At 39.6% G+C, this 120,000-nt stretch overlaps 1 protein-coding gene across 9 annotated transcripts; it reads right to left on the bottom strand.

Moving 5' to 3' along the window:
• Positions 1–37,117: 37,117 nt before the first annotated feature.
• Positions 37,118–107,946, bottom strand: rragd (ras-related GTP binding D). 9 transcript variants are annotated; one of them, XM_067479721.1, is made up of 7 exons: positions 107,055–107,647; positions 102,303–102,598; positions 101,348–101,547; positions 99,587–99,701; positions 98,563–98,705; positions 69,379–69,527; positions 37,118–40,093 (listed from the first exon to the last, which is right to left on the bottom strand). In XM_067479721.1, exons 2-7 carry the CDS (start codon positions 102,543–102,545, stop codon positions 39,942–39,944), a joined length of 1,002 nt encoding a protein of 333 aa, XP_067335822.1. In that variant the 5' UTR covers positions 102,546–102,598; positions 107,055–107,647; the 3' UTR covers positions 37,118–39,941. The 9 variants fall into 9 exon arrangements, 7 of the variants coding, with proteins under 7 accessions (XP_067335822.1, XP_067335819.1, XP_067335821.1 ...); XM_067479718.1 differs by lacking the exon at positions 107,055–107,647 and adding an exon at positions 107,688–107,946 and having other exon boundaries at positions 37,122–40,093; XM_067479720.1 differs by lacking the exons at positions 37,118–40,093; positions 107,055–107,647 and adding exons at positions 51,884–52,333; positions 107,688–107,946.
• Positions 107,947–120,000: the final 12,054 nt, after the last annotated feature.

Below are 120,000 nucleotides of genomic sequence, written 5' to 3'. Positions count from 1 at the left end.
ATGCGTTTTTTTTAACAGAAGGACTTTGCTTGGATTCTTGAAAATAGATTAGCTTCACACAGACGTCTTCTAACTATCACAATACTTACAGGTAACTCCAGACTGTCTTTGATCATCCTGGAGCTTATCATTGGCTGAGCCTGCCATTCTGGTTATTCTTTGATCCATTTTGATGGTTGTCTTTTGTTGTCTTCAGCGTCTCTCTGGTTCTGCTCTCCATTTTACGGCATTGGAGATCATATTAGCTGCCTTTACCAGCTTATAATTTATTGCACCTCTTTAAAGATTTTCCCCTATTCAATCAGCTTTTTTATCAAAGTACGCTGTTCTTCTGAACAATGTCTTGAATGACCCATTTTCATCAGGCTTTCAAATGCATGCAACAAGTGCTGGCTTCATCCTTAAATAGGGACCTGATTCACACCTGTTTTTTCACAAAATTGATGACCTCAGTGATTGAATACCACGCTGCTATTTTTTTGAACACACCCCTTTCAACTAATTGCCCAATTGCACAGCCTTAAGAGCTGCATATCATGAATGCTGGGTCTTGTTTTTTTTCTGAGAATCTACTGAACCTACTAGTAACTTGTTTGCCATGTAGCAATAAAAATATACTAAAAACCTGGATTATTCTGGTTAGTCACATTGTACTGCTATTATTTTGAACAATACTGTAACTGTTTTGGCAGTCAATCCTGTACTTTTGCTGTGCATGTATTGACTCCTTGCTGCAAGTAAAAACCTTTTAACAAGACTCCAGTGACAGTCATTTTTTAATAAACAATTTATCTAACACCTACTGAACCCCTCCTTCATCCAACCGTGTACAGTGAGTCTGTCACAGCTGTTCCGTTTTGCCCTCGTGATCAGCAATATCTCTCGTCCCTGTTTTGATTTCCTCCTGTCTCTTTTCTAGTTCCTTTGTCTTAATCAGCTTCACTCATTTATTTATGCGCCATTCAGTTGGTCCTCTCTGCCAGATTGTCTTCCTGATTCTTCCAAGTAACAAGCCACTGATTGTAATTATCTCTCGAGTTATCTGCTCTTGGGGCATTTTCAGATTCAGCTGTCCAAGCCTTTTGTGTTTATCTACAATACATCGTTTTTGTATCCTGCCCAGCTGCTGGTCCCCGGTTTTTTCACCTGGTAGATAGTGACTTTTCTTGTACAATTGTACATGGACTTAGGGATTATGTGTTAGAAGAGGATTTTGCGCAAGATTGAAGATATAAGAGTTTCTGTGTTTCCCCCTCGGCCCATTTTAGTTGATATTTTCTGTTTGTTTGTTACTTTGTCATTTTTAGTTGTTACTTTGTTGGCTGCTGTTGTGTTTTCTCCCTGGTGTTTCCAGCTGTGTTTAGTTGTCCTTCTTCCTAGGTTCCTCCTGGCATTAACCCCCCACACTCTGGTTCTGTTATTGCCCTTCTACTGCTTCATTGTTGGACCTGCATAGACCTGGCAGACGCGAAGGACTGGTAGAGCCATGTAGAAGGCACTCTTTCCCAACATGATACTTGGGATTTGCTCCATTTGTCATTTGCTTAGACGGGCTTTCCTGGCTGCCTCAGGGACCACTCCTTCTCCTCCTGTAGCTTCAGCCCCAGCCCCTTCATTCCATGAATTCAGCCCTATAAATTCAGAGGGGGATGCATTGCACAGACTGTCTAGACTCTGTCTAGACTTTTGCCAAGTACCCCATTGAGTTTCTCACTACAGTGGCAGACTTGAAACGACCCTGCATTAGTAGAAAGGTTTTATCAGGGATATCGTAATCGTTAAAAGCTTTCCTTTCGGAATCTGACACGCTAAACCCATCACTATCCGTGCTCTAGACAGCCACCTGTTGAACCCTAGCTCATTCCAAATCATCTGTTCAATCCAGCAACCACTCATCCTTGTTTTTTCCTGGTTAGCGCAGCACAATCCACATATAGACTGGCTTGAGGGTAAGATCAGGTAAGGGCCGTCCTCCTTCAGCCTCTGCCTCAGACAGGCTGTCCCTGCGGCCAGCCCCCCACAGACTATGTCCCATACTATTGAACTAACTAATATCCCCAAAGTCTATCATGACCTTCAAAAAGTATTCATCAAAAACAGAGCCATATCTCTCCCCACTCATCGTCCCTATGACTGTGCCATGGAGCTTTTCTCCGGTATCATGCCCCCGTGCGGCCGATTGTATTCCCTCTCTGGTCCTGAGCACATGGGCATGGAATATTTTTCCATGCCCATGAGCTCAGGACCAGATATCAATGAGTAGTTAGCCCCGGTCTCATTCGTCCTTCATCTTCTCCCGCCGGTGAAAGTTTCTTCTTTGTGGGTAAGAAGGATGGGGGGCTCTGACACTACATAGATTATCGTGGGCTTAATCAGATAACTGTACATGACTGTTACCCTCTTCCACTCATTTCCTCCGTTTTTGAGCGTCATGGAGTTGTAAGGTCAGTCTTGGACCACCTTTGGGGTCTTTGTACGTATGTGTATTTTGTAGACCAAATTGTCAACAAGGGCTACAATAAAATAAGGCCCCTCATAGGAAGACAGGAATTTCTGCAGTCTATTGTTCCCCTTTTTTGTGCCCTTAATTAGGTGCCACACAACATCGCCCACCCGATACTGGATTCAGCAGCTGTTCCTATCATACTGATGCTTGGCACATTCCACTGATCTTCCCAATACTTCATGAGCCAGCTGGTGTGCGACCTTCAAACGTTCTCTGACCTGCAGGATATAACGTGGACGGGTGCAGGCGTACTTGCTGTCGAGTGGCAGACCGCAAAAAGCTCTACAGGTTCTGTTATTTCTCGCCCAAAAATCATCATGTTTGGTGTCAGGTTGATGGACCTATGTTTGGTGGCTCGGTAGGCCACGACGGCATACAGAATCATCACATCCCAGTGACACCGCTCTGCAGTAGCAGCCAGGATCTTCTAGACCTTCTGACTATGAGTGGAATGGAGTGGTTCTTGTTTTGTCAATCCCCAGCAGTTTACACATCCCTTGGAAAACGGCTGACTCAAAGTTTGTGCCCTGGTCACTGTGCAGGGTGTGATGAACTTTCTTTTGATCTTTTCTGCCACTGTTGATGATTGCTAATTTAGGATAGGGTACACTTCAACACACTTACTGAAATAGTCTTGGACCAATAATATGTAGCGGTTGTGTCTCTCGATTTTATTCAAGGGCCCCATTAGATCGACTGCAATCCGTTCCATGGGGAGCCCAACAAGTACTGTGCCCATGGCATCATGGGGGGGGTTACCTTGGCTGTGCCCTCTCAGCACAGCTGGTGCAGGTTTGGCACCACAGTGTGACATCATCCTTTATGTTTTAATTCAATTTCAATTCAACTTTATTTATATAGCGCCAATTAACAACAAAGTCATCTCAGGGCACTTTACAGAATAAAGTCAAGATTATAGAGATGTATAAAGAGAACACAACAATTCCCCCTGGAGCGAGTCATAGTCAACAGTGGAGAGGAAAAACTCCCTTTAAAGGAAGAAACCTCCAGCAGAACCAGGCTCAAGGTGGATGGCCATCTGCCTTGACCGGTTGGGGTGAGTGGAAAGGGGAGAGAGAAAAGAACAGAGCAACAAAAAGCAACAACAAAACATAGGGCAGATTGGTGGGACCAGTAGCTGCACACTGGAAGACACACTGCTTCAAAGCCAGGGACACCTGCAGAAAGGGACAGAGAGAGGGGGACAGAGGAGGACAAAGACAACTACGGGAGAGAACACACAGAGTTAATGACATACAGTGGTGACAATTGCGGGGTGAGAGAAGAGATGGTCAAGAGGAGGAAAGGAGCTCAGTGCATTGAGAGGTGGGTCCCCCAGCAGTCTAAGCCTATGGCAGCATAACTATAACTAACTATATGCTGAAGAGGAAGATTTTAAGCCTAGACTTAAAAGTAGAGAGGGTGTCTGCTTCCCGAATCTGAACTGGGAGCTGCTTCCACAGGAGAGGAGCTTGATAGCTAAAGGCTCTACCTCCCATTCTACCTTTGGAAATTCTGGGAACCACAAGTAGGCCTGCATTCTGAGAGCGAAGTGGTCTACTAAGATGATATGGTGCTGTGAGATCTTCTTTATATGATGGAGCCTGACCATTCAGAGCTTTATTTGTAAGAAGCAGGGTTTTAAATCATCACTTTGAGACAGGATGCTCCTAATTTTAGCAATGTTCCGTAGGTGGAAAAAGGCTGGTCTAGAGATTAGTTTTATATGTGAGTTAAAGGACAAATCCTGATCAAAAATAACTCCAAGGTTCCTTGCAGTAGTACTGGAGGCCAGACTTATGCCTTCTAGAGTAACAATAAGGTTGGACATCATATCTCTGAGATTTTTGGGCCCAAATACTATGACTTCAGTTTTGTCTGAGTTTAGAAGTAAAAATTGTGGGACATCCAGGCCGTTATGTCTTGTGGGCATGAAGCTTTATTAACTGATTATTTTCATCTGGTTCCATAGATAAATATAGCTGGGTATCATCAGCATAGCAGTAGAAATTTGTTTGTGTTTTTTAATAATGTTGCCTAAACGAGACAGTAAAGTAATATAAAGTAAAAAGTATTGGTCCTAACACAAAACCTTGTGTAACTCCATAGCTAACCTTTGTGTGCATAGAGGATTCATCATTAACATGAACAAATTGAAATCTATCAGATAGATAAGATTTAAACCAACCTAGTGCAGTTACTTTAATCCCAATTTCATGTTCCAGTCTCTGTAATAAAATGTTATGATCAATGTATCAAATGCAGCACTAAAATCTAACAGAACAAGTATAGAGATGAGTCCATTATCTGAGACCATGAGAAGTTCGTTGATGAGTTTTACCAGTGCTGTTTCTGTACTATGATGAACTCTAAATCCTGAATGAAAGTCTTCATACAAATTATTCCTGTGAAGGTGATCACATAATTGTTTTGCAACTACTTTTTCAATTATTTTAGAAATAAAGGGGAGATTAGATATTGGTCTGTAATTGGCTAAAACACCTGGGTCAAGACAGGGCTTTTTAAGTAGTGGTTTAATTACAGCTACCTAATAGGCCTGTGGTACATAGCATGTTTCTAAAGCTAGATTGATGATATCTATTAAGGGTAAAGCTTCCTTAAGCAGTCTAGTTGGAATAGGGTCTACCAGACAGGTTGTTGGTTTAGATGATGTAATAATTGAAGTTAGCTCAGAGAGATCTATAGGTAAATCTATAGGTAGATCTGTAGGTAAAAAGCAGACTAAATCATCGATAAGGCATTGGGGCCTTATGGATGATTTTTGCACTGCTGTACATGAAGATCTATCTGTAATATTTGGGGGAAGGATCTGGTGAATTCTTTCTCTAATAGCTACAATTTTATTCATAAAGAAGGTCATGAAGTCATTGTAGCTCAGAGTTAAGGGAATAGTAGGCTCAACAGAACTATGGCTCTTAGTCAGCCTGGCTACAGTGCTGAACAGAAACCAGGGGTTGTTCTTGTTTTCTTCTATTAATGATGAATAATATGCTGTTCTGGTATCACAGAGAGATTTTTTTGTACATTTTAAAACTATTTTTCCAGGCTAAATGAGATTCTTCTAAATTTCTGGAACGCCGCTTCCTTTCCAACTTTCGTGTTGCCTGTTTTAAGTTGCATGTTTTTGAACTCTACCATGGAGATCGCCTCTGCTGGTTTACTGCCTTCTTTTTCAGAGGGGCAACACTATCGAGTATTGTACGTAGTGAAGCTGCAGAATTGTCAGCAAGATAATTTACTTGTGCAGGAGTAACATTAAGGAGACTACTTCCCATTGTATTAACATATGGTGAAGCAAATGATGAAAGAATATTTTTTTTAAATTTGCTGACAGCTTTTTCACTTAAGCATCTGCTATAGTGGAATTTTTACCTAACTGCTGTATAGTCCGTTATTGTAAATTCAAATATTATTAAAAAATGGTCAGACAGAAGAGAATTGTGAGGAAATATTGTTAAATTATCCGATTCAATTCAAGGACAAGGTCTAACGTGTGACTAAAACAGTGAGTGGGTTTATTTACATGTTGGGAAAAACCAATTGAATCTAATAATGAATTAAACGCAGTGCTCAGGCAGTTACTGTCAGTATCTACATGAATGTTAAAGTCACCCACTATAATGACTTTATCTGTACTAAGCACTAAATGAGATAGAAAATCAGAAAATTCAATCAAAAACTCTGAATAAGGGACTGGAGGATGGTACACGATAACAAATAATAGTGGTTTTTGAGTTTTCCAGTTTGATTGCTACAACTCCTCCACCTCGGCCTGTGGAACATGATAATTAATATGACTTGTGGGGGTTGACTCATTTAAACTGACATATTCTTCCTGCTGCAACCAAGTTTCAGTGAGACAAAATAAAACGAATTGATGATCGCTTATTAAGTCATTTACTAACAGAGATTTAGAAGAGATAGATCTGATATTTAATAATCCACATTTAATAGTTTTGGGGTTTTGTTCTGTAAGAGGAGTAGTCTTAACTTTTATTAGGTTATCATGATTAACTCCTCTTGTTGTCATATTTACTTTATGTAATTTAGGTCGGGGAACAGACACAGTCTCTATAGGGATGTGAGAGTTGTAGGGGGGTGAAGGTTGTAAGGATACTGCAGAGAGGCGTGTAGGACTGGATCTCTGCATCCTAGGCTCAACTCTGGATTGTCATTCTTTTGGTTGTTTAATAAAACCGGCCATATTTCTGGATAAGAAAGCTGCACCATCTAAAGTAGGATGGATGCCATCTCTCCTAATCAGCCTAGGTTTTCCCCAAAAATGTTTCCAATTGTCTATGTAGCCCACATCGTTTGCTGGGCACTACCTAGACAGCCAGCGGTTGAATGACGACATGCGGGTGAACATGTCGTCACTGGTCAGATTTGGCAGGGGTCCAGAGAAAACTACGGAGTCCGACATTGTTTTTGCAAAGTTACACACCGATTCAACATTCATTTTAGTGACCTCCAATGCGTAATTGGGCGTCATTAACTCCCACGTGAATAATAATAATCTTACTGTATTTACGTTTATCTTTAGCCAGGAGTTTCAAATATGATTCAACGTTGCCCGCTCTGGCCCCAGGAAGACATTTGACTACGGCCGCTGGAGTCTCTAACTTCACATTTCTGACTATAGAGCTGCCAATTACCAGAGTTGGTTTCTCAGCGGGTGTGTCGCTGAGTGGGGAAAATCGATTAGAAACGTGAAGCGACTGGTGGTGAACCTCGGGCGTCTGTTTGGCATTAGATCTCTTACGAACCCTCACCCAGCCGGACTGGCTTCCCGCCTGCTCGGGAACTGCCTGGGGACAGCTAGCAGGGGCTATGCTAAGGCGTGCCAATGTTCTCTCTACTCCAAAATAGATTTCCACTGGACCATCATGAAGCTGTTATATATATATATATATATATATATTACAGAGGCAGTACGTGTGAGGCAGCAGAATCAGAAACTTTCTCAACATATTTTTTGTTGTTTTTTGTTTTGGTGAAGTCTTTTACACTGGGTCCAGTATGCTTTGGTAGCAGGATTCTATTTGTGACCAAGCAGGGGGACCTCTGTTCTTTTCAAACCCCTACAAAATGGGCGCAATATCAGGGTCAGCCATTTGCGCTGCTCTGAGCTCCTCCAAGATCCAACCACTGAATAGCTTGTGCTTTGTGGCTCATTTACGCCATTGATTGTTGAGAACCGTTTGGACCTGTCTGGGCTGTTGCCAATTGCACAGTCAACCACCCCCACTGGAGAAGAGGCTTGGGAGCTTGCTGAAGTGTGGTTTTCCATCCCATCCACTGTCACCAAAAGTGCCCCCCTCGTTGTGGAGTCAAAAATGCTTTCCTCCAAGCTATCTTTTAGATCACGCTGCACTACTTTGTCTTAAAGGTGGTTGTTCTCACCACCAGGCCCCAAGATTGTGCAGGGGCATGACTCCCGGAAGGGTCTCTTTGACTGACAAGGGCAACCATTCTACTCTCAGACTTTATTTTGTTTTGCTAAAAGGTCAATACACGGCCTTTGCACTTACAGTTATCCTGGCAATCTAATTACTGGGCATTTCTCATGGCTAAGGGTTTGGATTCCAGACCATAGTTCCGCAGACACCCACATGCGATTCCCCCACACACATACCAAAAAAAAAACAGGCTCACATCAGCCACGTCACACACATGCGTCAATCTTACCCTGGCACATGGCAATAATGTTACATGACTAATCTGGACTCTTCCACCCCCTTTCCCACCCTGACCTACGTCATTCTTTGTCTCTGTCTCTTGCTCTCTCTGTGCCTGTCTTCAGCAGGTGTCCTGACTTACCGGATTGTCATCCACCACGCCTCAGCTCATAAAGTACTCATAAAGTACTCTACATTCATTCCTTGCCTGATTCTTGCTGTAAACTTTCAGAGGTACTAACAGGTTCCAGAGGTTTTTGCCTAGGTCCTGCTTTTGTAGTCTACGCTATAGTCTAAGGTTTGGTATTGTATATCCCACGTTGAGATCACTCTTTGTAGATGCACACCTTCTTGCTTCTTTGTGTTCCTCTGTTTCTGTTCGGTTCATGCTGGTACGGTCCCTGTGGGTCAATTGATAACCTATTTCTCCCTACGGTTATCATTTACCATAGTCTTGGCTCGCTCTTAATATGTGCTTTTGTGTTCAGTAATTGTAATTTCCTCCCTATGATCGTTCTGTTTGTGTGCACTCTTCAGTTAGTTTTAGTTAAGAGTTAAGTTTCTAGTTTTTCTTCTGTATGTATACACTCTTATATGTTGTTGTTATTATTATTATTATTATTATCATCATCCTATATCTGTTCCTAATAGTTTAAGTTGTGTTCATTTTTTGGTTTAGCGATTTACCACTAACCTGTCTTGTATTTGTTTTCCCTATTTGGTTTTAATTGTTATGTTCAGATATGTTTTGGCTTCTGCTACTCCCTATCGAGTTTTCTTCCATAGCCTCCTTAAAGAAGTGTTACTCTGATGTCTGAAGTCCAGCTTATCCTGCTTACATTATAGCTTTGCTTCGCTCTGTACGGTAATAGTAGTTCTCCAAATAAAATTATTAAATGTGAAAAAATGCCCTGTTCTGATTTTTTTATTAGGTGAGCCTTGCTCAAAAACTCATAGAAGGGAATATCTTTGCACAGCTGCTGTTGCGTGACATAACTTTACATAGCTTAAAGATGATCCAGCACAAAAATTCTGCATTATTCAATGGATCCTAAATTTCAGATCTCATCTGTAAATCCCGTGTCAGCTAGATCCTCTCCCCACAGCCTTGGTCAGATCCTGCCTTTCCTCTCTGCTATCATACACCCCTCACTCACCACTGGAATTGTTTGCACATTCTTCAGAAACCTGGTTTGGATCCCAACAACTGCAATAACCTCTGCCAAATCTCTGACTTACCTTTCCTCTCCAAAATACTTGAAAAATACTTGCCACTCTACTTCACTCACATTTAACGTGTAATACCCTCTAAGAAACATTCATTTCTGCCCCCACCCTAGTCCAGAAACTCCGCTCATAAAAATCTCTAATCATCTCCTCATGCAACTCACTTTGGTTCACTCTACATTCTTATGCTCCTTCATCTCAGTGTGGCCTTTGACACAATCTCTTCACAATTCTCCTTAATAAACTATCCGTTGGCACCACTCACATCTCCCTAGACTGGTTACATTTATATCTCTCAGGCAGTACTCAGTTTATCCATATCAAATACATTATTTCCCAGCTTTCCACTGTCACTACTGGTGTGCCCCAGTACTATGTCCTGGGGCCCCACCTCTTCATCATCTACCTCTTTCTCACTGACAATATTTTTCACAAATTCATGTTACATTTCCACTGCTTTGACGATGACACCCAGCTCTTCCTATCTGGCAAACAAAATTCCACACTCCCACCCTCCTCCCTTACCAACTTATCTGAAGTAAAATCCTGATTCACCTCAAACTTCCTAAAATTAAACTAAACAGTGATAAAACAGAGCTCCTCCTCATTGGTACAAAGTCTACATTCAAAGTTGACAATTTTTCTCTCACAACTGACAGTTCATTATAATTCTAATCCCACATCAATAACATCACCGGGTCTGCATATTTCCATTTACAAAACATTTTTCGTCTCAGCCCCTCCCTCACCCCCCATTTTTGTTCACAGCCTCGTCCTCTCAAGTTTTGAATATTGTAACTCTCTTCTCTTTGGCCTCCCCCATAAATCCCTCCATAAGTTTCTAATAGTCCAAAACCCAGCTGCTCACATCATCACCAAAACTTCCTCATTTCATCACATAACACCTATCCCACAGTCAGTAGACTTGCTCAGGGGTAAACACAGAATATAATTCAAATCCTCCTGTACACCTTCATTAAAGGCAGAACTGTAATTGACAAAGAGCATCCATACATAAGACCCCTTGTGTTCTAGGTGCTGTAGTGCCAGGTGGAGAGAAGTGAATATCACCTTATTAGTTGATCTGTTTTCTCTTTATGCAAGCTGATATGGATCAAGGGTGCCCGGGAGAGTAGCCTTTATTTGCCTCACAATAAGTATTATCAAAGCACTTTGTGACGACAGATGTGAGAGCAATGGGCCTATAGCCACTCAGGCCCTCTACAATCAGCTTATTTGGAACTGGGATAATTACGACCAATTTAAGGCACTGTGGAACAATAGTCTATACTAAGGACGAGTTAAAGATGTTTGTGAAAACAGCAGCAAGGTCAAAGGCACAGGCTTTGAGTACTTTACCCAGTATACCATCTGGAACTGCAGCCTTCCTTGGATTTACTGATCTGAATACCTGTCTCATTTGATTTTCCATTATAGTCAGTGCCTGGGTGTCTGTATCAGGAGGACATGTTGGTGGAGAAAGAGTTTTCATTTGAAACCGGGCGAATAAAAAGTTGAGTTCTTCTGCTACCTTTGAAGTTTGTAATTTGCTGTATTCCCTGGAACAACCTTTTTAAGTTGCTTTCTGACAGATTTTCCTCAACCTTGCTCTTATAGGCACGCTTAGCATTTTTAATTGCTCTTTTTAGCTCAGCTCTTGCCATCCTGCCCAAATCCCTATTACCAGACTTAAAAGTAGCATCACGGGCACTAAGAAGTGTGTGGACTTCAACGTCATCCAACGTTTCTGATTTGGTAAGACCCAGATGCATTTTTTACTGTGACATTGTCACCGGAAAGCTTTATATTTTCTAGAGCTTTATATAAACTATCCCGTTAGTTCAGAGTCGCCACAGTGGATCATCGTCCGCATGTTGATTTGGCACCGTTTTTACGCCGGAGGCCCTTCCTAACGCAACCCTACCCAATTTCTACTGGGCTTGGACCGGCACTGCACAGCTGGGTAGGGGAATTAGAGTTAGAGTTAGTGTGGATTTGTATTTGTTGTTTGTTTATCCATGACACTCTATACATGGTTTTTAATCTAATGAGCTTCCTCCACTGACAAAAGTTTAATAAATAAAAGAATAGCATTTTATGGATTTTATGTCCCACTGCAAAATTCGACAATTACTGGTAACAGACACCTCGAGTGTAATCAATAAAGAAACCTCCACATCAGGGTTGTATTTAAGGGTTTTATTTTCTTGCATGAGAGAAGTGCACCTACAGAGTCTCAAGTCTCCGTCCAGTGCAGTTCTAAAGTGTTAACGTGTCTAACATGAATTTATATCTTCCTGTTGCTGCGCAGAATACACTCATCACTCATGTATGATTGTGTGTGAGTGTGAATGGGTATGGGTGAATAAGAAGCAGTGTAAAGTGCTTTGAGTGTCTACCAATAGGTAGAAAAGCACTCAAAGCACTTTGAATTATTTGACCTCAAATAATAGAGTAGAATTATATTATTACATTAGATTGTACATGTTTACCTAACAAACTGGTCAGTGAGTGTTTGTATATATGTACATGTATTGGACATGTTAAACCACTGACTTTGGAACAGAAGGTTGCCGGTTCAATTCAATTCAGATCATGGATAGGATGGAAACCTAGAACCTCTGTGGCTGATTACCAAGAATAAGTGAAGTACCTTCTAAAGTCTACTAGATCCCAACTATGACCATCACTAAAACCACCACGATGATATAAACCACGGCAACCATGATCCTTGAGGTGCTTGGCTATAAGTACAACAAACTGCCTTGGAGACTGTAAAGCAAAGGCTCATAGCCCTGGCTACCCAGCTGAAGAAGTACACCAGAGAGGTTGAAACCAAGAGAATAAACAGCATGTTCTCCACTGAGCCATCCAAGGTGTACTCCTAGTGACAGGGTAATAACATGAGAGCAGACCCACCAAGGCTTGAGACTGAAGAATACTGGAAAAGCATATGGGAGAAGGGGGCATCACCTAACAATGCCCTGTGGCTGGTTGACTTCTTGAACAACTTCCAGAAACCATCTCAAGATCCAAAAGAGGGCATGTCTACCGGTTAAAGAAGCTAACGTCACTTCATTAGCACCTGATGGCACAAATGAACAAGCTACTAGTGGATGAGCCCCGCTCTGAATCATTATCTGAAGGTCGCACAGTCCTGATCCTGAAGAACCCCCAAAAGACGTCCCATCCCACTACCCCCCAATAACCTGCCTAGCCCCCTACCCCCCAATAACCACCACATGTAAGCTCCTGTCAGGCATCATAGTGGCTAAGATGAGCAGGCACATGAAGCAATACATTAGCAGAGCCCAGAAAGGAATTTGTAGTAACAGAGGAGCAAAGCACCAGATGCTGATAGATAAAGCAGTCACTCGAGACTGCAAGACCAGACATACCAACTTGTGCACTGCCTGGATTGACTACAAGAACGCTTATGACTCAATGCCTCACACATGGATCCTGGAATGCTTGGAACTGTACAAGTTCAACAGGACTCTAAGAGCCTTCATTGAGAACTCAATGGGGAAATGGAAAATAACCCTAGAGGCCAACCACAAGACTATGGCATAGGTCAACATCAAGTGCAGCATATACAAAGGAGATGCTCTGTCCTCACTGCTGCATCTTGAGGAGCAAGGGAAAGAAGAGCAGGAATCCTCGTGGAAGGACAAACCCCAGCACACTATGTATCACTGTCAGATAGAAAAAGTGGCTGATATCACAAAATCCAACCACTACTGTAATTGCCTACTTTCAGGATGCCCCAGTAACTCCCTAAAGAGCCTGCAATTAATCCAAAATGCTGCAGCAAGAGTGCTGACTGGAACTAGCAAGAGAGATCATATTTCACCTTCACTATCTTCTCTCGATTGGCTTCCCATTAAATTTAGAATAGAATTTAAAACCCTGCTTCTTACATATAAAGCTCTGAATGGTCAGGCTCCATCATATATAGAAGATCTCATAGCACCATATCATCCCAGTAGACCACTTCAATCCTAGAATGCAGGCCTACTTGTGGTTCCCAGAATTTCCAAAGGTAGAATGGGAGGCAGAGCCTTTAGCTATCAAGCTCCTCTCCTGTGGAACCAGCTCCCAGTTCAGATTTGGGAAGCAGACACCCTCTCTACTTTTAAGTCTAGGCTTAAATCCTTCAATAATCCTTTAATAAATCATATAGTTAGTTATACTTATGCTGCCATAGGTTGAGACTGCTGGGGGACCCACCACCCGATGCACTGAGCTCCTTTTCTTCCTCTTGACCATCTCTCCTCTCCTCTCACCCCGCAATTGTCACCACTGTATGTCATTAACTCTGTGTGTTCTCTCCCGTAGTTGTCTTTGTCCTCCTCTGTCCCCCTCTCTCTGTCCCTTTCTGCAGGTGTCCCTGGCTTTGAAGCTGTGTGTCTTCCAGCATGCAGCTACTGGTCCTACCAATTTGCCCAATGTTTTTTTGTTGCTCTGTTCTTTTCTCTCTCCCCTTCCACTCACCCCAACCGGTCAAGGCAGATGGCCTTCCACCCTGAGCCTGGTTCTGCTGGAGGTTTCTTCCATTAAAGGGAGTTTTTCCTCTCCACTGTTGCCTATGGCTTGCTCCAGAGGAAATTGTTGGGTTCTCTTTATACATCTTTATAATCTTGATTTTATTCTGTAAAGTGCCCTGAGATGACTTTGTTGTGAATTAGCGCTATATAAATAAAGTTGAATTGAATTGAATTGAATTCGTTCTTGTTTTTTTTCTGAGAATGTACTGCACCTACTGGTAACTTGTTTGCCATGTAGCAATAAAAAATATACTAAATGTTCAATGTTTAGTTTTGTATTTTTTGGTGGTGGAATCAGGACAGGTTCTGGTAATAAAAATGGAGACACCACCTCTCACCCAATTACAGCTGTGATAGGCTCAAGCCCCCCTCACCGTGAAGAGGATAAGTAGTTACAGATAATGAATGGATGGATGTTTAAAGCAGAATATAACATTGCATTGTAACAAACTGCTTGTACAAAAATCTGTTGGTGTGTTTTCTTAGGAGTGGAGTAGTGATTCACTATATAAAGAAACATATTGGCTGTCTTGCTTATAATAAACCAAAATTATCTTTTCAAATGTGATTCTTAAATAAATAAGCTAAAATAAACAACACACTTATTGTACTGACACTATTGTTGGAGTGTTATCTGTGGAGCCACAGCCTAAGTCAGACCTCCAGTTTGTACCTTAGAAGTCAATAACACGTAAAAGTTCCATACTGTTGCACTGGGTGACAAATGACTTCATTACAATGAACAAGGCCTGCTGCCGAATGGTGTGTGTATGTGTGTTTGGGTGTTTGTGTATATGTGTGTGTGTGTGTGTGTAAGATGCACAGAAAGAAGATTAAATTATCAGCATACACAGCAATAAACAATCATTGTAGTACAAAGTAATTTAGGAACAAAAGTCAAAGTGCTGTAGAGTCATAATATTTATATAATTATCAGTACTATTTAATAATGCAACTGCAAGTGGGCACAAGCCAGTGTCTTCTTGTGCCTGTTCGAAGTCTGAATAAATGCAGAGGTGTCGGGAAGGGCATCTGGCATAAAACGGATGCCAAATTAAAAATGCGAATCGTGACATGAGATCCATACCAGATCGGTTGGGGCCCGGGTTAACAATGACCTACAGGGTACCGGTGGAAATTGGACTACTGTTGGTCGAAGTTGAAGAAGGAGAGGAGGAAGGTGTGTTCATAGGCAGAGAGAGAAGAGAAAAGCTAAGAATGTAGGACTGACATTAGGGACTTTGAATGTTGGGACTATGACAGGGAAGGCTAGAGAGTTGATTGACATGATGCAGAGAAGGAATAGGGATATACTGTGTGTCCAGGAGACCAGGTGGAAAGGTAGCAAGGCTAGAAGCTTAGGAGCAGGGTACAAGTTGTTTTACCATGGGTCAGATAGGAAGAGAAATGGAGTAGGAATTATCCTGAAGGAGGAGTTGAAAGAGGTGAAAAGAGTATCAGACAGGTTGATGAGTCTGAAGCTGGAAATGGAAAGAATGATGTACAATGTTTGTTAGTGGTTATGCCACACAGGTAGAATGTCAGTTAGAGTGACCTAGAGTGAGTTAGATGAAGTGATGCAGAGCATCCCCAGAGGATAGAGAGTAATGATTGGTGCAGATTTCAATGGAAGGGAACAGAGGTGATGAGAATGTAATGGGCAGATTTGGTCTTCAGGACAGGAACGTAGAAGGACAGATGGTGGTAGACTTTGCAAAGAGGATGGAAATGGCTGTAGCAAACACTTTCTTCCAGTAAAGGCAGGACCATAGGGTGAAATATAAGAGCAGAGGTAGAAGCATTCAGGTGGACTACATCTAGTGTAGACGTTGTAATCCAAAAGAGATCAGTGACTGTAAAGTATTGGTAGGGCAGAGTGTAGCCAGACAACAAAGGATGGTGGTGTGTAAAATGATTTTGGTGGTGAGGAAAATGAAGAGGACAAAGGCAGAGCAGAGGATGAAGTGGTGGAAGTTGAAAAAGGAAGAATGTTGTGTAGTTTTCAGGGAGGAGCTGAGGCAGACTCTTTGTGGTCAGGAAGTGCTTCCAGATGACTGGACCACTACAGCTAATGTGATCAGGGAGACAGGTAGGAGGGTGTGTCATCTGGAAAGAGGCAAGTGGAAAGGAACGAAGAGAAGAGGTGACTGGTGTGGAGCAGGAAGTAGCAAAGATTAGTAAGAGTGAAGTGAGGAGGACATTGAAGAGGATGAAGAGTGGAAAGGCAGTTGGTCCTGATGACATACCTGCGGAGGTATGGAAGTGTCAAGGAGAGGTGGCAGTAGAGTTTCTGACTAGTTTGTTTAACAAGATCTTGGAGAGTGAGAGGATGCCCGAGGAATGAAGGAAAAGTGTACTGGTGGCCATTTTTAAGAACAACGGAGATGTGCAGAGCTGTGGCAACTACAGAGGAATAAAGCTAATGAGCGTTACAATGAAGTTGTGGGAAAGAGGAGTGGAAGCTAGGCTAAGGGTGGAGGTGAGCATTTGTGAGCAGCAGTATGGTTTCATGCCTAGAAAGAGTACAACAGATGCAGTATTTGCTTTGAGGATGCTGACGGAGAAGTACAGAGAGGGTCATAGGGAGTTGCATTGTGTCTTTGTAGATCTAGAGAAAGCGTATGACAGGGTGCCGAGAAAAGAGCTTTGCTATTGTGTGAGGAAGTCTGTTGTGGCAGGGAAATATGTTTATGCAGGTGGTGCAGGACATGTATGAGAGCTGTAAGACCGTGGTGAGGTGAACTGTAGGTGTGACAGAGGAGTTCTGAGGAGCAAGAATGAAAGGAAAGGTGTTCAAGACGGTGGTGAGACCAGCGATGTTGTTCGGCTTAGAGACAGTGGCACTGAAGGAAAGACAGGAGGCAGAGCTGGAGGTATTGTTGAGGTGAAGATGTTGAGTTTCTCTTTGGGAGTGACGAGGATGGATAGGATCAGGAATGAGTACATCAGAGGGACAGCTCATGTTAGTTGTTTTGGAGATAAAGTCAGAGGCCAGATTGAGGTGGTTTGGACATGTTCAGAGGAGAGACTGTGATTATATCGTTAGAAGGATGCTGAGGTTGGAGCTGCCAGGCTGGAGGTCTAGAGGAAAACCAAAGATGAGATTTATGGATGTAGTGAGAGAGGACATGAAGTTAGTTGGTGTGAGAGAAGAGGATGCAGAGGACAGGGTTAGATGGACGCACATGAAAGGAAAAGAAGAAGATCAGTACTATTAAATGAGTAAATGCAATTTATAACAATGTCATCATAAACGAATCCCATCCTTTAGTCCAAAGAACAGCAGGTGTGTGGGAACACAAGGTAGACAAGCTTCAATTATAAGGAGAAACTTAAAGGTCTATAAGGTATATCTTATTAGTTTCACAATAAGTAGAATGGCTGATGGAAACTTGGCCCATGTCTTTGGTCAAAACAGAAAAATCTAAAACTCTATTACAACCCCAATTCCAAAAAACTTGGGCAAATGTGAAAATGTAAATAATAACTGAATGCAATGATTTGCAAATCTCATCAACCCATATTTTGTTCACAAAAGAACATAAACAACACATCAGGTGTTGTAACAGAGAAATTTTACTATCTCATGGAGAATATTAGCTCATTTTGAATTTGATGGCAGGAACACATTGATCAGGGCAACAAAAGGCTTGAAAAGTAATAAAAAAAGAAATGGAGGAGCATTTGAGAACTAATAGGTTAATTGGCAACAGGTCAGTAACATGATCGGGTATAAAAAGAGCATTTCAGAGATTGGAGTGGCCCCATCCAGCCACCAAGGGGTAAATTGGTGGAATTCTTATAAATTGCAAAAAATGGGAGAGTTGCAGCAGGAAGGGTATCCAGTGTAAAATCACATGCCAAACCCAAAGGGACAGCTGTTGACTACATTCTCTACTTGATTTCACTGCATGGGCTCAGGAACACCTCCAGAAACCATGGTTAGCCATGCAATCCACAAATGTAAGTTAATGCTGTATCATGCAAAGGTAAAGCCATATATGAACACAATCCAGAAATGCTGCTGTGTTCTCTGGGCAAAACTAATTTTAAATGGCCTGAGGCAAAATGTCGATGTCATTTAATAAATTATGTTTATTATATTTAATTGTTATTATCTCCACTGCTGCAGTTACCTATTATGTTATGTTTCCTACTGTTCCTTTTCTTTCACTCCCAGAAGAATAACTCCTCTTGCTTTTCATCAGCTGATTTTCGTTGTTTCATTAGACCTGTTTGTTTAGACTGAATCATGCAGCTTGCACCAGATTGAGAGTTGGGGCCTAGGGAGGTCCCCGAGTGGTAATGTCATTGCAAACTTTGCACGCCTTCAGTACTGTATAGTTTAACTTTTGTCAGCCAACTGTCAGCCAACTGTGAAAATTATGCATCATTTCTGTTTTATATTTTAATGTAACTTCATGCATATATAGACCGGTTTTATTTTCCATATGTATTTTGGATGATTTATAATTCCCAAACTACTTATTTTTTAAATATTTTTCTTAGGCAATTCAAATATTCGCCGCATGCTTATTGTATGAGCCAACCAAGGGTCCACAGTTTACTTATTTGTTTTATGTAATGTGAGTGTGTGTAATGTAATTGTTTTATGTAATGTGTGTGATGTGTCTGTGTATTGATGATGTCATTAGTGACACCATATAGCTTTGATAGTTTGCCTTTGATGGTTGCCTTTGTAGTTAACCCTTAAGTTTGTTGACCAGTGGTCAAGGAAACAATGCAATTCTAAGGCTGTGTTAAAGAGAGATGCAGTTCAGCTCAGCTACTGAAGGGTGCAGACGTGACACGGTAACTAGAGCAGAACTCCGACTACAAGAAAGGTGTGGACCGCAACAAGGTAGAAGAAAAGGGTTATGTGTGTAGCTGTAGAGGCTCACGGTTTCTTATCGAGTTCTGCGAGTCCTGTGAGTTCAGACATACTTTGGGAAACTTGTTTAATGAAACAACTAGTAAACGTGCTTGTGAGATTACTGTGCTTAAAGTTGTATGTACAATTGATCTGTCATCGGCTAAGTTGAGAAGCAAGTACAATAACTGTTCAATTTTTGTCTAACAATGATCTCCGGAGTGAAGTATGTGCTGAAGCTTCAGGAGCGTCAGATTCGAGTAAGATCACCTAGTAAGAAACCCTCTCTACACGGGTTAAGCACTACACAGGAGAAGTGGGTCCAAGCCAGGCCATGGAGAATGATTTGCAAAATCTGATGGAAAGAAGAAAGACCACGTTGGAGCAGCTGTTGAGACAAAAGACCAGGCTCCACTGTCTCATGGAAGAGGGCTGCTACAAGGTGGTGGAATCCAAGCTGTTCCCAGAGTTCAGCCAACTGTTTGGTGAGTTTTGTAGCATAAATACCTCACTCAAAGAAACTTTCCATGAGCTTGGGCTCGAACAAGTAATGAAAACAGATCAGAAAAACTGGTATGAGCAGAAGTCCGAACTACATTCGGACAACTAAAGGAAGAGATTGCAGGTGGCACGTCAACGTCGTGAGGAAGCACGTAAGGCAGATGAGAGTGTTGCTTCTTAGGACATTGTGTCTGTAGTGTCTTCAAGGAGATCTAGGAAATCCAGAACGAGTTCCGTTACATCTGCAGCTTCAAAGGTGTGCCTTGAGGTTGAACTAGTAAGAACTAATCTACTGGCGAGGGCAGAAGCAATAAGGCAAAGACATTCCATAGAGCAGCGAGAAGCTAAGCTTAGAGCGAAGAAGGAAGAATTGGAAATGGACGCCGCACTTGCAGCTGCTAATGCACGAAGCCAGGTCTTGAAGAAACATGCAGGCTTTGCTGCATCATGTGGTCCGAAAGACAGCAATGAGTTCAATCGTAGTCAGGCACAACGTATGCTGGTGTGAGGAAGTACCCGTTGTCGTTGATGCGGCTGTACAATGTGAACATGCAAGAGACGAAGTTGATAGGGGTGTAAGGTGTTTGGGAGCTGACTACAGTAGGAGTGTAAAGGCTGAGGCTCGCCGCTGTGATCTTCAAGCTTAGCCAGCTTTCAGAATCAAAGGGTCGACATGTATTGTTTAAGGATGCTCAGTGTCAAAACAACCTAACCGAAGTTCTGGATAAACACCATAGGGTTTATGCTCAATCTCCTCAAATGATCCCTACGTTTAGTGGAGATCCTCTACCTATTGGAGCAGCACACGAGCGGACAACCTAAAGAGATTGTGCAAAGTCGCTTTAATATGGAACCAAGCCAAGGATATCACAGGACCAGGGAGCTTTTAAAGACGCATTTTGGCAACGAATATAAGATATCAGTAGCCTGTATGAATAATGCCTTAAATTGGCAGACAATTAAGGCTGGAGAGGGTGCAGCGCTCTATTTGTTCGCCCTTTTCCTAACCAATTGTGTAAGTGCCATGGTAGATGTGGATCGTATGGCAGAGCTTAATACTACAAGCAACACATGGACGATTGTTTCCAAGCTTCCATATACGTTGAGAGAGAAGTGGAGGCAGGTGGCTTATAATCTGGATGAGAAACACAAATGTAGATGTAGACGTTTGTAGATGTAGTTGAGTTTCTCAATTATGAATCCCAGGTTTCACTATATCCTTACTATGGGGACATAGGAGACAGACCTAAAGAACACTTAAAGAGTACTTCAGGTACCAAGTTGGGGCCAGTAGTTGGTATTAAAAAGAGTTTTACCACTACTGTAAAGCAGGTGGCTACTTAAAAGGATGTGCGTGTAGTGCCAGGCTTTGGTAAGAGAGGCCCTTCCGATACCATTAAAGCCTAACCTGAATCCTGTCCTTTTTGCCACGAGGGGCATACATTTGAGCACTGTAAAAGACTATGGAGTTCTTCTTACAAGGAGAAGTTTCTCAGAAGCCAAGGTTTATGCTTTAGATGCTTGAAACCAGGACACATGAGCAGGCGCTGTTAGGAGGGAGTAAACTGTCAGTTCTGCTCAGGGACGCACCATACGTTGCTGCATGTGAAGCCAAAGGAAAGACAATCCGTGGATGGTCATGAACCGGCTGTGTTCAACGGATTTGTGAACAGTAGTTGTAATCAAAACTTCGGGGACAAGCCCGAGAAAACTGAGGGCATCCTTGCCATAATTCCTGTCCGTGTAAAGGCAAGGCAAAAAAAACAAAAAAAAAACCAAAACGTTATATGCAGTGTTATTTCATTTTATATGTCAAAAGGGTTTAGTGGCTCCCAGTGTTTCCTTTACTGTGGGAAACAGGTCCAAATGGCTCTTTGAGTTTGGTAAAGGTTGCCAACCCCTGGTATATCCTGTAAACTGCAGTGAAAAAGTATTTTCAGAAATGTGATAATTTACTTTTCCAAAGGGGGCCACTGTGGTGCAGGAGGTAGAGCAGCCATCCACCAATCCCACCTTTGTTAGTTTGATCCCCACGTTCAGATTGAGTGTAGACCGTCCAGTCATTCCCGACTTGTTGTTAGTTGTTGTACCCAGTTTACTCAGTCGTTAAGTGTGTGCTACTTCCAGACTGTCAGAGACTCCCCAGGGGTGACTGTGGTGCAGGAAGGTATAGCGGTTCCATCCCCGGCTCCTCAGGCCACAAGACGAAGTGTCCTTGAGCAAGACACTAGACCTCAACTTAGTTGCTCCAGGTGAGTGTTGCTATGCTGCTTTGCATAGTAGCTATGTACAGTATGCATATGTGTGTGTGTATGTATGTGTGTGTGTGTGTGTGTGTTTGTGTTTTTGAATGTGAATGGGTGAATAAGAAGCAGTGTAAAGCGCTTTGAGAACCAATAGGTAGAAAAGCGCTATATAAGTGCAGAACATTTACCATTTATAATTCTACTATGTGTTTATTACTGAGGTCATAGTGGTTGATTCAAATTTTTGGCCAAAAATATTAAAACCACCTAACCACCTAAGATAACGCACACCCACTTTTCTAACGGTTTCCCATAGTAGTTTAGAATATTGTACTTTGCACCTTTGGAAATATAACTTTTTGCACACTCTGTCCTATAGTTTGTCATAATTAATTTCAGATTGTTAAAATTGAAATTTTCCTATCAGTGGGCAAGTGTAATATGTAATATTTTTTATTTTCTTAATAAATTAAATAGCAGTCTAGAATTAAAATCTCTCATTAAATGCAATAAGTCAAACCCAAAACTGTGTGTGATGTCAAGTGTATTAAAAACACAGTACTGAGTATCTGACTTGTCCCTTACTGATAGGACAAGCTCAGGATGTGAACAGCCTGCAGCACGCAACATGACCATGAGGTTATTACAGATGCAGACTTTTATCCAGATGTGCCCCAATCCCGTGTTTAAATAAAGTACATTAGAGGGTTGTTCCCATCCTAATCCAGATGGGTTGCCCTTGTGTGGCTTCTACAAAATACAAGCACGACTGACTGTGACAGAATTTTCTCAACTCGACAACTGTTGAGTGAAGCCATGGAGACTTATGGATGCCCTTCCTGGGGCAACCCTCCCCAATTTCTGCCGGGCTTGGACCGGCATTGCACAGCTGGGGATGGAAAAATGTATCACTAGATTAGCCCTTTTAAAAAGGTCTGTTTTTAAACTTGATGCCTATATCATTAAGGAGAAATAGGTAGATGCTACACATCTAGCCTGTGAAATAAAAAGTTGATTTCGGAATTTTAGATAAGCCATTTTAAGGCAAACACAGATCCAGTATATGTAGTGGGGAAGTGATGCAGCCTGTGGCCTGAACAAAGGTCAGCCAGCATGCAGATTTACACACAGGTATTTGTGTGTCTGTTTGACAGAGAGAGAAAGAGAGATGCTTCAAAACAACCTCATCCTTTCTGTCAGAAAGCGAAACACCCTGGTGAGTTCACACAGCTGCAGCTGACACACACACACACACACACACACACACACACACACACACACCACCTCCCACAATGTGCAGCAATAGGCGGGGTGGTTGTCAGAGGTGATCTTCAGATGATGTTGGTGGATATTAATTTCGACATTTTCTTTATCTCTGAGATCAGAAACATCCTCCCAGGAGACACCTGCAGTATATTTAGGATTTATTTTTAATGGTCTCATTTTAAATGGGACTGTTGAGTTTCTCACTTGACTCACATGGATGGATCTGCACAAAGGTGCCAGGGCTGGATCCAGTTGTCCATTGAAACATCAGGCTGCCTTCACTAAAAAGAAAAGATGTAGCTAAGTCACAATGAGGCAAAAGCTAAGAAGCCAGCAAGGCTGGGTAGATGCATGTATGCAGTTTACTGTACATGCAAATGAAGATACTTTTTTCAGAATTATTAAACTATGTGGAAATAATATTACATAATTCATACATAATACATACATAATATTTCCTAGTGGTGCTACGGCACAGAATGGGTTAGTTGAAAGAGTCAACATGATTATTTCTGCATGATTAGTATGTTTTGGACCATTCTAATGAACTGTAATATTAAAATGCGGACTGAAGGCAGTGTATAGCACATGGTATAAAAGCATAGTAGAGGGAGGGCTGAGTAACATTGTAGTGCTTAATTTATATATTGTGTCTTTAAATTGAGTAAAAATGTTTTCACATTGTTAGTGATAAAGCAGTTAACTGGTATCATGGGTGGGCATTGCACATGTGTTTCCCACCCAGTGTTACCTATTTCCTTCACCTTCCTTTTTTCCCCTCCATGCCCATATAACTGATGAACAGCTCAAAATAATTTCTCCATGGACCCACCTCTGACATGAGCATCTGTACAAAACTTAACAGCAATCAGCATTTTTTACATTAGTACATAAGTTGTGTACTATAAGCCCATAATTGATTTATGTTGGTAGCTGAATAATTTCAATATTCACTGATATGAACTAATGCTATAATACTGCGATTACTATGCGTAGCTTGGTTAGGCTTTTCCTAAGGATAACATGTGGAAAGCCACACATCCACACACTGCGTGTATGCAAAAACTAATTAACCACAAAATGTCTCACTTTAAGAGTTAAATACCGATATACTCCAAAGGCACAAGTGGGTGCAGTGCATTTCTCACTTGGAGGTGCTTACAGTGTGTAGGTATTTGCAGATGTGCTACTTTAACACATTATGAACAACATGCTTCATGTTTAAATGATTAAATGTTGTGCTGGTCATTAAAATGAAAATGGGGTTAAGTTATTGGTCAAAGGGGATATTCTGACCCATCTTTAAATGTGGAGTAGAGTCTGCTATAAGGGGGAGACAAGTGCTGAGCTCAGGACGAGGGCAAGCTGGAAATCCCAAATGGGGAGTGCTCAGCCAGCACAGGATTATAACTCTTAACATCAAATTGTCTTATGTAACACATTGTAGCGCAGATGACAGCCACCAGCACTGTTATGCAATCCACTGTTGACCTGGCAAAGAGAAGGCATGGCTGCACATGTGCATACACACTCTCACACTAAGTGTCTCACACTTACTCAAGCACAAGCAAATACACTATGTACACATTTTTAAACAGACACAGTTAATCATGTGCCAAGGAGTAATATACACATTTTATAATTATGATGACACCTTGTAACCCCCTTTAGGTTGTTAAATCTTGGTTTGGAATAGGCTAATAATCTTTGTCGACATTTAAAATTTTTTTTAAGAAAGCATCGGGTTACATTGTTACATTGACACTGTAATGTCATGTAATCGAGGAAGTACATGGTTACTGACTAAACACCAAAAAGCCAGCATAACTAAAAAAAATCTAAATTTTCTAAGAAATGTTAGTATGCTCTCACTGCTCATGCCACCACCACCAATCAGTGTTGTAAATAAGTTGTTGAGAACAGAAGAATCAACATAGTGAAAAAATATGGATGAAAGAGGTCCTGATACAGGTCAAAGCAGATTTTCTGTCGCTCTAAATGGAAGTGAAATTTAAATGCATCCAATTCAAAAAACCATTCAACATAGGAAAATGATAACCCTCAACAAGTCCTAAGTTTCCTTTCTGTTTCGATTTCACCTCCAGACTTCATGACATTAACCAAACAGCGTGTTGATATGCATCTCTCTGAAATCCATTGTTGAGATTTCGGAGGTGTGCATGTACCCATGTCCCCCACATTAATCCCACAGCATCAGATAATGACACTTCCTTAGGCATCAAACTGTGCCACTTTTTACATCTGTTGGCATATATTGACACCACAGGGTACCCTTTGGCTTTACTATTGGACACTCACTATTTCACGCTCTGGGCACAATGGCATCCAGTATTTATGCTTACTGGTGCACTTTGGAATCAGTAGTATACAGTCACAAAGCTGCTAATAGTGACATCACACACGCACTTCCTCACTATAGTAACCACATGAACCATGTTGTGTTGCAAGCATCAGTAAATTGCAGTGTTGCAATGTTTTTGCAGTCGAACACTGGACTATTAAAAAGCCCTGTGTCTTGTACAATCACTCTTTATTCTACATAGTTGCTTTAAGCATCATATTTTGAGAAGCATCTGGTTTTCCATTGTACTATGCCGTGAGCCTCTGCAACCTACTTACCCATAAGCCCCTTCTGTGCGTTGGTCCACATAGACATTTATGTTTATCAGCAGAGAAGCATAATGACCTTGACTTTAATGTCACCAGGACTAAACTTCCGATTTTATCTAGCACAGTTCTTATAGTGACCTGATATAAAGAATGATCACAAGTTATAAACTATCAACAATCAGCAAGTAGACGGGTATCCATGTCCAACATGATGAACTTTAACATTTTCCCCAACCTCTAGCAATCTTATTTAGCCCCTTGTTAGCAACTGCATTTATTTAAAAAATGTTAAGGCTCTAAAATATTGCAAGTTGGATATTTAGTAATTTAATGATGGATTTTATGTCATAGAATAAAATGAGAAAATGTGTTGACCTTAACAAAAAAAAAACAAATAAAAAAAAAGAGTTGTTTTTTTTTCCAAGGGAAATCTTATCATGGTTTGGGGTACTTCATTTAGGAAATATTTTTTTAATTATGGTTACAAAGCTTTAATTGAATGACAATTGAAAACAAGAAACAAAAGTTTTAAAGTCTGACATTTTGTCAAAGAGACTGAATTCTAGGAAATTCAAAATAAAAGTAAGCACTATGTTGAACTCTGCATGTACCTGCACACATTACTTTGTGTCAATCCCTTGTGTGTGTGGCAGCAGATTCAATCCCCCACGTGACAGTAGGATTAACAACAAAAGCTACTATGCACAGGAAATTATAAAAGAATAAACTGAATGGCTATTATGGCTGTAAATAGGATTTATAAAATGTGGGTTTTTATTAAAATATTAAGGATTAGACCAAAAAGCTTAGGGCGCTAGAATAGTTGGTATGTATATATATAGGTGATATATTCATCTGGAACTTTGTCTGCTAAATATTCAGCTTCTTATAACTGAAACCTTGTCATCAAATGTCTTATTTGATTTATTTTCCTTGCTGCTCAAAAATCCAGTATTAAAAACTAATTCCAGTTTTTTGGAATACACTCAGATTAAACCTTTAAATGCTCATTTTTACAGCACTTATCACCATTAGAATTATGACACATGTACATATGTTATGTGTAACAGACAGGCGCATTTCTGTGTCAGAGAAATTTTCCCTCAAATGCAAAATGCCTGTTTATGGTGACCAAATGCTACATTCACACCTCAGCAGACCTTCTGTCTGCACTGTCTTTAGACAAGAGCTTCATCAGGAAGCTGTCCCAGCAGGGAACACATAGGAGACGAGTAGGCTCAGATACTTGCTAATTAGATTCCTGACCACTGTGTATATATGTTCTGAAAGGTTGATTTGCATTGAGTCATTCCTTTGTGCTTTTATGTATATTCAGCTGCTGAGCTGAGTGGTTAAAAGGGACCAATAACCTGTAAAATGTGGTCAATCTGATTGACACACTCATGAGTGTAGTTCTGTTCTGCTTTGCATGTTTCTCTGTTTTGCTGATTAAACTCACCATAACCAAGACTGTGAGCTGCCTTTTGCCTCTGTAACTTGCCTTACAGTTTTTACCATGACATCCTGCAATTCATAACCAGCGCACTGCCTGCTACCAGTCCTTTTCATGTCATGGGGTGGAAATTTACCATGGCTACATCCCACGCATTCACTACCAGGCCTGCCTCTGTGTTCTGCATCCAGACCACTACATCTTCCCCAGTGGACCCCATTCCACTGTTTCCTACCTTCTCATCAAGTCACTCATACCTGCTGCACCTAACAATCTACCTCTACTGCCAGAACCATACTCCACTCTTCACCATAACTCCAGACTCTGCTCTTCTCCCCACTCACTATAGTAAGTCTTGTTCGTTCTATACTCATATCCCACAAGTCATTGCTCCGGGTACTCATTTACGTATTATTTGTCATAGAAACGAGTACAGCAAAACCTAGCAAGTCGGAGGGCCTACTACATCTCCATCCTGTTTTTACCAACTTTCTTAAGCTGAGTAGTTGTGTCTGGTACCTTATTAGGTCCAACCTCAATACCTGCCACTTACAGCAACCCCACTAGATGTAATAGTTTCATCACCCTCCGTTTTTTAAATATTAAAATGTAAGAAGTTAAGAGCCATGAATGCCTTATGTTCTTTAAACTCCAGTAATAAACTGACAGAAAAGCCATCCTTCCTATTGGGTAGAACAAGACAGAGCAAAGGAGGACTGAAAATCTCCACTTGAACACACAGAGTTCTATCCTTTGAATAGGACCTAAATCAATTCAAAGCTAGGCCCTTTATACTAAGGCAGTGTACTAGGCTAGGAAAATGTCATTAAAAACTCACAAAAGAGCAGACTCAGTACTATGTTTCGTTCTAAAACCAGATTGGAAAGTCAAACTGCGCTCATAAACAATTTTCTCTAAAATCATATATGATTAAAAAGGCAATCACTGGAGATTCGCCTAGACCTGGGCAAGAACATATCCGTCTTGCCCAGGTCTCTCGATATGAGTTTGAACCACAGCATGTTTAAAATTTTCAGGGACCACCCCGGAGTTTAGACTACCATTAATAATGGAGTGAACCGATGCCCCTAATGTAAGAAAGAAAGACTTGTCAAGTGTAAATTGATGGGCAAAAATAACCATTTTTTAGAATTAACGCTGCAACAGAAAGTGTTCAAAATGTGAAAATGCTACTGTTACAATGTGTAAATCTTTGTGTAAAGATTATACAGATGATGTACAATCACGATATTATCTGTGCATCTCAGTACAAGATCAACAATATGTGTAATGAAGTAGTAACACTGAAAGTAATGAAAACAAGGTCAAACTGAGAGAGATTTTGAGGATTTGGTCTGTACCTCTAACACGATTACATGGTACTCTGGCTGGGTATCTAGCTGGGTAACTTTTTAGACAGAAATAAGTACTTGTTTGAAATGTATTGAATTTTAATAATAAATACGTTTAGACTACAGTAGAATACATGCAGTACTCCATCTATGTTTTAAATTATAAAACACATTACTTGATGTAATGCTGAGAGTTTGGGACATAAAAATAGGGCACATTGTTACTATTACTATAACTACTCATTTACCCAAATTAAGTACATCAAGAATAAACACAAGAGAAGTTAATGATAAAAACAATAAAATGTAAGACTACTCCTCTTACAGAACAAAAACCCAAAACAATTAAATATGGATTTTTAAATATCAGATCTCTCTCATCTAAATCTTTATTAGTAAATGACTTGATCATCAAATTAAATTGAAATTATTTTATCTTACTGAAACTTATGTTCCTAGGAGCAAAGACCAAGGTGGAGGAGTAGCAGCACTCTTAGGCTAACCCTACTCCTAAACATAATTCTAACTCATTTTACAACCTCACTTTGAGACTCTCACACCTGGACTGGAAAACTCAGTCTTATTTTCTATTTCAGTTCCAGTTCCTTACTCTGAGTCTTTAAATATTTAGTGCTTAGTACAGATTATTATAGTATTCATTATAGTATAGGATGTGAGTATAGTGGCATATAATTTATTACTAGATAAAAATACATTTTTCCCTGAAAATGTACACAGATTAACAAATGTAAACCCACTCCCCGTTCCAGTTACACCATAAATTTTGTCCTGACATATGGCATAGAAACTGAAAATGTAATAATACAGCATTCAAAATAAAATCAACAGGTGTTTATTTGATAATGCTGTAAACAGATTTTGTGATTTACCCCCATTACAGAACCTCCAGCCCCTCTGCTCCAACCCATTTGTCTCTCCAGCTCCTCGTCTCCAGCTCCCTGGCCTCAACCCGCCATTCCCCAGCTGAACTCCATCGCTCCCTCTTGCACCGGGAGTCCAAGCTCCTCCAGCCACTCACCACTCTCAGCCTCCATGGATGGTGCCCCTTTCCTATGGCCCCCTTGCTCCTATTTGTACCAGTGTTGTAATTTTCAATAAACCACCCTTACCACATCTATTGGCCTGTTCCGTCTCTCTCTCTGGTTCCACTTAAAAACTATACACTCAGGTAGTGTGACAGAACAAGACATGACCTGCAAGGTTCGCCTGGATCCAGCTCTCCGGTGCCTCCTGAACCACCAGCAATGCCAATTGTTGGCCCGTGCACGCCTGTCCTCCACCAAATGACAACGCAGGCTGAGTGCCTTTATTGCAGCTCGGCTGGACACTTTCCCCTTGCATCCAAAAGGGGGAGCTAATCAGTAAGCTTGGGGGTACTGATGAGCGTAGCAACACCCCCCACCAATCCCCAGACCCAAATGCTATTTGCCACCCCTGTTTCACATCAGTTTCACTCCCCCTGCAGGCCCTGATTGATTCTGGTGCAGTACATAATTTACTTGACACCTCTCTAGCCAAACAATTATCATACCCTCTTATTCCTCTAGACTGGACCTTGAGAGTCAGAACCTTAGACAGACAAGTAGTCACTGAGATCAAACACAAGACAGCCCCTCTTTGCCTGTTAGTGTCCGGTATCTGGCTGTGAAACTGGCCCTAGAAGAGTGATTAGAGAGGGCGCCACAACCATTCATCATCTGGACAGAAAGATGTCTAGAGAGAACCCAACAATTCCCCCTGGAGGAAGCCATAGGCAACAGTGGAGAGGAAAAACTCCCTTTAACGGAAGAAACCTCCAGCCTTGACCGGTTGGGGTGAGTGGAAAGTGAAGAGAAAAAAGAACAGAGCAACAAAAAGCAACAACAAAACATCAGGCAGGTTGGTAGGACCAGTAACCACGCTGGAAGACACCACAGCTTCAAAGCCGGGGACACCTGCAAAAAGGGACAGAGAGAGGGGGGCATAGAAGGACAAAGACAACTACGGTAGAAAACACAGAGTTAATGACATACAGTTGTGACAATTGCGGGGTGAGAGGAGAGGAGAGAGGGTCAAGAGGAGGAAAGGAGCTCAGTGCATCAGGGGGTGGGTCCCCCAGCAGTCTATAGCTGCATAACTAAAATAAACTATATGCTTTATTAAAGAGGAAGGTTTTAAGCCTAGACTTAAAAATAGAGAGGGTGTCTGCTTTCCGAATCTGAACTGGGAGCTGCTTCCACAGGAGAGGAGCTTGATAGCTAAAGGCTCTACTTCCCATTCTACCTTTGGAAATTCTAGGAACTATAAGGAGGCCTGCATTCTGAGATCGTAGTGGTCTACTGGGATGATATGGTGCTATAAGGTCTTCTATATATAATGGAGCCTGACCAATCAGAGCTTTATATGTGAGAAGCAGGGTTTTAAATTCTATTCTAGATCTAATGGAAAGCCAATGGAGAGAAGCTAGTGAAGGTGAAATATGATCTCTCTTGCTAGTTCCAGTCAGCACTCTTGCTGGAGCATTTTGGATTAATTACAGGCTCTTTAGGGAGTTACTGTGGCATCTTGAAAGTAGGGAATTACAGTAGTCCAACCTAGAGGTAACAAATGCATGGACCAGTTTTTCGGCATCACTTTGAGACAGGATGCTCCTAATTTTGGCAATGTTCCGTAGGTGGAAGAAGGCTGTTTTAGAGATTTGTTTTATATGTGAGTTAAAGGACAAATCCTGGTCAAAAATAACTCCAAGGTTCCTTGCAGTAGTACTGGAGGCCAGACTTATGCCATCTAGAGTAACAATATGGTTGTCTCTGGATTTCCATCATCACAAGGGAACACTACCATCACCATCATACACCATTTCACCAAAGCTGTCCACTTTGTCCCCCTACCAAAACTGCCCACAACCACAGAACTACTTGTCCAGCATGTATTTCAACTTCATGGCATCCCCTGTGACATCGTGTTCGACAGGGGTCCAGATTTTAATTCTCAAATCTGGAAATAATTTTGCGCTCTGGGGGCGTCACTTAGTCTAACCTCGGTGTTCCACCACCAGTCCAATGGCCAAACAGAAGGAGCCAACCAAAGTCTGGAAACCGGCCTCAGATGTGTCACCTCCTCCAACCCCTCCATCTGGAGCTTTTTTCTACCGTGGGTGGAATACACTGTCTCACCTCTTCTGCCACAGGTCTCTCACCCTTTCATATGTTCCCTAGGAAACCAGCCTCCAATGTTTCCCAGCCAAGAAACAGAAATTGCTGTCCCATCCATCCAAGTATACATCCATCGTGGCTGTAGGCTATAACGAGAGATGCAGGCACTCCTTTGGGCTTCGGGCACCACTTGTACAGAGAATGCTCAGGAATTGCAGCAGGCAGGTGTGAGTGAATCTGCATGTGCGGTGTGGAGAAGACTTTTCGAGGATGGGCCTCTTATCATCAGGAAAAACACAAGGTACAGGGATTGGAATTTTCTTTGATAAATCCCCTTTCCGATTGTTTGGGGCATCAGGAAGCTGTTCAGAAAAGAAAGGCAAGTGCTACAGTCAGTCCTGTGTCATGTCAGCAGTAAAGGATGTGTTTTGTTACTTCTAGGTTGGACTACTGAAATTCCCTACTATTGGGATGCATCAGTACCTCCCTAAAAAAGCTTCAGTTAATCCAAAATGAATAAACAATAGAGATAATATTTTGCCTTCATTACCTTCCTTCTATTGGGTTGGCATAAAATCTACAATAGAATTTAATTTGCACTGAGCTCCTCCCCCCTTATGTGTCCCCTAATTGTCCTTCTCCCTCGTTTCATTACAAATAGTTGTGATAGCTATGTCAGATATTTATGTAGTGTCACTGATTGTGCTTTTGTTTTTTTCTCAGAGGTTAAATGGCTTGCTTTCTAAACCCTGGGACTATCTCTAAAACCAAGAGTGGTCACTGAAAGAAAATTATTGTTTAAAAATAAAGAGACCATAGCTACAACTGACACCTGTTGGTCACATGTTTGCAGACTTAACTCTTTCTTACTTACCTCTAGCTTACTTACTCTAGCTTTAGCCCCGAATTCTCCTGACTTTATTCTTTGAGTCTCCTAGTACAATATCCATTTAACGCACATGAGTTTGTGCGTGCAGCATATTGCTCTATCCTGTTGCCACAGCCGGACATATTCCACACGTTGATTTAGCATGTGTTTTTAACGTCAGATGCCCTTCTTTCCACAACCATCCCATTTATCCAGGCTTTGGACTGGCACTTTGGTGGATGGGCAGGGCCACAACCCGATGCTATACCCATTGAGTCACCAGACCCCTTCAATTCGTTACTGTAATGGACAATGTTTATGAACTTAGTTAAACATGATTTGTTATGTTGAACTTTCTGTGTAATCTCTATCTCTCTCTGTAGTCTCTATGTGATTCTTTGTAGCTTATGACAGCTAGTTCCTCTGCCTTGTATTCAAGGTTATATGTCTCTTTTGAAAGCTTTTGATGTGATTTGTACTGAGGAGGAAACCACCAATGTGATGGAAACCAGTTTTGTACTTCTCTAGAGGGAAGAAAGTACAAGAAAGAAAGTAAACACAGAAGATCCATCAGAAGTCCTGACGGCAACTATGGTTAAAGTGGCTGGCCCAGAGGGTTCGCAATTGTTTTTCAGTACATACACTGATGAAGATGTCTTAATATGACAGAAGTCATAGAGGAAGAGGACATTGTGGATGATGGGGAGGCAGAGGACAAGGAAGTGGAGGTGGCTGATATCCAATATCTTCAGATGAATTCCACACGTGGGCAAAAGAGGATACTGAGCAAAAGACTGTCCCTATGGGAAAAAGCGGTGTCCTTATTGCCATTGAGGAGGACATAGACCCAGAGTTTGTCCTGAGAAGACATCGCCTGGGAGCGATGGGGGGAGAAAAAGCTGGTGCCCCAGGGACAGTTGCTGGTGACTGATCAAAAAAAGGGAGGTAATACACACTGAAACACATTGCAATGAAAACATGCTTACATATACATACACTGATTTGCTGACTGCAATGAAAAAATCCTTGCCAGACATGCACTTGTTATTTATAGAGTGTAAACTTTCTGAATACACACTGCTCAGTTGGTAAGGCAGCCCCTACCACAGGTTCAGTGGTTTGCTCCCCGGCCCTGGCTAAATGTTGAAGTGTCTCTGAGCAAGACACTGAACCCCCAACAGCCCATTGCCATCCCCAGCTTTGCAGTGCCAGTCCAAACCTGGTAGAAACTCGGGAGAATGGGTCAGGAAGTGCATCCTGTAAAAACTGTGAAAAATCAACATGCGGACAATGATCAGCTGTGGCAACCCTGAACTCATGGGATAAGCCGAAAGGACAAAAAAAATACATGAAAGTGGATGCTCAAGAGGTGGCATTTGTGAACTTTTTGTTGTTGCTTTTTGTTGCTCTGTTCTTTTCTCTCTCCCCTTTCCACTCACCCCAACCGATCAAGGCAGATGGCCTCCCACCCTTAGCCTGGTTCTGCTGGAGGTTTCTTCCGTTAAAGGGAGTTTTTCCTCTCCACTGTTGCCTATGGCTTGCTCCAGGGGGAATTGTTGGGTTCTCTCTATACATCTTTATAATCTTGACTTTATTCTGTAAAGTGCCCTGAGATGACTTTGTTGTGAATTGGCGCTATATAAATAAAGTTGAATTGAATTGAATTATTTAATTGAATTCTTCAGGTAATCAACTTTTGTAACTGTGAAAATATGAGGTACATGTCATCTAAAAGTCAACATCTAGTTTACATATACCACACATCATTTAAGAGTTAAATGTATGAATGCACTTCCCTGTAGTATAGAAACCAGTGCGTAGTGAAAGGTCGAAAACACTACAGCATACTTTGAAACTTAGTTACAGTAATGTCGTAGTTGCAGTTAATGGACTTACCTATGAATACTGCTATGATAATTTCACTGTTTTTCTTAACATGCCTTCATAAATAACTTTATCTTCTATATATACTAAATACTGTAGTATTTAGAGACAAAAACAGCATATTTCGAAATCTGTACATTTTCATTCTACATGCACAGTAAGACAAACAATTTCCCTTCATTCAGATCAATTCAGATCATAAATCTACAACAATATATATGTAATTGTAAAAGAAAAAAGCATAATCTAGATGTTAAATGTGTAGATTGGTCAGCACCTTTGCTGAGTCTTGTCCACTACAACATTAACATCATCAGGTGATTTTATGACTGATTGATGCAAAGTGGCTGTGGACAAGATTCAGCATAGCTGCTGACCAATCTATAAGTAACAAACCCATACAACTTATAAGTAGGTACAATGTTGCCATTCGCAACGCAGCAGTCGAATGGAATAGGATTCTGTTCCTGGAGGTTTTAGACAACAGTATGAAAATAATCCCACACTAGTGCACACTGCTTTGGGAAATTAATGTCCAAAACATAAAACATTCTTAAGCATGTGTCAACAGCACCAAGGAGCATGTTTTGCTGCAGTGCCCTTGCAATGAGGACAAAGGCTTGATTGCACATGCTGTTGTCTCCTTATTTTTTTTCAGTAAAGTACACAATAATACCAAACTGTGAAAGATTATGCATTGTAGGAACCACAGGACATGAATCATACAGTTTAGCTGACTTAAATATTTTCTGCCAGGCAGAAAATAAACCCATCTCTCTCAACTGCTTTAACTAGCACCATGTAATTAGTAATATATTAGAAAGTGTTCTTATATGTCTTCTTGTTTTGTATCCTGTTCCTGTTTGTTATTCATTGTTTTATAGGATACTCCATAATGTCAGCTTGAACACAGCTATCACAACAATTAGGATATTATCATATGCGCTGTATATCGCATACCTCTTAATGCAAAAAAACTTTTGCCTTTACAGACAGGAACCCCTGCTGTAATCGTTCATCTCTATCATCCCGAAACGCATTATGCTGAAAATGACTGCAACAAGCAATTTTACAAAACTGAAAAGCACCTAGTGTCTCCCCTAACCGGGATTTTTTTCCGACAACAGCCAACATCGACAATTTAACTTTAATGTTATTGTTTTCGTTCAGTAAAACTCCAAAGACCCGTGATAAAAGGCGGACAGATTTAACTCAAGCAAAACACACCGCGTTTTGTTGATGTCGCCATCCAAAAGATAAAAATAAAGATGACGGTGACAAAACGTTATATACTATTAAATCACATAGAGTTTATGCAAAAGCATTGACGTTAACTTTTGAACTAGCATAATAGTTTTAAAGACCAAAGTTGAGCTAATTAATGAAGGCAAAACATTAACTTTAACCCATTGACACTGCAGTAACAAGTTAAATATGCTCAAACTATAGAATCATACTTTGCATTACCTATAACGTTAGTTAGTGTTCAATGTAACGATAATGTCCATTACCATCATGACAGGCAGAGGTTTCTACTACGGTCAAGAAAGCTGTCATTTCCGTACTTGCTGGAAAGTTATGTTCCTGAGCCTCTGATGTTCATATAGCCAGCTATACAAGTAAGTCCAGCTTGAAAATCAGCATTGAATAAAATTAAAATTAACATTATTGGCTTAATATTATATTATTTCACTGCTTTCACTGCTCAGGAAGCTAACGATAAAATTACTTTAACGTAACGTTAATGTTAAAGGATACTGACTCACGATCTTTTTCTAGCATTCACAGATAGTTTTTTTATCTGTAAAGCTAAAAGTAGTACAGTTTTTTAACTGAACTAGCTGATGTCAACCTCGTAAAAAACTGGTTTTGTAAAACTAATCTGACAAATCAAAAATGATATAATATACGATATAATAGTAATGTCCCTAGAATATCTTCATGGTGTTTCCCTAATAATTGCCTGTCGTAAACACAGCTTTTAAGAAGAGAAAATACTTACAAATTTCTAAGGTGAAAATCCTTAATCCTCTAATGCTATCTTTAGAAGGAAGGAACTGTAGGCGGAAAGCGCGTGAAGAACAGGGAGCATGCACAACTTCCTTATGACAACCCAACAATAGGGGTTATAGTAAATTACCCAACCCTGCATAAAACAACCCAATAGTTTTCCCCAACCCAAACAACCTCATGGTTGGGTTACCTATCCAACCCAACCTTTTTAGAGTGCATATTCACATTTGGTTCCTGTTTGTTTTCATATAGTGTATGATAAATAGTTAACTAGTTTAATCTCAACTAACTTAATGTTCATCTTTTAATGTTAGATCTTTTAATATGTTGATGCAAAAGGAGTTCAGATGCTGTAAAATAATCTGACATAATTGTTGGTAAATCCTAATTATAACATCCTGATTCAACAGCTGACTTCTTAGGTCAAAGTGACTCACAACAGCCTTGCATGAATCTGCACAGATGTTAATTTTAAACACTCGTATTTATGTGGTAAGTCTTAGTTTAAATGTCAACCATGTCTAAAATGTATTTTAATTAAGATTTACTCTTTAAAACAAACAAACAAACAAAAAAAAAACACTGATAGAATTACACCTGTTTTTGAATTGTTAAAGAAAAGCAGTTGTAATTGTGTCTTGTGAAAAGTTACTCATAATAATAATGACAAATATCTGGACGAGATTTGGCTTTTTAGCAAACATTTTGGAAAGTCCAGGTATTTTCCAACAGCAGAAATCTCAGACATTGCATTTACCAGCAGCTCTGATGCAGTATATTGATGATTTTATGATCTAACATTACAATTTGCCATACCTATAATAACTTATTTAGGTCATGTGATCACAGCTGAGGGCATAACCAAACAATCACTTCTCTTTAACCAGGTAACAAATGATGAGTTTTTTGGGTATGACGTCATACTGAAACAAAGGATGACGAATGACAAAATGGCGAAGACAAAAGTGATATGTGTTTTATTATTCAATGGAAAATAACTCTCAGCTTATGATAAAATAATTTGAGCACCATAAGCAGACTTCACATTCATGTTAATTCATATGATAAGGTTAACAGGAGAAATAGCTGTATGACATCTGTTTTGTTACAGAACCATGATGGCAGATAACAACCTATTGCTTACTCTTAAGCTAAGCTGGACCCTTTAGATGATGAATTATGATGGCAGTGACAGTTGCAGAGAAAGCTATCATGGCATCCAGAGAAACTATTGGTCAGACTGATCTAACTCTTCTAGTTTGCTGAATTTAAACATTTGCCTAACACTGCGTAAGTTTCAGCAGGGAACCCAAAAGTGGATGCTGTAGCTATTAGGAAGTCACACACACACAGACACGCACACACACACACACACACACGTTGAACAGATACAGAAGTTTGATCATTACTCACAGTTACATAGATACAGTTACAGTTTTGTACTGCTGAAGAAAGGGAACTTTAGAAAATTCCAAAATGAGGGCTCAATTACAAATCCTGTCTTCCTAAACACTTTTTTCCACACTTTGTAAAGTTGACACACGGGTTACACAATGTGTTAAAAAAGGGAATGTTTGATTTAAAACAATATTGGTTTGCCAAAGAGTGTATATAATATGCACAGAAATACTGTCAATCTTGCCTTATCTGTGTGACAATACAAATGCTGCACATCCATTTGACTATGTGGTGATTGATTTCATTGAGTTGGTATCCAGTTTAGAGGAGAAATGCTGTGTTGTCATCAATAAGGTCCTCCTAGTGTAGAATAGGAATCAATAAATAAAAAAATAACAAATAAAGAATTAAAAAAATAGTTTGAGAAGCATCCAAATTTAAGAATAGGACATCCAGCAAATTCCTGACCAAATAACATTTTGCAGTATTGCCAAAAAGTGTCTTCTGTTTTATCTCAAATACATCAGCAGGTGAAGGACGCACTCCCAACTGGGGAAATTTCTACACAACTTTAAGCTCTGAGATTATGTTGTAATGATCTGAGGAAACACCAGAGAGCTAGGAAGTGGAACGGCCCCTGCCAAGTGACACAAATCACACAGTGGTAGAAGTGGCAGAGAGGACAATGTGGATACAGATCAACCCCTGCAATTTGTGATAGCTAACTAGACAAATACCCTTGAATACAGTCTCCTTAAACTGTAGGGATGCTTCTCTGCTATTACAAAAGAAAGCTACTTTCACAGAAACTTTGTCACACTCAGACACACACTGACCTTCTATGCATAGAATAAAGTTAAGAAAGACAATTCTCTTGTCTTAGTCATTATATCAGTTGTCACCATCATCAAGGTATTTCAACATTGCAATGTCCAAGGCTTATTTATCCAGACATTGTCCAGAATCCATATGTGAAACAGGCTTTAGAATCAATTAGCTGTCCTATTTTTTGGAGTGGACTATAAATCCAGTGGGCAGCACAATGGTGGAGTGGTCAGTGATGCCAGAAGGCCCCAAATTCAAATCTGCTAGCTGACTAAATCTGTGCTTGGGTTTCTGCTGGGTACTCTTGTTTTCTTCCCACAGTCTAAAGATATGCATGTTAGATTAATTGGTGACCCTAAATAGCTTGTAGGTGTGAACGTGAGTGTGGATGGTTGTCTGTCTGTGTATGTCTCTGTTGGCCCTGAGATAGACTGGAGACCTTGCCCAATGACAGCTGCAACCCTAAACAGGATAAGCTGTTCAAGACATTCTTAAGGATGAATGGATGGATGTAAACGCAGTCTGAACCTAAACACAAAGAGTGATGTGTTGTTCAAGGCACAACCGGTAAAGCCTAAGGCAGGAAACCATTTAATGTATAGATAAAGTATTAGCAGAATAAACCCAAACATATAAATCTTTGGGTTTAATTCTGTCTGTTCACAGCAAAACTAAGCTCTGGATACCTGCTCCAGTATTAGCCTTTAGTCATTCGTGGATTGTGAATATTTCTTTTAAATCTGTATATGTTCATTAAATGTTATAAATTCTAGTCTCTGCCAGAGGGGTTGTTCACTCATATTTGTTCCAGAGCATCACATGAGTAGACCCATGCTGCCAAATTCAAATATATGTAGTTTTCAGACCTTGACATGATTGTTTTTGACGTCCATCACTCGTCCGTCTCACAGAATATCACATAAAACAACCACACTCAACCCACACTTTCTGATGTGCGCACACACACACACACACACACCCTTCTACAAGTAGTAGTATTCACATTTTTTAATACCCAGACTGTGTTTTTTTTCCTTTGGTGCACTAAGCCAAGGGTAATCTCTCCAAGCAGCTGTTCAAGTCACACAAATCCCCTGCTGTTTGTATGTTGCAAAGTTATTAATTGTATACATAATCATTAACAAGGCTCCCAGTTTTGCTACAGTATTGACCTCTGTAGTCAATATATGATCAATATTAACCTCAACTGCTATAGAGGGCAGTTCAATTAAAATTTATTAATTGTCATGCATACTTCTCTAGGAGTAAAAAACAATTTTGGGTAGTTTAGTCAGAGAAGTAAAAAACAGTTTGCACTCTGCTGTTGACAGACACTCTGGGTGCAAAACCAGAGATAGCAGAAGGCAGCCGATTAAGGGACTCAACAAAAGAAATTCCCAGAAAGATGAATACCTTCATATGTCCCTTTGAATGAGGAGGGACTCTTGGATTCTTAACAGCAAAGCTCAAGTGTATTTGGCTGACTTATGTCACCAGTTCTCAGTGGGGGCTGTTGATGACTCCATTTATCATAGTCAGTTTGCTCAATCTCTTTTGACTGAGGAGTTTACGATTCTGTTGAACCTTTACTCGAACATCAAAAACCTCTTGAATGGCTTTCTTCAAGCAGTGGAAGTTGTAGTCAATCAGTCCTGTGAGGGAGAGAAAGAGGCAGAGTCAAGCCTTTTTTGGCAGAATTAAATAAAAATAAATAAATAAATAAAATAAACACTTCGCTGATTAGGACTCTGTCTTGCTTGGATTAAAATTATTTTAGTGAAACCTTCCCAACAGGATGAGTGTAAAAGCTGACAAGGATTAAAGCTAATTAAACCCCAATAAAAATATACTGTATATGATTACATCCCTTTTAATAGCCAAGTTTGCTGTTTTTAGTTTGCTTTGTCAGTGCTGCAAAATGTAGGTGGAATGACCCATGAGAGCACTTTGATGGTAAAGCTCAGAGAAAGCTAAGATAATGAAGATTTAAAAAGCTTCACTGTACAATATACACAGAAATACAGTGGAATGCAATTCCTCTGGGTCCACAGTGTAACATAAAAATATTCATCCATCTAATATCGTAAAGATAGTAGAAATAAACAGAAGAATTAAAGCAGAATAATGTTACAAAAATAGTCTAAAATAGAAATAAAAAAAACTAAAACTAGGTGTGTGAGAAGTAAAAATGATGCAAAATAAACATTATTATATCTTTAAACTTTGAAGTGGAAAAAAATTTAAGCTAATGACATGTCTGTGCACACCAACAATAATATAAACATAATAACAACAAGACATGGTGGATATGAAATTCAATACAGGTATAGATGCCAATGTAAGAATATAATTACCACTGTCAAAACACAATGTGCAATAGTACAAATAAATAAACAGTGAATACATCTATGTTTGCCACAAAAGATTGTAAACAGCATCTAGCTACAGTTCTCATATACTGTAAAATAGAGCAGTTGATTAAGATACTTTAGATAATTTAGTTTTGAACTGACTGCGTGTTAGGCTGAGGAAACAATTCACAGAACTCTAAAATCACAATGAAGTCATGCTTGTATATACAATATTCTCAATATATACAGGAAGTCACATTAACATTTATCAGATTGTGCCTGAAAATTCCATAGAAGCCCGGCTTATCACAGACAAACTTTCCATATTAACATCCTATCAGATGGGGTTGAGCAAGTGTTCGCTTGATTGACAGGTGCTTCAGCCAAAAAAGACTCAGGTCACACCACTTTTCAGATCTCTACACTGGCTTCCTGTAGCTGCTCACATCAGTTCAAAGCTCTGTCTCTTGCCTACAGAGTGATCACCTCAACAGCTTCTGCTTACCTCAACTCCCTCATTCATGTCTACAAACCCTCCAGTCTACTGCGGTCTGCAAATGTACATTTACATTTAGTAATTTAGCAGACACTTTTATCTAAAGCATCTTATATGTATAAGGCAAGCAAAAATCTAAGTCAAGGAGAAAACATCAAAGCGAAGTCCTATGAGAAAAGTGTTTTCAGTCTTCGGTGCAGTTCTGGGACCACCAGACGTTGTTCGTTGGCAGACCACAGTGGACGGTAAGGATTGTAGACCTAAACTAGAAAAGACAATTTCCGAGGAAATTACACGGGGGAGCTGTCAAGCGGCCCGAGGCCGATTGCTCGGAAGCTGCTTGACACCCCCACAAACTCATTTTAGTATTGAAATGCTAAAAATGTTAAAAAAGAACGATAAAAGCCTTTTATTTTGAAAGTGTGTTTGTGTGTCTCCACTGTAGGGAGACTTCAACAGACATTAATTTTAGTACATAAATGCTAAAATTTGAAAAAAACTAAAGAAGATAAAAAGGCTTTTATTTTGAAAGTGTGTTTCCTCTGTACGTGTGTGCGTGCGTGTGTGTGTAAAAAGTGGGTAAAGTGTTTGGACACAGCTTTGAGGCTGATCACACGATGTGATTCAGCTGTGTCTGTTACCATGACAATGACTGCTGCCTGCCTGCTGACTCGTTCCCAAATGCAGATGACAGGCTGCATTTGCCTCAGACTTTGCCTCACAAAATGTTCAAAATATGAAAAAGTATTGGTCCTATGGGAAAAAATTTGAAAACTGTGAGCGACAGAAGGCTTTACCAAACACAGTGATATACTTTATATGAAGATACTCCAAAAAAATGAGGGCATGGTGGGGATTTTAAAACAGCCCTGATTTGTGATTTAAGGATAATTTCTGGACCTCTGTTATAATGGGCTCTAATGGGAGTTTCAGACGGCACTCTCTCCACTTATAGAAAGAACGGTAGTTTGTTTGTGAAAGAATAAACTTGACTGAAGAAAGAAGAAGCAATATATGCCAGTACATAAACACAGGCAATACACACTAATGGAGTAGTTGAAAAAGCACTAAAACATGCCTAAAACTAAAACTGTGATTATTTAAGTATACAATATACAAAGAAGCTGACCAACACACAAAAAGTTGACAGTTTAAATGAAGTTTCTAATCCAAAGCATGACGATACACGAGGCTGATCAATAGAGGCAAGTTGAAGGGAAGTTTCTCTCATTGACTTAAGTGGTGAAAAAAGTTATTAATGAGAAAAGTAATAGAAAAGAGAATAGAGAATAGAGAAAAGGGAATAGTAAAAGAGACCTACATCCAGGAAGTAGAAAAGAGTTTCTATGACAGACCGTCTAGGAGAAGACAAAAACCAATTACTATTATTATTATTCTTATTATAAGAATAATAATAAGAAGAAGAATAACTAGAAAAGGCAATTTCTGTTGAAATTACGTGGGAGAGCTGTTAAGTTGCCCGGTAGATGCCGACCGCTCAGAAGCTGCATAGAGCGAAGGCGTTCGCACGTTAAAAGCCGCAAAAACTGAAGAAAGATAAAAAAGTAGAAAGTAACAATGGAGGAAGTAAATGTGGAAGATGGAAGTAAAATGTTTATTTAAACTAAAAAGAAGCAAAGGAAGAAACAAAGTAAAAAGTTGCTATTAAAAGTGTAAAGAAAAAAAGAAGAAAAAAAGTAACAAGTTGAAAGACCAAAAGTTAAAAGAAGTCAAAAGAAACAAAGGAAAAGGTAAATATTCAAAGTTAAAAGAAACAAAGAAAGAAGCAAAGTAAAAAGTTGCTATTAAAAGTGTAAAGAAAAAAGGAAGAAGTAACTATTTAAATGGTAAATGGTCTGCACTTATATAGCGCTTTTTCTACCTATTGGCAATCAAAGCGCTTTACAGTGCTTCTTATTCACCCATTCAATGGGGCGGCTGTAGCTCAGTTGGTAAGGCAGTTGACCATGGACCACAGGGTCGGTAGTTCAATCCCCGCTCCTGGCTACAAGTCGAAGTGTCCTTGGGCAAGACACTGAACCCCAAGTTGCTCCCGGTGGGTCAGGTGAGCACCTTGCATGGCAGCCACTGCCATTGGTGTGTGAGTGTGTGTGTGAATGGGTGAATGGGAAGCTACATTGTAAAGTGCTTTGGATAAAAGCGCTATATAAGCGACTATTTACCATTTACCATTCACACTCACAATCACACACACAGCAACTTAGTTGCTGTGTGTGTGATTGTGCAACTAAGTTGGGGTTCAGTGTCTTGCTCAAGGACACTTCGACATGTGACCAGAGCAGCCGGGGATTGAACCAACAACTGTGAAATCGGTGGACAACCGCTCTATTTAGAAATGAAGGGACCATTTTAATACTGAAAAAAAGTTGAAAAGGCTTTTAATTTGAAAGTGTATCCTGTCATTGTGTGTCCATTGTTGGGAAACTTTTCCACAAACTCATTTTAGAACTTAAATGTAAAAATTAGTAAAAAGTATGATGACCGGCTTTTATTTTGAAAGTATTTTTCCTGTGTGTGTGTGTGTGTGTGTGTGTGTGTGTGGTTGTTTGTGTGTGTGTAGGGAGACTTCACCACAAAGTTATTTTAGCATTTCAATGCTAATAAGTGTATAAAGTATGATAAAGACTTTTATTTTGAAAGGGTGTTTCCTGTCTATGAAGGAAAGCGTGTGTGTGCCTCGATTGTGTATGTTGAAGGAGGAAAAACTCAGGTAAAGTGTGTTGACAGTGACATGAAAATGACAATGACTGCTGCCTGCCTGCTGAGTCATGAGCCAAATGCAAAGAGAGGCTGTAAATGTACTGAGACTTCTTCTGGCAAATTGTTCAAAATGTATTAGTCCTATGGAAAAAAATTCAAAAACTGTGAGTGGCAAAAGGCTTCAATGAACACAATGATGTACTTTATTTGAAGATATTCCATAAAATAAAGATGTGGTGGCTATAATAAAACCGCTACTTAAAACACCCTGTCTTGAGACCCAGGTGTTTTAGCCAATTACAGACCAATATCTAATCTCCCCTTTATTTCTAAAATAATTGAAAAAGTAGTTGGAAAAAAATTATGTGACCACCTTCTTAGGATTAATTTGTATGAGGATTTTCAGTCAGGATTCAGAGTTCATCATAGTACAGAAACAGCACTGGTAAAAGTCACCAACGATCTTGTCAGGGCCTCAGATAATGGACTCGTCTCTATACTTGTTCTGTTAGATCTTAGTGCTGCATTTGATATCATTGATCACAATATGTTATTACAGAGACTAGAACATGAAATTGGGATTAAAGGAACTGCACTAAGTTGGTTTAAATCTTATCTATCTGATAGATTTCAATTTGTTCATGTTAATGATGAATCCTCCATGCACACAAAGGTTAGCTATGGAGTTCCACAAGGCTCTGTGTTAGGACCAATACTTTTTACTTTATATATGTCTCCTTTAGGCAACATTATTAGAAAACACTCCATAAATTCCCACTGCTATGCTGATGATACCCAGCTATATTTATCTATGGAACCAGATGAAAATAATCAGTTAACAAAGCTTCAAGCATGCCTACAACACATAAAGGCCTGGATGTCCCACAAGTTTTTACTTCTAAACTCAGACAAAACTGAAGTCATAGTATTTGGGCCCAAAAAACTTTGAGATATGATGTCCAACCATATTGTTACTCTAGATGGCCTCTAGTACTACTGCAAGGAACCTTGGAGTTATTTTTGACCAGGATTTGTCCTCTAACTCATATATAAAACAAATCTCTAGAACAGCCTTTTTCCACCTACGGAACATTGCCAAAATTAGGAGCATCCTGTCTCAAAGCAATGCCAAAAAACTGGTCCTCTCCTGTGGAACCAGCTCCCAGTTTCGGGAAGCAGACACCCTCTCTACTTTTAAGTCTAGGCTTAAAACCTTCCTCTTTAATAAAGCATATAGATAGTTATAGTTATGATGCTATAGGCTTAGACTGCTAGGGGACCTACCCCCTGATGCACTGAGCTCCTTTCCTCCTCTTGACCCTCTCTCCTCTCCTCTCACCCCGCAATTGTCACCATTGTATGTCATTAACTCTGTGTGTTTTCTCGAGTAGTTGTCTTTGTCATTCTCTGGCCCCCTCTCTCTGTCCCTTTCTTCAGGTGTCCCTGGCTTTGAAGCTGTGTGTCTTCCTGGTCTACTGGTCCTACCAATCTGCCAGATGTTTTGTTGTTGCTTTTTGTTGCTCTGTTCCTTTCTCTATTCACTTTCCACTCACCCCAACCGGTCAAGGCAGATGGCCGTCCACCCTGAGCCTAGTTCTGCTGGAGGTTTCTTCCGTTAAAGGGAGTTTTTCCTCTCCACTGTTGCCTATGGCTTGCTCCAGGGGGAACTGTTGGGTTCTCTCTACATTTTTATAATCTTGACCTTATTCTGTAAAGTGCCCTGAGATGACTTTGTTGTGAATTGGCGCTATATAAGTAAAGTTGAATTGAATTGAATTGAATTGGTGGTGATTTTAAAAAAGCCCCCCATTTTTGAGTTGAAGAGAATTCCAGGACTTCTGTTATAATGGGCTCCAATGGGAGATTGAACTTGAACCTAAACCTTAACCTGTAGGGATCTGAAGAGTGGTTTGACATGAGTCCTTTTAGGTCTGCCAATGAACGACGTCTGGTGGTCCCCGCACCACACAGAAGACACCAAGCAAAAGTCTTCAGCGCAATATTCCCACGATGTTGGGAACAGCAAACTCACTCCCAATATTAAAAAAAACTGCTAAAAACAGAGCTCTTCAGCACCTTCCTATGCAGTAAATCTATATAAAATTTTTTTTTTGTAAAATAACTTCTTTAATTTATGGAAAGTTTAAGCAGACAATGTCAAAACAGTGTTTTGTTTAATGAAATAAACACAGTTTCCAGTTGAATGTAAAATTATCAAAGATTATTTGCATGCGCAAAAAAATCCTCCTGTGGGGAAAGCGGTTTGTTTAAACATTATTCATTATAACTCTCAGCATCCCCAGCTCTGATAGTCCTGACTGAAAGTGCTGCCATATACTTAGAAATGGGGGAGGGCTGCTAGTGGTACCAATGACCCTGTTCTTCTTATCTGTGATGATTAGTTACTGGAGAAGCACAACCTGACTGGAAATTTCAGCCATTGTTTCCAAACTCTTTTGGATATTTTAAATTAAAATACAACAAAATGATTTTAATGCATAAAATATATATAAAAATGAAGAGTTTCAGCTTGTGAAACCCCATTAAGGCAAGAATAATGTCAGAGACATCTGACTGCCCTGTCAAAATATGTGACACTAAAGTTTCAGCAACTATGAGCAGAAAACATAGCTATAACATTTTGCTGCTATTTAAACTCAGAATGTCTTCCTGCTGTAAAACCTGACTAAAGTTGTACAGTAAGAGCTTTAGTCCTGAATGCTCCGTTATCTGCTGAGCTACTTCTGTTAGATACACAAATGAAGAAATTACATTTTTTAAAGTTTGTTAAGTCACAGCCTGCACTGCTGCTTTAAAGTTCTGGCAACTTTTATGTGTGACTAAGAAATACATTTCTTAATGTGAAAACCCAAGATAAAATGTATTTCAAGGTTTTCAGCTGTTAAATTATGTGAATGATAACTGTATGTGGTACTGACATCTTTAAAATTCCAAGAACTTCAGCTTAGTGATCCTACGATAGTGGAACATGCTACAAACTCTGCACGCTAGCAACCTCACTCCCATTCAAAAACCTGCTGAAAACACAACTCTTCAACATCTTCCTATGCCCTTGAATCTTAGAAAAAAAAAAAAAAACTAAGTTCCTTTATGCTCTTTCTTGCACTTGCAGCTCATGAAACCAAAATACATTTTCTGATAGCACGTTGCTATGATGTTTTCTCTGCAACTTAAAGATTTTTCAATTCAATTTCAATTCAACTTTATTTATATAGCGCCAATTCCCAACAAAGTCATCTCAGGGCACTTTACAGAATAAAGTCAAGACTATAAAGATATATAAGAGAACCCAACAATTCCCCCTGGAGCAAGCCATAGGCAACAGTGGAGAGGAAAAACTCCCTTTAACGGAAGAAACCTCCAGCAGAACCAGGCTCAGGGTGGACGGCCATCTGCCTCGACCGGTTGGGGTGAGTGGAAAGGGGAGAGAGAAAAGAACAGAGCAACAAAAAGCAACAACAAAACATCGGGCAGATTGGTAGGACCAGTAGCTGCACGCTGGAAGACACACAGCTTCAAAGCCGGGGGACACCTGCAGAAAGGGACAGAGAGAGGGGGACAGAGGAGGACAAAGACAACTACGGGAGAGAACACACAGAGTTAATGACATACAGTGGTGACAATTGCGGGGTGAGAGGAGAGGAGAGATGGTCAAGAGGACGAAAGGAGCTCAGTGCATTGGGGGGTGGGTCCCCCAGCAGTCTAAGCCTATGGCAGCATAACTATAACTAACTATATGCTTTATTAAAAAGGAAGGTTTTAAGTCTAGACTTAAAAGTAGAGAGGGTGTTTGCTTCCCGAATCTGAACTGGGAGCTGGTTCCACAAGAGAGGAGCTTGATAGCTAAAGGCTCTACCTCCCATTCTACTTTTGGAAATTCTGGGAACCAAAAGTAGGCCTGCATTCTGAGAGCGAAGTGGTCTACTCGGATGATATGGTGCTATGAGGTCTTCTATATAGGATGGAGCCTGACCATTCAGAGCTTATGTAAGAAGCAGGATTTTAAATTCTATGCTACATTTAATGGGAAGCCAATGGAGAGAAGCTAGTGAAGGTGAAATATGATCTCTCTTGCTAGTTCCAGTCAGCACTCTTGCTGCAGCATTTTGGATTAATTGCAGGCTCTTTAGGGAGTTACTGGGGCATCCTGAAAGTAGGGAATTACAGTAGTCCAACCTAGAGGTAACAAATGCATGGACCAGTTTTTCGGCATCACTTTGAGACAGGATGCTCCTAATTTTGGCAATGTTCCGTAGGTGGAAGAAGGCTGTTCTAGAGATTTGTTTTATATGTGAGTTAAAGGACAGATCCTGATCAAACATAACTCCAAGGTTCCTTGCAGTAGTACTGGAGGCCAGACTTATGCCATCTAGTGTAACAATATGGTTGGACATCATATCTCTGAGATTTTTGGGCCCAAATACTATGACTTCAGTTTTGTCTGAGTTTAAAAGTAAAAAATTGTGGGACATCCAGGCCTTTATGTCTTGTAGGCATGCTTGAAGCTTTATTAACTGATTATTTTCATTTGGTTCCATAGATAAATATAGCTGGGTATCATCAGTATAACAGTGGAAATTTATGGAGTGTTTTCTAATAATGTTGCCTAAAGGAGACACATATAAAGTAAAAAGTATTGGTCCTAACACAGAGCCTTGTGGAACTCCATAGCTAACCTTTATGTGCATGGAGGATTCATCATTAACATGAACAAATTGAAATCTATCAGATAGATAAGATTTAAACCAACCTAGTGCAGTTACTGTAATTCCAATTTCATGTTCCAGTCTCTGTAATAAAATGTTATGATCAATGGTATCAAATGCAGCACTAAGATCTAACAGAACAAGCATAGAGATGAGTCCAGTATCTGAGGCCATGAGAAGATCGTTGGTGACTTTTACCAGTGCTGTTTCTGTACTATGATGAACTCTAAATCCTGACTGAAAGTCTTCATACAAATTATTCCTATGAAGGTGATCACATAATTGTTTTGCGACTACTTTTTCAATTATTTTAGAAATAGAGGGGAGATTAGATATTGGTCTGTAATTGGCTAAAACACCTGGGTCAAGACAGGTTTTTTAAGTAATGGTTTAATTACAGCTACCTTATAGGCCTGTGGTACATAGCCTGTTTCTAAAGATAGATTTATGATATTTAATATGAATGTATCTATTAAGGGTAAAGCTTCCTTGAGCAGCTTAGTTGGAATAGGGTCTAGCAGACAGGTTGTTGGTTTAGATGAGGTAATAATTGAAGTTAGCTCAGAGAGATCTATGGATAAAAAGCAGTCTAACAGGGAGTGGGGCCTTATCGATGACTCTAGCACTGCTGTACATGAAGATCTATCTGCAATTTTTGGGGGGAGGATCTGGTGAATTCGTTCTCTAATAGCTACAATTTTATTCATAAAGAAGGTCATGAAGTCATTGCTGCTCAAAGTTAAGGGAATAGTAGGCTCAACAGAACTATGGCTCTTAGTCAGCCTGGCTACTTGTTTTCTTCTATTAATGATGAATAATATGCTGTTCTGGCATCACTGAGAGCTTTTTTGTACATTTTTAAACTGTTTTTCCAGGCTAAATGAGATTCTTCTAACTTTCTGGAACGCCACTTTCTTTCTAACTTTCGTGTTTCCTGTTTTAAGTTGCGTGTTTGTAAACTATACCATGGAGATCGCCTCTGCTGGTTTACTGCCTTCTTTTTCAGAGGGGCAACACTATCGAGTATTGTACGCAGTGAGGCTGCCTATGCCTTTGGATAAAAGAATTTGCCAAATGACTAAATATTAATGTAAAACGTGCTGTATCTACAGTAGTGACACCTACAGGTCAAGCATTGAAAAGGGGCTTAAATGGGGGCAGTTACTTTAAAGTACATACACCCCCTATTAGGCAACAGGAGAAGAAGGGATGCTGGTAAAAAGCAGTTATCATTTGGACGACAGGAAACTGAGGGCAGTAGCTCTGAGCCTCTCCATCTATATGTTGTTTATGTTCTATTGTGAATAAAATATGGATTGATGAGATTTTCTTTATTTATGTTTAACACATTGTCCCAACTTTCTTAGAATTGAGGTTGAAGATGGCTGCACGCAGCTTCTGAGAAGAGGAGATGGTCTCGAATGTACAGCATCCAGATAAAGATTTGCAGAATCTGGTATTTTTATAGTATACCTGTAGCAGCTGCTGCTTTCTTGTCTTGTCTTGACCTTTTGATAGAACCACGTTTTTACATTCCTTAGGGGATTTAGGGATAATTGCCTTTTGGTAATTATGTGTGTGTGTAATTAGATACACACACACACACACACGGGAGAGCTGACATGCAGCTGGCCTGCCTCACCAAGAGCAAACTGGGGTTAACTGGGGTTAACTGGGGTTCAGTGTCTTGCTCAGGGACACTTTGACATGACAGGGTGAACCAGGAACAGAACCACCAGCCCTGTGATTGATGGACAACTTTTGAAAGATTTATCCGAGTTTTAAAAGCCCAGCAACTGGCTTTCAGCTGATAACACGTGTTCTGTTAGCTTTGCACACCACAGAACCAATATAAAGAAATGTGATGAACTGCATGGATGTACTGCTGTCAGATATTTCAATCATGCAGATAGTATGAAAGGTGATTTAAGGATGGAGATGGTCTGATTGTTATAGTGTTTTTTTTTGTTACCCTGTTTAGTCCAATATCAGTATGAACTAATGTCAGAAGTTTTCTCAAAATGTAATAATACATTTCCATAAATGATTTCATGTTTGTAAAATTTAATGAAAAATCGTACGGATGATAATTTCTTGAAAAAAATTAGTAAATGTTTGATTACACATTAGATCTGTGTATGACATGCTGAATAATATTACTTTTATACTAGTTTATACTTTTGGCAGCTGTAGCTCAGTTGGTAAAGGCAGTTGTCCACGGACCACAGGGTCATTGGTTTGATCCCCAGCCCTGGCTATAATGTCAAAGTGTCTCTTGGCAAGACTCTGAATCCCTAACAGCCCATTCCCCTCCCCAGCTGTGCAGTGCCGGTCCAAACCCTGTAGAAATTGGGGAGCGTTGCGTCAGGAAAGGCATCCGGCGTAAAAACTGTGCCAAATCAACATGCGGACAATGATCTACTGTGGCGACCCTGAACTCATGGGATAAGCCGAAAGGACAAAAAAAGAAAATACTAGTTAACACTTTATGATATTTGACTAGTAATCTATTACACATAATTTTTACTAAGAGTTTAGGGCCCCACCACAACATAAGCATTGACTATTGCATTTTGATTTTCTTTTCGAACTACTGTAAAGCTGCACACAGGATCCACAGTCTCTCATTTCAGATTAACTGAGACTGGGTAATTTAATTTTCTATTTCATGCTGTCCTACCCCTTTTTACTAATTTCACCACAACTTTAATAAACAAAAATATATGGATGCCCGCTAAAAATAAAGCATCCACACAGTTTTTTCATATTGAGGCAACTTCCATCAGCTTTCTCAGTGGAGCTGTTAGTCAAATTTATACTGTGTGAATGTGGCAAACTATCTGTGTTGTCAAAGTGTAGAAAATGTTCATAGCGTAGTTTCACATTTTGCTGATCATTTAGGATGGTAAATGTTATTTCTGGTTGAAACAGAACTGAAATGTGCGAGTAAAAATTCAGTAATTCATAGAAAAATGAAATCCCTTAGTCACAGGAATCTTCTGTTGGTGGGACCACCAGACGTTGGCATATCGCAGCGGACAGGAAGGATTATAGACCTGAATGAGGGAGTTGAGGTGAGCAGGAGTTGTTGAGGTGATCACCCTATAGGCAAGAGACAGAGCTTTGAACCTGATGCGAGTGGGTACAGCCAGTGTAGACATCTGAAGAGTGGTGTGACCTGAGTCCTTTTTGGCTGATTAAAAATGAGGCATGCTGCCGCATTATGGATCATCTGCACAGGTTTGATTGTGGATACCGGTAACTCAATTAACTGAGCGTTGCACTAATCAAGACGAGATATGACCAGCGCCTGTACAATGAGTTGGGTTGTATATTCCATGAGGTAGGGTTTAATCTTCCTGATGTTGTAGAGGGCAAATCTACATGCCCTAGAGACTGAGGTGATGTGGTCCTTAAAACTCAGTTGGTCGTCGATGATGACCCCCATATTTCTGGCCGACTTAGTGGGGACAATCTCTGTGGATCCAATGTTGATGCTGATGTTGTGTTGCCTCGAAGGTCTGGATGGGAAGAGAAGGACTTCGGTCTTGGAGAGGTTGAGCTAAAGATGTCTCTCTCTCATCCAGGCAGAGATGTCTGAGAGATGGGCAGAAATATGTGCTGAGACAGTGTTATCCGGTGGAAAGGACAGGAAGAGCTGTGTGTCATCACAGCTTAAAACATACATTTGAATCTTCCATGTCGCAAGGTGCCAAGCTGATAAATCAAAAACTGCCCTAGGGAAGTTCAGTGTGAAGCAGCTAACATTACATTAATTAACATTACATTATTTTCTTTCCAGGACAAATGCTCAAGCCTGGAATATCTGTAGAGAAAATAGTTTATTCATACAAATTAACTGAATGAATCAACTGAAGTTCCCAGGCTGAAATCGGCTAACACAAAGCAGAAATACTATACATGGGTGCCAAGCCAGGAAAGACAAGGATGCAATCTAATGATATCAATATGTTGGCCCCAGTTGAGTTGATACAGAAATGCCATCCTGGGCATGAAAACATAAAAAAAGAGAACTACAAGAGACCTTCAATGGCTGGCAAAAGGCTCCTTTGAAATTGCGTGTTGTGGAAGTAGAAGCAAATATAAAATTAAAAGTGAGGTTCTGGGATAATTCAGGCAGGAAGGCGAACAGCATTGACAGACGGTTAAAGCAATGAAGGAAACAATAAGATGGCAAAAATATGGGAAATGGACAAGAAGAAAGTGAAGATTAAGTAAAATTTGTGGTCATATAGATCCCCTGCGATGGCCTGCTGCTCCATTGCCATATTAAAATAATCTAGTCAGGATGAACAAGATATTCTGAATTATTTTAAAAGGCAGCTGGAAAGGAAGGCAGAGAAGCAGGACCTCAAGTGCTATACAAAGGTGCACCAAGAAAAGAAAGGAAAAACAGCAAATGTCCAGGCGAGCAAACTTCACTGATTTTAAAGCTAAACTCCACCATCCACTAGGTTGCGAAGGATGCAGTTGGATAAAATAGAAAGCCATACCATTTACCTAGAGGGAATTCCTCAGGAGAGACTAAAGAGGAAAAAAGACACAGAGTAACAGAATAGACAGGAGTGGTACCTCTCAGTTGGAGTAGAAGCAGAAAAATGGTACAAATGAAGGAAAAACTGAAGAGAGGAAGAGAGCGTGAAATAAAAAGAGTTACTGCCTCATCTCCCTGTGCTCTGGAAAAAGATGATTGCTTTGGCATCAAAAGAAGGTCCAGAAAAGAACTATTGAAAGAGGAGGCCTTGAAGAAAGAAAGAGAGCATGCAATGAGATTGCTGAACTGCAAGGAAATCTAACTCAAATCTGTCTAGGACCAACTGAGGAAAAAGAAGGCTTGCTGCTGGAAAAAGCAAACGAAGTAAAAAGAAACAAGAAGAAAAAGGTTATATGATGCTAAGAAACAGGCCACTGATATGGCAAGACCCACCACATGTACAGATGTATGCATTTAAATTTATACTTTTTTAGCTACAGTATGCATGCAGTACCATACCGTTGGCGTTGCGACAGGAACACAGTTTTTTAGCCTTGACTGTGTCTCATAAAGCACAACCTGTAGTTCTCCTTTCAGCCACCAGGCATTACAAGGTTGTTTCCTCATCCCAATCCACAGTACTGAATCCTACTGTCTGTGGATCTTGGAGAACGCTAGTTTTAAATCTGATATATCAAATAGCCGCTGTGTTTATGTTGACCTGAAGATGATGTGGGGGACATAAGATTTCCTATAGACTGTGTCTCCGTCTCTCTAGCATTATGGGTTGTGAACAAAACTTTCATACTTCGGTCACCATGTCTACTAAAAGGTTCCTAAGCAACTAAATTGCAAAGTTAAAATCATAGATCTAAAATCCCATCTTTAGGGAACTTATTAAAAGCTTAGACTATAGCATTGTTTTTGGAATTACTTAAGCAATATTTTCACTACAGACCTGTAAATAGGAACATACAACATAAAGCTGGCAAAATGCAGTGCTTTTCCTCTGCCTCCTGTAGTGATAATGGTAGTTGTAATAAGTGTAAGGTTTTTGCAGCTTTGGAAGGGAGGCTCACAGAATTGGAAGCACGGGTCTGCACCATGGAAAATCATTCAGCTAGTCAAAAATCTACAAAAAGGCTCTCCGTGATGCCAGAACAGCATATTATTCCTCATTAATAGAGTAAAATAAGAACAACCCCGTTTCTTTTCAGCACTGTAGCCAGGCTGACTAAGAGCCATATTTCTGTTGAGCCTAGTACTCTGAGCAGGAATAACATCATGACTTTCTTTATGAATAAAATTGTAGCTATTAGAAAAATCATTACTCTAGATGGCATAAGTCTGGCCTCCAGTACTACTGTAAGGAGTTATTTTTGACCAGGATTTGTCCTTTACTTCACATATAAAACAAATTTCTAGAAGAGCCTTCTTCCCCCTACGGAACATTGCCAAAATTAGGAAAATCTTGTCTCGAAATGATGCCGAAAAACTAATCTATGTATTTGTTACTTCTAGGTTGGACTACTGTAATTCCCTACTTTCAGGGTGCCCCAGTAATTCCTTTAAGAGTCTGCAATTAATCCAAAATGCTGCAGCAAGAGTGCTAAATGGAACTAGCAAGAAAGATCATATTTCACCTTCACTAGCTTCTCTCCATTGGCTTCCCATTAAATTTAGAATAGAATTTAAAACCCTGCTTCTTACATATAAAGCTCTGAATGGTCAGGCTCCATCATATATAGAAGACCTCATAATACCATATCATCCCAGTAGACCACTTCAATCTCAAAATGCAGGCCTACTTGTGGTTCCGAAAACTTTCAAAGGTAGAATGGGAGGCAGAGCCTTTAGCTATCAAGCTCCTCTCCTGTGGAAGCAGCTCCCAGTTCAGATTCGGGAAGCAGACACCCTCTCCACTTTTCTACGCCTAGACCAGGCTTAGACTGCTGGGGGACCTCACCCAAATGCACTGAGCTCCTTTCCTTCTCTTGGCCCTCTCTCCTCTCCTCTCACCCCACAACTGTCACCACTGTAAGACATTAACTCTCTCTGTTTTCTCCTGTAGTTGCCATTCTCCTTCTCTGTCTCCCTCTCTCTGTCTCTTTCTGCAGGTTTCTCCAGCTTTGCAACTGGGTGTTTTCCAGTGTGCAGCTACTGGTCCTACCAACCTGCCCGATGTTCAGTTGTTGCTTTCCCTGCTCTTTTTTCTTTTCTCTCTTCACTTTCCACTCACCCCAACACAAACGGTCCACAACCTGTCAAGGGAGATGGCCGCCCACCCTGAGCCTAGTTCTGCAGAAGGTTTCTTTTTTAGTCTTTTTATAGTCTTGACTTTATTCTGTAAAGTGCCTTGAGATGACATTGTTGTAAATTTGGCGCTATGTAAATAATGTTGAATTAAATTGAAAAGTTGATCCAAGAGGTATAGTGAGTTTTTCGCTACTAAACCATAACCAGTAATCAAGTAATTTTCATAATTTATTTGATTATGTTTTTTTCTCTTTGTAATTTATCATGAGCTGCTTTCATTTTTTGTGCACCTAATTGTTGTGTGTAGTTTCAGTGCCAGATAAGGTGAAGCAACTCCACTTCAGCCTCTCTAATCTCAACAGTGATTAGAGATGCAGTGAGAAAATATTTTTAAAAAACAGTTAGGGTAAATGTAAATGTTCTGCACTTATATAGCGCTTTTCTACCTATTGGCACTCAAACCGCTTTACACTGCTTCTCATTCACCCATTCACACTCACAATCACACGCACATACACCTTTGGGGGAGCTGCTATGCAGCTGGCTGACTCTCACCGGGAGCAACTAAGTTGGGATTCAGTGTCTTGCTCAAGGACACTTCGACATGTGACAGGAGGAGCTGGGGATTTTACCAACAACTGTGAGTTTGGTGGACAACCTCTTGTCTACCTTTCTGCGCCACAGTCGCAGTTAGTTATGAAACTATTTATCCTATAGCCTAATATTAGAGGCTACTTAAAAAGGTGTCTCTCTTTTCTCCTACAGTGGTCATAGTTCTCGTCAGTCAAACAACCCACAATAGATGGCTTCTATTTTTAGCTACTGTATCTTCCTCTTGAGGGTGCCATTCTGTAGTGCCCACCACGTTGTTGCATTATATGGTCACTGAGCTTCATGGTCATGACAACTGAAGGTCCCAAGAAGGGACCCAGTAGACAGTCACCAAGCTCAGAAAACTCACCAAACCCAGATGACGGATCAGAGATGTACCAAAGTGTGCTGGATATGGACCATCTGAGACACATAAAAGTCTGGTGACTAATTACTAATTACCAACCTAGTGCAGTTCCTTTAATCCCAATTTCATGTTCAATTCTCTGAATACAGCACTGAAATCTAACAGAACAAGTACAGAAACTAGTCCATTACCTGATGCCATGAGAAGATTGTTGGTGACTTTTAAAAGTGCTGTTTCTGTACTATGATGAACTCTAAATCCTGACTGAAAGTCTACATACAAAAAATTCCCGTAAAGGTGATCACATAATTGTTTTGCAATGACTTTTTCAAGAATTTTAGAAATAAAAGGGAGATAAGATATTGGTCTGTAATTGGCTAAAACACCTGGGTCAAGACAGGGTTTTTTAAGTAGTGGTTTAAATAGGGTAGCTGTAATTAATGGTGGAGCTGTAATTCATGGTGGAGGGGGTGAGCCATGTTCTGCAGAATACCATACATCCACTGAATATTTATTGGGTTTCAGAACTGATATTTCAGCTATTAAGATATTAAGATTTGCTTTTTACTTTGGATATCATTTGGCAAAAAAAGATAAAAATCTTTATATGAATTGAGTTTGAAAAGACTTGGTGATTTATTATTTGGATTTGTATAGTTTGTGTAGCTAGTTATAATTTATCTTTGTTTTCAGGTCACCTTCTTTCCTTTCAGCTGTTCCCTTTCAGGGATCACCACAGCAAATAATCTGCCTCCATCTAACCTTATCCTCTGCATCCTCTTCTCTCACACCAACTAACTTCATGTCCTCTCTCTACATCAATAAATCTCCTCTTTGGTCTTCCTGTAGACCTCCTGCTTGGTAGCTCCAACATCAGCATCCTTCCACCAATATATTTACACTCTGAATAGGTCCATACCCCCTCAATCTGGCCTTTTTGACTTTATCTCCAAAACATCTAACATAAGCTATTGCTCTGATGTACACATTCCTAAACCCATCCATCCTCTTCACTTCCAAAGAGAACCTTAACATCTTAAGTTCTGCTACGTCCAGCTCTGCCTCCTGTCATTTCTTCAGAGCCACTGTCTCTAAGGTATACAACATCGCTGGTCTCACCTCTGTCCGGAACACCTTTCCTTTCATTCTTCCAGATACTCTTTTGTCACACAACAAACGTGACAATTTTCTCCACCCATTCCAAACTGGTTTCACACGCCTCTTCACCTATTTTCCACACGCTCTCTGGTGCTCTGAATCATTGACCCTAAGTATTTAAAGTCCTTAAAATGTCCTGCAACACTCTACTTCTCTGCCACTCCAGATACACTTCCTCATACAATACCACAGCTCATCTCTCTGCACCCTGTCATACGCATTCTTCAAATCTACGAAGATATAATGGAACTCCCGATAACCTTCTCTGTACTTCTCCATCAGCATCCTCAAAGCAAATACTGCATCTCTTTCTAGGCATGAAACCATATTGCTGGACACACATGCTCACCTCTGCCCTTGGCCTAGCATTAATTACTCTTTCCTGCAACTTCATTGTGTGGCTAATCAGCTTTATTCATCTGTAGTTGCCACAGCTCTGCACATCCCCTTTGTTTTTAAAAATTGGCACCAGAACACTTCTCCTCTATTCCCCGCGCATCATCTCACTCTCCAAGATCTTGTTAAACAAACTAGTCAGAAAGTCTACTGCCACCTCCCCTTCACACTTTCATAGCTTCACAGGTATGTCATCAGGGCCAACTGCCTTTCCACTCTTCACCCTTTTCAAAGCCCTCCTCACTTCACTCTTATTAATTTTTGCTACTTTCTGCTCGACACCATCATCTTCTCTTCTACTCTTTCATTTTCCTCACTCATCAACTCAAAATACTCCTTCCATCTACCCATCACACCCCTGGCACCTGTTGATGCACACACTCATACACCGATGGGGGAGCTGCTATGCAGCTGGCCAACACTCACCGGGAGCAACTACGCTGGGGTTCAGTGTCTTGCTCAAGGACTGAAGAAGTTGGGCATTGAACCAACAACTGTGAGATTGGTGGACAACTGCTCTATCTTCCTGTGCCACAGTTGCCCCATATAAGACCAGCAGCCAGAGGATAGGGGGGTGTGTGGATAGGGCTAAAGATTTTTACACCTTTTTCAATAGATTTGATGTGCGTCATGTCTTGCCCCAAAGTCTCGCCCCTGCATAACTCGAACATCACTCCTATCTCTGAAGCAATGATCATTTTAAAAGAACAGGTGAAGAGAGAGCTATGCAGCCCTAAACCCTCACAAAGGCTGCAGGTCCTGATGGAGTGAACCCCAGGGTACTGAAAGCCTGTACCCTTATGTGGCTTTCTTAAACCTGATCCGGCAGCTGTAGAGGGTCACTATGGGATGGAAAACATCATGTCTGGTGCCAGTACCAAAAGTGATCCTTACAGGGGTCTGTAAGTATCATGTTCTTTGACTTTTCCAGTGCTTTAAACACTTCGGAGTCCTGCCACCTTCAGGTGGCTTCTGATGGGTCTGCGGTTGTTGGATGTGTCCAGGGTGGACATATCTAGTATCATTTAGTGGTGGACAGGTTTTTTAACTAGTGTGAACACAATCATGTCAAGCTTAACACCAGTAAAACAAAGGAACCACCGCTGGACTTCAGGATGTCCTGGACTCTTCTCAATCCTCTCTCCATACAGGGAGAGGGGTTGGAAGTAGTTTTCGGAGTACAAATACCTGGGTTTCCACCTGGACAATAAACTGGACTAGCCAGTTAGTGCAGTATCAATATAAAGGAAAACACAGAGCAGGCTGTATTTTCTAAGGAATGTCCTTCAACATCTGCAGCACCCGATAGGATAGAAGGCAGGTACATCTTCTATACTGTGGTTTGCTGGGGCAGCAATATGAAGGTGACAAACAGTAACAGACTGGACGAACTAATAAAGAGGGCTGCTTCGGTTCTGGGGAAGAAGCTAGACCCTCTGCATGTTGTGGCTGAGAGGAGAATGTTGTCCAAACTCCTATCAATCCCAGACAAGCCCTTCCACCCACTCCACTGCCTGTTGGCTGCACAGAGGAGCACTTTAAGCCAGAGACTGATCACAGTCAAGTGCTCCACAGGAGATCCTTTCTCCCAGTGGCCATTAAACTGTTCAACCCTTCTGTAAAAAGGAGGGGGATAAGTGGTCAAAATGGTCATAATGGATGTATACTATTGTTTTTAATTTTCATTTATTATTTTAATTTCATTTATGTTTACTCCTCTAGCCGTTTTTTCTTACTTACTGATCAGTAGTTTGCACTTGTACTTGTTTATTGTGACAACACTTTAGCCCATAGTCACAATGTAAAAAGTAAGTGGGAAGAAAATATGTGAAAAAAATAAATAAGTAAAAGACAAAGAAGAAATCAAGAACTATAAATAAGAAATGAAATTACAGAAATTACGGCAAATACAAGTAGGAAAACATGTTTGAGAGGCAAGTGTTTAAAAAGAAAAAAGAAAGACAGGCTTAGTCAGCAATAATGTGTTTGTAGGACAGACAGAGGGGACGAGGATAACCAGGAGGTTCACACTGAAATTAACATTAGCTTTCCCCCCAACATTTTGTTTTGAAAGAGCCAAGGTGTTATCTTTGTGCTGCACAACAACTGTCCCTCAATATGTTTAGTTTTTCAGCTACTAGGTTGCAGTGCTTGTTGTTTCTTCCACTCATTTACACGATGGAGCAAAACATTTTGTCTTTCATTTATTTTCCATGAGTATTTGTTGTTTAGTATAAATTGGGTTCTTTTAATTCTCTTCCTTTACTTTTAATTAGGTCTTTTTGTTGAAAATGACAAGATGACAGCACAGTTATAGAAGATAACAGCATATTTTGGATTAGCTAAGATTACATTCAAGAAGTACACATGTGCCAAGGTGTATGGAGCCTATTTCAGTTTCTCTTGCCAGTATTTTTCTACTTTTTTTCTTACTGCATTTTTTTAAATTAAGCTTTCTATATTTTTGTTCTTCCTTAATTACCGGCCTTGCAACATGCTTGCTTGGACAATTTTAATCAGTTTTTTTTATTGCAGAATTGCATTTTTTATTCTGCCACCCGGTTGTTGCTCAATAACACGACATTGTTTACTTTAGGGATCAGCTGTTAGCGCTGAAGCTGGTCGGCTTGGCTATGGAGATAGGGAATCTTCTGGAGGAAAACACATTGGCGAGAAAGGATCGCTATGGCGGAGGAAAAGAGCCCAGTCCGAGAAAATACAGACTTTACTGTACTGGGGAACAAGATGGATGAGCTAACTGCATTAGCCTGGAATCAGAGGGAATACCGGGAGTGTAGTTTGATAATTTTTTAGGCTCATGGCTACACATGGTTAATCCTGACCACAACATCTACATTAAAGGATTTCAGACTCTTAGGGTTGATATAGACGCCACAATGACTGGTAAGCATAAATGAGGGGGCTTGATTGTTTGATTGTTGATTGATTGTTTACTTTTTTTCAGAAGGGCAACCTATCGAGTATTGTACGTAGTGAGGCTGCAGAATAGTCAACAAGATAATCTACTTGTGCAGGAGTAACATTAAGGTGGCTACTTTCCATTGTATTAACATATGGTGAAGCAAATGATGAAAGAATAATTTCTTTAAATTTGTTGACAGCTTTTTCACTTAAGCATCTGCTATAGTGGAATTTTTACCTAACTGCTGTATAGTCCGTTACTGTAAATTCAAATGTTATTAAAAAATGCTCAGACAGAAGAGAGTTGTGAGGAAATATTGTTAAATTATCCGCTTCAATTCCATACGTAAGGACAATGTCTAACGTGTGACTAAAACAGTGAGTGGGTTTATTTACATTTTGGGAAAAAACAATTGAATCTAATAATTAATTAAACGCAGTGCTCAGACAGTTACTGTCAGCATCTACATGAATGTTAAAGTCACCCACTATAATGACTTTATCTGTACTAAGCACTAAATCAGAGAAAATCAGAAAATTCAATCAAAAACTCTGAATAAAGGACTGGAGGGCGGTACACGATAACAAATAATAGTGGTTTTTGAGTTTTCCAGTGTGTGTGTGAAAGGCTAAGAGTAAGGCTCTCAAATGAGTTATAGCTATGTTTAGGTCTAGGGTTTATTGATAAGCTAGAATGGAAGATTGCTGCAACTCCTCCACATCGGCCTGTGCTTCTAGGAACATGATAATTAATATGACTTGGGGGGGTTGACTCATTTAAACTGACATATTCTTCCTGCTGCAACCAAGTCTCAGTGAGACAAAATAAATCGAATTGATGATCACTTATTAAGTAATTTACTAACAGATTTAGAAGAGAGAGATCTGATATTTAATAATCCACATTTAATAGTTTTGGAGTTTTGTTCTGTAAGAGGAGTAGTTTTAACTTTTTTTAGGTTATCATGATTAACTCCCCTTGTCGTTTTTAGTTTATGTAATTTACTTGGTCGGGGAACAGACACAGTCTCTATAGGTATGTGGGAGTGTGGGGGGGTGACGGTTGTAAGTATACTGCAGAGAGGCGTGTAGGACTGGATTTCAGCATCCTAGGCTCAACTCTGGATTGTCATTCTTTTGGTTGTCTAATAAAACCAGCCATATTTCTGGATAAGAAAGCTGCACCATCTAAAGTAGGATGGATGCCATCTCTCCTAATCAGCCTAGGTTTTCCCCAAAAACGTTTCCAATTGTCTATGTAGCCCACATCGTTTGCTGGGCACCACCTAGACAGCCAGCGGTTGAATGACGACATGCGGGTGTACATGTCGTCACTGGTCAGATTTGGCAGGGGTCCAGAGAAAACTACGGAGTCCGACATTGTTTTGCCAAAGTTACACACCGATTCAACATTCATTTTAGTGACCTCCGATTTGCACAATCGGGTGTCATTAACTCCCACGTGAATAATAACAATCTTACTGTATTTACGTTTATCTTTAGCCAGGAGTTTCAAATATGATTCAACGTCGCCCGCTCTGGCCCCAGGGAGGCATTTGACTACGGCCGCTGGAGTCTCTAACTTCACATTTTGACTATAGAGCTGCCAATTACCAGAGTTGGTTTCTCAGCGGCTGAGTGGGGAAAATCGATTAGAAACGTGAACCGACTGCTGGTGAACCTCGGGCGTCTGTTTAGCATTAGATCTTTTATGAACCCAGCCGGACTGGTTTCCCGGCTGCTCGGGAACTGCCGGGGGACAGCTAGCAGGGGCTACGCTAGGTCGGCCCGCACCAGCTACCGGGGCCTGACTAGCTGAGTTGTTTTCCATGGTGCGGAGCCACGCTTCCAATTCCGTGAGCCTCGCCTCCAAAGCTGCAAAAACCTTATACTTATTACATAAACCGAGGAGGCAGACGAAAAACTGAACATGAGACACACCGAGCAAGTGAGAGAAGGAGAGACAGAGAAGCCATTGCTAATGGATAACTCCTAAGCTAACGAAGCTAATATAGGTGAAATCTGGAATTTGTAAATTTTAGCTGGTTATGTTTTTCAAGAGCAAGTGCTTGTGTAATACAACTGTATGTTACGACTCAAGTATTAATTCTTGTGTGAAGAAATCACTTATTTAAGTAATAATTAAGAGCTACAATTAATCAGTAAACAGTCCTTTAGAAACCCAAGAGTGTGCAGAAACAGGAAGTGACGCAATATGCTTACCGCACGAGTCCCAGCAGCCCCAGCTGGTCCACCTCTGCCACTCCCAACCAACCTAGTATTCTGTACATGACTCTCAACTGGACTCACAGGGAGCTCCGCAAACTTTTTTAGTGGATTTGGATATTTCTGTAAAGAATTGTAAATATAACTCACTGTACAATATTGAGCACCAGGTAGATCAAAAAATTGATCTTGATGTAGCTGATCCTGAAGTGAAAAGAAATGTTATGTTGAATGTTCTTGCATTTGAAGAAAGCACTGACAATAGTGCAAAGATGGATAGAGTATTACTCATCATGGACACGCCTAAAGCGGGCCGTGGCGTGGCTTCTGAGGTTGAAAGATATGTTTCTAACATTGTCCAGACAAAGAAAGGAGATATCCAAGATATTCAGCTTCGAAGGAAAAAGCTGAACTACAAGACAAGAAAGAAAACTTAACTGTGGATGAGCTCAAGTAAGCAGAGGGAGACATAATTCGTCACTGCCAGCGGAAGAGCTTTCCGGATGAAATCTCATCTCTGCTAAAAGAGGAAGCAGTGAAACGGAGCAGCCACATACATAGACTTAATCCAGTGTTTCAGGATGGAATTCTTCGCGTAGGTGGACGGCTCAGCAGAGCTGCCATGCCTGAGGAATCCAAGCATCCTGCTATTCTGGCTAAAGATCATCGAGTATCTCAGCTTATACTGCAAGACATATATAAGCGGATAGGCCATGGTGGTCGCAACCATGTCTTGTCTACATTGCGTCAAAGATACTGGATACCAAATGCAATCTCTGCAATCAGAAAGATTCTATCCAGTTGTCGCACCTGTCGAGGATTACATGGAGCAATTGGGCGGCAACCTCCTCAGGTTGTATGGGCAGACCTCCCATACAGTAGAGTCTTACCTAATGAACCCCCATTTACCAGAACAGGTGTCAATTCCTTTGGTCCACTTTACTATTAAACGAGGAAGAACAACTGCAAAAAGGTACAGTGTCATATTCACATGTATGACTACTCGGCGCTACATTGAAATATCAACAATTGGATGAAGAGGGTCTGCAGACATTGCTCTGTGAAGTGGAAGCCATTGTAAACAGTCGGCCAATAAACACACCTTCCAACGATCCAAATGACTTGGAGGCTTTGACACCAAATCACCTTCTCATCCTAAAAACCCACCCTTCGATACCTCAGGCAGTTTTCCAGGACACCTACACCCGCCGTAGGTGGAAACAAGTCCAGTAAATGGCAGATCTCTTTTGGAAATGTTGGACTAAAGACCCGAGCTCCAAAGGTGGCAAAAATGGACAAATGCAAACGTCAATTTTGTTCCTGGGGAGATTGTGTTAATTGTTGACGAGTCAGCGGCTCGCAATTCTTGGGTGATTGGCAGGATCATCCACACCATACAGGATGAGCGAGGTCTGGTCCGTCAGGTTCGAATCAAGACAAGGACTAATGAGTTTGATAGACCAAGGTCTGTCTTCTCCAGGAGTCAGAGTGAGACAGTGGTAAAGACTGATGTCCTACGGTGTGTTAAGTGCTGGTAACCTCTGTCCTGTGAGTTCAGACCTACTTTGAGAAACTTGTTTGATGAAACTTCTAGTGAATGTGCTTGTGAGATTACTGAGCTTAAAGTTGTATGTACAAATGGTCTGTCATCGGCTAAGTTGAGAAGCAAGTACAATAAATGTTCAATGTTTGTCTAACAACGAACTCCGGTGTGAAGTATGTGCTGAAGCGTCAGGATCGTCAGATTCGAGTAAGATCACCTCTACAAGCGATATGACATGTAAATGGACATAACAACTGTTATTCACCTATATTTTATTTAAGAATAATCCTTATAAATTGATATTGTACAGTTTTAAATAAGTTTTTTAAGGTATTTGTGTTGTATTTTATTTTCTGTTTATGTCAAAGAAAGATATTGTGTTTCATATTTGTGTTTTGTTTATATTTGAACTTTATTTAGTTCTCACGGCATAATGAACATCTTTGTAAATAAATGCCTGTGACAAGAGATCACCTTGGGCAAGTACGTGACCTGATACTGGATGCATGTAATGTTTAATATGCAGAGCAGTGATATTAGGTCTGACAATATAATTTTGTGCTGTTAAACCAAGTCTTCACATATAAAATAAGTTACATTCATGGGATGTTTAAGTTTGAATCTCATATATCAGACTAACCATGGTAAGTTCCAGTTTGTATGTTCAGACTACCCATAGTAAGTTCAAGTTTTGGCCTCACAAATTTAAAACAAAGTTTTAAATAGAAAAGTTAAACTTATTTTTTGCTTTTTGCTTTTTACTTATTTTGAGAAAATTAGCTTTTCGTGGCTCCCAAACGATGGAATTCTCTCCTGTTGGACTTAAGATCTGTGGACTGTAGAAGCAGCTCAAGACCTGAGATGTCTTAAGATTTGCCTCAAGAGTTAAAATGAGACATCACTGCTACCAAAGTGCACAACAGTGTATTTACATCCACATGTTTACATAGAGAAACTATTTACATATAATACTGAACGTTTTCAGTCATCCTGGTTTGGTAATCCAAAGGCTGACTCATGTCAACTAGACTTCTTTCTCTTTGATGGAAACATTTCTTCTTCAGCTTTTGAAGAAGTTAATTGGATGAGTTGCCTCAGTTGCAAGACTATTCCAAGACAGCAGCAAGACCTGCCCTGCCAGATGCTAAGGCCATCACTAACTCGATGGAAGTCTACTAGTTCAGCTTCTCCTACACCATGCACAGCATGCATGTCGTTAAAACTACTATTTGCAGATTCTTCTGACCTCACCAGTAGGGGTGGGCACAGGAGCTGCAATGATAACCCTGGGGCATAGTTGAAACCAGCCAGGGGGTAACCTTAAAGTCTTAAATGGTGGGGGTCTCCTAAGTAGTGGCAAAGCGATCCTCGGTTCTCTGAACTGTGTGTTGAGTGGAGGTTTGTGAGACCCTTGGCACTTTCCAGTGATTTGACTCAGTTGCTAGAGCTGTTAAGATGTGCCATCCATTACCTCGCTGAAGCACCAGTAACATCTCCAAAGCATATCAATGAGCCTCCTGGGGAAATTGCTGAATTTTATTTGCAGCTGGCCCAAACAGAGATGGTCCCACAGGCATCATAAACATGTTGTGACTAAGACATCTTAGACATGGCTATAGCCTTGCCAGGTGCCACTGTTGGCCCCCTTATCAGCTTTGCTAGGTTTTTGGATAACTGCAGCATCTCAGCAGTGAAGTCAGTATGCCCCTCTCCCAACTTTGTCGCTGATATAAGGCTAAAGTGGCCCCTGTCATAAGATGGTAATTTTTCTCACATTAGACACATAATGTGTGGCGTGCAAGATCCAGCCACCCCTGCTCTACAGGGGGGAAACTGGCATATAGATGAGGCCACATCCACAGGACAGGGCCTTATGAAACTAGTCACAACTAGTGAGAGTGGCTGGGCCCACTCTCACTAAAGTAAATGACTCCCCAAATATTCACAACTGAATTGTAGTGTGAATGCTTTTAAATAAATGGAGGAAATATGAACACAGTTACATCATTGACCAACAATGACTGATACTGGTATATGCACGTTAGTAATAAAGTTACTCTGAGTAGCTTGTTCTGTTAATCAGGGAATAGAGTTTATATGCACCTTACATGTGTCCCCGCAAATTTGGTCAGGTCTTGCTGCCAATCGACTGTGGCGCAGGTAGAGCTGTTGTCCACTAATCTCGCAGTTGTTGGTTCAATCCCTGGCTCCTCCGGTCACATGTCGAAGTGTCCTTGAGCAAGACACTGAACCACAAACTTAGTTGCTCCCGGTGAGTGTTGGCCAGCTGCATAGCAGCTCCCCCATCAGTGTATGAGTGTGTGTGTGATTGTTAGTGTGAATGGGTGAATAACAAGCAGTGTAAAGTGCTTTAAGTGGCAATAGGTAGAAAGGCACTATATAAGTGCAGACCATTTACCAATTACCAATCTTCACATCCTCCATGTAAGTTGGGCTTCTATGTCAATCAGCTAAGTGTACTGAGTGGATCTGCAATCAAAACACGGGCCACTTTGATCATCCACCAATCCCACAGGGATTGTTGAAGTGTCTTTGAGCAAGACACTGAACCCCCAACTTACTTTCTCCCGGTGAGTGTTGGCCAGCTGCATAGCAGCTCCCCCATCTCTCTGTGTGTGTGAGTGCAAGTGGGTGAATAAGTGCCAATCGGTAGAAAAGTGCTATATAAGTGCAGACCATTTACCATAGCATCTGGCAGGGCTAGTTATGCCTCTTAGAATGGTCTTGCAACTGAAGCTACTCATCCAATCAACTTCTTCTTCCCATCAAGACGAAAGAAGTCTAGATGACATGACTCAGCAATCAAATAAGCAAACCTGGATGATTAAAAACATTCAGTGATTTATATATGTAAATAAACTCAATCTTCAAATGCTTGAAAAGAATCACAGGGGAAACACGGGCTTCCGATTAAATCTAGAATAGAACTTAAAACCCTGTTTTTACATATAAAGCTCTAAACGGTCAAGTTCCATCGTATCTAAAAGACCCAATAGCATATCATCTCAATCTCGATCTCAGAATGCAGGCTTACTTGTGGAGATTTTTCAAAGGTCTAAAGATATACAAATCAGTTAATCAAGCTTCAAGCATGCCTACAAGACATAAAGGCCTGTATGTCCCACAGTTTTGTACTTCTAAACTAGACAAAACTGAATATCGTTAATATGGTTACTCTAGATGGCATAAGAATGGCTTCCAGTACTACTGCAAGGAACCGTGGCCTTATGTTATTTTTGACCAGGATTTGTCCTTTACCTCACATAATAAACAAACCTCTAGAACAGCCTTCTTCCACCTATGGAACATTGCCAAAATTAGGAGCATCCTGTCTCAAAGTGATGCCAAAAAACTAGTCCATGCATTTGTTACTTCTAGTTTGGACTACTGTAATTCCCTACTTTAGGTATGCTCCAGTAACTCCCTAAAAAGCTTGTGTGTGCTGACTGGAAATAGCAAGAGAGATCATATTTAACCTTCACTAGCTTCTCTCTATTGGCTTCCCATACAATCTGAAATAGAATTTAAAACCCTCCTTCTTACATAAAAAGCTCTAAACTGTCAAGTTCCATCATAAATAAAAGACCTCATAGTTCCATATCATCCCAGTAGACCACTTAGGTTTCAGAATGCAGGCCTACTTATAGTTCCCAGAATTTTCAAAGGTAGAATGGGAGGCAGAGCCTTTAGCTAACAAGCTCCTCTCCTGAGGAACCAGCTCCCAGTTCAGATTCGGGAAGCAGACACTCTCTCTACTTTTAAGTCTAGGCTTAAAACCTTCCTCTTTGATAAGCTTATAGTTAGTTCTAATCATGCTGCTATAGGAGACTGCTGGGTAACCCACCCTGATGCACTGAGCTCCTTTCCTCTTGACTCTCTCTCCTCTTCTCTCACCCTACAATTGTCACCACTGTATGACATTAACTTTGCGTTTCTCCCATAGTTGTCTTTCTCCTGCTCTGTACTTTTCTGCAAGTGTCCCTGGCTTTGGAGCTTTGTGTTTTCCAGTTTCCAGCTACTGGTCCTATCAACATGCCCGATGTTTTGTTGTTGCTTTTAGTTGCTCTTTTCTTTTCTCTCTGCACTTTCCACTCACCTTAACTGGTCAAGGCAGATGGCCGCCCACCCTCAGCCTGGTTCTGCTGTAGATTTCTTCTGTTAAAGGGTTTTTTTCTTCTCCACTGTTGCCTAGGGCTTGCTCAAGGGGGGATTGTTGGGTTTTCTCTTTACATCTTTATAGTCTTGATATTATTTTGTAAAATGCCTTGAGATTACGTTGTTGTGAATCGGCGCTATATAAATAAAGTTGAATTTAATTGAATACTTGTTAGGTTAATTTGTGACTCTAAATTGCCCATAGGTGTAAAGGTAAGTATGAATGGTTGTCTGTCTGTGTATGTCTCTGTGTTGGCCCAGAGACCAGGTGATCTGTCCAGGGTGTACCCCACCTCCCCCCCTAGGACAACTGGGATAGGCTCCAATAGGATAAGCCGTGGTTGGAGATAATAGGTGGATGGATGGATGGTTTTCTAATGCATCTGATGATTAATAAAGGAGAATTTAAAGTTGAGCAAGGCTGTAGAAGTAGTCCAGCTTTGAATGACATTAACATTGTCACTGAGGAAAAATAAATAGTACTATTACTGTACTGATATTTGTGGACTTACCTTTCCTTTCAAAGCTTTCCCTGCGGAGGAAGCAGACCATGGCCAGAAACTTGGTGACTTCCTTCAGGTACATGACTGTAGTGTTATTCAGATGGATGATGGCCATAGACTCTTTGTCATAAGGTAAAGCAGCTTCACTGCCTGCCAGGCTAACAGAGAAGAGACAGAGAAACACAAAATTTTGTACAGAAAACAGTTCATGATCTGACACACAGTTCTGGCATGGTCCCAAAGAAACTGAGAACTTTCATTGAGGCAGCATTTTCAGTTGCTTAAGGAAACTCAGCGTGATATTGGAGCTTCCTGATTTGGGCATTTTTAAAAGAAGCACACAATTGCTGGTATTCAGAAAAACAACAGTCGTCTCAAATTAAATTTCCAACAACAGGAATTCCAAGATGTAGGGAGCAAGGTTAGAAGAGGAATAGGAGAGAGGTGAAAGCAGTGAATTTAGTTGAAGTTTAAAGGAAAATAGAAGTCAAGCAGAGCAGGAGGAAGCAAAGAAAAAACGCTCACTAGACGAAAAGGACATGCTGTTCTTTCTTGATTTTAAATTATCATTTATTCTGTTTCACAAATAAGCCAACATACAAAGGTAAACATGGTTTTCTTCAATACATCTGATGAATATCAATTTGGTCTTAAATATTTAGGGTTCCTTTACTTTTTTAAACACTTTGGACTTGTTTATATGTATACTCATTTCCAGTATATATAAACAGACCCAGTGTAGCATCAACTTTTTTCCAAATAAAGTGTTTTTTTTGTCCAAATTATAGAAACAGCATGTGACCTTCTAACTTCAAACAGAATTCTAAAACTGGGTCAGTTCCTTGATAAGACAACCTCAAGGACAAACTAGCAGCTCTGTCTTCTAATGTAAAGAAAGTAAAGCAAAAAGGACATAATAACATGTTAACTTTAGCAATGATAGTTCAATTAGAATTTTAAAACATTACCTGAAAAACAGAAATCTCATGTGGGCTGCATGGGATTTGTTTTTCTCTTTAGTAGAGGTGAGTTCTGGCATTTCATCTAAATACATATACTGTAGCACAATAAGAGCACTAACAAAATTCTTTCTCTTTGAATGTGACAAAAGTAGCTTATACAATTACATTAGGCACTTCTAAAAGGCAACTTACTAGGTGACTTGCACTGTTAACCTGGTTACTTTTCTTCTGTCTATGCAGATTTACATTAAACTAATTTCTACTCCACAGATGTAACCATTGTAAGTGTCTGTCTCTACTACCTGAGTTTATCACTCTTATAGCGATTACTCGTCTCTTGTACCGCAAGATGGCATGTGATTACAGTATGCATAATTTTTCATTCCCAAGTAAAAACTGATTTTACCTGGGAATTACTATAACCTGCCGGTGTTTTTAATCTTCATCCAGCTAAAGTTATTTTGATAAAGCAAAAAAATACTCAGCCAGAAAACAACAGACAAAGGCGAAATTCATTTGATAATGAGAATTGTCTTAGCGCAATTTTACTCTGATTATATTCCTCCTAATCCTCAACAGGAAAAATTTGATTACATACAGGAGAACAGACTTAATCATCTCCTCAGCTGCAAACAAGAGCTGCTGTTACAAACACATGTGGGGGAGATTTCTACTCCCAGCTGATTCCAGTCAACACCATGCTTAATGTCTCTTACAAGCAGAAACTCTGTAAATCTGCTTCTTGTCAAAATTTTAAAAGGATTTTCAGTTTTAGTGACTCTCTTTTAAAGTCGGGGAGGATTTGATCACACTGAAAAAGTCCAGCCCAACTAATTTTCATGATTAGATTGGTTTAAAAATAAAGTGTTCTAAACAAGACTGATAAATGTTGGACACAGTAGCCTAATAATAATAACAAATAAATCCCAGCTGAAATCTGATGGAGAAAATGGCGAGGTGACAGAAGGAGGAAGATTCATAAACTGTGCCAATTGTGAATTTTTAGAATATAGACTCATACAGGCCACTTTGTGTTCATTTCAGTTTTCCTCAACTGTGGTTGTGCATTACTCCATGTTGATTATGTCTCTTTTCTGCATCTCTGTGCTCTCTCAATCATTCAGCATATTCACCGTTCAATAGACGTAAAACCTAAATAGTCTGATAATGATGAGCTCATTAACAGCAATGGGAGGTGGTTGTCGTAGTATAGCCAAACAGCTGACACCAACATTTATCTTTTAAAATTAATTACAACATTTTAAAATGCTACGAACATGAGCCAGCACCGGAAACCGGTCCCTCATTCTCTGGCAGAGAGATCTGCATGAAAAATTAACACTGCCTCAGTCCTAGGATGAAAATGAAACACTGTTGAGCCTCAAAGACCCTGGGACCTGCACTCTAGTGGGGCAGCAGACTAAGGCCACGACTTGCAGCTTGGATTTCACAGGGCTGAAAACGTCAGGTCAAATTTATAGACTGAGATTGCATAAACTTAGTGGATGTTTAGGTCAGACCTGCAGTTTTAGAGGCCGACATATAAACTGTGAAAAATCATGTCAGAAGAAAAGAGACGTTTTTAAGTGAATTATAATTTTAAATATTAAGGAAAATACCTTCAGAACTATTTTCAAATATAATTTGTCATTGTGTGAAAAATTCACTGAAGTACATGTTGAGAAGAGAAAGGAGGAGCTGCTTCAACTGATGTGATGCCAAAACCATGCACAGAAAAACATGACTGCAGCCAAGATGAATAAAAACTAATTCAATTAATTCACCTACCATTTAACAATATTTACAATCTCTTACAGTGTCCAACATTGGTGATCTTTAGACCTGTGCTTACAACTAGAGGAAAACTGCATTTTGTAGAATGCACTCAAAGTGCTTTACACTGGTTCTCATTCACCCATTCTCACTCACACACACACACACACACACACACACACACCAACAGGGAGATGGCCAACACTCACTGGGAGACACCAAGTTGGGGTTCAGTGTCTTGCTCAAGGACACTTTCACATGTGACCGGAGAAGCCAAAAAAACCCCAAAAAGTTGTTAATGCATCCACAGACAGTAGGATTGAGTAATGTGGACTGGGGACGAGGACAACACTTTGCAATGCTTAAAAGAAACTGTAGGTTTAATGAGCCTTTTTCTGAATTAAACACACTGCATTCCTGAAGAAATGCCACCAGTAGGGTACCGTGGACACACCACATACAAAAACCATGACAATTTCAGTGACTACAATTTTAATTGTGTAGTGACAGAACATGCTACTTCCTGATGTTTTCATTTTAATTCCATGGCAGAGCAGACTGACAGTGTACAGAAAGAAAGAGAGGTAGACACGATAGAGCTACTTTTCACAGCCTAAACTAAGATGAAAAAAAAAAATTAAATGGAAAGTGACTTGACTTTAATTTAAAACCAAAACAGCATCACTCTGTGTAATTATCTTTTCTCACATTCAATCTTTCACTGCACCCCAATGCCTTCCCTGTTTGCAGCCTTTTGTCCTGCAAATGGGGGTGCATGCGGTGTGTCACACAGATGTGTTGTGACTAATGTGTGAAGATGTCAACCCTTTCTTGTTTCCACAAATGTAAACACTGGACACTAACAAAAGGAAGCGGATAAGTGTCAAATTTGAGTTTACTACTTAAACTAACTGAGGCTGGAGAGTGTACCACCATCTAGTTAATGAACAGTGCCTGAGCAGTGACCTGACTGAAGCAGCTCTGCCTGTTGCTGCCCTGATACCTCTAAGGAGGAGACTAAGTGCAGAAAACTCTCTTCATCTCAGCGCCTGAGATTTATGTTGGGTAGAAATCCTAATTTATTTGGATAAGTTGTTTCAGTCCTCCACTAAAGGATGTCCCAAAGCCCCTTATTTCATTCTGAGATTCAAGGATCGTAGAGGTATGTTGGAGGAGAGATCTGCAGGAAAATATAAGAGCATTTTAAATGAACATGCACACCTCTTAATTAAGAGCACTGTTGGGGATAGGACGCTGCAGCTGATTAGATTCGCATGAAAACCACAGCACGGCAACAGAACTGGTTTACCAAAATAGAAAAACAGGTTATAAAGCAGAAGAAAAAAAAGAAATCCGTCATTTGGTCAAAGTCATGGAAGTCATGTGCATCATGTTCATCATCATTCAAATGAGGCAAAACATTCCCATGAGTTATGTTTAGGGATGCAATATATTCAAGTCCCTTTAAGGTTTTGGATTGTTTTAAGACAGCCTAAAATTCCTAATTTTGCGACACATTTTCTAAAAGAAATTTAGATTACATTAGATTAGATTACAATGTAGAACAGTGTCTACAGTATATACAAGATAGGCACTATCATGGACATAATCTACAGGTGAAAGTACTATGGATATAATATACAGGTGGAAATACTATGAACAAAATAATATACAGATGGAGATACAATGGACATAATTCACTGATGCAGTACTATGAGCATAATATACATGTGGAAGTGATATTGACAAATAATATACAGATAGAAGTACTGTGGACATGATGTACAGATGAATGTGTGTTATTGGATGTTGTCTCAGCAGAAACTATAAACACTTATTTACACCAGTGTGCAAATTGTACCATTACTGCAATGGTGATTAAGAATAATGCATAACACAATAAACAACAGTTGACAGTGCAATGTATAAAGCTAAGGCATAATATTCAATACACGATGAGTGAAATGAATAAGGACTTAGACCATCGTGTGAAATAGATACAGTTCAATGTTTTTATGTGCGGGAGAGACGAGGAGGGGAAATGAGTGTGTAGGGGAGTGATGGGTCAGCATGTTGCAGAGTTCAGTAATATAAGAGCATGGGAAAGAAGATGTTCCTGAGTCTGGTGGTTTTAGTACAGAGGCTCCTGAAGTGCCTCCCAGAGGGCAGGAGGTTAAACAGTCTATGGGAAGGGTGAGAGGAGTACTTGAGAATGCTAGCCGCAGGCAACTTTTCTTCTGGATGTCCTCAGTTGCTGAAAGTGGAGTCTCTGTGATGCCTTGGGAAGTTATCACCACCCGCTGCAGTGCCTTGCGCTCGGCAACAGTGCAATTACCGAACCACCACAGTTATACTGCTGGTGAGGAAGCTCTCTATCGCACTGTAGAAGCCTAAATGCAGTTTATGTTTGGTTGATTACAGCAATTTAAGTTAATAGATAAACTCTTAAAATAAGTGGAAGAAATATTTGGCATATTCAGCAAGTTTGTTTAATTTTTTGGATGGGAATTGTGTTTGGTTGATTTCAAAATGCTTTATATCTGAAAGAAACTATGATTGTTATTTTTGAATAAATAAGTACTTTTATTCTGATAGAATAGAGGGAGGGGAAGTCAGGTGACAGGTTACGAAAACAGGGTTTTTTGGGGAAATTAGAGGACAGTGGAGCCATACAGTTTTTTGACCTCTCTCTCTCTCTCTCTTTACGTCTCTCTTTTTATTTGTTTTTGAGTGTTTCGTGCCAATGATGTTCTGTTGAAATTTCTGCATGTTGAAGACTGTTATGTACACATTATACGTGTGTCTAAGTAAACATGTCAATTTCATCGAGTGGTCCTGTGGATTTGTGGATGTGGACTGAGTGACACGAGAGCGTCAAGCTAAGGCTTTAATTTGGAAATCTATATTAGTCACAAAACTTGCTTTTCATAGATAAATGGAGTTTGGAAACAAATTGCTGTTACGTAAATCACGTAACCTAACTTACATAAGGTGTTAATGTGCGCACTGGCTACTCCTGCAAGCAAAATGGGGGAACAGGAGAGACAAAGTTGAAAATACTCATGTAAAGCTTCATTAATCAGCCTTCATATTTTTACTAATTAAGTGTGGAAACCTTTGGTGGTCATGGATGAACAGGATTGTGGAAAACAGAAAGTAAGAATGACTGAGAAGGCTGTAGAAGAATGCAAAAGTAGACGAGTCAATGCACGCAGACAGAAGCTATCTCAACTAACAAGAATGGTAGAGCAAATTGAGGAATTAATGGAGGATGAAGCAAATGTTGACATTGTTAAAGATAAATTACGAGTTGACTTTACTTCTTTGCAGCAAGAATTTACAGACCTGAACTCTCAGTTGCACCAAATTATGGTTGAGGATGAATATTTGGAGGATCAGAATTATTGGTTTGGTCCAAAAAATAAATTCATGAATGATTTTTTTTGGAAATGTGAAGGATGGATGAAAGATGTGATGAAATGCTCTGAGTTGGACAAAGGAGCTGGAGGACAACGAAGACATGCAGATAATAGATCTACATCATCAAAATCAACAAGTAAATGCTCAAATAGGACTAGATCACAACATGGAAGCATCTCTTCTACATCTTCTTCAGTCACAATGAAGATTGTAAGGGAGTGTGGTGCCTTAAAGGCAAAGGCTGCAGCTTTGGAGGAGAAGTTGGCAATAGAAAAAGAAGAAGCAGAGTTTGTGGCTGAGCAAAAAAGACTACAAGCTGTAATAAAAGCTAAGAAAGAAATGCATGCCATGCAGACAGTTCTTGCTGAGTCAGATGCAAAAATGGGCATTTTGAAAAAATACGAAGACGCACAAACAGACGTTAGCAGTTTTCCAGTTGGTGATCATGTTAGCCAAACTCAGAAGGAAACTACGTTTCACCCATCATCACAGTACGCCTCACCTACACCTAACAGATGTTATGTGCATCCACCACTGCCTCAGCGGACTTCGCCTGCACTAAATACAGTAAACAATGGTGGTCAAGTGCTTGAAAGTCTGTGCCAAGCTATTTCTCAGCAAGTCAATGTCTCAGAGTACCTTGTAAAGAATCACAAGGCGTCTTTACTCCCAGATATCAACATTCCAACGTTCAAGGGAGATCCACTTGAATATAATTCCTTTATCAGATCGATTGAGCATGGAATTGAAAATCGTACTGATGACAATCGTGATCGTCTACAATTTTTGTTGCAGTACACAAGTGGACAACCACATGAGTTGGTTAGGAGCTGCATTCACATGGAACCTTCAGTAGGTTATGCTAAAGCAAAACAAATGCTGAAATAGTATTTCGGAGATGACTACAAGATAGCAGAAGCCTACATAAAGGAGGCCTTGGAGTGGCAGACAATTAAGCCAGAAGATGGCGCTGCGCTACAGTCTTTTGCATTATTTCTCACAGGCTGTTCCAATGCAATGTCAGATATTAATTACTTGGAAGACTTGGATAATACAACTAACATAAAGGCACTAGCTAATAAGCTTCCATACAAACTTAAAGAAACTTTCAGAAAGTATGCTTGTGACCTACAAGAAAAAACAAGGCAAAGAGTGAAGTTCAAGAATTTTGTAGACTTTGTCAATCAGCAAGTGAGGTATATATTACATCCACTTTATGGAAATATTAAGGACACCACTACAAGCATGAGAGACCCAGTCAGACAAAGGGCAAAACCACAATATACAGAAACATTCAAACCTAAAAGGGTGTTCACAACAGCCGTTGTTGATCATAAAGTGGAAAACAAGGTTAAGACTGAAATTGATAAACAAGCAACATCGAAAATGCAGACCAATCCAGTGTATGCAAGCAGAAAGACCTGTATTTACTGCAAGGGAGAACAACATAATCTTACAGTCTGCAAGAAACTAAAGAGCAAGCCACATAAGGACAAAATTGAATTCTTGAAAGGTAAAGGCCTGTGTTTTGCATGTCTAAAACATGGTCACATGAGTAGCAGCTGCAAAGACAAGGTTCAATGTCAAGAATGCTCCCGGATACATCCTACTCTATTGCACATCAACACAAAAGAGTCTCAAGAAGAAACATCAATGGAAACATGTGCTCAACAGTCTGTATCAAGTGCCTTAGTACAAATGAAAGCAACTTTTGGTGTCATTGGGGCCGGTAAGGAAGGTTGTATTCTGTCAATCATTCCAGTGTGTGTAAAGGCTGAAAAGGGAACCAAGACAGTGAGGACCTACGCGTTCTTGGATCCAGCTCCGGTAGCTCAGCTACTTTTGCTACAGAAGCACTGTTAAACCAACTTAACATGAATGGACGCAGCACAAAAATTTCTTTGCGAACAATGGGAAGTGAATCAGTTGTGAGCACATGCATTGTGACTGGACTAGAAGTAAGTAACGTGGATGGCGACTACTTTGTTGGACTTCCAGAGGTGTATTCACAAGAATCCATTCCTGTAACTAAAGACAATATCCCCTGCCAAGAGGATGTTGACAGGTGGCCTCACCTGAAGGAAGTAAAACTTTCCTCTATTCAAGCAGAGGTCGGATTACTTATAGGAGCAAATGTTCCCAAGGCGATGGAGCCACTACAAGTGGTGAGCAGTGTGGAAAATGGACCTTACGCTGTGAAAACAATATTGGGTTGGACAGTAAATGGACCGCTCAGAAGTGGAGGTGGCATAATGGATGGAAACAGATTGACACAAGTGACTGCAAATCGAATATCAGTAGCTAGACTAGAAGAGCTCTGGCAGCTGCAGTTTAAGCAGGATTTTCCTGATGCTGGACAAAACGAAGATCTTGAAATGTCCAAGGAAGATCACCAGTTTCTTAATATGATGTCTCAATCTGTAAAGCTAGTGGACGGCCATTACCGTGTTTGCCTTCCTGTGAGAGGCCAGACACTATGCATGCCGAACAACAGAGTAGTTGCAGAGCAACGTGCGCTAAACTTAAGGAAAAGATTCACCAGAGATGTCAAGTTTTATGAGGAATATGTTGCATATATGGATGATGTCCTTAAAAAGGGATATGCAATTAAACTCAACAGTGCTGAAAGTAAACCAGTTGAAGAAAGAACTTGGTATCTGCCTCATCATGGAGTCAGACATGCAGTCAAGCAAAAACTGCGTATTGTCTTTGACTGTGGGGCAAGCTTTCAAGGGACGTCATTGAACCAGCACCTCCTGCAGGGACCAGATTTAACAAGTTCATTGGTAGGAGTCCTCCTAAGGTTTTGACAGGAGATTGTGGCGGTCATGGCTGATGTGGAGGCCATGTTCCACCAAGTCAGAGTCAGCAATGAAGACACAGATCTCTTCAGGTTTCTCTGGTGGCCTGATGGGAATTACAAGCAGGAACTTGTTGAACACAAAATGTTGGTCCACATCTTTGGCGCTACATCATCACCAAGTGTCGCATCATTTGCACTTCAGAAATGTTCAACAGATTTTGAGGATGAATTTGGACAAGAAGCTGCCACGACAATCAAGAAAAACTTTTATGTGGACGACTGTCTTAAGTCAGTCACTAATGAAGATACTGCAATCGCCCTGTGTTCCAACTTGAGGAGTATATTGGCAAAGGGTGGATTTCGACTAACAAAATGGTCAAGTAACAGCAGGAAGTTGCTCAACTCAATTCCTGAGGAGGAAAGAGCACAAGGGTTTAAAAATTTGGATCTGGATGAAGGCAACTTACCAACGGAAAGGGCACTGGGAATCCAGTGGTGTGCGGAATCAGATAAGTTCAAGTTTAAGATCAACCTCAATGATCGACTACATACTAGGAGAGGTTTGCTTTCCCTAGTCAGTTCTATTTTTGATCCGCTGGGATTTCTAGCACCAATAGTTCTGCCTGCCAAAAAAATCTTGCAAGATTTGTGCCGGCGGAAACTCAGCTGGGATGAACAACTACCTAATGATGTCATTAAGAGCTGGACAAGGTGGGTTTCAGATTTGCAACAACTTGAGAAGTTTGAAGTCAACAGAAGTGTGAAGACAAGGCAGTTTGGTTCACCAGTCTCTGCACAGCTGCATCATTTTGCTGATGCGAGTGAGGATGCCTATGGAACAACAAGCTACCTAAATGGTCTGCACTTATATAGCGCTTTTCTACCTATTGGCACTCAAAGCGCTTTACACTGCTTCTTATTCACCCATTCACACTCACAATCACACACACATTCATACACCGATGGGGGAGCTGCTATGCAGCTTGCCCACACTCACCGGGAGCAATTAAGTTGGGGTTCAGTGTCTTGCTCAAGGACACTTCGACATGTGACCGGAGGAGCCGGGGATTGAACCAACAACTGTGAGATTGGTGGACAACCGCTCTACCTTCCTGTGCCACAGTCTCCCACCTACTGCTACATAATGCAAGTGGTAAAGTTGAATGCAACCTAATGATAGCAAAGGCAAGGGTTGCACCATTAAAATCACCAACCATCCCATGGATGGAATTGGTTGCGGCCACAGTTGCAGTCAAGATGGATAGGCTTCTGAAGAAAGAGCCTGAGCTAAAACTTGACGAATCGATCTTTTGGACTGATAGCACGGTTGTGTTAAAGTATTTGAACAGTGAAGGCACAAGGTTCAAGACATTTGTTGCTAATAGGATCTCAGTAATCTTGAGCTACTCTCAGGTTTCTCAGTGGAGATATGTCAATACAACTCTGAATCCAGCAGATCATGCCTCTAGAGGACAAACCGTTGAAGCATTCCTAAAATGTGACAGTTGGCTTTTAGGACCAGATTTCTTGCTTAGCTCACAAGATCAGTGGCCCAAGAATCCAGATCCTAAAATGTTGGATTTTGATGACTTAGAAGTCAAAGGGGTAAATCAGGTGCATGCCATTCAGGTGCAGGAGTCTAAAGATACAGTAGACCAGTTGATGAACCACTACTCATCCTGGACAAAACTAAAGCGTGCCGTTCCCTGGTTTTTGAAACTGAAGGGTTTACTTAAGAAACTGAGGGCAAAGGGAACATACCCAGTGAAAATAATGGAATGAAATAGTTCAAGAAAACTTTCAAAGGAACACCTCTAACTTGTGAAGATCTGAATGATGCAGAAAAAGAGATCTTGAAATACTGTCAATGGCAAAGTTTCAAAGAAGACTTGATAATGCTTGAGAAACATCAAAGGGTGAAGAAGAGCAGCTCTCTCTATAAATTGGCCCCAGTACTTCAAGATGGAGTCATAAGAGTTGGAAGGAGGCTAAGTCGAGCAGCAATGCCAGATGACTCCAAACAGCAAGCTATCTTGCCAAAGCATTCAAACATCACAAAGATTGTGCTGAGACACATTCATGATGTTACAGCTCACTCTGGAAGGAATCACATGTTGGCTCAACTGCGTCAAAGATTCTGGATCCTCGGAGCAAATGGAGCCATAAGAAGATTCTTGAGTAAGTGTGTCACATGTAAAAGGCTGCACGGAACTACTGGCATGCAACTTATGGCAGATTTACCAAAATGCAGAGTCTTGCCTGATGACCCTCCATTCACCAGAGTAGGCGTTGACTACTTTGGTCCGTTTCTGGTAAAAAGGGGAAGAGGGAAAGTAAAAAGATATGGGGTTATTTTCACATGTCTTGCTATACGAGCTTTGCATCTTGAGGTAGCATCATCACTTGACACTGATGCGTGTCTTAATGCCATTAGAAGATTCCTTGCCAGAAGAGGACAAGTAAGAGAGATGTATTCTGATAATGGAACCAATTTACGATCAGCTGACAGTGATTCAAAAAAAAATTCACTCAAGGAATGGAACACCAGTAACATCGCAAAAATGTTACAGCAAAGGGGCATTCAGTGGTATTTCAATCCACCAGCTGGATCTCACCATGGAGGTAGCTGGGAGAGGTTAATCCGCTCAGTTAGAAAAATTTTGAATGTCACAGTAAAGGAACAACCTTTGGATGAAGAAGGTCTTCATACCTTGCTGTGTGAAGCTGAGGCTATTATAAACAGCAGGCCTATTACAAAAGCATCTCCAGACCTCAATGACCTAGAGGCCCTAACACCCAACCATCTCCTGTTACTTAAGGTGAAGCCTGAGTTACCACCTGGAGTCTTCGACAAGGATGATCAGTATGCAATACGCAGGTGGAGACAAATTCAGTATCTCGCAGACATTTTCTGGAAACGTTGGTGCAAAGAATACCTCATGCAGCTACAAGAACGTCAGCGATGGAGCTCACCTGGCAGAAACTTTCGTGTTGGTGATGTGGTGCTGATTGGTGATGACACAGCACCTAGAAATTCATGGCCACTGGGAAGAATTGTAGAGATTTTCCCAGAAAACAAAGGACTGGTGCGTCAAGTGAAGGTCAAGACCAAGACCAATGAGCTTTGTCGTCCAGTGAAAAAGCTTTGTCTTCTACAAGAATGTAAAACTAATTGATGTACAGTTCTAAAACTATGGACAATGAAAGTACTCTTGACACTGGGCAAGAAAGTGAAGACTTGATTGGATAAGTGACATTTAACTTTTTAGCATAGTATGTAGGCTCCTTTAATTTAAAGTTAAACATCTGAATAATTGTTTCAAGGACATTGATAACAATTAGGGGCCGATAATGTAGGAGCCTAAATGCAGTTTATGTTTGGTTGATTAAAGCAATTTAAGTTAATAAATAAACTCTTAAAATAAGTGGAAGAAATATTTGCCATATTCAGCAAGTTTGTTTAATTTTTTGGATGGGAATTCTGTTTGGTTGATTTCAAAATGCTTTATATCAGAAAGAAAATATGATTGTTATTTTTGAATAAATAAGTACTTTTATTCTGATAGAATAGAGGGAGGGGAAGTCAGGTGACAGGTTACGAAAACAGGGTTTTTTAGGGAAATTAGAGGACAGTGGAGCCATACAGTTTTTTGACCTCTCTCTCTCTCTCTTTACTTCTCTTTTTTTTGATTTTGAGTGTTTCGTGCCAATGATGTTCTGTTGAAACTTCTGCATGTTGAAGACTGTTATGTACACATTATACGTGTGTCTAAGTAAACATGTCAATTTCATCGAGTGGTCCTGTGGATTTGTGGATGTGGACTGAGTGAAACGAGAGCGTCAAGCTAAGGCTTCAATTTGGAAATCTATACGCACAGCGGTAGAAGCCAGGATGGCTGAAGACAAGTGGTTCTTATTTTGTGTTCTCAAGAAGAAGTGTCACTGGTGAACCTTCTTGACCAGGCTGGAGGTGTTGGTTGTCCGGGAGAGTTCCTCTGAGATGTGGTTCCCCAGGAACTTGAAGCTGGGGACACATTCAACAGCCATCCTGTTGATATGGATGAGGTCATTCATGCCTGTTCTCCCATCGATGCATGTTGCAATATTTTTAGAATAGTTTAAGACGCAATGTCACACAGAATTACATGTAGGACTGGTTGAATTTTTTGTTTTAATGGTAAAATCCTCATTACATTTGAGCTAGCAATGTTTTTCTCTAAATCATCATTCTTATTAACTGTCTGTCCTAAATATATTTTGGCCATTGTGGTTTTGTACAAATATAAACTCCAGTGGAAATAAAATTCAACATAGCAACTCACTTCAGCTAAGCTGGAACAGAACCAGACATCACTGCAGATGACAGTTTGGAAGAAAGGATGTTTAATAACCCAGTTCCTTGTTTCCTCTTACCTCTTTTACCTCCATGCATTTTAGCAGGAAGGACTAAGACACAAGTAAAAGAAACAATTGAATTAATGTTTCCCTCACTTAAGGGAAATGGGATGTACCCCAGGCAAGAAAGTATAAGCAATTATTAAGGAAGTCAAGAAACCCCAAATTAAAATCTTAGTTGGTGAAGTGCAAACAAAGAAAAAACATCAGTGGTTCTAAAGCAGAGGCATTGCTGCAGCAAGTAAATGGCTAAAAACAATTTAGTGATATTTAGTAGCCTTAATAGTCTAATAAAATAAGAAAAATAAGAAAAGACTCAAAAGAATTAGTATTCATTCAGCAAATGCGTTTCTGGAGAATGGCAAACACCTGATGAAATTTTGAAAAAACAAAAGAAAAAAAGGGTACAACAACCTTTATTATCATTGTGCACATATACATGTGGCACATTCATGCTACAATGGAATTCCTTCTCTGCATTTGAACCATCCCCCTGGGGGGAGCAGTAGGCTACCACAGTGGGGGAGTGCCTGGGGAGCTAGCACTGAGTCTCTCGCTCAGGGACACACCTGGTAGGTAGGCTGGGATTTGATCCTGCTTGGATTTTATCCTACTCTGCATTCCATCCCATTTGTGCCAGTCCTAAGTCTGGATAAATGCAGAAGGTTGTGTCAGAAAGGAAATCTGACATAAAACACATGCCAAATTAAACTTGCAAATCATGACTTCCACAACAAATCTGAATTCCATATTGGACAGATCTAGGCCCAGGTTAACAACGACTGCCACCGGGTGCAGGTCAAAATTGGACTACTGTGAGTCGAAGAAGGGGAGAAGGAAATAGTCAGGAAATAAATGATTATATTCAGAACATTTATCTCATATTTATTTTCTGATCTTATGGTGCAGTGGCAGGTGGGAACATAGTCTGACCAAAAAAAAAAATTAAAAATCTATTGATTTAAGTTATTCAGCACCCAAAAGAGACTTGCCAAAACACAAAGTTTAGTTAATCGTAGTTTTCATTAAATACCGTTAACGAAGATTCATAAATATTGTTAACAAATGATACTTTACAAAATTTTTCAACACTAGCAAAATAATCACTTTAGATAAGCACATTTTGTGGTGTATAAAACCGCAGGTTTACAAAAAAAAAAAAAACAGTTAAACTGTGGTTAGTGTAAGCATTGTTAATTTGTGGTTTATATCACGCATTGTTACGTTTTGTTACAACAACTATAGTGATGACACTTCATGTTGAAGATCCAATATGACTAAAACATATTTTTACCAGTGTTAGCTACCTGGATAATATTTTTGAAGCTGAAAGGACTCTGCCATTGACTTCTGTCTCGCTGCCGGCGGGGCTCTGTCTGAAAGATTTGCGTCCTCTCTTTCTTTTTGTAGTTCCGAGCTCTCTTTGTCATGTCGTTTTATGTGTTTGTTGGTGGTGTTACCACAGTAGCGAATGTCGCAATTCGCTGTGTTTTCATTCACAGCAGTAAAATACTTCCACACAGCGCTCCGTTTTTATCTGCCAGCTCCATGATACCAAGGCAGGTACGCACCAGCTCGCTCTCGCTCTCTCCACAGCTGCTGAGTCACGTGATGGTAGGGCAACAAAACGCAGCAAAGCAGGGAGGGGTGACCAATGTGCATGACGTGCGAAAGGAGCTGCATCAGAGAAAGCGTATTTTAAATATTATATTTCATGCAAAATAAATAAAACCACAGGTTTAAAAAAGCCCTTAATATCGATATTTTGACTTTTGCATCGATCATTTTCCATACAACCCCTATATCGAAAGTATCGATAATAAAGATTGATTTGCCCACCACTGTTTTAAAGCTGAAACCAATAATTGACTAACAATCTCACAGACTGCCCATTTCAGTGGTGAACCTCATATGAAATTGTTGCATACATATGGCGCAGGGTACAGGGCACCGCATGCCACAAAACTCAAATTTTGTGTACACAAACATAAATTAATAGGCATTTCCATTCCAATACTTTTGGAATGAACCGTGCTAAAAACAAGAAAAAAAATTAAAGATTAAAATTAAGAAAAAACCCATAAATTGCATTTTGTTGCCAAAGTAACTATTCTACAAACATTAATTTTTTATTCTTTATTCAGTGTATATTTACAGTGGGCCCTCATGTCTTTGGCAGGATTATTCTGCCCATTGAAGTTGGTACTATGCTTCTCTAGCAATACATGTAAAACATTAGCCTACACTTGGATATGTTCGCATGTGTCTAATTATTGCCCGGTAGACGTACATGTCCACAAGAGGGCAGTATCATGTCTAACAAACCACAATTTGCTGAAAAGAAAGAAACAATATGAAAACAGTTTCAACGATAAAACGGACCTGATGAAGTTTTTCAGACCCCTGCAGGAATAGGTACTTGGCAGGATGCTCTGCTGAGGTGTGGTCTACTGATCGAATTTCATAGAAGTAGAGAGCACAAAATTACAATGACCAGAGAAAGCCTCTGGAGTTTCCTTGTTTGCTGCAGTCATTGTTCAGGTTAGGATGCGAACTATATAATTTCCTAATAACAAATAAATATTTTAAAATATTCCAGAAGTGGTGATTTCAAAAGCCAAATGGTAAATTGTAAAACAATTTTAGTTTTTTTTATCCAAATCCCATGTGAAGTATATCAAGCCACCAAACCCAGTCTTTCTTTATTTTCATTTTTTTTCTTTTTGGAAACAGTCAAACAATACAAATATCAAAATACTCAAGTGGGATCCTGTTGCATTCTTATAAACATACAGCCTTAAGTGGTGACATTGTATGAAAACACAGTAAAAACAAAATGAATACACTAAAGACTGAATAATAATACAACAATAGAATATATTGTTAACACTGGAAGAATGATGGAAGCATGATAAAGCTAAGGAGAAAAACAGTTGCATCTAATAGACACAAGGAGTAAGTAAGAAAACAGACTATGAGCACACTTGTGTTTGCACCTACAAGTAAAACCTGAGCTGATACACAGACAGCGTGCACACATATTTAAACATAGCCAACTCAAATGTGCATGTTAAAACTTACATTTAGCAACAAGTGCCTGACAAATCTGTGGCATTCTATGGATCATATTTTCCATACATTTAAGGGGGATGCTCTTGAATGTATCACAAATGTGCCTCACAAGTGTTAAAACATCTTAAAATAAGTTAATGTACAGTAAATCAATATTAGTTTTTCCTCCGTAGTTAGAGTGACCTGTTATTGTCTTGAAAATGTAAAAGGTATTCTCTAAGAGATAAAGTGTATAGTATAGTCTCCACAAACAATGAACTTTAAATGAGTGGAACAAAGTCTTGTGAACTGGTGAGTCAAATTTTGAGATGTCTTGATCCAAACAAAGAAGGTGTTAGATGAGTGTTTAAAAAAAAAAATCAGTGAAGCATGAAGTTGGAAATTTTATTATCTGGTGATCTTGCCATTCCCTCTGGACAACAACTGATTTGCGATATCTTCATTTTGCACCGAAACAATTGCCCAATGCATTTTTTCCTGGTTGTACAAATAATATCTGGAAAAGCAAATAGCTGCTGGAATACGCTTGATGATTGATTGAGGTTGGCCAGCTCAATCATCATATTTTGCTGCAATCTTTTCCTAAACAATACATGTTGCTGCTAAAAATAAACACAATCTACATTGCTGGAATACCAACAAAAGCAGCAATGTTCAGAAAGTAATGTCCTTAAAGTTCTCTAAACATTGCTGAGATGGTGTTGCAAACTGTTTGCTGTTTTTATATTTACATAAATACTGCCTGATCTTTCATTTTTAGATGCACATGGTTCCCTGTATTCTTATATCGCTGAGTAGTTATAGTGTCTATAGTGACAAACCTACTCACACTTGTCTACAGAGTGTGAACCAAGGTTGATGAAAGAATGACAGTTTGACTGTTAAGATTAATGAACAGTAACGTAAGGGGCTGGTTTTAAGGCTAGACCCAATAAGGCGGTTGACACAACAGCTCAGTTAAATTAAGTTTATTATAAAATAATATAGTTGACAAAGCAGGATGAGATGCAAGTCCTCCGACTCACTAAGTGGTGCTGAACTCTATGAGAGAGGACATGCAGATGAGTAGCTTAGCAATGACTTCTAGGATATGGAGTCTCGTAAGTCTTGTTTCATGTTTAGAGTGAGTGGGGAGATAAGTGGAGTCTGGAGGAGAGGCAGGGGTCTTATGGGGAAGACTGGAGTATGGTCCAGGTGGTGTAGATGGATCCTTAGATGTAGCGAGGATAACTAACTTTAAGAAAGGGTAGGAAGACCGTGCGAGTAGTGTCCACTGGGGAAGGTGTAGTGGTCTGGATCTGTAACACAGAGGCAGGCCTGGTAGTGAGTGCGTGGAACGTAGCCGTGGAGAATCTCCAATCCCTGACGTGAAAAGAACTCCAAATTCCTCTTAGTGACACAATTTCCAAAACACACAGTGTACTAGGTCAAGTGACTTTAACTTGGTGCATAACATTGACGTACATGAGAATCCTTTAGTATTACTAGAGAAGTCCTCGATACAGGTAATCATAGAATACGTGATGGACACTCGTCTGAGCTCCATATAAAGTAGTCAGCAACAAAGAGTCAATAGGAAGCGGTTACTCACAAAACCAGACTGGCGGGCAGAGTCAGGTAAACGTAGCGTGGTCCGAACGGTAGTTACCAATGATGAACTTGATGAAGGCTGGAAAATCGCGGTGAGAATGCAGACAATCTGGCAGCTTGATAAGGAAACTGAGGAGGTATACTGATTACCGGTGATTAGTGGAGTGGAGTGAATGTGAAGGGACCAAGAACAGGAAGTAATTGCAAAATAAAAGCCTGAAGGAGTAAGTGAAGTTGGTGATCCTGACAAGTAATGTTGCTGAATGTAACATACTCTATAGCAATAAGATCTGTGTCTAATTAACTGCATACAAGACCGGAATGTCAATCTAACAACAGACCTGCCATAAATAGGAACAGACCAAATCTAGAAACTAAAAAACTAAATGTATAGATATTTGTTTTCACCAATTTATGCCTCGCACCTAAACTTTCAATTAATTTGCTTGAGAGCAATAAGGTGCAACATTAACACTGTTAGTGGTTATAATGTCATAAAAGACAAGGCTCAGCATGGCCAATATGAGTAGTTTGTTGCTACAAAGTCCCATACACAGAAAATTTACCACTGTGTGCAGAGGAGGTAGAAGTACATAAACTCACACTAACACTCACATACAATTAACATGAGTGCCACTTCAAATCTTTTAATCAAAAGAACTCAGCAGATTTTCAACAGTTTACTTAAAGCTCAAAAGTAAAAGAACTTCCTCAAAAGCAGCCGTCATTTCTGCTAGCCCATAGTTTGCCCAGAGGTGGGCTTGAACCGACTTTCTCACCTCATCAAATCTTATTTCACATTCAAAGTTGACCATCCCAAAGTCAAACTCGAATTTTTCATCTAGCTGCACCTCAGTACTGCTATCTGATTTAGACTCCATGTCTACCAGCAAGCCAGATCTCTACTCACCATTGGCTTCAATGACCCTCCTTTGTCACATCAGTAAGCTTTGTGAACTCCTCTTTAAGCTCTGACTTGGTCATATCTCTTGCCCTCTGGATGAGATAGTTGGCTTGTCTTAAAAAGCAGCTCTTTGCTGCAGTGCGTTCTCTTTTAAGTCTAATGTTCTCCCAGCTGTTTCTTCTACCATGTTGCAAAGTTTGATTATTTGATGTTCTTAAGTGTCTCTTTATTCTCTCTGCATCGACAGTATTTCTCTTCTTGGACCTCCTGAAACCTTTAATCTACATGTCCCGCTGCCAAGCACATGGTTTTCAACTGTCAAGTTTTCTGGGGTCTCTGCTTCAACGACTGCAGCAGACGCAGGAATAACTCTGTTCCTTCTGCTTTTGCCTTGTTTATCGAAGCTTTCTTCAGTAACAAAAAACTGAAAACAACAGGTTGATAACCTTACAAAGCAAAACAGTGAAATCCCTATGGTTAACGACATAGATGACGCATCCCCTTCTCATTCCAGTTGAAACAGAGACTTTTCAACACTTTAGACCAAGTTTAACCTACAACTTCTTTCTACATTTACACATCTGCCACAGAGTGAAAGTCTAAAACTTTGAATGTCTACATCTGTTGCCTGCACTGGGCAAGTCAAGCTGTTAATATTCAATTTGTCTCAACATTATCACTTCACTGAGAGATATGGTGCCTTAACACACAGGACCATTAATTTATCAACCCATTCATAACCTTTAACCTCTTATTCTCTTTAGGGTCACGTAGGGCTGAAAAATGAGGCAGTATCACCAACCGCTCCACCACAGTGCTACACACACAAAGCATCTGTAACAAACCATTTCCTTATTACTAAATTTATTAACCTAAACACATGTTTGCACAGCTAACAGGTTTGCTTTTGCTTACAAAATCAGTTTCTGCAGGGAAATAAAGTGATTGTGCTCAGGATTAGATCAAGGCGCTTGCTTTACTTATATTTACAGCAATAGTCAAAATATTGTTTACTGTGTCTGATTATACTTTATTTTATTAATGTTAATAGGGTAATTTCCAGTAATAGTACCTGGTGCTTGCACATAAAGGTTTCAAATAGTTTTTGCACGTCCAGACATATTTTACTTTCAAAAATCACTCTTCAGGCAGTGAAGGATGCAGACCCCATGCTAGGATATCGTAGTTATAAGCTATATCATTAGCATCTGTGTACTGAAACTGAATGGTGTCACAGAGGTATCCCCATTTTTTATTATTGGAGGGACAGTTTGACAAATGCCACACCTTAATCAATTCCGGTGATACATGAAAAGTCTAAAGGGCTGTCCTATTTCATAAGGGGGTATTTCTAACACTACCCCTTGTTACTCTTTGTCAGTTATTCATTTTGAGGGAAAACCTGAAAAAAAAGATGAACTGTAAATTGAAGGGTAGGGCAAAAAAATATATATTTTGGAATTAGACCTTATATGTCCTCACAGCTGATTTATCCATAATACAGTCTCTCCATTATTTTATTGACCTTTTTCTGATTTTACAGTTTAAGGTTTTAGAAACTTTAGAAACTGGTGTCTTGGCCAATTACAGACCAATATCTAATCTCCCCATTATTTCTAAAATAATTGAAAAAGTAGTTGCGAAACAATTATATGATCAACTTCATAGGAATAATTTGTATGAAGACTTTTAGTCAGGATTTAGAGTTCATCATAGTACAAAAACAGCACTGGTAAAAGTCACCAACGATCTTCTCATGGCCTCAGATAATGGACTCATCTCTATACTTGTTCTGTTGGATCTTAGTGCTACATTCAATACCATTGATCATAACATTTTATTACAGAGACTAGAACATGAAATTGGGATTAAAGGAACTGCACTAGGTTGGTTTAAATCTTATCTATCTGATAGATTTAAATTTGTTCATGTTAATGATGAATCCTCCACACAAAGGTTAGCTATGGAGTTCCACCAGGCTATGTGTTAGGACCAGTACTTGTGCTAATGATACCCAGCTATATTTATCTATGGAACCAGATGAAATAATAATCAGTTAATAAAGCTTCAAGCATGCCTACCAGACATAAAGGCCTGGATGTCCCACAATTTTTTAATTATAAACTCAAACAAAACTGAACTCATAGTATTTGGGCCCAAAAATCCCAGAGACATGATGTCCAACCATATTGTTACTTTAGATGGCATAAGTCTGGCCTCCAGTACTACTGCAAGGAACCTTGGAGTTATTTTTGACCAGGATTTGTCCTTTACCTCACATATAAAACAAATCTCTAGAACAGCCTTCTTCCACCTACAAAACATTGCCAAAATTAGGAGCATCCTGTCTCAAAGTGATGCCAAAAAACTGGTCCATGCATTGGTTACCTCTAAGTTGGACTACTGTAATTCCCTACTTTCAGGATGCCCCAGTAACTCCCTAAAGAGCCTGCAATTAATCCAAAATGATGCAGCAAGAGTGCTGACTGGAACTAGCAAGAGAGATCATATTTCACCTTCACTAGCTTCTCTCCATTGGCTTCCCATTAAATCTAGAATAGAATTTAAAACCCTGCTTCTAACATATAAAGCTCTGAATGGTCAGGCTCCATCATATATAGAAGACCTCATAGCACCATATCATCCCAGTAGACCACTTCGTTCTCAGAATTCAGGCCTACTTGTGGTTCCCAGAATTTCCAAAGGTAGAATGGGAGGTAGAGCCTTTAGCTATCAAGCTCCTCTCCTGTGGAACCAGCTCCCAGTTCAGATTTGGGAGGCAGACACCCTCTCTACTTTTAAGTCTAGGCTTAAAACCTTCCTCTTTAATAAAGCATATAGTTAGTTATAGTTATGCTGCTATAGGCTGAGACTGCTGGGGGATCCACCCCGATGCACTGAGCTCCTTTCCTCCTCTTGACCCTCTCTCCTCTCCTCTCACCCCACAATTGTCATCACTGTATGTCATTAACTCTGTGTGTTTTCTCCCGTAGTTGTCTTTGTCCTTCTCTGTCCCTCTCTCTGTCCCCTTCTGCAGGTGTCCCTGGCTTTGAAGCTGTGGGTCTTCCAGCGTGCAGCTACTGGTCCTACCAATCTGCCAGATGTTTTGTTGTTGCTTTTTGTTGCTCTGTTGTTTTCTCTCTCCCCTTTCCACTCACCCCAACCGGTCAAGGCAGATGGCCGTCCACCCTGAGCCTGGTTCTGCTGGAACCGTTAAAGGGAGTTTTTCCTCTCCACTGCTGCCTATGGCTTGCTACAGAGGGAATTGTTGGCTTCTCCCTATACATCTTTATAATCTTGACTTTATTCAGTGCCCTGAGATGACTTTGTTGTGAATTGACGCTATATAAATAAAGTTGAATTGAAGTTGAATTGAATAATAACAGTTTGGTAAAAGAGAATAAAATTTATGATACATATGTAAGAAGCTGTGAAGAACTTATTTTTACACATCAGGCATACATCAGCACTTCATTAAAGCAATCAGACAGCACCAAGCTGAGTTTCTTTCAATTATGAATCGCTCCCAACTCTACCTGAGGCATTGCTTGCAACAAACACATACAGCAGAAATATGATAAAGGCATCTCTATGGAACACACACTGGATAAATGCAATTATTAAAATAAATGAAATGCTGCCTCTCACTTAATCTTTTTATGGCCTAGATGTGTTAACATATGTGAGCTAAGAATAGCGCAGTACTCTACAGATTGGAGACAGCATAAGACGAGAAACCCGCATAACCAATGTGAGTCAAAAAGAAATAAACACTGACATTCATGGGCTCAATTTCTGGCCGTTATTTATAATTGAGGTCTTCACAAGCTAAGCAAGTCAGCTTTGTCACACCAGAGAAGCTCATTAATTAAATGAGGTGAAAAAACTACTCCATTTACTAAAGCCTCTAATTAAGGATGATATCACAGCTGTTTTGTCATGATAATGACTAAACTCTTCTGTACAGCAATCTGTGAGATGGTCCAATTGGTACCCACACGGTTTCCACATTTAATAAAGCTCAACGAGTCCTGGACACAGGTGAGTTTACACATTTTTGTAGTTCCTTAACTAGACAATTGTGCGTAACGGAGGGGTGTGTCCACCAACAGAACATAATCCACAAACATCTGGCTTCCACCTCTATCCAGGGCCAAAATGTGAAATTACAAGGAGTCCTGTTTGTGCCCACAGCCACACATTCCCCTACACAGCTGTGATGGGTTATATATTCACTCACTTTGGGCCAAGTGTGGCCTAGTTCAGTTAAACCTCCAGCTGTGATGCCTAGGGGAAATCACACATGCACAAACACACACACACACACACGCACAAACTCTCCTCTATCCTCTCCACAACAAACAGGTCAAAAAAGGATAACCTGGCCCGAGAGAAGCACTGTGATCATGGGTCATTTCAGAACTCAGTTTCAGAGGTTCTATACCCTAGCCTGTGTGTTTCCAATTTTCACCAAAATGTTGCTTTTGCTTTTGAACCCTTTCCAGCCTGTGTCTATGCATTTACAGTGCAGACATTGTTCTGTGCAGCAGCTGAAAAGCTTAAAGCACTGAAATGAAACTAAACAGAATTCATGAAAATATTTAAACATCAAATTGTTTCCCAATTTTTTTTCTTTGCATATTAAATTGATAGATGACATAATAACACCCATTTAAAATGGAGAAAGTGCAGTTGTAAATGGTCTGCACTTATATAGCGCTTTTCTACCTATTGGAACTCAAAGCACTTTACACTTTACCCATTCCCACTCACAATCACACACACATTCATACACCTATGGGGGAGCTGCTATGCAGCTGGCCAACACTCACCGGGAGCAACTAAGTTGGGGTTCAGTGTCTTGCTCAAGGACACTTCAACATGTGACCGGAGGAGCCGGGGATTGAACCAACAACTGTGAGATTGGTGGACAACCGCTCTACCTTCCTGCGCAACAGTCGCCCCAAATTGTAAGTTGTACCTTTTCCAAACACTCACAAGACATTAATATGGGGATTTTCTCTACTATCTATCCAACAATGCTTAAATAAAATGGTGATAAAAAAATGGAGAAAAACTGAATTAAACCAATGCCATGTTTGTATATGCCACTGAGATGTTGTCTAACATTTACTGTAATTTCTCTTTTCTAAATACAAAGATTAAGCTGTCAAAATGTCCAAATGTTTTTGTAACGTTCTACATTTGCTTGTCTTATCAGTTGTAGAAGCGGAACTATCTCACCTATGTAGTTTTCATGAACCCCCTTATCAATTATTTTCTTAAGTTGGAAACTTGAGAAAATAATAAGTATAATAATAATAAGCGAAACTTTTTTCCATTTGATCAACCCAACCCTGATACTGCTCTAATATGATCAGATTACCATTATCAGTCAATATGATGTTTGTGCTCTCTAAAATCCCCCATTGCTGCCTTCAGCAAAACTCTGTATACAGCGATCATTGATAAGCCAGTGAGTAACAATGGAAGGTCGCCAGGTTGAAGCTAGGAGTCACAAGAGTTAGTGACAGAACTAAAAGAGAGAGGTAGAAAGTAGACAGTGCATAATAAAAATTAGTAGTTCAAACTTAACTTTCCTTTCTCCTTTAAATAACATCAAACTGATAGCACCAATTGACATATTAGGGCACCAATGCTATTAAAGAAGACAAGAATTTCATGAATGTTTTGCATAGGCATTATGAGTCAGCCAAGCAAAAAAGGCAGCATAAGGCTAAGAGCCACAGGACAACTTAAATTTATTTAATAGTGACTTTATTTAAACCATTCCAGTTATGCGAGCAAACGTGGTGCAGCTTTATAATAAACATATGTTTTTTAATTTATGATGTACACATTTTCCTAGCCCTGTCACTCTTCACACTCTTCACAAATAGTATTTTTAAATTGTATATATTTTAAAATAATGTGATATAAAAGACCATGGTGGGCTGTTAACAGTTGGCCTAATAAAACAGTTGGACTAAACTGTTCGATTATTCAGACAGTCCACAAACTTGTAGGGCAACATACATTATTTGTCTTTCTTGAATTTCTCTAATCACAAGATGACTCTGTGCTCACAATGGAGAATGAAAAACAAAACATGCCTGTGACTGTTTTAAACAAAATAACCAGTTACATATACATCCTCTTCAAGTCACCAACTCACACATAGACAAGACAACCATACACATTCTAATCGATATTAAAGGCAATTTAGAATTACCAGTTAACGAGCATATCTTTGGAATGAACAGAGCTAGCAAGCTATACACTATATAACCACCTTTCCCAAAGTAAAACAAGCAATCATTGAGGCTGGTTAGACATATACCTTTCAGGTTTAGAAGTTTTATGAATAAAATCCAAAATGTGTTTCCACTTTTGGCTATTCAGCTAACATTACCAACCAAAGTCAAAGCACAATTTTTTAATTTCAGAGATTTAGGCTACAGTTTAATTCAAGCCAGTTAACAACAAAGTCATCTTAAAAGTACTTTATGTAATAAAGACAAATATGTAGAGAAAACCAAACGAATCCCCCTTGAGCAGCCCTAGGCAACAGTGGAGAGGAAAAACCTTTAACAAAAGAAGCCTCTAGAAGAACCAGGCTCAGGGTGAGTAGCCATCTGCCTTCCTTCCTCTCCCTACTCTGAAATAGCTTGGGCACACTGTGCACAGCCCTTAAAGTACTGGTATTTTAAAATAACAATAAATAAGAAGTTTCAAAACGTGGTAATCAAGCAGAAGTTCTCTGGTTAGATAGCAATAGATATTGCATTGCACTACTGCCAGTGCTGTTATGTCTGGGTCATAGGAGACTTCACAATAAGATCATTTAGGTATCATACCATTTCATCTAAAAAATATTTTAAAATGTTATTTTAAAACACACACAGTATCTTATAAATATATTTATAGCCTTATGGCAATTAAGAATAATGGGGGAGATAAACTGGAGTGCCAGCAGGAGATGCTTAGCACCCCTAATACCACAGTTGTTGGAGATAGATTATTTTTCTTGGATTGACTGACTCTGCACGTACATTTCGATCCCCATTCTTTTTACAGGACTCAAGTTAAACAGTTTATGTGTACAACTGGTGAAAATGTTGACAGGTATGATTCCAGCTACTACCCAAATGTGATTTTTTTCATGCCTTCCTCTGTTTCATATGATTGTATAAATCTTTGGATTGACTGATCAAGATTGTGATTGATGTAATGTTAGTATGTAATCTTATGTAATTCAATAACAAATGAAAAAGAAGAGACCTCACTCTGCATGTCTTTTTGCATCCATCCATCCATTATTAGGTACCTGTTAGCTAAGCAAACAAAGAGATTTCTTGACTTTATTTGTCAAATAGGACTTAAAAACAGCTAGTCATTATTTCAAGAGTGGGAAACTATAAAAGATATTTTTAAAACAAGACACAGAAGGCAAATAGAATGGTGTATTGTTCATTATTGACATGTATTTCTCTTTACATATTTAAAATTACATTAAAAAAGTCAGCAAACAATGAAATAATGAGTCTTTTGAAAGTACACAGTGTATTTCCTAGTAAAAACCCATCATTCCCTTTTTCTTTATTTTTTTATTTTTTTGTCCTTTTCGGCTTATCCCGAGGTCACCCCAGCGGATCATTGTCCATATGTTGATTTGGCACCGTTTTTACGGCGGATGCCCTTCCTGACACAACCCTCCTCCATTCCTCTCGAGCTTGGACCGGCACTACACAGCTAGGGAGGGGAATGGGCTTTGGGGGGGTTCTGTGTCTTACCCAGAGACACTTCAAAGACCATTCATTCACTAAATGAACTAATTGAATTAGTTGCTATAAAGAGATGAAGCTCTAAGTAAATTACTGAAAAAATGTTTCATCTCTTTGTTTCAAAAATGTTGTTCTTTAAATTGCTGTTAACAGGTCTGTATTATTAACGGTAAAAATGTCTATGTCTATGTCTGATTGACAGAAGCTGGAGGGACATGTTGGTGTCTGTTTGATTGAAAGCAGATGGCTGGCTGCCAGAAAGCTGGTGACACATTATAGGGAATGAGAGGCAAACAAACTTGTGCTGTATTATACATGTAATGGGCAGACAGTATTGCTAATTGTATTAGAGAGCAAGAAACATAGCATAGGATCAAGTGGCATGCTTACATATTTTCAGTGATGCAGCTGCAGCTAATTAGTTACTTAGCTTGCAAACTAAATAGCACATACTATATATAGACAGGAGAATTAAGTGCTATAGTGCAATAATTCCTTTTAGAGGCCCTAATTGAACTCTGATCTAGATTAGGACCTAATTATAGTCCCAGCTGGAGTGATAATTAAGGTGAGAATGTAGAGATCTGCCAGGGGATCAGAGTATGAAGTGTGTGCTTTGGGATTTATTTCACATTCAGCCTTGTACTACTTTTATATCCATTATGCCAATTCACCCTGTTCTGAGACAAAGCAAACGAGAAAAGCGAGACAGGGACAGTAATGTTCCAAACGTTACTTCTCCAAAAGTTACTGCCTTATATCAAGGCATTTTTGCTTTGTCAAACACGTGGCTTGGTGGTTAAAGTGGAACATTACAGACATCAATGAACATACAACTGTTATACCAGTCAACATTCAGTAGACATTACTTTTTAAAACAGGTTATTATAATGTACTATAATGCACCTTTTAAAAATATAGATATGCTGTGCACCCTGTGTACATTAGGCAACTAAATGAATGATTCTGTGTATATTTGTTAAGGTCTAAGTTGCTTTCAAACAGTAAACAGCCTCTGTTGCTCTGGTCTCTACCACTGCAGAAGTTTACTGTGCTTTATAAAATTTTAGGAATGTAGAACTGTTGCTATGAGAAAACATCAGATTGTACATGGTAAATGGTCTGCACTTATATAGCGCTTTTCCACACATTGGCACTCAAAGCGACTATCCAACTGCCCGTTGAACCAAGAATCATGTTAAATAATAATAACATAATCTTTGGATGAGAGACACACAACTATATGCTGTACATTGCACATTCGCCCGATTTAACATAAATAAAGGTGGCCAAAACATTATAGCCACCTCTTCTTATATTGCACTCCAGTAGGACCTCCACCTCTTCGACCTCAATAACAATCAGAGAGTAGAATTATAACCTGACAGTTTCAATTTCAAAACTGAGAAATTCTAATATTGTAAAAGTAGAATTCATGGCAGAACTGCTGTATAGGATTGCATTAGATTGTACAGGTGAATTTAATAAAGTGGTCAGTGAAAGTATAATAATAATAATAATACATTTATTTATTTATTTATTTATTTTTAGTAGGAACCATATGCAGCATGCTGAGGCAGCAGCAGGTAGTCTGCAGGAAGAAATACTACATCCACAGAAGCAGAAACAATTAAGAAAATACTTAATCCAAATTTTACTCATACTGCTCCAACAGAAAAGGCATGAATGATACAGTGATGCAAAGAAATGCCAAAGAGTGACTACAACAGTGATTAAATGCAACACAAGTGAGCATGGCACCATGGAGGGAACCAGAACAAAGAAAGGGGTGGTAGCTGAAAACAAACAAAACCCAGAACTCACCAACCCTACACAGAGACCATGACAATGGTTGGAAGCAGGCGATTAGATAAATAAACCAAGAGACAAAATGTTTTTACCATATTCTTAGTTTTATAACTAATTGGATTTGAGAGAGAGAGAGAGAGAGAGAGAGAGAGAGAGAGAGAGAGACCCACTGCACATGTCCAAAACTATAAATCTGATTCAGAATCTTTGGCAAGACTTGAAAACTGCTCTCCATCCAATCTGACTGAGCTTGCACTATTTTGCAAAAAAATAAATGGGCAAAAATTTCACTCTCTAGATGTGCAAAGCTGGAGAAGACATACGCCAAAAGACTTGCAATAAAAATACATTTATGTTTGTGGTTGTAACATGACAAAAGTGTAGAAAAGTTCAAGGGACACAAATATTTTTGCAAGGCACTGTATAGTTTGAGGATGAAATGGATTTTCAGCTTTTCTGTCTGTCTGTTTAGGTTGGTTTAAAGGTTGCATATAGAATAGACAACAATATAGACAACAGTCCCTAAATAAAGGTACATTTTAATTTTTCAGTATTATTATTTTAATTTTTCAAGCCTTGCTTAAGACGGGAACCTTGTCCAGATATCAGTTAGGATTAGCTCAAACACTAATTAACATAGTCATTGAATTAAAGCTTTGTCAAGTATTTCGACTGACTTACCCATAGATGCAGGAGATGTCAATGACCACATCAATCATGTCACAACACAGTTCATATGTCTGCATGTCCACCGGACTGCTGTCCGTAGCAATGTAAATCTTACTGACCACATCAAACAAGAAGGCCTTCTCAATACTGGAGTTCTGAAAACGAGACAGAAAAACTAAGTGCAGGACATAAACTTTTACCATGCTAAGGTATAGTGGTCCATTAAGAGTTCACATTGACCAAAATTACAAGTAGCGAGGGCGTATTCTCCACACAAATGACAATTATCACTAATTTGTTTCTAGTCCGTTATTGGCTGTGTTATGAAACAAATACAATAAATGTTCAATGTTCGTCATACAACGAACTCCAGATTGAAGTACTTCAATGATCAGATAAATAACGAGTAAGATCGCCCCTACAGATGCATTTTCCAACTCACCCATTAATGGCTACACAGACCCATACACTAGACCACGTGGCACTTTTTGCACTTTTTGCAGAAGTACACAACACAAAGTACACAACACAACAACACAAAAGGGCAAGTAGTAAAATTCTCCACTGCAGGTATAACTTTAAATCTTTTACTCAGGTAAAAAACAATTTATCTACCTTTTTAAAAGTACAAACATACTCCACTGTGTTTTAAAAAGTACTGATTATGTTGATTACAGCAAACAATGTTCAGTAATTAAAACAAATAAATAAAAATATGGTCATATAACTGTTGGTAAAGGTGGAAAGACTTTTAATGTGCCTACAAGCTGGTCAACCCATAAGAAAACATCAACATTTATTAGTTCACCATATTTTTAAAAAACCCTATATCCTTTTTTAAATATTAAAACCACCATGTGGTACAATATTAAAATTGACGCTGATTGGTGTACAGCAATATGTTTAGGCCAACCAAAAATAAGCATGGATATTTAACTAGATTTAGACTTGTTTCATTCAGCAGCACTGCTTGCTTTACAATAATACTTTGGTGTAGTTTCTTGTTGTGGGTCACTGGAGCATTAGGTTTACTCACAGATATAAAGATGTTCAGCAGGTTTTCCAGAGTTGGCAGCTGTGGGATCAGCTTTTGGACAACTTTACTGAAAGCCTCAAATATGGAGTGGTCGTATATACTGGTTAAATAGAAGCTGCAGAGTTCAAAGAGAAGAATCTGAATCAGAACAAGTGGAGCACTTCACTGACAAACTATTTTGCACTTAATCATAGCTTTAAAGAAATGTGGATGAAAAAAAAACAAAACATTTTTTTACAGTTTAATGTGCCAAAAAAGCCTTCAGACACATTTCTAGATTGTATTAGAGTTCCAAAATTACAGCCACTGTTGAACATTTAAAGGAAACCTTAACCAGAATGTAAATGTTGGTTACATTCCAATAAAAAACATCTACAGGTGCTGAATCAAATCCAAAACTAAAGTTAAAAGTAAGACACAAGATCCACATTTTACACTGATAACACCTATGTCAATTCAAAGAGGTTAAACACTTGTGATTACTAACAACTGACTTGAAATATCTTCAATTATGCACTACATATTATTTTTATGTATTATTACAGAAAAGTAATGAGTGAAGGACACACAAGCATGCATGACAGAAGGGAGGGATAGAGCTCCATTCAGGACAACTACACTTTATATTTTTATTATCTACATTGACTGATTAATTGAACTGCAGAACAGCCGTGCTAGTAGATTGCCTATACACAGATTTAAAATGTGTGATGTCTCTCATCACACATTTTAAGTACATTTCAACATCAGCCTTTAACACACAAAGAAGAACATTTGTTTGAATGTCTTAGAATTAAGGGGAGACAAGTTGTTTAAGTTTCAAGAGACAAAAAGACTAGTAAAGTTGTGTAAAAGCTAAAAACAAAAAGAAGACACCAGATCATCAGGTTAATTGGCAATAGGTCAGAATAATGATTGGGTTTTAAAAGAGCATAATTTTTCAGTTCAATCAAAAGACACGAAACACAAAAGGTTTACCACACTGTGCAATGAATTTGGGGATCTACAATACAGAGAAACAACAATATATAAACAAAATCTGGAAATGTTGTCACCTTCTCTGAGCCTGAGCTCAATTAGAATGGACTGGGGCCAACTGGAAAACTTTTGTGTAGTCTGCAAGTCAAAATCTGATATTGCTTTTCGAAATCATGGACACTGTGTTTTTCAGGCTAAAGGGGGGTGGGGGGACTACCTGACTTGTTATCAGTGCCCAGTTTAAAAGCTAGCAATTGTGATGGGGTGAGAGTTCATTAATGCGCACAGGCTTCAAACCTTGCACATCATTAATACTAATCTATAAACACATTTTCTGGAACAAGATTTGCTGCCATCCAGAAAGCTTTTTAAGGGACATTCTTGTTTATTTCAGCAATATAATGTCAAACCACATTCTGAACTCAAGACAAGAGGATGACACAGTAGCAAGAGTCTGGATGTTAAACTGGCCTACCTCCAGTCTAGACCTATCAGCCATGAAAATAGTGATAATAAAAAGAATATTAAAAAGAAATAATTAGAAAAAATAAATTGCTGAAGAAACATGAGAGACAACTCTGAGAACAATGGGAGAACCATTTAAAAATGCCTACTAAAGTGTTGTTGGATCACAGTATGCAGTATATGGATCTTTTGGCTAACTTTTGCCTACATGAAAACTGACAAAAGTATGATACACGTCATTCTAAAAGTGCTTGTATTACCACAACCATACAGTAATGACAAAGTGTAATTCCTCCAAAAGCTCCAGGAAAAGCTGACCTCAAATGAATTTGTTCCAGGCCTGCATCTGTGAGATCATCATTGGCTCGTTTGTGAATGTCTCTCTGCTTATCAATCTTATGGTCATCTGACAGGCCATCCACTTTGTGAATGAACACCTCAAAGTTGATGTCTGGATTTACTTTGTAGGCTCTGGTCACTGTGAGATGCAGTCTACTCAGAGCCTCCACATAGTCATCCTGTCAAGATGAAGAGTCGTACTAATTAGAAAGCAAAACCATCAACCATTCAGTTTTTACATAGTGGAATAAAAATTATGGCACACATTTCAGCACTGCTTTAAAAGTAATACCAAGGTCAACTCCATATTTCTGTCTAAGCCATGGGACATTTATTGCTAAATAGCATTGTTGTTTCACTCAATGGCAAACATTATGTGTACTGTTAATATTTCACTGATACCAGAACTGATGCTGGATATCCACCCCCATCCCCCAAAAACAGTGCAACCATGTGCAACAATTTCAAATATTCCTATTAGTCTTTGATCACGTCATGATATTACATTCAGGGAAAAAGCGTTTTGGTTTCTTCCTGAAAGATGTTGAAAAGAGTGATGTATGTAAACAGCGAATGCTGAAGGCCGCTGAACAAATTAATGACTGCGGTCAAAATTGAAGGAGCAGCATTTACTGACTGACAGCTTATCCATACCTCAACCTATTCCTACTGTACTTATTATTAGTCAGATGCTGCTGCAAAGTTTAAATCTCACCAATAAATTAAAATCCCACTCCTGCTTCTTCACCTGCTATGAATGCCAATGCAAGCAGTAATATGTAATAGTCACTCAGGTCACCTCACTAGACAGAGCGGTGGCATCAGGGCTGATGTATTAGTTGTGTAAAAATAGTATCACTCTATCAGGGTCACAAAAAATCCTTAAAGAAATCATACAGGACTCAACATATACACAGCAGCTTTGCAGTCTAACCTGTGAGTCGATGACAAAGATAAGTGCTCCAGTGCCTCTGAATATCATTTCATAGTCAAAGGTGGGATCGAAAAAGTCAATCTGGCCAGGGAAGTCCCAGATCTGGAAGCTGACAAAAGAGCTGCTGGAGACTTCCTCCCTGCAGATCTTATTGGTGCTCTCCAGGAACAGGGTCTCATTTGGTGACATTTTATGAAAAACCACCTTCTGGATGGAGGACTTCCCACTCCTGCGCAGGCCCATCAATAGGATACGAGGTTTGACCTCTCCATTCAGAGAATCACTGAAGCCCAACACTGTACATCAACAAAAAACACACACAGAGACCTGTTATCTAGCTTTATCAGTTTTAAAATGTCAAACTCAATTTACAAACCATACTCAGCAGACTTACTGTTTTAAAATAGTAACATAATTATGATTATGATATATAACTGCTTTTGTGATAATCAAGGTATAGTGCCTGAGACTGAAGACTGAAGACTTGAGACTGAAAAAGAAAACCAATCTAATTTAATATTAGTTAGTCAGAAGTCATGTAAGAGACACTGAAGTCAATTGTAAAAAGGTTCTATTATCGCCACATACTACATACATATTACTACATAACAAAATGGCACCAGTGTCGACGAGAAGTTAACATGACATGATGTAACTTCACATTCTCTATACACTAATCAGTTGTTGGTGGACAACTGCCAGCATGGGACAGTTATTGCTGGCAATGTTCGACAGGTGCCAGAACTCAATGCACCTGTGTAAAAACAGAGCTTTGAAACACATGGGTTGTGTTCTCAGATCTAATATCTGAATGTCCTCGGATCTAAGTAAAAAAGGGAAATTTGGGGTAAGAATGGTGCATATAAGATATGGATATGAGTTTCCTATGTCCTCCTGGGAAATGTGAAGTTCAGTGTGTGAGTTTCTGTCTGCATCACATTCCTGTTTTAACAATGTAATTTTGATCACACCATGTTGAGTAATGTCCTGAATTCAAACAAAAAGTGTTTCTGCTGTAAGCCTAAATACAACATATGAAATGATAAACCTCCAGTGTGTGGACAGTGCAAGTCAAGGTAAAAACAAGAGCTCCCATTGTTTTCCCTCACATAACTGGCTGTCTGCTCTGCATCGGGTTGGGATAAAGAATGCCGTGGGATCAAATACCACCCCACTGGGTGTGGACCTGCCCAGCCAACAAGGGCTACCCTGGGAGGGTTAAAACACATGCTAAATAAATGTGTGGAACAAGTTCTGCTGTGGCGACCGCTGAAGGGACAAGCTGAAAGCCACTGATCTTTTGACACAAATTTCCGTAGCTATCTCTCTATATTGATCAGGAACATAATCAGAAACATTAACAGTGCATATGTTCAATGAGTCCATCATATACAAACTAATAATTTGTTTGCCGTATCACTTTTTTTTTTTAAAGCTAAAGAAATTGTTTGGAAACTTATGTGACTGACATTTTCACTATTTTTGAATAACAAACTACTAAAGATAATTAATAGCATTTTAAGGGACTACAGCAATGCTAGGTGTACCTTTGAAGCAGTACTTTTAAAACAAAAAAAGTAACTATTCCACAGTTTGGAACATTTATTACACAATCCTCTGGTAGCCCCAGTTCTGGCTCTTTTAGCTTTCTGAGAGAAGTGGGAGAAGAAATCTCTGTTTGTTATGGGTAAAAAAATGGCAAGTGCAAAAAGTACAATACATTCTGAAGCCAATGTTCCTGTATGTTAACATGTTGACTCAAATCTTATCGTCAAGTCAATTATCATGATTATTATGTTGTTTTAAAAGCTAATTATTTACCATTATTATTATTATTAACATTATGAAATATTGGTTATGAGGTTGATAAAATCAGGACATAAACTTTAGTATCATGCTGCATGACATAACTGATTTCTTCTCTCAACACTCTCAACAACGTGTTTTGTGTGAACTCATCTATAAATAATCCTGCTCCGTTTCTTTCCATTTGCAGTAGGCTTTGTGTCAGTCTGTCTGGCACCCTAAAACATGAATAAATTGGGCTCTGAAGTCAGAGACCTGCAGCCACTGTGATTGGCTGCTTGAGTAGTCACTAGGGTTACACCATTGCGGATGTCCAGATGTCAACTTGCAAAACTTTTGAACAAGCAAAACTATTAAACTTGCAAAACTTTTGAACTCAGAAGCAAAAGATTTTAATCTGCAAAAGTTTTTGACTTGCCAAAAAAAAATCTCAAAAGTTTTTTCGTTGAATTTTTTAATTGAAAGTAGCAGAGTTTTGCTCTCAAATATGTTTTTTTTTGTCCATATTATTGGATCAGAATTACCTTCATACAAGGGCAGTATTGAAAGCATCCTCATCTAAGGCTGGTTTGAAAACGGCAGGGCATCTGAACGTCACCAGCTATTAGCTAGTAGAATCATTCAGAAAATTCAAGAGAAAATTTTTCCAACACCAGGAGTTACAGAAGCATATAGCATATATGCCACATACAGGGGCATGCCAGTTCGATCCCTGGTCCCTGCTATATGTCAAGGTGTCTCTGGGTAAGACACTGAACCCCTAACAGCCCATTCCCCTCCCCAGCTTTGCAGTGAATTGGGGAGGGTTGCGTTACGATACCCTCTGCTCTTCTTCCTCTACATAAACAACTGCACCGGAAGCAACTTGACGGTCATCCTAAACACAACCTCTTCCCTTCTATGAGGCACTAAAGAGCTCATCTGTCAAAACCACCAAACACCACAACAGTTTCTTTTCCCAGGACATCACACTTATTAAACAGCTTACCTCATTCTTACGGTTACATTGCTGCTATCCATGTTATTACACTGCACAACCACTCAACTACTACATCCCCATACAGTGAAAAGGTATTGTGTATTGTGAACTGTACTATATTGTGTGTTGTGTTATGGTTCTGCGTTACCGATTATGTATTAGTGACATCATATAGCTTTGATAGTTTGCCTTTGATGGTTGCCTCTTTGTAGTTTGTTGTCAGTTGTCAAGGAAACAAGGGATAGCGATTTGGTCACAAGAGTAGGCAGTTCAACTCAGCTCAGGGTGCAGACGTGACACGGTAGCCAGAGCAGAGGAACTGACTACAAAGTGGTGTGGACCGCAACAAGGTAGAAGAAAAAGGTTCAGTGTGTAGCGGTGGAGGCACACGGTTTCTTACAGAGTTCTGTGAGTTCAGCCATACTTTGAGAAACTGGTTTGATGACGCTGTTTGCGAACGTACTAGTGAGATTACTGTACTTAAATTTGTATGTACAATTGACCTGTCATCGGCTAAGTTGAGAAGCAAATACAATAAATGTTCAATGTTCTCATACAACGATATCCGGAGTGAAGTATTTGCTGGAGTGTCAGATTCATGAGATTCGACTAAGATCGCCTTTACAGTGAATCCACAATTTTACAAGGAAATGTAATGGAACTCTCACTTATCAAAAATATTAAGATACTTTCCTAAGTTATTACAAGTATCTCATTATGTTGAGAAGGTATTTAATTATTTTAGGTTACTATTTTTATTTTTATACTGGATGTCTCTCTCTCACAGTGGCTTGCATAGAAATTTTCACTGAATGCAACAGTTGTTAAGTTAGCTAACTTGCCCACTAGTTTTTTACCTGTCACATTAGGAAAGGCGTAGAACGCGGGAATATCTCCCAGAAAGAAAATAAATATCCCATGGTAAGTAACGTTATGGTCAGAATATAACGTTGACATTACAATGTTTCGTCTCCCCCGTTCTGTAAGAACCATGGTTTAGACAGTTTAACGTTGGATATTCAGACATTTGACGAAGTTCATCTTCTATTAATTTGAAGGGAGAAAACTAATCTCCACCAGATTTGTTGTGTATTACGGACAAAAATGTTTCTGATCATGCACAATTTTTTTCTTTATCCCACTATCCATGTTTGAAGCAAAGTTATTTAAAAAGCTTTGCGCCGGCCGATGGCTCACAGGGAAATGACAGACTGACGTTAGGGACCATCTCCAAAGTGCATGCGGCATGGCCAACAGGGTGGAACTTAAGTTTTCTTTGTTAAAATTTATTTTAGATGAACTTCGCCAATTGTGTGAATTTCCAGTTATAAAGAAGTTCTGAGCGGGCGCAGGGCGAAAGAAGCTAGTCTACAGAGGAACTAAAGGGTGTTCACTTTGCTTAACAACAGCACGGACTAGCCATGTAAACACTTCCACCTTTCTAATAGAGGTAGGCGACAATGCAAAATTTGTATCAATCCGATACCAAGTAAATACAGGGCAAATATCGCTGATACCGATATTTTTTTATTTTTAGCACACAATATAAATTACATTTACTTTTTTGCACAAGTGATATCACTATCACAATTTATTAAGTGATTGCATAATTTTGCTAAATCTGAATACATCTGTGATTTTTGATGTGATTTGCTCTTAGTTAATCTTAGTTTTCATTAAATAACGTTAACGAAGATTCATAAATATTGTTAACAAATTACACTTTATTTGTAAAGTGTTACCATTTTTCAACACCAGCAAAATAATCACTTTAGATAAGCACATTTTGTGGTGTATAAAACCGCAGTTTTACAAAAAATACCACAGTTAAACTATGGTTAGTGTAAGCATTGTTAATTTGTGGTTTATATCACCCATGGTTACGTTTTGTTACAAAAACTATGGTGATGACACTTTGTGCTGTAGATCTAATATGACTAAAACATATTTATACCAGTGTTAGCTACCTGGATAATATTTGCGAAGCTGAAAGGACTCTGCCAGTGACTTCTGTCTCGCTGCCCACGGGGCTCTGTCCTTTTTCTTTTTCTAGTTCCGAGCTCTTTGTCATGTCGTTTTATGTGTTTGTGTAAGTTGGTGGTGTTACCACAGTTGCGAATGACCTTTTTACAGACGTCGCAATTCGCTGTTTTTTCATTCACAGCAGTAAAATACTTCCACACAGCGCTCCGTTTTTATCTGCCAGGTCCATAATACCAAGGCAGGCACGCACCACCTCGCTCTCACTCTCTCTGCAGCAGCTTGCTGTTGGCGCTGCTGAGTCACGTGATGGTAGGGCAACAAAACATAGCAGAGTAGGGAGGGGTGACCAATGTGCGTGACGTGCGAAAGGAGCTGCATAAGAGAAAGCGTTATATACATCATTCAAAATAAATACTGGTTTACTGGTTTTTCACTGGTTTAAAAAATGCCCTTAATATCGATATTTTGACTTATGGGACGATCATTTTCCATACAACCCCTATATCGAAAGTATCGATATTAAGGATCGATCTGCCCACCAGTGCTTTCTAATGCAGATGTGAAGTGGACCGTCTCCAATCGATCTCAGTTGACGTGTGACCGAAATACCAGCTTACCCCCGTCCTCAGAGCGCAGGTCAGCGTCTGAAAACGCCTCCAGGTCCTCTTCGTCGTCGTAATATCCCAGAGTTGGGTCCTCTTCATTCTCCCTGCTCAGCGCTGGAGCTCTCTCAGCCGTCGTGCTCATTTCCTCGGTTTGGGTTTTGATTTGGCTTTAAGCCGCTTGGGGTGCCCAAATTTCCCACATTGTCACCTGATACATCAGAGCCATGCTACTGAACTCTCACCCCACCACTCCGCCCCCGTCTCATCATCAGCGGGTAATGAGGTCGCATTTCTGCTGTTTTCAGATTTGTATTAAAATTACTCAAGAAAGCTAAGTTTTAATTAGTTTGCTCCAATATTAATAAATAATAATAATAATGAACATGCTTCTCCTGTACTGAAATATAAGCTACTGCAATATTAAAACATTAATTGAATCTCCAAATTGTAGGTAATAATATTCTGCAAGTGTAAGAGGGCTGTTTTATATTTGTTTTTGAGTTGTTTTTTTAGATAGATTTGTTTTTGAGTTATCCTGTGTGAGGATATATCCTGATCAAAAATAAAAGTTCTTGTTATTCCTCTGCAACAACCAACATAACATAATAGTGAAGTCGATTTTTATGCTAGTTACATTTTAATGTTAGATAAGTATATTTATATTTTAATAATGCGACATATACATTTTCACTTACTGAAAGTTTGTTATTTTATCTTAGGTTTTTTAAAGGTAGGGGAAAAGAGGTCACCTGCAGTGGCAGTGGCTACTAAAAGTTCACCAACAGCTACTCTGAGAATAACTTTCTTTGGGAAGACAGCAGTGAACACAGTTGCTCTCCAATAAGAATTTTTGACAAGTAAAACAACAGTGCTTATAACACATTTGCAATTCCTTGTATATATTCTTGTTGTTCTTGTTGAAAATGCATGTAATTTAAAATCTATGCATTAGTTATATAAGTTATATATAGCAGGCCTAGTAGCTCAGTGGTTGAGCATTGGGTTGGGATGCAGAAAGCGTGCTCGATCCCACCTCACCAGGCGTGGCCCCACCCAGCCACCAAGGGTGACACCAGTGCCGGTCCCAAGCGCGGATGAAATGGGAGGGCTGCGGCAGAAAAATACACAACAAATTAATGTGTGGAACATTTTCTGCTGTGGCGACCCCTTAAGGGACAAGGCGCAAGCCGTTGATCTTTTCAGTTATATCAGTTCTATCTTTTTTTATTGCCACCCAGAATGTTTTGCAAGGGCTTAACAACAACAACAAAAAAATACTACTGGACACACAGTGCCCAGGGCTCTTCGTGCTTCTGTGGACAGAAATGGTTGTGAAAATGTATCCTCATTTCTTTGAAGGTTCACAACATCAGAGTAGCCCCTGATATTTTCTGACTAACCTTGACAGTGCCCTCTATAGATTTCTTGATTTTTACACTTACACCAATTATTTCTTATTTATTCATGCTCACTTTGTTTAAAACTGGGAGAAATTCTAGCTGTTAGTTCGACACCAGGTGGCCAAGGCCCTGCATTATTTATCCAGTCGACCTATGCAATTATTTTAGTACTGGTAAGATAGATTTGGGGGCTCTGATCAAAGATGCCATGGCAGATGTCTAGTTTTTAATGTTGATTCAGATATGAGCTCTATTTTTGTATGATACTGGGGCATTTTAAAAGCATTCCTGATAGTGGCACCTAACGTTTTCTGTAAACCTTAACTATTTTGGATTCTGAATTCTGCTTCTGACCTTCTTTGGAATTTCTTTCAAATGACAGATGTGGCTTTTCTGCATGCGAGGGAGGGCAAATATGCATTTGAAGCCTGAATGAATGTTTCCCATATTAATTGTTGTGTTGAAAAATATAATACAAATTTAATCACAGCTTTTTTCAATTCAAAATTTGTGTTGTTAAATTACAGTATTAATAAGAATCAATTATAAGAATCAAATCAAAACAATCATTCAAGCCTAACAGAATAAAACAGCAAAAAAAAAAAAAATATAATAACATTTAAGCAGCAAACAGACAAATATATATTTAAACATAAACATCATGTATATACCTATTTTCAGGTTAAGTAATAATAGGAATAATACCATTGATAACTCCTAAACTCTTAGTAGTCACAATTATGCACAAGAGATTGGTCTAAGTACAGTACTAAGTATTCAAAAGGTAATGTGATATATTTCAACGTATTACGAATTGTAAACTAGTCCAAAAGGTCCATATTAGTCAAACAGCTAATTTGACTAATAAAGAGATTAACATTAGCTAGTTTCACCACACATTTACCACATTTTACAACTTTTGTTGAATTGAAGAAACCTGACTCTGTAAATCCAAGGTTATTAACATCAGGCAAATCAGGTTAACTAAACTCAACCTTCAATAGATGGTTCATCTTATGTGTTGTTACATACTTTTTCTTTTCATTAAAAAGTGAATGATCTATGATATATTTAATGGCAGCAATGGCATCACATCACCAAGTACCTGTGTGCCTCCAAGTTTCAGATCTCTAGGTCATATACCTACCTAAACAACAAATAGCTTCTGGTGGTCCTTACACCACACACAAGATCCCAAACAAAGCTCTTCAGTGGTCCCATGATGCTGGAAAAAGTTACCAAACTCTGCACACAAAATTCCAAATAAATGTGAAGATAAAACAGTTTCATAAAATCCTATGCACTTATATAAAATTTTTATTTTAAATTAAGAATTGATTTACACTACAGTGTGGTCTATCAAGGCAACATTGTGATATGGGGGTTAGTGCTGCCCCCCTCACGGCTAGAAGGTCCCCGGTTGGAGCCTCACCCTGCTTTCAGGAGTCTTTCCATATGAAGTTTCCCTGTATTTGTGTGGGTTTTTATGAAAGCTTAATAGTAGCAAAATGATTTGTATGCGTACAGGGATTTGTGCGTGCATACTCAGACTTGTGTGTCTGCTAGGATTTGTGTGTGCATTCTTAGACGTGTGTGTCTGTGCTTGGAATTGTATTTCAGTCTGTGTGTTCTGTACTCAGATTATTGTGTCTACACAAATCTGTAACTGTAAATAGTATTTGTGTGTGGAATGTGTGGAAATGTATTCACTCAAAAAAGTGCTGTTCAGTGACTACTGCACTTGTGCTTGAACAAGCCTTTCAATGATCCGCTGTGGCAACCCTGAACTAACGGGATAAGCCGAAAGGACAAAAAAATAAAATAAAATTGTATATGTACATGGATTTGTGCGTGCATTTTTATTTCAGTCTGTTTGTGTGTCTGTACTCAGATTTGTGTGTCTTTACACAAATCCGCAATTGTAAATTATATTTGTGTCAATTGAAAATAATGTGCAAGTGTTTTCACTCAAAACACTAAATGTAAATGTCTAATTATCTGAGAAAACATTTAGGTTTCGACTAAAAGTGCTGTAAAGCTTAAAAATGTGCTGGATTTTAACACATGGATTTTTGCTGCTGTCTTGTCTGGGAGATTTGTCTGTGTGTACAGCGGGTTCTCTCTAGTGTTTTCTTTCTTTTCCGAGGTGTTGCTGAGCTTCTCCTGGCAGTAATTGATCTTTGCCTTGGTGACACTGTGAGAAAAAGGTCCAAGCAGATCCTGATACTCAGCAAGGGCAGATGGAGTCTTGGATTTGCGCCACTTCCTCTCAGCACTCCTGTGTTGTTCACGGATCCCGTTAGTGAGCCACGGATGAGAAGGTGAGAGACGAGCGGATCTCGAAGACATGGGACAGAAAGAATCCAGACATGATGAAAGTGTATTGCAAAGGCTGTCTGTGGCTGCATATGCATCGCGGATAGAGAGCTGACTGCATAGCAAAAGCTGGAATGAAGTCGGCCTTGTTCACTGCAGACTGGCTGTTCCAAAGGGCAAGAGAAAAAGTGGCTGGTGACAAAGTGGTCTGGGTCAGAGTGCGCAGGTGAGAAACATGTCGTCCACTAGTAGAACGCCATGTCCTGCATCTGCGGAGGAGAACAGCGATCTGCTGAAAACACACAGTATAACAAAGAAAAGGCTTTCCGTAGTAGAAAGGGTTAATTTGAAGCAAAGTAGAGAAACAGAAGTAGAAGAAGTTTGAAATAAACTACCTAGTGTCCTGGACTCACACAGGCAGAGTTGCTTGTCTTTACACCATCAGTCTTCACACAAAGAGGGCTGAACACAAGAGCTGACACTCCAGTCCAACAGGTGCCTTATATATGGTCTTAATTGGCTACAGCCGAAACCGACCCCTCGTTGAAACCAACCTAACTTGTGTGCCTTTGTTAGGTCAAAGGTGTGAACGCTCGGTGATTACTAAGCTGAAACTACCACCAACAACAGTCTAAATATCCACCAGAAGATATGCTTGTTTCTGACGATAGAAGCAAAATACTGAAGGGAAAGTGGGTTTGCCTTCATATTTGACCCAGAACAACTCAGTTCAGCATGGAAATATCATTGCAACAGCTTTTATTTAGCCAGAAATCAAGAGTGTAAGTTTTTATGCGCTTAAAAGCATTTTCAGGCCGAATGAGCAAATATGCCTGTTTCTGCCAAATGCAGCAAAATACTGAAAGGAAAGTGGGTTTGCCTTCATATTTGAGCCAGAACAACTCAGTTCAGCATGGAAATATCATTGCAACAGCTTTTAATTAGCCAGAAATCAAGAGTGTAATTGTTTATGCGCTTAAAAGCATTTTCAGGCCGAATGAGCTGATTTCTGCCAAATGCAGCAAAATACTGAAAGGAAAGTGGGTTTGCCTTCATATTTGAGCCAGAACCACTCAGTTCAATATGGAAATATCATTGCAACAGCTTTTATTTAGCTAGAAATCAAGAGTGTAAGTTTTTATGCGCTTAAAAGCATTTTCAGGCCGAATGAGCAAATATGCCTGTTTCTGCCAAATGCAGCAAAATACTGAAAGGAAAGTGGGTTTGCCTTCATATTTGAGCCAGAACAACTCAGTTCAGCATGGAAATATCATTGTAACAGCTTTTATTTAGCCAGGAATCAAGAGTGTAAATTTTTATGCGCTTAAAAGCATTTTCAGGCCGAATGAGCAAACATGCTTGTTTCTGCCAAATGCAGCAAAATACTGAAAGGAAAGTGGGTTTGCCTTCATATTTGAGCCAGAACAACTCAGTTCAGCATGGAAATATCATTGCAACAGCTTTTATTTAGACAGAAATCATGAGTGTAACTTTTTATGCGCTTAAAAGCATTTTCAGGCCGAATGAGGAGATTTCTGCCAAATGCAGCAAAATACTGAAAGGAAAGTGGGTTTGCTTTCACATTTGACCCAGAACAACTCAGTTCAGCATGGAAATATCATTGCAACAGCTTTTATTTAGACAGAAATCATGAGTGTAAGTTTTTATGCGCTTAAAAGCATTTTCAGGCCGAATGAGTAAATATACTTGTTTCTGCCAAATGCAGCAAAATACTGAAAGGAAAGTGGGTTTGCCTTCATATTTGACCCAGAACAACTCAGTTCAGCATGGAAATATCATTGCAACAGCTTTTATTTAGCCAGAAATCAAGAGTGTAAGTTTTTATGCGCTTAAAAGCATTTTCAGGCCGAATGAGCAAATATGCCTGTTTCTGCCAAATGCAGCAAAATACTGAAAGGAAAGTGGGTTTGCCTTCATATTTGAGCCAGAACAACTCAGTTCAGCATGGAAATATCATTGCAACAGCTTTTATTTAGCCAGAAATCAAGAGTGTAAGTTTTTATGCGCTTAAAAGCATTTTCAGGCCGAATGAGCAAATATGCCTGTTTCTGCCAAATGCAGCAATATACTGAAAGGAAAGTGGGTTTGCCTTCATATTTGAGCCAGAACAACTCAGTTCAGCATGGAAATATCATTGCAACAGCTTTTATTTAGCCAGAAATCAAGAGTGTAAGTTTTTATGCGCTTAAAAGCATTTTCAGGCCGAATGAGCAAATATGCCTGTTTCTGCCAAATGCAGCAAAATACTGAAAGGAAAGTGGGTTTGCCTTCATATTTGAGCCAGAACAACTCAGTTCAGCATGGAAATATCATTGCAACAGCTTTTATTTAGCCAGAAATCAAGAGTGTAAGTTTTTATGCGCTTAAAAGCATTTTCAGGCCGAATGAGCAAATATGCCTGTTTCTGCCAAATGCAGCAAAATACTGAAAGGAAAGTGGGTTTGCCTTCATATTTGAGCCAGAACAACTCAGTTCAGCATGGAAATATCATTGCAACAGCTTTTATTTAGCCAGAAATCAAGAGTGTAAGTTTTTATGCGCTTAAAAGCATTTTCAGGCCGAATGAGCAAATATGCCTGTTTCTGCCAAATGCAGCAAAATACTGAAAGGAAAGTGGGTTTGCCTTCATATTTGAGCCAGAACAACTCAGTTCAGCATGGAAATATCATTGCAACAGCTTTTATTTAGCCAGAAATCAAGAGTGTAAGTTTTTATGCGCTTAAAAGCATTTTCAGGCCGAAAGAGCTGATTTCTGCCAAATGCAGCAAAATACTGAAAGGAAAGTGGGTTTGCCTTCATATTTGAGCCAGAACAACTCAGTTCAGCATGGAAATATCATTGCAACAGCTTTTATTTAGCCAGAAATCAAGAGTGTAAGTTTTTATGCGCTTAAAAGCATTTTCAGGCCGAATGAGCTGATTTCTGCCAAATGCAGCAAAATACTGAAAGGAAAGTGGGTTTGCCTTCTTATTTGAGCCAGAACAACTCAGTTCAGCATGGAAATATCAATGCAACAGCTTTTATTTAGCCAGAAATCAAGAGTGTAAGTTTTTATGTGCTTAAAAGCATTTTCAGGCCGAATGAGCAAATATGCCTGTCTCTGCCAAATGCAGCAAAATACTGAAAGGAAAGTGGGTTTGCCTTCATATTTGACCCAGAAGAAGTAAGTTCAGCATGGAAATATCATTGCAACAGCTTTTATTTAGCCAGAAATCAAGAGTGTAAGTTTTTATGCGCTTAAAAGCATTTTCAGGCCGAATGAGCAAATATGCCTGTTTCTGCCAAATCCAGCAAAATACTGAAAGGAAAGTGGGTTTGCCTTCATATTTGACCCAGAACAAGTCAGTTCAGCATGGAAATATCATTGCAACAGCTTTAATTTAGCCAGAAATCAAGAGTGTAAGTTTTTATGTGCTTAAAAGCATTTTCAGGCCGAATGGAGCTGATTTCTGCCAAATGCAGCAAAATACTGAAAGGAAAGTGGGTTTGCCTTCATATTTGACCCAGAACAAGTCAGTTCAGCATGGAAATATCATTGCAACAGCTTTTATTTAGCCAGAAATCAAGAGTGTAAGTTTTTATGCGCTTAAAAGAATTTTCAGGCCGAATGAGCAAATATGCCTGTTTCTGCCAAATGCAGCAATATACTGAAAGGAAAGTGGGTTTGCCTTCATATTTGAGCCAGAACAACTCAGTTCAGCATGGAAATATCATTGCAACAGCTTTTATTTAGCCAGAAATCAAGAGTGTAAGTTTTTATGCGCTTAAAAGCATTTTCAGGCCGAATGAGCTGATTTCTGCCAAATGCAGCAAAATACTGAAAGGAAAGTGGGTTTGCCTTCTTATTTGAGCCAGAACAACTCAGTTCAGCATGGAAATATCATTGCAACAGCTTTTATTTAGCCAGAAATCAAGAGTGTAAGTTTTTATGCGCTTAAAAGCATTTTCAGGCCGAAAGAGCTGATTTCTGCCAAATGCAGCAAAATACTGAAAGGAAAGTGGGTTTGCCTTCATATTTGAGCCAGAACAACTCAGTTCAGCATGGAAATATCATTGCAACAGCTTTTAATTAGCCAGAAATCAAGAGTGTAATTGTTTATGCGCTTAAAAGCATTTTCAGGCCGAATGAGCTGATTTCTGCCAAATGCAGCAAAATACTGAAAGGAAAGTGGGTTTGCCTTCATATTTGAGCCAGAACCACTCAGTTCAATATGGAAATATCATTGCAACAGCTTTTATTTAGCTAGAAATCAAGAGTGTAAGTTTTTATGCGCTTAAAAGCATTTTCAGGCCGAATGAGCAAATATGCCTGTTTCTGCCAAATGCAGCAAAATACTGAAAGGAAAGTGGGTTTGCCTTCATATTTGAGCCAGAACAACTCAGTTCAGCATGGAAATATCATTGTAACAGCTTTTATTTAGCCAGAAATCAAGAGTGTAAATTTTTATGCGCTTAAAAGCATTTTCAGGCCGAATGAGCAAACATGCTTGTTTCTGCCAAATGCAGCAAAATACTGAAAGGAAAGTGGGTTTGCCTTCATATTTGAGCCAGAACAACTCAGTTCAGCATGGAAATATCATTGCAACAGCTTTTATTTAGACAGAAATCATGAGTGTAACTTTTTATGCGCTTAAAAGCATTTTCAGGCCGAATGAGCAGATTTCTGTCAAATGCAGCAAAATACTGAAAGAACAGTGGGTTTGCCTTCATATTTGAGCCAGAACAACTCAGTTCAGCATGGAAATATCATTGCAACAGCTTTTATTTAGCCAGAAATCAAGAGTGTAAGTTTTTATGCGCTTAAAAGCATTTTCAGGCCGAATGAGGAGATTTCTGCCAAATGCAGCAAAATACTGAAAGGAAAGTGGGTTTGCTTTCACATTTGACCCAGAACAACTCAGTTCAGCATGGAAATATCATTGCAACAGCTTTTATTTAGCCAGAAATCAAGAGTGTAAGTTTTTATGCGCTTAAAAGCATTTTCAGGCCGAATGAGCAAATATGCCTGTTTCTGCCAAATGCAGCAAAATACTGAAAGGAAAGTGGGTTTGCCTTCATATTTGAGCCAGACCAACTCAGTTCAGCATGGAAATATCATTGCAACAGCTTTTATTTAGACAGAAATCAAGAGTGTACGTTTTCTGTGCTTAAAAGCATTTTCAGGCCGAATGAGCAAATATGCCTGTCTCTGCCAAATGCAGCAATATACTGAAAGGAAAGTGGGTTTGCCTTCATATTTGAGCCAGAACAACTCAGTTCAGCATGGAAATATCATTGCAACAGCTTTTATTTAGCCAGAAATCAAGAGTGTAAGTTTTAATGCGCTTAAAAGCATTTTCAGGCCGAATGAGCTGATTTCTGCCAAATGCAGCAAAATACTGAAAGGAAAGTGGGTTTGCCTTCATATTTGAGCCAGAACAACTCAGTTCAGCATGGAAATATCATTGCAACAGCTTTTATTTAGCCAGAAATCAAGAGTGTAAGTTTTTATGCGCTTAAAAGCATTTTCAGGCCGAATGAGCTGATTTCTGCCAAATGCAGCAAAATACTGAAAGGAAAGTGGGTTTGCCTTCATATTTGAGCCAGAACAACTCAGTTCAGCATGGAAATATCATTGCAACAGCTTTTATTTAGCCAGAAATCAAGAGTGTAAGTTTTTATGCGCTTAACAGCATTTTCAGGCCGAATGAGCAAATATGCCTGTTTCTGCCAAATGCAGCAAAATACTGAAAGGAAAGTGGGTTTGCCTTCATATTTGAGCCAGAACAACTCAGTTCAGCATGGAAATATCATTGCAACAGCTTTTATTTAGCCAGAAATCAAGAGTGTAAGTTTTTATGCGCTTAAAAGCATTTTCAGGCCGAATGAGCAAATATGCCTGTTTCTGCCAAATGCAGCAAAATACTGAAAGGAAAGTGGGTTTGCCTTCATATTTGAGCCAGAACAACTCAGTTCAGCATGGAAATATCATTGCAACAGCTTTTATTTAGCCAGAAATCAAGAGTGTAAGTTTTTATGCGCTTAAAAGCATTTTCAGGCCGAATGAGCAAATATGCCTGTTTCTGCCAAATGCAGCAAAATACTGAAAGGAAAGTGGGTTTGCCTTCATATTTGAGCCAGAACAACTCAGTTCAGCATGGAAATATCATTGCAACAGCTTTTATTTAGCCAGAAATCAAGAGTGTAAGTTTTTATGCGCTTAAAAGCATTTTCAGGCCGAATGAGCAAATATGCCTGTTTCTGCCAAATGCAGCAAAATACTGAAAGGAAAGTGGGTTTGCCTTCATATTTGAGCCAGAACAACTCAGTTCAGCATGGAAATATCATTGCAACAGCTTTTATTTAGCCAGAAATCAAGAGTGTAAGTTTTTATGCGCTTAAAAGCATTTTCAGGCCGAATGAGCAAATATGCCTGTTTCTGCCAAATGCAGCAAAATACTGAAAGGAAAGTGGGTTTGCCTTCATATTTGAGCCAGAACAACTCAGTTCAGCATGGAAATATCATTGCAACAGCTTTTATTTAGCCAGAAATCAAGAGTGTAAGTTTTTATGCGCTTAAAAGCATTTTCAGGCCGAATGAGCAAATATGCCTGTTTCTGCCAAATGCAGCAAAATACTGAAAGGAAAGTGGGTTTGCCTTCATATTTGAGCCAGACCAACTCAGTTCAGCATGGAAATATCATTGCAACAGCTTTTATTTAGACAGAAATCAAGAGTGTACGTTTTCTGTGCTTAAAAGCATTTTCAGGCCGAATGAGCAAATATGCCTGTCTCTGCCAAATGCAGCAATATACTGAAAGGAAAGTGGGTTTGCCTTCATATTTGAGCCAGAACAACTCAGTTCAGCATGGAAATATCATTGCAACAGCTTTTATTTAGCCAGAAATCAAGAGTGTAAGTTTTAATGCGCTTAAAAGCATTTTCAGGCCGAATGAGCTGATTTCTGCCAAATGCAGCAAAATACTGAAAGGAAAGTGGGTTTGCCTTCATATTTGAGCCAGAACAACTCAGTTCAGCATGGAAATATCATTGCAACAGCTTTTATTTAGCCAGAAATCAAGAGTGTAAGTTTTTATGCGCTTAAAAGCATTTTTAGGCCGAATGAGCTGATTTCTGCCAAATGCAGCAAAATACTGAAAGGAAAGTGGGTTTGCCTTCATATTTGAGCCAGAACAACTCAGTTCAGCATGGAAATATCATTGCAACAGCTTTTATTTAGCCAGAAATCAAGAGTGTAAGTTTTTATGCGCTTAAAAGCATTTTCAGGCCGAATGAGCAAATATGCCTGTGTCTGCCAAATGCAGCAAAATACTGAAAGGAAAGTGGGTTTGCCTTCATATTTGACCCAGAACAAGTCAGTTCAGCATGGAAATATCATTGCAACAGCTTTTATTTAGCCAGAAATCAAGAGTGTAAGTTTTTATGCGCTTAAAAGCATTTTCAGGCCGAATGAGCTGATTTCTGCCAAATGCAGCAAAATACTGAAAGGAAAGTGGGTTTGCCTTCATATTTGAGCCAGAACAACTCAGTTCAGCATGGAAATATCATTGCAACAGCTTTTATTTAGCCAGAAATCAAGAGTGTAAGTTTTTATGCGCTTAACAGCATTTTCAGGCCGAATGAGCAAATATGCCTGTTTCTGCCAAATGCAGCAAAATACTGAAAGGAAAGTGGGTTTGCCTTCATATTTGAGCCAGAACAACTCAGTTCAGCATGGAAATATCATTGCAACAGCTTTTATTTAGCCAGAAATCAAGAGTGTAAGTTTTTATGCGCTTAAAAGCATTTTCAGGCCGAATGAGCAAATATGCCTGTTTCTGCCAAATGCAGCAAAATACTGAAAGGAAAGTGGGTTTGCCTTCATATTTGAGCCAGAACAACTCAGTTCAGCATGGAAATATCATTGCAACAGCTTTTATTTAGCCAGAAATCAAGAGTGTAAGTTTTTATGCGCTTAAAAGCATTTTCAGGCCGAATGAGCAAATATGCCTGTTTCTGCCAAATGCAGCAAAATACTGAAAGGAAAGTGGGTTTGCCTTCATATTTGAGCCAGAACAACTCAGTTCAGCATGGAAATATCATTGCAACAGCTTTTATTTAGCCAGAAATCAAGAGTGTAAGTTTTTATGTGCTTAAAAGCATTTTCAGGCCGAATGAGCAAATATGCCTGTTTCTGCCAAATGCAGCAAAATACTGAAAGGAAAGTGGGTTTGCCTTCATATTTGAGCCAGAACAACTCAGTTCAGCATGGAAATATCATTGCAACAGCTTTTATTTAGCCAGAAATCAAGAGTGTAAGTTTTTATGCGCTTAAAAGCATTTTCAGGCCGAATGAGCAAATATGCCTGTTTCTGCCAAATGCAGCAAAATACTGAAAGGAAAGTGGGTTTGCCTTCATATTTGAGCCAGAACAACTCAGTTCAGCATGGAAATATCATTGCAACAGCTTTTATTAAGCCAGAAATCAAGAGTGTAAGTTTTTATGCGCTTAAAAGCATTTTCAGGCCGAATGAGCAAATATGCCTGTTTCTGCCAAATGCAGCAAAATACTGAAAGGAAAGTGGGTTTGCCTTCATATTTGAGCCAGA

The sequence above is a fragment of the Channa argus genome, chromosome 16 (genome assembly GCF_033026475.1).
Source record: "Channa argus isolate prfri chromosome 16, Channa argus male v1.0, whole genome shotgun sequence".
Classification (NCBI taxonomy): domain Eukaryota; kingdom Metazoa; phylum Chordata; class Actinopteri; order Anabantiformes; family Channidae; genus Channa; species Channa argus.
The sequence above is the reverse complement of the archived record's forward strand: the minus strand, read 5'-3'. Positions and strand labels throughout refer to the sequence as shown.

What these genes read in the sequence shown, in the direction of transcription:
- rragd (XM_067479718.1), bottom strand. Translation starts at nt 107,817, where the DNA reads ATGAGCACGACGGCTGAGAGAGCTCCAGCGCTGAGCAGGGAGAATGAA. An exon ending in TCTTTGTCATCGACTCACAG is followed by an intron (nt 101,548 to 102,302) that starts GTTAGACTGCAA and finishes TCATCTTGACAG; the next exon opens with GATGACTATGTGGAGGCTCT. An exon ending in CTGGAACAAATTCATTTGAG is followed by an intron (nt 99,702 to 101,347) that starts GTCAGCTTTTCC and finishes TGAACTCTGCAG; the next exon opens with CTTCTATTTAACCAGTATAT.